This window comes from Anastrepha ludens, chromosome 2 (assembly GCF_028408465.1).
Source record: "Anastrepha ludens isolate Willacy chromosome 2, idAnaLude1.1, whole genome shotgun sequence".
Taxonomy (NCBI): Eukaryota; Metazoa; Arthropoda; class Insecta; order Diptera; family Tephritidae; genus Anastrepha; species Anastrepha ludens.
Genome location: NC_071498.1, coordinates 163,939,603 through 164,083,781, shown reverse-complemented (window position 1 = coordinate 164,083,781; position 144,179 = coordinate 163,939,603). Strand labels below are relative to the sequence as shown.

General features: G+C 37.4%; 1 protein-coding gene across 2 annotated transcripts; it reads left to right on the top strand.

The window, feature by feature from the left end:
* Positions 1-63,250: 63,250 nt before the first annotated feature.
* LOC128855741 (uridine phosphorylase 1-like) lies at positions 63,251-130,562 on the top strand. Of its 2 annotated transcripts, none has more exons than XM_054090898.1 (6): positions 63,251-63,339; positions 109,824-109,947; positions 125,691-126,038; positions 126,114-126,252; positions 127,401-127,594; positions 130,037-130,562. In XM_054090898.1, the coding sequence occupies exons 1-6, from the start codon at positions 63,287-63,289 to the stop codon at positions 130,211-130,213; spliced, it is 1,035 nt and encodes a 344-aa protein (XP_053946873.1). In that variant the 5' UTR covers positions 63,251-63,286; the 3' UTR covers positions 130,214-130,562. The 2 variants fall into 2 exon arrangements, with proteins under 2 accessions (XP_053946873.1, XP_053946872.1); XM_054090897.1 differs by lacking the exon at positions 63,251-63,339 and adding an exon at positions 97,274-97,676.
* The last annotated feature ends 13,617 nt before the right edge of the window (positions 130,563-144,179 follow it).

Here is a 144,179-nt window from a genome sequence, read left to right as displayed (position 1 = left end):
GCAATACACGAGGTGTGTTCGTTTGTTAGTGAGAGGCATAAATAAGACAATGGTAATGCATATAAAAATGCATGGAAGCCATTCACAGAAGGTCGAGAAAATGTGAATGACGACGCTCGTTCTGGATACTCCAGCACATCAACAGCCGATGAAAATGTTGAGAAAGTGAAGAAAATTGTTATGGGGAATCATCTATTCACAATTAGAGAAGTTGCTGAGGATGTCGGCATATCGGCTGGCTCATGCCATGCAATCTGTTTGGAAATTTTTGAGCATGAAGCGTTCGGCAGCGAGTTCGTTCCAAAATGCTGAATTTTGACCAAAAACAACGTCGCTTGAGCATCGCTCAGGATTTGTTGAATGTCAACGTCAACGATGATCCAGGTTTGCTTAAAAGGGTCATAACTGGTGATGAATCATTGGTATATGGTTATGACATCGAAACCAAAGCCCAATCGTCTCAATGGAAGAGTCCAGGAGAGCCAAGACCAGAAATAGCACGCCAAGTTCGATAAAATGTGAAGGCTTTGCTCACTGTTTTCTTCAATTGCCACGGCGTAGTGCATCAGGATTTCTTACCACAAGGTCGTACGGGAAATAAGCAGTATCACCTAGAAATTATGCGCCGTTTACGTGAAGCAATGCGAAAAAAATCCCGGAATTGGGGGAAAAAATTCATGACTTTTGCGTTATGATAATTCACTTGCTCCCACATCTTTGCTTGTGACAGATTATTTGGCTAAAAACAGCACCGTTATTATGCCTCAGCCACCGCATTAACCAGATTTGACCCCCTGCGACTTTTTCCTGTTCCCAAGATTGAAGTTACCCATGAAAAGACGGCGTTTTGCGACGATTCAAGAGATATAAACTGAATCGCTGAGAGAGTTCATAGACATATCGAAAAGAAAAAAGGAAAGAACGCTGGCGCAAGTGTATTATATCTGAGGGGGAGTACTTTGGAGGAGTTAAAACAGAAATTGATGAATAAATAAATATTTTTTGAGAAAAAAGAAAATTCACATTATTTTTTGAACACACTTCCTAGATATCCTCTTAGTGACAGAGCCCCACTTCACCAAAAAGAGTTCCTTCAATATTCCCTTCTACTGCTTCTATCGAACAATGCACCCTGAACGATCTGCTCACAGTGGCTCTGCTATACTTATAAGGAAATCAATCAAGCGCTATGAATCCACACACTAAAGAATAGAAGAAATTCAACATACAGTGGTATCTTCCCAAGATGCGAACTCAAAGATAAACGTCAGGCAAGAAAAATATGGCAACAAACAAGATCTTCTGATTGTAAAAGCCGTTTTAACAAATTATCAAAACAAATACAAATTTTATTAAAAGAGCACCACAATAAAGAAATGAGGCGGTTTCTATGGGGTTTGGACGCAACACACCTCACCAACTACTGCTTGTGAAAGGTCAGCAAAAAAGTAAGTACAACAATAGAGTACTGGCCACCTCTTCGTAAAAAAAGATGGTTAATTGGCGAAAACCGCAATTGAGAAATCCGAGCTTTTTTCTGAACACCCAGAAGATATTTTTACACCAAACGATACTGAAGCTTATCCTTGTTCTCACATCACTGTCGCTGGCTTTTTAAACGAATCCTACCAAGTGGAGTTGTCGATGAAAAAGTTCAGTTTATTTAAAGGCTAAAATAACACAAGGCACCAGGCCGAAATTCTCTAAAAACTACCTCCTGAACTGTATAATTTCATTACTCATTTGCTCAATGCTTGCTCAACCAGAAACATCTCAATGGAAAGTGGCAGAAATTAAAATGGTGCTCAACACGGGAAAATCAGGTGATGAAGTGAAATCCTATTGCCCTATCAGCTTTCTACCTATACTGCCAAAAGTTTTTGTAAAGAATTTTCTTAAACCTTTAATGGTTTTTATTGAACGCAAATTAATAATTCCGAAACATCAGTTTAGTTTCTGGAAGGAGCATTCGACAATTGAGCAAGTCCATAGACTTGTCGAAAAAATACAGACAACACTCGCGCAAAAACAAATCTGCGCAGCAGTTTTCCTGGACATCTTACAAACTTTCGACCGAGTGCGCCACCAAGGTCTACTCGTTAAAATAAAAATCGAAATTACCAGTAAATGCCTATTTGCTGCTGTTAAACCGTAAATCCACCCTCTTAAAGGAGAACAATATTATCTTATCCTTTAAAAATCTGTGATGAAACCAGTATGCACTTATGGAATGTGGGGCACGACATAAACTTTAAATTATTTGATCGATACTGCATGAGATATCAATCACTACAGCCATCTACCGAGGAAAAAATCGGTACCCAACAAAATATCAATGTATACCCGTCCCTTTCGCCTGCACTTTTTAAAATTTTACTCTTATTTTACTCTTTGTTTCGTTCTTAAGTATTTTTCCGATAGCCAAGCGGCAATTAGGGCCTTGGGCTCGTTGATTGTGCGTTCGAGATTGGTCAGGGAATGTCTGGTTTCTCTCTCGATTGCATCCGAATACTTCAATATCAGGCTCATTTGGGTTCCCGGTCACAGCGGCATAGGGGTAAACTGCTGGGCTGATGAGTGGGCTAGTCAAGGAACTTTGGAGGCAGTTTCGTCGCGAAATGAGAGAATTCGGGTTCCCTTAAGAACCTGTGGTCTACTCCTGGAAAAATCGTCTTCGAATCAACTCAGCGGGCGCTGGGTTAGTGCGCAAGCGTGCAAGGTCGCGAGATCCTTCTGGCCACGGATAGATCGGGGACCCCCGAGGGAACTCCTAAGGCTAAGAAAGCACCAGCTCTCGAATTTGATTGATATTATTACCGGAAACTGTCCGTTAGGTGTCTATGAGGTGAAACTTGGGATTGCCTCAAGTCCGTTCTGCAGAAGCTGTCTGGAGGACGAGGTGGAATCATCATGCTTTGCTCTCGTCTGCCAAAGATTTAGACATCTGGGCTCTCATTTTTTCGCTACGCCTACGGATATAGCGGGTTTAAATATCATACATCTGGTGAAGTTCATCAGTACCTGGATGCGGCTAATTACGAATGTAAATCAGCCATCGTCGGCGTCGTCGTAAGTGCATGCACATCATTCCCTAATCCCAAGGCGAGTTTTGAATATTTGCCCAAGTGGGCCTCAAGCTAGAGCAGCCATTTAACCTAACCTAACCTAAGTATTTTTCTCAAAGAATTTTCGAATTGTATTAACTTTTCTTGTAAAAAAAAAATTATGAAACTAGGTATCGTTCTTAAGTATTTAGCAACGGCTGTACTTTACGTGCACACTTACTGTCGGAATTCTTTGCTTATCTTCAACGGAATTTCCGGTCTTTGACGTGCTCGAATGGACCCATACGAACGTAATGCCTTCACAATTCCAAGGAAATGCACACTTATACAACATTTTATACAAATGTATATAAAATACTTACACATACGGGTATATATGTGCATATGTGTACATCATTCACAATGAATGCTTCATATTTAAGCATAATTCGCATCTTTCTTCTCTACGCGAAAACTGCGGCTGCACTTATTAAAAAATGTGGTGTTTTGTGCGTTCTTTGGAATTTCGCTTTTCTTCTCTTAAATGATTTATTATTACCCATTTCGGCGTGCCATGCCATTTATTTTCGTTTTCATTTCTTACGGCTACCCTTTTTCACACTTTCTTATTTTAAACGCTTTTTCTCAACGCCGTCAACATCATCAGCTGTCGCTGTCTCTGGCAATTTAAATAATTTCCAATTTCCCCTGCTTTTATGTAATGCATACCAGCTGTGTGTAAAGGCCAACTGCAACAACAACCAACAGCCAGTAACTCAAACTCACTGCTAGTTTCTTAGCTTCCCTACATTCAATAGAAATACGAAACACTTCTGCGACCCACTTTTCCTTAATTTCTTATTCTCCAACGAAACGTGTCAACGAACGACTCGCTTGGTTGTGTCAGCTGCTGTGCGTTGCTTTAGGCAATGCAGACTTACTTGTAGCTGTCGCTTGCTCAATAACTTACAAGGACTCGTGCATGCGGGATAGTTATGAATAAGTGGGTGTGTAGTTGCGTGAAGAGTTTAGAGAATTTTAAATTTAATTATTGTATAAATAAATATTTTATGTAGTTTCCTAAGCTCAGCACTCAAATTTGTGTGGCTCGAGTTTAAATTGAAAATTCAGTGTTGGTATCAAAGTAATAGAAAGTTACTGTTGGATAAGACTCTTTTGCATTAAAAAATAAAGATCAATTTTTAAAATTTGCACCAACCCCACCATGAAAATTTCAAAGGTTATAAAGGTCAGACGCCTTTATATGAACTATGTAGTAGTTATTCGCTTACAGGGGACGGCACTCGAAATGTGATCAATTAAAGAGGCCATAAATTGAGTTTGGAAAATAACTTTTATTCAATTCAAAGTAAAAAATGTGTGAAAATAATACAAAATTAAGAATCACTTTACTTTTGCTCGATATGCCCACCTTTTGCCTTGACTATGGCCTTGAGATGGTCGAGAAACGAATTGCAAGCTGCCCCAAATGTGAGCTGCAGATATTTTGGCTCATTCGCGGACAATAGCTTTTTTCAGCGTCTCGAGACTGGTAAACCTTTTAGCTCGGACTTTGCTCTTCAACATACCCCAAAGAGAATAATCCATCGGATCCAAATGTGTTGAACTTGAGAGCCATTGTGTGGTCTTTATGAAGTTTGGAACGTTGTTTTTTAGGCATTCTTGGTTCACTCGAACTTTGTGAGACGGTGCCGAGTACTGTTGAAACGTCCATAGTCCGCCACCGAAATGTTTGTCAGCCCACGGCTTTAAAGTAACCTTCAGAATACTTCCTCGATAATATTGCGCATTTATCTTGACGCCAAATTCGATGAAAACGATGGGAGAGCGCCCAACTGCGGTTACAGCGGCCCAAGCCATTATATGTGGCGGATGCTGCCTTCTGGTGTCCAATCGATGACTCAAATGCTCGTATGAACGATCGGTAAAATAAATCCTATCGTTTTGGGAATTTACGAATTACTCAATTTGAAAATTTTCTCGTCAGAAAACACAACTTTCGGAAATGTACCGCTTTCGGCCAAGCGAAGCAACTCCATCGCTCTCTGAAGTCCGACTTGTTGCTTTGGTGTGAGATCATGCGCCTTTTGGATCTTATAAGGGGGAGGCTTGACTTTGAGATCATTTTTCAGTATGCGGCAAAAGCTACGGTCAGATATTTTCAGTCCTTTCGCCATTTGATTGGTACTTCGTCGGGGATTTCGCCCAAGTCGCTTCTTCACTTTTTGAACTATTTCACGCGACGTGGCAGTTGCTGGTTGTGATTTTCCGGCCAAATATAATGCAATCACACTACTAAGTTATTAGATGTTGTTCAACGAACCAAAGCTTCATGCCAGCAAATGGATTTTATGAGAATATTTTTCATGTCAGATATATATAATACTACTGAGGGCAAAAAGTAAGGTGAATTTATTTGTCAAACTTCGCGGGATTAAAATTTCGCTCTAGTTATTCTTTTCATGAGTTGGCAGCACTGTTAATAACATCTGAGCCAACTTTCATGTGAATGTCATTATCAGTAATATATTTACGCATGTGTTTACCAAACGACCAATAGTGCATTTTTCGATTTTTACAATGTCTGATTTGATTGAGCAGAGAAGTGCCATCAAATTTTGTTTGCGGAATGAAATTCCGGCTGCGGAAACGTTTAGCATGTTGCAGAAGGCATTTGGTGATTCGACCATGTCGCAGAAAAATGTTTATAAGTGGTACAAAGACTTCAAAGAGGGTCGAGAACGTGTTGATGACTTGGAGCGCTTCGAACGACCATCGACGTCAACAGATGACCAACACGTCAATAAAGTGAAGGAGTTAGTGCTCAAAAATCGTCGGTTGACTGTCAAAGACCTTACTGATATGATCGGAATATCAGAAGAATCTGTGAAAGACCATTTGGACCTACGAAAAGTCAAATCTTGTTTGGTACCGAAAACTCTCAATTTCTTGGAAAAAAGTCGTCGCGTTGATGTGTGTGAAACAATGCTTTCAGACTATCAGGACAAGCTCAAATGCATCATTACGGGAGATGAGACTTGTATTTATGCTTACGACCCTAAAACAACCGACCAATCAAGCGAATATCGTGCTAAAGGCGAGGCACGTCAAAGTCGTTCAAAAATAAAGGTCATGATGACAGTTTTTTTCGATTTTCGTGGTGTGGTGCACTATGAATTCCTTCCACCTGGCCAAACTGTTAATAAGGAGTATTATTTGAGCGTTATGCGTCGCTTACGTCAAGCAATTCGTCTAAAAAGACCAGAAATATGGGCCAACAACTCTTGGTTTTTGCGTCACGATAATGCACCGTCTCACACTGCACTCGTTCTTCGTGACCATTTCGCCAAAAATTCCACGCATATCGTTCCGCAACCACCGTATTCGCCTGATTTGGCTCCGTGTGACTTCTGGCTATTCCCAAAACTTAAGAGACCACTCCGGGGAGCGCGTTTGGAGGGATTGAGGAGATAAAAGCTGAATCGAAGAAGCTGCTGTTGGTTATACCGGAAATGGACTATTTGGCATGTTTCGGGGATTGGAAAAATCATTGGCATAAGTGTATTTGAAGGGGATGAAATTGATTTACACGAATAAATAAAGATTTTTCATTTTACAACTAAATTCACCTTACTTTTTGCCCACAGTAGTACTCGGGGAAAAAACAACTCCTTATATGATTTAGATCTTTGCATTTGCCACCCATATATGTCACGCATGGGTACACTTAACCACGGTGGCTTTACTAAAATGTTATGTGCTTATGTTATGCCGTGCACGATAAATAGGAAAATAAAGCTAATAATAATAATATTTGCCATTTGTCTACACAAAGCATTGACAGTAAACCATTTCTATGCTACAAAAGGTTTTTTAAAAGCTCTAAGAACTGAACTCTTAAGCATGTTTATTCGAAATACAAATATTCTTTTATTTTTATTCCTTAACTTTTCTTTTTTACTTTTCGCATTATTCCATACCCAAGGCTTCCAGTTAATCAGTTTAAATTACAATCAAATTATAATTCACATACTTCTTCTCCCCAGTCGTTAAGCAAATCAATGACTCTCTGTATAATTTCTTATATTACCTATTATTATTTGCTGTCCATATGATGCGGGATGGTGTCACACTACATTAGAGTTGATTTATTGCATGAGCCACCCACACAACGGCCTTGGCGTATAAGTGACCCACGCTTGCTGCACCATAATTATAAGTTGCGCATACGCACTGGTGTACAAAACTAAAGTGATTTATTGATTTTTTGTATTTGTGTTGCTAACATATCGATATGTAAATACTCACAACGGCTTCGGCATTTATAAATGCTTGTTGTTGTTTTCAATCTGTGGACACCGCGACTTTTAGGCGCTTAAAATATGACACTAAGCTAAATCCAATGAAGGGATATTAATAATGATTTGGTTGGGAGTGTCAAATTATAGTGAATTATAAATTATAGAGTGTGAAAATATATTGAAGTATTAGTCAATTTCTGGGGCTTAACACTTAGATTAGATTACCAAAAATGGCACGCGGATGCGTTAAGACTATAAATTATTTTGAGGCGCATGGGGGCAGTTGCGTAGTTCGTTGAAATGTGAAAGTTGTTTTATATATTTATGCTCTTTTTATTATTTTAATTAATAAATAATAGTAATTTAAATAATAATAGTTTAAATAATAATAATTTAAGCAGTAATAATTAAAGATTAAATGTAATTAATTAATTTTTAATTAATTTAATATAGTAAAGCCTTTTTTTTTGCCATAGTCGAATGGATGGGCGCGTTACTACCATTCGGAAGTGCACAGGTTCGAAACCTCAGGCACGAAACACTAACTGAAAGAAAAGGCGAGAACGTACAAAAGAGGTGTAAAGCAATTTTAATATGTGTGGCTTCGAGAACTCCGAGTTTTTCCGTCGAATGAAACCAAGCATCGCATCGACTGTAGAAATGATAAATCTAATTTGGTTACGGAATGTAAAGTTAGTATCAGAAATAACATTAAGGTTTTTTATTTCATCAACAATCTGACAGGACATGGTTAGCCATTCCAAAGTATTTTTCAAAAATAAAACACGATTTTGGGTAAATGGCATGAAATCATTTTTTAATATTTAAACAAAGATGAGAACTGGTGTTCCACTAATAAAGATTTTCAATCCCACTTTGAAGATTCAACAGATCATCTGCAGAATTGACTAGAGAGAAAATTTTCAAGCGACCTCGGTAGTCCAGCGTAAGTGCACTAGTCTGTCACCCCAGAGGTTGTGGGTTCGAATCCCACGCAAAGCATGGTCCTCGCACTTTTCCAAATTTACCTACTTTCCCTGTTTCTAAAAAAAACAAAAAAAATCATTCCTTTACCCCAAAAACCTTATTCTTTCAATCCTTACTCAAAAAACAAAGAAAAAGACACAGTTACACATTGCATCAGTGGCGCCAGCAAGAGGAAGCGGGCGATCGCGGTAATAGCACAGACACACCAAATTTAGAGAAGTCCTCAACTATCTGTGTGATCCTCCTGCCAGAAAAATTTCACACACAGATGACGCTCCAAGCAGTAAGAAGGCGTTGTTCCTAAGCAAAGACAGGTGGGCATTCCCACTATTCAGGACTGGTAGCGGCAGGCTAATAACTTACCCTATCAGATATCAAATAGATTAACGAAACCAACGCAAGACTGAGTCTTGTCGAGGCCCTATGCTCCCGAGAGGAGTGAACAAGGAAAAAACAAAGTACAAGTACTCAGTGTACAACGGAAACTTAGCATATGAAAGGCAAAAGCTAACAAGCTGAGGGACACCAGACATTGAACGGAAGGGTTCAGTTGACCCGCCATCGATAATAACAAAACATCAGCTATTTCTTTAGTGGGACTAAAGCCACGTCTGCCTTAGAGGAATTCTTTAGTTTGAATATAGCAAAAAAACATATCGTAGCTTAGAATTAATATGAGATGAAAAGCCAAAACGAGGAACATCAGCATAACACACAAAATTGGATTTGAAAAAGTCTGCGAACAGATTAGCAGTAGCACTGGAAGTGTTTTCAAATTTATTATTGAATAAGACAGTTGAGGAAATCGATGAGTACAATTTTTTTTTACTTTATTAAATTCCAAAACGTCTTGGGGTTGGGCTTAATACTTTTTGTTTTTGGAAGGAGGCTTAAATTAAAATTCCGAAACACAATCAACGGTGCCATCATCTGAGTGATATGGGATGATCCCACTAATACTATAACAATCCTCCACCTGGGCTAAATTCCACTCGGGGACCTAAAGATATTACATCAGAGTGTGCGTTAATATGTGCTGATACAACAGATGCCTGCGTCTTTCAATAATATCCATTTCTTCCTTTGTGTTTTTGGAGTAAATGAAATATCGGAAATTGAATTGAGTAACAGGAACTACTACTCAAAAGGGATATCGAAGCGTATTTTGGCTCCAAGGACAACACATTTTTTGAGCAGGGAATTAAAAATTTGCCTAAACGTTGGGAAGACATTGTAAATAATGAAGGAAAATATATTTTTGATTAATAAATACTTTAAACATCATTTTTATTAATTTTAAAACCGATAGTAGAATGTGGCGTATGGTTAAGTGATCGCGTTGCAAAAGGTACACATTGGCTGCGGACTCTTTGTTAAATGGTATTGGTGTGTTAAAAGGGTATGGCCTAGCCTTAAACGTACAAAACATCGGTTCATTAAAGAAGTAGTCGAAGTTGGCAGTATGGTAGCGAAACCGTGTGGACTTACTTCTTTGTATTCATGCTGGTTGATATACCAATTTGGGCCCCGCTGAGACTTTAAAGCTCTGGAGTATATGGTTTTAATTGATGTTGTACTAAGTGGACTATAAAAGTGCAAACACGATTTTAAGGCAAGATTTGCGGCATAGTCAGCATGATGATTGCCGAGTATGCCCGAAAGTCCAGGTATTCACATTCATTTTGTGTTTGGCGTTTTCTTAATTAACAATTGTTGCATGTGATATACTGGGCCTACATCCATTTGAATGTTTCTTGCAGCATTGAACACTGATTGGCTATCTGTGAATATTAAAACCTTTTGTTTAATCTTTACAAGATTTAATGTTGAAATTATGCCCTATAATTCAGCTTCAAAGGTATTGGCGTCCTGCGGTAATAGTCTGTAAGGAAAGGTTTGCCCAGCTTCATTTGTAACAGCAAATGCGATGCCATTGACTTGCTTGGTGCCATCAGTGAAAAGGAGATTCCAATCACTTCGTTTCAGAAGGTGCATTATGGTCTAGAAAATTTGCTGATATGTTGTGTTGTTAGTGCACTGTTTTCGTAAAAAGCATAAGTCTTCAATAAAGCTTTCAGACTTTAGAGCCCAGGGTGGTAGCTTGGCTTGAGGCATTCACATTGGAGATATCTTCAAGTTTAAGTGATCGGCGAGCTTTTTTACCTCGCATAATGTTGATTTATATGAAAGTGGTCTTCTTCTTTTATTCAGCAATCGAATTTCATGGTGAAGAATATGAGTGCAATCGCAGAATAATTTGTACATGATGCGACTTCTGAGATATTTCGTGCGATCTTCAAGTGTTTGAGAACCACTTTCCATTAGCATATTTATAGTGGGTGTTGTCCTAAAAGCACTTAAACTCCACCGAACCGCGGCATGAAATGGTGCTTTGATTTTATTAATGGTAGACTTACTAAATTTTCCATATACCTTCTGAACGAGACTGATTTAATAAAACACAAACGGTTAATTATTGTTCAATTTTTATTTTATCTCCTTCAAAGTAATCACCATTGGAGGCGATACACATATGTCAACGTTTTTTCCAATCATCATAGCATTTCTGGAAGGCCGATTTCGGTATGGATTTCAGTTCCTTCTTCGAATTCTCTTTTATGACTTCAATTGTCTCAAAATGTTTTCCACGGAGCGGCAACTTGAGCTTGGGAAACAGGAAAAAATCACATGGAGCCATATCAGGCGAATACGGTGCTTGCGGAACGATATTAACATTATTTTTGGTTAAATAATCGCGAACAAGACGTGATGTGTGAGCTGGTGCATTATCGTGATGCAAGAACCATGACTTGTTGTCCCACAATTCCTTCCTTTTAAGATGAATGTTCTCGCGCAAACGCTTTAAAACGTCTAAATAATATTCAGCGTTAACCGATTTTGCGATTTGTGCGATTTTCAAGCACAATTTCCTTTACTTTTCCGATGTTGCTGGACGACGTTCATGAGGCAAGTTTTCAACCGATGTACGGCCCTCTTTGAACGATTTGTACCACTGGAAAACACGTGCACGCGATAGAGCAGAGTCCCCATAGGTTGTCTGCAACATTTTTAAGGCGTCTGAAGCCGAAATTTTGTTGGAATAACAAAATTTCAAACAAATACTTTGTTCAACTTGAATTTCCATCGTTAAATTCGAAAAACACACTCGAGCTTGACTTGTTTACAGTAGCACAGAAAACAAACTATGTGACATATCACGCTGAAATTTTCCATGTAAGCTTATAACAGTCCTACCAAAAAACAAAAAATTTATTTTTGCCATATGTCATCCGCGGACCGTTTTATTGATAAAGTCTCGTGTATGTAATAGGACTATGAATAAGTTCGTTTCGGTTTTACAACAGATGGCGTAACTTGATTATTATTCCATCGATCCACATTTCCAAACATTCATTGGAGAGCTACTGTCGTAAGGCACAAACGTCAGTATAAGTTTTTTATTTGAAGCGTAAACAACAATATTTTTACCACACTTGAAAATGTCGAATTTCGTGCCAAATAATGTGTTTTTGCGGGGAATTCTTCTTCATTATTTTAATATGAAGAAAAAAGCAGCCGAAAGTCATCGTATCTTGGTGGAAGTTTATGGTGAGCATGCTCTATCTGAGCGAACGTGCCAGAAGTGGTTTGCACGCTTTAAAAGTGGTGATTTTGGCTTGGAAGACGAAGAACGCGAGGGTGCGCCGCCAAAGTTCATGGATACCGAATTGGAGGAATTGCTCGATCAAGATCCGGCTCAAACGCAAGAAGAGGTTGCAAAAACTTTGGGAGTTGATCAATCAACCATTTCCAAACGTTTAAAAGCCATGGGAATGATCCGAAAGGTAGGCCATTGGGTGCCGTATGAATTGAAGCCAAGAGACGTTGAACGCCGTTTTATGGCATGCGAACAACTGCTTCAACGGCACAAAAGAAAGGGTTTTTTGCATCGAATTGTGACTGGCGATGAAAAGTGGGTCCATTACGACAATCCAAAACGTCGGGCAACGTATGGATACCCTGGCCATGCTTCAACATCGACGTCGGCGCAGAATATTCATGGCCTGAAGGTTATGCTGTGTATCTGGTGGGACCAGCTGGGTGTTGTGTATTATGAGCTACTGAAACCGAATGAAACGATTACGGGGGATGTCTACCGACGACAATTGATGCGTTTGAGCCGAGCACTGCGAGAAAAACGGCCGCAATACGCCGATAGACACGACAAAGTTATTTTGCAACATGACAATGCTCGGCCACATGTTGCACAAGCGGTCAAAACATACTTAGAAACGCTCAAATGGGATGTCCTACCCCACCCGCTGTATAGTCCAGACCTTGCGCCATCCGATTACTATCTCTTCCGATCGATGCAACATGGCCTGGCTGACCAGCACTTCCGTAATTACGATGAAGTCAAAAAATGGATCGATTCGTGGATTGCGGCAAAACCGACCGAATTTTTCACAAAGGGAATCCGTGAATTGCCAGAAAGATGGGAAAAAGTAGTAGTAAGCGATGGACAATATTTTGAATATTAAATTTGTAACCATTTTACGTCAATAAAGTTTCAAATTTCGAAAAAAAACCGCACGAACTTATTCATAGTATATATATATATATATATATGCAGACCGTAGTCAATTTTTGATTGTATAATTAGTTTAGTTGCGGTAAGTAGCGCGTTTGTTCATTTCTCATACGAGTATAGCTGACTATTTCACAATTTACAATAAAATTTTCGTATTTTTTACATTTTGTTACTATTTTACTCACTTTACTTTGCATTTCTATTTTTATTTATTTTGCATGTATACCACAAATATGTATGCTTTAATAAACTTAAGACTCTTCCATTTTCTCGCACCTTAAATTTTGTTTTTTCCCCACTTAGTTAAGGTCGTTGATATGCACTTGAAATAGTTCGGTAGTGCTTTTTTTTTTCGGTAGTGCTTGCTCTCAGTGCGGGTTATATGAAGTACATACATATATGTGTGTGTATGTACATTTTTTCACCCATAAGCACGCGTATGTACGTGTATCAAAACCTAGATAGTCACACCCGCATTTAGCCGACACTATGTGATTTACATACTTACCTTTTATAGCTTCGAATTTTTGTCCTTTTATTACTGCTTTTACTTTTGTGAGCCAAATATGTCCCGCAAGTTGTATATTACGAGCCTCCCAAGAAGGTATTTGAGTCAAATTGCCTATAAAGGAAAAAAAAAAAATTTACTTCAGGGAATTAAAAGCAGTACACGGGTAATAAAAAAAATATGTGTGCCCTCGTGTAAGAATTGTAGAGGTGAGTGGAGTATGAAAAATCAATGTACAAAGTCCAGCGACGCTCTTCAGCTATCTCCGGCCACTGGCAGTAACTATTAAGGGAGATAGAATAAAATACTATTTGTTTTTTTTTATTCTTTTGTTAACTTCTGCTTGATATACAAACAGGCTCATATTGACTGAAATGACACCAATACTACTGCACATTCCATGCAGTCCAACAAAACGTACTTAATAGGCAATTCTGCTCGATGAAAGCATACAAATTCATGCTGAGTATTGAAATTGAATGAAATTTGAAGAAGAATGAATTGAAGACTTGTAATATATTTTGCATTTTGCTCAAACAAAACTATCCAGAATTGGTAATAAAAGTAGCGGCAGAACTAAATATGCCGTTTACGCGCAGCGCTGAGTATTGACAGGAGTTGATTTGCAGAAGTTTGATTGTTTTTTAATATATAGTTCATTGCTAGGAAATAATAGTTCAAAATTTGATATTAAGGGTCTAGAAATGGGTCAAAAAATCGATTTTTTGTTTTTCTTATTCAAAACACCATAACTTTTATGTGTGAAATTATTTTTTATTGATTTCAAAGACAAATTTTTTCAAAAATGATTAGCTCGATATGACCACCTTTTGCCTTGACTGTAGCCTTCAAAGGGTAAAAAAAAGTGGCATGCTGCACGAATGTGATCTTGAGATATTTTGGCCCATTCTCGTATAATCGCTTTTTTCAGCGCATCCATATCGGCATATTTTTTAGTCCTCATCTTGCTCTCCAAAATGGACCAGATGAAATAGTCCATCGGATTTGCGTCTGGCGAATTCGAAAGCCATTGTGTGGACGAAATGAAGTGTGGAACCTGATTTTTTAACCATTCTTGGTTCACACGAGCTTTATGAGACGGTGCCGAGTCCTGTTGGAACGTCCATGGTCTACGACCGGAATGTTTGCGTGTCCACTCTAAAGCAGCTTCTAAAACACGACTCTAAAGCAGCTTCTAAAACATTTTCCCGATAATAAGTCGCATTCACTTTAACACCAGGCTCGATAAAAACGATTAGAGAACGTCTATCAGCGGTCACTGCGGCCCAAACCATTACTTGCGATGGGAAATTGCTTCGATTGGCCATACGTAGGCCAAAATTCTCCTATGAGTGTTCGGTCAAGTAAACACGATCGTATTGAGTGTTTATGAACTGCTCAATTGGGAAATTTTTTTCATCAGAAAACATAATGTTAAGAAATTCGCCACGTTTGTGCAAGCGCAACAACTCCTTTGCTCTCTCGCACCGAACTTCCGTTCAAGTCGAGCCTTCACTTTCCGAACCATTTCTGGCGTTGTTGCGGTTTTTTTGGTCCTCCTCCATAGCGTTTTGCAATGCTACCAGTATCATTGTAACGTTTCATAGTGCGATGCACAAACATTTTGTTCACTTTGAGACATTTTATTCACGAACAATGGCGGGTTGTGATTTTCCAGCAAAATATATCGCAGTCACACTATTACGTTTGAATTCCATCACAGGAAAACAAAATTCAACAAACCTAAGACGCAAATGCTTTTGATGGCTTATAAACAGTATATTGAACTGTCATTAGAACAATTTTGACGTTGATGTCATGAGCTTTTTTACAGATACAAGCAGTGTGAAGTTGGTAACACTTCATATCATTCACCCTGTAATATCTTCAGAATATACACTGACATTTTCATGCGGAAACTCCCAATATTACATCCCAATACTACATCCCATTAACTCAGCAGAGAGCGGTCCACGCGCTCCTGTACCTCAAACTTTAAACTGATTTATCTCGAAACGACTTTTTCGGCCTAGTGTTGTCAAACAAAAAACCAAAACAATTCAACCGAATCGTCTGAAATTTTAATAAGTTGCTCACAACGGCAATGGCTATCGCCCGTATTAGAATCGTATTATTATTTCAATTATTTCGTATTTCTTTTATTAAAAAACTGAAAAGACTCGATATTTAGAGTGTCAAAATCGAAGCCGCGCCATTTTGTAAAATGTTTGTTTTTTTTATGCTGGTACGAAGCATAGCTACAGTCCTACAGTTGGATACTGATTAATAATTTTTTTGGTTTTTGTGTTTCAGATAAATAGAAGAGCCAAAATGGGCAACACCGTCCAGTTCCAATGTGTCCGAAGGGTCAACTTCAGCGCCATTGTTAAATTTATTAAAATTAAGAAAAAAAATTTAAGAAAATTTAAAAAAACTTAAAAAAAATTAGAAAGATATAAAATTAAAAAAAAATTGTTTGTGAACTAATTTTTTTTTATATTTTTTTTTAATATTTTTCTTTTATATTTTTTTTTCTTTAATTTTGTATGTAAAAAAAAGTTAATTAAAAAGTATAAAAAAATTTAAATATCGTTTTTCATTTTTTATTGTAAAAAAACAATCCTGAAAATACCCTAAATTTTCGTGCTCTAGACCACCGGGACCCCTTATCTTTATAAAAATTAATACGAGGGTTGCCTGTTATATTTCGCGCCTTTGCAATACTACGTCTGATGAGCTGTAATTTGATATTTTTATTGAAAAATTTGGCATGTTTTTAGCTTAAACTTACATATAACTTTTTCACGTACGAGTTTTATTTGTTCTTTTTTTAGTGAGTTAAAAAATCGCTTTCGCCCTGAAGGAATTAACTCGTGGAAATTTTACTACCATGATTTGTTACGATTTTCGACGTTGATTTTAGAAACGGGAATTCATTGATCAACTAACTTCGACTTTTGGCGTTGAAGCACCACACTTAAGCACTGTGAAATGGTGGTACAACGAGTTCCAACATTGCCGTCGATCCTTGCTTGGAAGTATTTCTTTCAAAAACGGTTGTTGTACAGGGAATAATCGATGCCAGAAAAAATCGAAAATTTTATAATGCAAACTGTTAAGGAAGCTATTTCGAAATACAAAAAAAAAACAAAAAACATATCGCGAGGCAGAGACATCCTTAGATACCAGTGGGACCAGCATCATTATCATCAACATCGGACAGCTGTACAGCTCGGGGAGAGCTTTAGTTTCGTTCACGATGCTTTTCCATGCATCTCGATCATCGGTAACAGTTCTCCCGTTTCTAACACCCAATGTCTTCAGGTGCATTAGAACTTGTTCAAACCATGTTAGTCTTGGACGTCCTCGTGCTTTAGGAGCTACGTGGTTGCATGACACCCCGTAATTGATTTCTGGATACGGTCATCTTTCAAGCGCGGACTTGACGTATTTCACGATGTCCTGGCCATTACAATAATTCGCAACAATTCATCATTGTAACGTATCAGGTAGATTCCATCTTGCAGTCATAGTGTGTTAGAACACCCATCGTAGCACTCTCCGCTCGATTACTCTTAGACACGAATCATCTTTGGCAGTCATCGTCCAGCATTCACAGCCTTATGCAAGAACTGGCCGTATCATTGAATGGTATAGCCGCAGTTTGCAATCCCTCGTAGAAGTTTAGATTTGAATAGTTTGGTATGAGCGAAATATGTGCTGTTCCTTCCCGAGATACTCAAACGATGGTATGCCCTCGAATCGGTAAGTGCCAATTACCATGTCTTCTTGATGTCTTCTCTCCATCTTGCGTGAAATTTTCAGATATTTGGTTAACCGTGAGTATTTAGAGACTGCCAAATTGTACCTCATCTCTAATTGATGTGTGATGTAAAAAATTGCTGGGATTTAGGTTGACGCACTGCCCAAGCTGTCGAATAAAGGAGCACCCAGAGACCTTAATTGTCTAGCTACTAAATCCGGACATTTACAAAGAACGGACGATCCAGGGCAAAACGAACCGACAACTGTGCCGTGTTGTTTAGATAGACAAAAAACGACATTTATCGGGAGACCCTTTCCACCTTTCTAAACTCCCGACCCCTGAATGCCGTAATCGGAGTCCAACCACCACCCACAGTAGATGAAGAGCTTCAGCTACCACAAAATACCCGTGTAACTTTGGCACAATTACGTTTTGGATACTGTAGCAGACTAAACTCGTATCTATCTAGAATTGACCGCTACATGCCCAACATATGTCCATCATGTGAAGGCACTCCGCTCGATACTAACCACTTTTTCACATGCCCCATCAAACCCACTCACCTAATACCCCCTTACTTCTGAACCTGTCAAAACATCAAGTTTCCTGGGCCTACCGTTAGATGAGCTAGACAAAGACGACCGGTAATGAATTATCGGTTTAGTAAGCTGCTACAACAACAACAGCCAATTCAGATAAAGGAAATGTTACCTGCACACCCAAGAGATTTGATCTCCTTCTTACAGGAGTTGCACCATGGCGTCATCAGAGCCCTCATCGCGTCATCAGAGCCCAAGTCGCAAAGACTTCTCTTTTCTCTTCTGAAAAATACCAGCAGTGCTCGGCAGCTTTAAGGAAATAGATAAATTGGCTGATTCAGAGAAAACCCCTGCTCCGACTCCCGATTCCCTCTTGAAGTCGTCAGTGGTACAGAGGTACCAACATCAGGTGCAGATTTTCTACTAGTTCCAATTCTACTTGGAAATATTGCCTTGGCACGACCCTCAAACCTCAGTTTGCGGGTAGAGAGATCTATCTGAAGTTCAGAGAAACGTGGTTTTAACTGCTTCAAAATGCTACCATGCCCCTTGAGAGATTGCCTCGAGAGACTAACCTCCTTTAACCTGATTGCAGGGCAAACAGCGATGGAAATAACGTAAATGTGGATGGAAAGTACGTAGAGGTAAAATTAAGTGCATTGTATAACGCGCGAGCGCAGTAGTTCTCAGCCATGAGCCTCCATGATGACATTAGCATGCTGTACTCGGCGTGATGGTGCATTCATCATCACAAATTGCTAGAGTTTCAGTGTGAGAGATAAGACCATATCGAATTTCTTCTATTCGGGTCTGTTTTGCGCCAATTTTTTAACTACATCCCAGCGAAGCTGCATGGCGCGGGTTTCTGACTCCAGTAGTCGTATTCAGGTTCCACGTCTGGGATGGTCTTCCACATATGTGGCTTCCTTGGAGATTCCAGTCAATGGCGGCCCTTCTTAAGACATTATCTACGTAGAATATGGCCAATCCAGCCCTATTTTCTCTTTCGGATCTCTAATAGTTTTGGATTCCACTGAGTTCTGGCCCATAAGTCAGCATTCGAGATAGTATTTGGCCAAAATTTTTTGAGAATTTTTCGAAGGCTTCTGTTTACAAAAACTTGTAATGATGAGCTTGGGTCAGCTGTCGACTTTACATTGGAGTTAAAAATTCGCAAATTTGTGCGCCGTGAAATTTGTGATGCGTTCCAAATTGCGTGCAGAGAGCCAAATGCCGCCACTGCTTTCTTTGTTCCGCTTTTGAAATCATCCCTCGAACCTCCAGAGACCGAAACAACGCTGCCTAAATAGCAGAAAGGTTGTACATTTCGGAGTTCGTACATTGAGAGATTTTGCGTATTTGCTGTGTTTATACGCATGACTTTAGTTTTCTGGGTATTGATCTTCAGACCGGATTTCTCAGCTGCTTCTCGCACTGCTTGAATCTTCGCTGCCATGTCAAGATAGTTGTTGGATAGAAGACAGATGCCATCTTCATAGTCAAGATGCGCTAAGCGCCTCTGTAGTCCCCAGGTAATACCGGCTCCAGATGACAAGGCGTTTTTCATGACAGCGTCCAAAACGATGCTAAAGAGGAGTGGCGAGAGAATACATTCTTGTCGTACACCTGCTAATATTTTGATTTTGTCACCCAAAAGGAGAAGAATGGTGGTGTATTAAATTTACCCTATGATCTGAAAGTACCAGGAATGTTTAAATAAAACAAAACAGAGTTAAATTTTAGGCAAATTTATTTTATCCCCTTCAAAATATGACCCGTCTGAAGCAACACGCCATGTGCCAACGTTTAACCCAGTCCTCCATGCACCCCAGGTAGGCCCTTCGTCGCATTCCTTTTGATCTCCTCTATCGGCTGAAATCTCCTTCCACGAAGTGGTAACTTCAACTTGGGAAACAAAAAGAAGTCACACGGGTCAATAGCAGGTGAATACGTTGTTTGCACGATGGTTTTTACTTGGTTTTTGGTCAAATAATCCAGCACGATTTGGGCTCAGTGCGATGGCGCGTTATCATCATGCAAAATCCAATAATTATTTGCCCACATTTCCGGCCGACCAGGTAGACACTAGTGGTCCGAGGGCGCTAAAAAGTGACAGATGTGTGTCTTACAGGCCTACCAACATAAGAAAAAAACATGGGCCGGTTCCCACGTGCGTAGCTCGTTTAAATTAAACATTCCCGGTAATTTCTGATCATTGGATATAGTTGCCGTTTACACCCTTTTTGGGTGTTTGGCCGAGCTCCTCCTCCTATTTGTGATGTGCATCTTGATGTTGTTTCACAAATCGACAGACCTAAGCCAACTCCGAACGGCAAATATTTTTTATGAGGAGCTTTTTCATGGCAGAAATACACTCGGAGGCTTTCCATTGCCTGCCGAGGGTCGAAAGCTTATGGTACATTGCTGCAAAGAAAATAACTTTGGCTTGACTCTGTCGGGATTTTAGCTATTTTGTGCATTTTTGGGGGAAAACCCCTGTTCGATTCGATTAAGACTTTCTACTGGGCTCAGCAGATCGCACCATACCCGCACACCAACCCCTAAGAAAAAAATTCTGTTCGCTTGTCGTAGCTTAAAGCCAGAGAACTCGAAATAATTAACACCGCAAAAAATTCGCTAATTAAGAGAAACTTTTTATATTTACAATACTGGAAGTTGTTCAGTTCGGTTGTCGGCGCAAAAGTTTATATTACACATTTGAATCTGGCGTCATGTGTCTGTGCAGCCCGTGAAATTTTATAGGTACACATCCGGCGTGGCTTGCCAGCAATTAACATTTTGATCCAACCCCAAACCTTTTCCCTCCTCCATTTCATTTAATTTCTAGCCAACAGAGTTAATCAAATATTTATCAAAAAAAGAAAAAAATATTTATCAAAATTAAAAATATTGCTTTATTAGTAATTCCCACAATAGACACACATTTACATGTTATAATTTTATAATATTTTATAATTACTTTTTCTAAGAATTTCTGTGTACGCGACGCATAAGCAACATAATTCAGCTCAACATACTCGTACATAGCAGTACATACATACGGACATATAATTGTTGCGTGCACACCGAAGTGAGCTGCTGGTTATGGACTTTTCTATTACAGATAAATACGCTTGCGTACATATGTATGTGTGTCTGTATTTGTATGCATGCGCATTTATTGTTTAACTTTAAATGTTTGTGCATACAAGAAGAGCAAACACACAATGAGAGGTACACATAATTTCATTTGTACATATACGGGTATCTGTATGTGTGTGTGTATGTGCTCTTTTACAAGAAATATAGCGCCATTTAGTACATACCTCGTACATATTCAAACATACGCATGTACATATGTTTCTAAAGATGTACAAAAAGAGAGCAACAAGACGCTGGTTCGGTGGCAATTACAAAGCACAAGAAGACCACAACTCTGCAAAAATGACTGGGGCATTCCAAGCATAAAACAATGATTAATGTTTTTAACTAAGTATAAAAAACCCCTTTCGAATTAATGTCTAGTGCTTTAGAGCTGGAAAACTTGCTTAATATTAAAAAAAAAAATGTTGCGGCAATTACCGAAATATGAAATTTAATGACGGTTAGACAAAGATTCAATAGATTCAAACGAATAGATTCAAGCTTTGTTAGTAACTTCGTCTTACTCCAAAATGGAGTCTTGCCGGTGTTTGTTAAACTTTAAATGCATTCTCCACAAAACCACTTTTTATCGAACTAGATGGACAGGCCACTTGAGCTCTATTGCATAGATTGACTTGAAATTTGACTAGCTTCGGCCGCCACTAGCCGAATGGGTGGGTGTGTGACTATCATGCGGTAGCGCTTGGATTCGAAATCCCGGGCGTGAAACAACAAATGATAGAAAAAGTTTTGTCTAATAGCAGTCGCCTTCGACCGGCAGGGGCAATCATCTGAGCGCATTTCTGCATGAAAAACCTCCTCATAAAATCATCTGCCGTTCGGAAGCGGCATAAAACTGTAGCTCCCTCCGTTTGTGAAGCAACATGAAGACGCACACCACAAATCGGAAGAGGAGCTCGGCGAATTACTTAAAAAAATAGAAGCAAAGGGTATAAGCGTCAATTATATAGAGGGTTTTTCAATAACAGGTGGTATTTAAATATATAAAAGGTTATCGAGAGATGATTAGCGATTTTTTATAGCCGGAATTGGATGGTATTGATCTGAACAACGTTTATTATCAACCAGACGGCGCTATGTGCCACACAAGCAACAAAACCATTGATCTTTTACGGGAAAACTTTCCGGACCGTATTATCTCTCGAAGAGGTGATCACAACTGGCCTCCGAGGTCTTGTGATTTAACATCTTGTGACTGTTTTCTTTGGGACCACGTAAAAGAAAAGGTCTACACCAACAGTCCAGGGTGGATTCAAGACCTCAAAGATGGAATTCGTGAGGCTATCGAGGACAAAGGGCAGCCACTTTGCAATTTGGTTATGGAAGATTTCATGAAAAGGATATTGTCCTGTAAGCGTGGTCGTGGTGGTCATTTGCCTGATGTTATTTTCCACTATTAACGGCATATCTTCCTCTTTATAACGAAATAAACATCCGATCATTTATATTAAAAAATAACATGTTTCTTTAAATATCAAAATAACACCTCTTATTGGAAAACCCTTTATTGGGTTGGGGAATACGTTCATAGCGTTTTTATATTTTCTTTTATTTTACAACGATTTGTTTGCTGTTAGGCAAAGGTTAATTATTCATTTGATAGAACGCTTGCTGCTCTACAAAACTGTGTTAATTGTATTTTTGAGTTATTTAATTTTTTATTAATTTTGAGTCTTAGAAATGGAATACTCAGGAGGCAAAAATCAACATTTTCGACACCTGCTCTTCTTTGCTTTTCATCGAAGTCAAGAAGCTGCCGAAGCCGAAGCAGCCCGGGATATTTGTTATAGGCGAGTATACAGTACGGAAATGGTTTCCAAAGTTCAAAAATGACGACTTTAACGTCGATGGCAAGTACCGCAACGGAAGGTATTCGGAATTCGATGAAGAATGTCTCAAATCACTTTTGAAGGAGTAGTGTTGCCAAACCAGTCATGAATCGGCGGGAAAAATGAACTGCGATAATAAAACGATTTTCAATCACGCTCAATGGGATTTACCGAAAAATTGGGAGCCTTGGAGCCTAGGAGCCTCTCGAGCTCAATGAAAAAAACTAAGAAAGTCGCCTTCAAGCAACGTCGTCGAGCAACACGCGCTCTTAAGCAACGCTTTTTGTACCGAATCGTCACGGGAGATGAGAAATGGTGCCTATATTCGTTCATCAACTTAAGCAAAGAAACGAGTGTGTGGCTCCAGGAGATACGCCAAAGCTGAGAGTCAAGCCGGATCTTCATCCAAAGAAGATCATGATATGTGTTTGATGCGACTGGGAGGGTATGGTGCATTGGGAAATGCTCGAAAAGAATGCCTCCGTCAACAACGAATTCTACATCGCCCAGCTACAGCTCATGAATAAGGCTATTCGACTGAAAAGACCTGAGCGAGATGGTCAAACTATTATAATCTTCACGAATATATGAATATAATTATATATGAAATTATAATAAATATAATATAATATGAGTATAATTGATTAAATTATTGATATAACTAGTGTTTTTTGTTTAAATAAAAGTCTTCGGCAAAAACGCTGTAGAAGAACTTTTTCATGCCTTTCCGCATACTGCGGCCGCTTCTCGCGCAATGCTTCGCTCAATTGCATCAATTGAAGTCGATACCGACCCCCAGTGATCCCGAGGTTTCGCTTGGTTTTAACAGTTAATAACAAATAACACCAACTTGGTCCCACCAACTACATAGCATAACCTTCGCAGCGTGAATATTCGGCCGAGGCGACGACGTAGAACCATGACCGGGCAGTCCCCATGACTTTCTTTTCTTTGGATTGCTGTAATGAATCCATTTTTCATCACCCGTCACGATGCGAAAGCCCTTCCTTTTTCTAAGCTTGGTTTATGACGTTTAGGTTATGTTAGAATCGACTAGCACACACTGCTGGCGGCATCCATTGACCTTAGTTGCGCACCTAATATAACGTCAAAAGAGCAATAGAGAAAGACAAAACAAAAAATATTGCAAGCATAGAGGGAGAAATTTTCAAATGTTGCGGTACTGAGTTCGTAATGAACAAAAATTGTTCGCAAGAATTGAGTTATATACTTATACGTAAACATAAATTGGTCAAGTTCTTACATAGCCTTATAAAAAGAGTGAGTTATAGAAAAGCGATTTCGAAGTCTTGTTCTATTATTCCGTTTTTGCATTAGAAGTTTTTCGTATTCAAAATCTCTGAAGTAAAAATCCCTGGAAGAGATGCTAGTCTTTTCTCCTTACTCTTAAAGTAAACCGTCAAAGTTAGTCCCATTTAAGGCCTCTAGAGTAATACTACCCTTTAAAAAGTTTCTCATTATGTTCAGTTGAAATCAAACTTTATATATCCGGCCATCAAGTTTTGCCTTTTCAGCTACTACTGGTAAAATATAAGATTTCTTGTCATTTTGAAAGTGACTGTACCATATAGGCGCACACTAGACTAACAAATTTCAATTATTCAACGATGTGGGGGCTGAAAAGGCACAACTGGTTTGTTTTTTAAAAACGTACAAGCCATTTGTGAAGGCCAAGTAAATTGCACTTGTGACGAACTGAATTTGAACAGTAACGCACTGAGCAGAGCCTGCTGCCCATACCGCCGAACAATGAAATACTCAAAGCTACAACTCCAAACGTATGCCGCGCGATCTACGCGGCATCGTTTTCACCATTTACTCACCTATACGATTTGTTAGTTGAATGAACAATACTGCCAAAGTTTGGCGTTTAGTTATAGGTTAATGACAATAAAAGGACGGTATCGGTGCTTGTGCAGCATTAGGTTTAATTCGCCTTATAAATTGGACACTGCCGAGGGGACTGCGTGCATGGGTGCACACAAACAAACCTCTGTTTACGCACACGGGGGTGTGGGAGTTGTAGGCCAATTCATGGAGCAAAGTTTGACTCACCACCCTGTGTGTGCATTTGCTGATATGACCTCAATCAACGTCATACGGCCAGCACTCATGAATTAACGTCACTACTAACTAAGCAGATATACATACGTGCTTACATACATACCTACATATGTATGTGTGTTAACAGTTGTGGTTAAAATATTAGTAGTATACCCTGAGGAAACATCAATGCAGTTAATAAATATATAAAGGGCTGCCAACTTTGGACTTTTAAAAAGCAAAAAGTCTTGGAAAAAAGTGTACATAAATTTTGTAAATAATAAATAATACATTTTTTTAAATCAAAAAAAATTTTTTTCATAAGAGTTTGTATTTAAGAAAGGTTCAAAATAGAGCTAATAGAGCATATAATTCGATAATACAAATTCGATTAATTATAATTTTTTAATTATAATTTATTATAATACAAAAATTTAAAAAAATATTCGTTCATAAGGAATTTGCACTACAAACTGAAATAGTGCTACCCACATAGTTTTCGACACTTCTACACATGCAAAAGTAGTCGTCAGCATTGCACTGCCCCAGGCAATTGAAATATCTTAAATAATCAATTAAAATATCTACAAATAAAGAGAAATAACTTATCTGACTACAAGCACTTTTAATGCGACCATAAACACCTTAGTTTTTTGTCATTCATGGTTGCATTTTCGTGCATTTAAATTTGTAGATTCTTATGTCCAGCCACAGCCTTAAATAATTCAAATTATTCCATGTTTTTTACCGTCCATAACACCTACGTTGCTTAAGTAATTCTCTTCGGAAAGTTGGTGTCGATTGCATGGATCAAATGGTCCCACATTTAGCATCACAACGGCCAACAAATGGACCTTTGCTTTTTTTTTCAACATGTTAGATGTCAATGCATTGACAACGAGACGAAATTTGCTGACGACTTTATCGCACACATTGGTTCTTGACAAGATCGAAAATCCTATGAATAATCCAGCTTTTATTTCTCAATTCACTACTCGTTGCTATGGAATCATTTTTCAACAAACCAATTACTATCCCTGGGAATATTGTAGTCAATCAACCGAACCAACCGGAGTCGGTACACTCAGCGAAGAGGGATTGTCGTCTTTGGCTACAAGGAGGCAAAAATCTTGGTCCAAGAACTCATTTCTATTGTATTGTCTGCAAGAATCCTCTATATAAATAGCACTCCAAAATCGCTTATATACTGTGGGCATAAAGTAAGGTGAATTTGGTTGTAAAATGAAAAATCTTTATTTATTCTTGTAAATCAATTTCATCCCCTTCGAAATAACCCCCTCTCGATGAAATACACTTATGCCAACGATTTTTCTAATCCCCGAAACATGCCAAATAGTCCATTTCCCGTATAGCCATCAGCACCTTCTTCGATTCAGCTTTTATCTCCTCAATCGACTCGAAACGCGTTCCCCGGAGTGGTCTCTTGAGTTTTGGGAATAGCCAGAAGTCACACGGAGCCAAATCAGGTGAATACGGGTTGCGGAATGATATGCGTGGAATTTTTGGCGAAATGGTCACGAAGAACGAGTGCAATGTGAGACGGTGCATTATCGTGATGCAAAAACCAAGAGTCGTTGGCCCATAATTCTGGTCTTTTTAGATGAATTGCTTCACGTAAACGACGCATAACGCTCAAATAATATTCCTTATTAACAGTTTGGCCAGGTGGAAGGAATTCATAGTGCACCACACCACGAACATCGAAAAAAACTGATCATCATGATCTTTATTTTTGAACGACTTTGACGTGCTCTTTTCGGTCTGGCCTCGCCTTTAGCACGATATTCGTTTGATTGGTCGGTTGTTTCAGGGTCGTAAGCATAAATCCAAGTCTCATCTCCCGTAATGATGCATTTGAGCTTGTCCTGATAGTCTGAAAGCATTGTTTCACAAACCTCAACGCGACGACTTTTTTCCAAGAAATTGAGAGTTTTCGGTACCAAACGAGATTTGACTTTTCGTAGGCCCAAATGGTCTTTCAAAATGGTTTTCACAGATCCTTCTGATATTCCGATCATATCAGTAAGGTCTTTAACAGTCAACTGGTCATCTGTTGACGTCAATGATCGTCCGGAGCGCTCCAAGTCATCAACACGTTCTCGACCCTCTTTGAAGTCTTTGTACCACTTGTAAACATTTTTCTGCGACATGGTCGAATCACCAAATGCCTTCTGCTACATGCTAAACGTTTCCGCAGCCGAAATTTCATTCCGCAAACAAAATTTGATGGCACTTCTCTGCTCAATCGAATCAGACATTGAAAAAATCGAAAAATGCACTCTTGGTCGTTTGGTAAACACAAGCGTAAATATATTACTGATAATGACATTCACATGAAAGTTGGCCCAGATGTTATTAACAGTGCTGCCAACTCATGAAAAAAATAACTAAAGCGAAATTTTAATCCCGCGAAGTTTGACAAATAAATTCACCTTACTTTTTGCCCACAGTAGTACATCTTTTGCTTGCCTTCCACCGATTCCATAAATAAGTAACATTCCATATTTTACTATAAATTTCATTGTCATCATATTTACTATACATTTAAATGCAACTTTTGTTTCTTCAACCTTCTTCGAAATGAGTCAAATAAAGAACAAAACAAAAAACATCCGTTTTTCACAAACCAAAATATTTTCAGCGATTATTTTTGCTTTTGTAGGTAGCCCAATGTTAGCATGCAATCAATCAAAAAGATAAGAAATTAAAAATATATTCCTGCGATACTTAAAACTACAAATGTTTGTAAATACATAGATGTCCATCCAGACCCGAGATGCCTAACTGAAGCTGTAACTTTTTAAATCCTTTTCTTTTGTCATGTTCGAGGCTCCTTTTTAAAAGGTTATAATAGAAATAAGTTAAATTCCCGTTCAAAGTCGAAAAAGGTCTGGCAAGACCTGGGTGCCCAACGGAGAGTTAAAAGAGCACTAAGCACTAAACAATTTTTTTTGGCGTTTTAATTTTCAAAAATCACGAAATCTTGTGCCAAGCTGACAACTATACATATATGAGGGGTCCTACTCAAGATACGCCTAGATGCTATTTTAAAATAAAATATGTAAAAATTTAGATTATATCTGCTTTCACTATTTTTATTCAAAATACGGCTCTTAACAATTACTATATGTGAAAAATTACATCATTTACGTCTACAAGTAAAATTCGCCAAACAGTCGATTCATGTATGCCTAACTGTTGAGAACGTCGAGATATCGATCTTGAAGATTGTTCAGCAACACTTGCTACAGCAGCAATATTCTCAAAGGAACGTCCATTCCAGTTTGTTTGCTAGTCCATTTTTTACACTCGACAGAACCAGTTTTTTGAAGTTTTTTCACAAACCATTGAATAGTCGACGCGAGACGATTATTTCTACGAAAAAAATCACGAATTCGGTGATATGTTCTTCTTGAAGATCGGCCATTTTCATAATAAGTTTCAACAATTTTAACGCATCGTTCTATCGTGTAAAATTGCACATCTGCCCACTTAACAAATGTCAAAGATGCCATAAAAAAGGTGCCGTCTACAGGAATTAGTCTCTATTGACATCTCAATTGAGTAACGTGAATTTTTTTATGTAGATAGGAATAGTTTATTACTCCCGCTGTGCGGAACAACAGGCACTAAACCCAACTCGCCAGCCATATGACGTATCAAGGACAGCACTGCCTTCATCCGACTTCGCATTGGGCTTACCTATGAAATGAGACTTTCAGTTATTAGTCCATAGATGTCGCTAGGAGTATTTTTAAACCATCCCAAATGTCTTGTTTTTTTTCGTCTGTCATCTGTCAACAATATTCAGTTCATTGTTTGTTACGTTTCATACAACAATGCATTTTTGTTGCTCTTAAAAATGTCGAATTTCGTGCCTTCAAACTACGATTTGCGGACATCGTGAAACCACTTGTGAAATGCTGCTCTCCCGGCTCAAAAGGAAGTCTTTTTTGCATCGAATCATTACGGGTGATGAAAAATGGGTGTATTTCTCCAATCCCAAGCGTAAACTATCGTGTGGTTCGCCCGGCCACAAGCCAAAAACAGCGGCCAAACCAAATCGCTACGGCCGCAAGGTAATGCTGTGTGTTTTCTGGAATCGGCGTGGTATGATTTCGTACGAGCTATTAAAACCAGGTGAAACAGTTGACTACCAACGACAATTGGCCGATTTGAACAGCGCTATACACCGAAAATGCCCAGAATATGCCGATCGGCGTCACAAAGTAATTTTTCTTGATGACAATGCACCGCCACATCGAACAAGAGTGACCCGGGAATTGGTGGAGACGTACGATTGGGAACCGCTGGTGCATGCGGCTTACTCACCAGACTTGGCGGATTCCGATTATCATTTGTTTACATCGATGGGCGACGCACTTTCCAAGCAGCGCTTCAACCGAATCGGCTGGTGGGGGAAAATGATCGTTGGACCTCCCCTTCCACTAGAAACCGGTCCCAGTTCGCTGACAACAGCGGTGCAGTCAACATCACTCCGCGCGTGAAAGCTGTTTTAAAAGTGTGTTAGGATTTTGCAGTGGCGAAAATGCAGCGATCGTTGGAGCCACGTTACTCGATCAAATTTTGCGTAAAGCTAAACAAAACGAGTACCGAAACCATTGGGCTACTCAAGGAGGCTTACGGGGACCAATCTCTGTCCAATGCCCAGGTAAAACGGTGGCACAAGTCGTTCAAGGAAGGCCGAGAGGACGTCGAAGACGAACAGCAATCTGGATGGGCTTCGACGACGCAAACAGACGAAGATGTGAACCGGGCTCGTGAATTTTTGAACGTGAGATCAGTGAAGAGTTAAATTTAACTTATTACAATGTGCGGGAAATCGTGACCGGAAAACTTGAAATGCGCAAAGTGTGCGCCAAATTGGTTCCAAAGGTTTTGACTGATGAACAAAAGCAATGGGGGTTCCCACCCTCCCTATAGCCCAAACCTGTCCCCTCCGGACTTCTTCTTGTTCCCGCGCCTGAAAAGAAACCTGAAGGAGAGGCGTTTCGACTTCATCGAGGCGATCCAAAAAATTGTGACAGCCGAATTGAACGCGATTTCGGTGGATGAGTTTAAAAAATGTTTCCTGCAGTGGAAGAACCGCTACCAGCGGTGTATTGACGTTCAAGGGTCCTAGTTTGAAGAATATTAGTTGTATAAGCCAAAAGGTTTAATAAAACTGCTTAAAAAAATAAGGCTCATTACTTTTCAATCAAACCTTGTATATCGCCTGCTAATACTCATTGACACATTCGATAGGACAACAACATAACAAGTAAAATGACACTCATTGGTTGATAAACACAGGCACAGTTTATTTTTATGATCACAACTGTAAGTGAAACACGGCCAAACTGTTGCGAGTGTCACTTCGTAAGCGTTTGTGTGAGTGTGAGTGCACTCGACAGTTGTTGCTACAGGATACGATGCGCTGCGCATAGCTGGATGCTCACTGTTTTGCTTTTGGTGCTCTCTCTTGCGTTAGCAAGCAGTGTGAATTGAGTGTTGGTGAGTAGTAGAGAAAACATAACAAGTAAAATGACACTCATTGGTTGATAAACACAGGCACAGTTCATTTTTATGATCACAACTGTAGGTAAAACACGGCCAAACTGTTGCGAGTGTCACTTCGTAATTGTTTGTGTGAGTGTGAGTGCACTCGACAGTTGTTGCTACAGGATACGATGCGCTGCGCATAGCTGGATGCTCACTGTTTTGCTTTTTGGTGCTCTCTCTTGCGTTAGCAAGCATTGGGAATTGAGTGTTGGTGAGTAGTAGAGAAAAGCTTTCTCAAATTCCATATGATTTGCTTCGATTGACTGTAAACGCGTGCTCTTCATTCAATGCTTAACTAACGAGTCATACACTAACAATTCCTACATACTTGTATTAATTTTAATTTTACTGTTGCTTATTTATTGTCTTTTCACTGCTTTCAACTTTCCGACTGCTGACAATGGCAATGAATCAGCAGCTAACATTTACTTTTTGTGTCATTACGAGTATTATCTCATATGCTGCTAATTTTTCGGCAAACCTTTGCACAAATTTCGTTGCTTTTGCATTGTGACAGTGAGACGTAAATGCTGTAATTATAGTTTGTGATGTTGTTTTGTAATTATCAGAACTGAAGGAGGGGAGTAAAAAACGAAATTGTGCAAAACGCATGAGCAGCTTTCGCCAGTGAAGTGAGTGAAATGTTGGCTGAGTGCTACTCTACACACCCAAGCAAGAAACACTTGGTTGTTTATTTACATTATTTTGAGCCACTCAGATGTGTGTCGAACATGGAGTTATTCGGTTAGCCTACCTATAAGATAGTGAATTCAGTTAGTGTTGTACATTTCGGCGTGTTGGTTGTAATTGTGTGTTCGCTTGAAACGTTGAAGCATTTTGCATGCACGTTATTAGCCAATTGTAGTGACAGATTGGTAACACAAATTAGCAGCGCATGCCATGAGAATTATACAACAGTAACCCATTTCGAGTAGAGAAGAAAAAATAAAAAACAAGCCAATTTGTTTGCGAAAAAAGTTAATTATCAAATAAAAGAAAAAGTAAGCGAGTCGTAAAAAAAGTGATTACACTTAATTAAGTTGAGCGGCTTTTATCGTAGTAGCGTTACGGATAGAATTTGCAAGTAATTTTTTGTTTTTCCTGAAATCAAGCTAACCTTCGTAAAAATATATAAAGTAGAGCAACTTAGTGAGTTGCTTTTGCTGGATAACAAGAAAACAGGCAACGGAAAATCTTTTGTAGAAAACAAAAAACAGTCATCAATAACTGCCATCAAATCAAATTTGGGTAAGTGAACATTGTAAATAATAATAATAATAATAATAATGCATAAATACTTAAGTATACAAACATACATACATACATATGCACAATACATATTTACATATGCAACGTTAGGTCATTTCGATTAAAAATCTCTGCGATTTTTGCTCTTTCCAAAATATTCGTTTGGGGAAAAAGAAAACCTTTATTTTTGAGTAAAATTTAATATAATTTAGTGTTGCTACTTATTACGGGAAGATGTTCAAATATTTATATATGTATGTATATATGTATGTAGGTATGTATGTGTATATGCACACTCAGGCCCTATGTTCTAGCTGAAGACTATGGCAAACACTATATTTATATGTACCTATATGCAAATTTTGTTAATTTTTGCAAATATTTGCATATCCTCTTCTTCTTCTTCTAATAATTACCGAAAGTATTGTACATACACATACACATATTATGTTAAGTTGGCTTCAGTCACTTCAGTAGCAACGGAAATTATTGTATTTTATATATTTTGCGCATAACTGTAAACAGACAAAAGTACATAGAAAAGTACATACCTACATATACATACATACATACTTTTACATATTTGTATATATTTGGAGTACACACATAAATTTGTAGTAGACATTAGTCATTTGCCGCTACTACTTCCCCTCCCACATAGCTACAAAAACAACAGTTGTTTGAAAAGAAAGACATCTCCAAGAAAAACCAAAAAAAAAAACTTCAACATTGCGGCAAGTGAATTGCTAAGAAAGCGCCCAAAAAATGAGCAGTCACAGTTGAATAGTCGAATAGACACAACAGAAAAATCAATAGCAAACGAATTTTTTATAAGCAATGTCTGTATACTGTATGTATACATATATGTATTTATATGTATATGTATGTAACTATGTATATGTAAAGCGCATATGCACATATATCAGGCAGTTGAGGCTGACAAGACGGTCATTGTATCTCTACTTGGACTCAAGTTTCAAGCAGATGAACCTTTAAGTCACTTTCTTTAAGCGCCGCTGGTGAACTACTATACATTTAATTACCCTCACAGTTTATTTATGCCGCCACACTTACTTGCAAATCTTATTTATATAAAAGTGGGTACTTGTTTGTATGTATGTAATTTAATAGCTGCCAAACCAGCTATCGGATTGCAACGAAACTTCGTCAACTTATTGCTTGCAATTGCCGGCAGGATATAGGCATAGTAAAATTTATTTAAATTAAGTGGGTGTGGCACCTCCCATACAAACCAATTTCTTATTATTACATTTTTTCGCAAGCATTCGTGCCTGCACACTGAAATTTAGTACAAGAACATAAAATATTAAAAACCTTAAAAGATTAGCAAAGCGGGCGGCACTGGTTAAAGAGGTTGGCATAAATATGTAAATATATATGTAAATTGATTGCTTATTGTATAGTTTCGATACCATTCATGGTCGAGTATTGTGATTTCGAAAATACGTCAGTAACGTCAAAAAGTAGACGTTGTTGGTAAATGGGGTGTGGCACCTCCCATACAGACCAGTTTTTAATATTGCATAGTTGCGAATACATTTATGGTAGAGTAAAGGAATTAATAATAGGCCTTAATAATCATGAAAAGTGGGCGCTATCGCTAAAGAAGGCGTGACACCTCCCATTCGAACCAAATATTGCATGATTTCGAAACCATTCTATTGGAAATCTGGCAACTCAGTAAAAATGCATACCTGAATGTAGAACAACTATATTTTTTGAAATTTGAACGTTAAGTTCAGTTCTAAATAAACTTTGTAATAGCAACGACATGTTTTATCATTCCGATATTGCCGAAAACTGATCGGGAATTAATAAAGGGAGCACAACAAAAAAAAAGTAAGTACTTAAAGAATGCAATCGAGCAATATTTACATTCGACCTGCACACTAATACCGGATTTTTCAAATTTCATGGCATGTAATATTGCGTTAGCGGATAATAAGAGGAAAAGAGACACAGATATATCTATCGCCACAATACGGAAGTTCAAAAAAAAAGAATCATAATAATTGGCGCCTTCACTTCTATTAGGCGTTTCGCCGAGCTCCTCTTTCTAATTGGGGTGTGCGTCTTGTTGTTGCTCCACAAATTGAGGGACTTACAGTTTTAAGCCGACTCCGAACGGCAAATGTTTTTATGATGAGGTTTTTGAATTTAATATAATTCTTTGTTAGGTTGAAAACGTTGACCAAATATTTAGCAAAGAAATTGGCCATTTTCTATCGACTTCAAGCCTTATCATTCTCTTAGCAATTACAGTTCGGGGTGCTTCCTTCACAGTCGCGCTCCATATGTTGCTTCTTTTAACATTTGTAAATCTGCATCAACATCGTCTCCCCTCTTCTTGGCGGTCTTCCACGCTTTTTACAGCCCATAACAAGATAGTTCAAGGTATTTTTCGTAATTCTGCTGTCGTCCATCTTGATTAGGTGTCTAAACCATCTCAGCCGCTGAGCTCAGCGAAACGCATACTGTTTTGGCCTGATATCAGCTGTTGGATCGGATCAAGCCCATAGAGAACACCTGTGGGCTGCATAAAGAGATCATTTCAGGAGATCTGAAGGCTTGCCATTCGACAACTTCTTTTTTCGTTTTAAGCTGCCACATGTTTTAGTGTAGCTATTACGAGGGCTGATATAACCAGATTCTTTAGAATATTAATATTATGTCGCATTTGTTTCCATCGCCATAGAGGTGGTTGTAGCTGAATCCAGTGGATTGCAGCTTGGCTAACCGAAAGAATAGCGATATTTCACTTAAAAGAGAGTTCTGCGATTAGTAGCCTAAAAGCTTCCCCAATTGCCAGTACTTTCGCCTGGAAGACACTGAAGGCATTAGGGAGTCGCACAGATTTTTCAATTCCAAGTCTATGAGAGTATATACCAACTCCACCACCAAAATGCATTTTAGAGCCATCGGTTTAAACTGTAGTGTCGAAGTTGTTTAGTGAGAATCCCTTATTCCATTCTTCCTTAGATGGAAAGAGAGTGGCAAAATTCTCATTGAATGGTACCATAATGACGATGTGTCAGTCCTCACCAAGGTTAACTGAGTTTGTCGCAATAATAGACTGACATGAAATAAGTTTTTTTCTTTCCAGCGACCCGCTTCATTTAGCCTAAAAGCACTCACGGCTGCCGTCTTCTTAATATGTAGGTCTATTGGAATAACGTGTGTCAGTGCGTTGAGGGCCTCCCTAGGACATGATCTGATTGCACCGACCGTTATTGCACAGGCTGATCTTTGTATTCTGCCGAGTAATTTGGTATAGTAATTCCACCAAACTACCGAACCATACGATAAGATTGGTCGTATAATCGCCTTATACAACCATTATTTATACTTGGGATGAATACCCCATCTTCTTCCAAGCATACATTTACAGGCATATAAAGCAATTTCAGCTGTCCTTACTCGTTCTTCGACGTTTGATTTCCAGTTAAGTTTGTAGTCCAAAATTACCCCCTAAGTACTTTCCACTGGGTGAAAGTGAGATGGTTTGTCCATTAATATTTGGTAGCGCAATTCGGTACTTCTTCTTTTCCTTTGGTCATTATACTCGTACGATACTTCGTTCGGTATGATTTTTGTTCGTTAAGCGCATTCGAATGCTTATTAACCGAGGGTCCACTAGAATCAGCTTGCAATTCTCTCATCAGTCATATCGTAGTGTGGATTTACTGAATCATGTTTTCACAGAATATTTTCCGCAAGTTGAGCTGCCCTGTGTATTTTTATCCTTGTGTCTATAGTAACTGCTACCTCCTTAGCATAATTTTTTTAGAAAAAAAGTATGTGTTTATTAATGCCATTTTCCCACAAAAGGGGGAAGAAGTAAAACCGAGAGTAAAGCCACAATTTAATTTAAATTAAAGAAGTATTGCAGTATCGCAGAGTGAACCGCCAAAATGTTGTTTCATAAAGTTAATTTGCAAATCACTTTTGGGTTGCTTTCAGAAAGTGTTTTTCATGCGTAATGTAGTGTGTATTCAGCTTGCCACACTTACACTGGAAGCACTTTCTTTACAATATCCGACGGCTCCTTAAAACGCGTTGAACCTTTTGATATGCAACAGCTAAAGCTAATTATGGCAAGCGTAGAGGCTCATACTGCGTATCATTTCCGAATGGAAGTTATTAAACGATATTAGTGTGCGTGATATACATGCATGCCAGTAAATGAGTGTGCGTGAACTACGGGTGCCGCTACTTATGCACGTACATATGTATAAGTATTTATATAAAGGGTGGTTAAGTTTCAAGGGCCGATGTTGATTTTGAATAAATACATTTTGTTTAAGAAATTATTCTCATTTCTCTTCATTATGATAATATTGGTATGTTTCAATTACGCACGGACCAAAATATCGGCCTAATAACCGCCGCAGCCTTGGCGGCACACCTCCAACCGATGGTCCAAATTTTCGAATACGCTGAGGCATAACTGAGGTTATATGCCGTTAATGTGCTGAATTATCTCATTCTTTAGCTCTTGAATTGTTACCGGCTTATCGACGTACACCTTTTCTTTTAAATAACCCCAAAGAAAGAAGTCCAACGGTGTCAAATCACATGATCTTGGCGGCAAATTGACATCGCCGCTTTGTGAGATTATTCGGCCATCAAATTTTTTGCGCAAAAGAGCCATTGTTTCGTTAGCTGTGTGACAAGTGGCACCGTCCTGTTGAAACCACATATCGTCCACATCCATATCTTCCAACTCGGGCCATAAGAAGTTCGTTATCTCCTCACGATAGCGAATACTATTCACAGTAACTGCCTGACCGTCGCACTGTGCGGCCGATTCCCAAAATGCTGGCCAAAAGTCGAAAAAAAAAGTTTCTAGATAGAGTTTTTTTGTCTTTGGGTTGACTACAGTAATGCCTTGAGTAGTGAAAACCGTTCATAGCAACGTCCTGTACCCTAAGTATCCTCTGTATTTTCAGTCGCAACGTGGCCTTCGTTTGAGCATCGTATTACTGTCGATGAATAGTGAAAGTTGTACACATTTGAAAGATTTTGTAATGGAGTAAATTGAACAAAACCAAATGGAATCATCTTCGGAAGGTTAGTAAAATACGAGAAATCTTTAGTACATATCAATACCTCTACACAAAATTTTTAGCTGCAGCAATACGTAGATATATTTTTTGCAATTTTTTTCAAAATTTTAAGATCAAATTCGTAATCAGCGACCCCGAAAACATATAAATTAACATGCATCTTGATTATGTTCTAGAATATACGCTATTTCACGTGAGGGGGTGGCCAATAGGGGTGGAAGGGGGTGGATTTTCAAAATTTTAAGATCAAATTCGTAATCAGCGACCCCGACAACCCCCGAGTAAGAAATTTTGAATCAATTACTTAATTTTTTGAGTTTTGGCCAGCTTTTCGGGAATCGGCCGCACTGTGCGTCGGCCCATAAACCGCACCAAACAGTAACTCTTTGTGGGTGCATTCGTTTTTCGGCAATCTCTCTTAGATTATTATTTGCCCATATGCGGCAATTCTGCTTATTGACGAATCCACTGAGGTGAGAATGTGCCTCATCACTGAAGATGATTTTCTTCACGAAGTGCGCAATTTGATTTGAACGCCCGTTTTCATAATAAGCCTGAATAACTTTAACGCGTTGCTGGATTGTGTATCTTTCCATAGTTCAAGTTGAATTAGCCTGAAATTGAAAAATGTTAAATGAAATGCAGAAAAAAGCTTGACGTTTATGTGTGGTTTACATTCAACATCGGGCCTTAAAATTTAACCACCCTTTACAATACATATTAACTTGCGCTTACACCGTTTTTTGGGCATTTCGCCGAGCAACTCCGCCTATTTGTGATCTTCATCCGTGACCTGTTATTCCACAAATGGGGGGACCTAAAGTTTTAAACCGACTCGGCAGAACGGCAGATAGTTTTTATGAGGAGGTTTTTCATAGCATTTATGGTTTTAGAACATATTTTAAGCAAAACATGATTTCTGCAAATTCCTAGAGTAGCCCGCCCAACTCCTTAACTCATAAACTTTGCTGCTCAACGAAGAACTTCGAACTTTTCATTGGCTTAGCTTGCATTTTTATGAATTTTTAGTATACCAAAGTAAATAAACCTAAACGAAATGATTACAGCTCAAGTGTAAATACATACAAAAGTACGTGTCTAAGTACGTATGTATGTACCCGCATGTATGTCTGTATGTATGCATCGGATTGGCAGCTGAATACTGCACGCGCTGTTGACTGAGACAAAGTTTCGGGGAAAGCAAAGTTCAGTTTGCATACTTAGGCAGTTAAATTACTTTTTCAAGGGCACTTTCAGACAGTTGCATATGTACAGTAGTTTAACAACGCATTTACATATTTACACACATATGTATGTACAACCATAGAGATTCACAAAATAGTAAAAATCGTTAATATTGATTTATGTTGGAAGCGGCAAAGAAAAATACTACTTACTAAAGTAATAAATAAAATCGAGTAGTTTGCTAATATTTTCCATCGTTTACATTTTTATTTATTTACGTATTTTTGTTATTTTATTGCTTCAGAAAGAATAAAGAGTAGAGGTTTGATTAGGTTAGGATATGGTGGTTCCATAACCACCAACTCACTTAGACCTTACAGGTTCGTTGTGATACCCCTGTGTTGCACGGGAACCCCATTTACCTTCCTTCGTGGAACCATTTTGTAGAGAATTAAAAGGAAGTGCTCAACTGTTTCTTCCTCTTCCTCATTTCTGCAACTTCTTCAATATGCATGGGAGAAAACTCCTAGTCGCAAGGAATGCCTCCCAAATAACCAATGACCGGTTAAACATGCCACGACCTTCGAGATATCTTCCCTTGAGAAACTAAGCAATTCCTTTGTTCTTTTCTTGTTTATTTGCGGCCATAGCAGCCCAGCTGTTACGTATGGTTCTTCATCTTTCCATGACCTATTGGCCTGTTGGATAATGTGGTTTTTTATTATTAGTTTACTCGTGGCCAAAGGTATTCCAATGGTACTTTTATCACTGAACAGTTGAAGTACCTTTTCCGAAACACAAATAAGGCTGACCTTGAATAATAGTAATAATATTTATGGCTAACCGGCATTCCTGTTCAACCTTCGATCTTAGTAAAGCCGCATTCATTGATTTGATGGCCGCCTGACTATCCGATAATATATTTATAGTCGTTTTTGTTACGGCATGCGAATTTACATATGTAGCCACTTCTTTTATAACTAGAACCTCTGCCGGATAGACGCTGCAGTAGTCTGGTAGCTAGTTGGAAAGTGACTAAAAACATACTAGTTACAAAATGACCAACTAAAGGTTTATACCAGAGAGATATTCTTCTGATATGTTACTTATTTATACAGTTCATGAATTGGTATTTGATGGAAAAAACCATATTAGTTCAAAAGTAACTAGAACTAGACTAGTTTAAAAGTGGTCAACTAGAGGTGTATGCCCGACACATATTCTTCAGTTATGTTATTTATTTTTATAGTTCATGAATTGGTATTTGATGGAAGAAATCATACTAGTTCGAAAGCGACTAGAATGGGACTAGTTGCAAACTAGCCAATTATAGATGAACTGGTATTTGATGGAAAAAATCATACTAGTTCAAAAGTAACTAGAACTATACTAGTTTAAAAGTGGTCAACTAGAGATGTATGCCCGACACATATTCTTCAGTTATGTTATTTATTTTTATAGTTCATGAATTGGTATTTGATGGAAGAAATCATACTAGTTCGAAAGCGACTAGTATGGGACTAGTTGCAAACTAGCCAATTATAGATGAACTGGTATTTGATGGAAAAAATCATACTAGTTCGAAAGTCACTAGAATTAGACTAGTTGCAAAATGACAAACTAATGGTGTATGCCAGACAGCTGTTTTGTAATTTTTATTTATTTTCATAGTTCATGAACTGGTATTTGATGGAAGAAATCATATTAGTTCGAAAATGACTGGAATTGGACTAGTTGCAAACTGACCAACTGAAGGTTTGTGTTACGGCATGCATATTTAGATATGTAGCCACTTCTTTTATAGCTAGAACCTGTGCCTGATAGACGCTGCAGTAGTCTGGTAGTCGAACGGTTAGTTCCAGTCTTAATTCTTTCGAAAATACTCTATAGCCAACCTTATCGTCTAGCTTGGAACTATCTGTATAAACATTTAATTCCCCACTTCTCTATGGCCTTGGTGTCTGCCACTCTCTTCTTGACGGTATACTTGTCTTGAAGAGCTTGTCGAAGATGAGTCTAAGAATAGAATAGTCTATTTCTTGTTTGTGACAATTCAGAGAGTGCAAAATAGAAGCGTGGCCAAACCACCGGTCTTCCATAGCGCCATACTTTTGAGTCTAAGCGCCGAGGCGGCGGCCTCGTGTTTCCCTACCAGATTTAGGGCAGGTAAATTGATTAGCACTTCCAGCGCTTTGTTTGGGCTAGTCCTTAAAGCGCTAGAGATGCATAAGAAAGCTGTTCTTTGGACCTCACTCATGATTTCAGCGTAACTCGCCTCTTGAGCAGATGGCCACCATACAAATATTCCATATATTAAGATTGGCCTAACTACAGAAGTAGGTATAGAGCCAGTTTGTAACAGGAGGTGTTAGTCCCCATTTAATACCAACCGCTTTTTTACAAGTATATAATACAACGTTGGCTTTCTTTACTCTTTCCTCAATATTAGGTTTCCACGTGAGCTTCCTGTCAAAGAAATCTCCTAGGGTGTTTACTGCCAAAATCCAAAGAAGAGGGGAGAGGACTTCGCCTTGCGGTGTGCCTCTGCAGACCTGTCTGATTAGAGTAGTGCTGCCTAATTTAGCCGTTACCTTTCTTTTGACGAGTACAGCTTCTATCAGAACAACGACGTTTGGTTCAACTTCAAAAATAAATAGTAGAAAAATGAAGATAAATATGAACGCATCTATGAACTTTTACTCCTTAAATTCCATTTCTACAAGTAGCAAAAAATTCCGAGTGGCTTGCGATTACAGTTTAAAATTGCTTTCGAGTTTTCTTTATTATATTAACAAAATTCATTGAAGTCAATTATTAAATTTCATACAAGTTCGTGTTTTCTGCCTGTTTCAGAGCGAAATCACATGTTTTTCACTAATTGCTGTTAATCATATGACAGCGAATACTATTGTGAGTCACTTCTTATTGTTTTTGCCCTTTGAAATATTTAATTAGTTAGCACTCAATTAAACATTCGTAGCTTTGCAGATACCAATTGGCAACTAAATAAAAAAAAATATATAAAAAAATAAAAGTAATAATTTAACACGAAACAAATTGCATCGGAATTGTTGGTATCATTTTGTGGAATTGTTACCCGTAGGTTAACCTGACTGCCACATCGTATATAGAGACTGCGATGCCCCTTAGACCACGAAATGGGTCCGTTGTGAGCCGCAGGGGTTGGGCTACATTTCCTCTTCCAGGTTGAACCATCCTGAGTTTTGGACAAAGGTTGTTGATACCCAAATTGTATAGATCACCCATATCAATTAAGATGTGGGATCTTAAATATCGGTTTCTGCTTCTGGCTAGAGTCGGGCATGCGCAAAAAAGGTGTTGAATTCTTTCCAACTCCTCGTCATTCCTGCTGCTACAACAGAAATCATGCGTGTAAACGCCTAATCTCTTTGCATGATTTCCTATGAGATAATGTCCTGTGCGGGCCTACTAAGGTCCTAACAAGAAGCTTACAAATTGCATAGAATTATTTATGTTTGGCATACAGGTACCTTCTCTTGCAAGTTGGTCAGCCCTACAGTTCCCTGGTATATCTCTGTGGCCTGGAACCCAGCATAAGATAATACGATATTGTTTGGCCATCTCATTAGGAGATTGTCGACAATGTAAGACACTGCTTGATGTTATTTGGAATGCATCTAGGGCCCGTAGAGTAGCTTGGCTGTCTGATAGAATGCCGATATCTTTTGATGGTATTCTGTTTGTCTCTAACCATTTTAAGGCTTCATGAATAATGTTTATTTCTGCTTGAAAAACACTACAGTGATCCGGAAGCTTAAAGGATTCACTGATAGAAAGCTATTCACAATATAACCCTGATCCTACACCTGTGCCCATTTTAGATCCGTCCGTGTAGATCTTAACGGGTGTGTTGGGTGATTATTCAAGCCATTCCAGTCTAGAAGGGATTTTCACTAAGAAATTCCTTGCAAGGCAGATAATGGGAGAGTGCTTATCACAATCATTGGCTATATCTGTATAGGAGTCTAAGATGATTGAATACTCATGTGCGGCAGTCTTCCATTGTCAGCTCGGTCTGAGCCTTAAAACGGAACAGGCCGTTGAGTATTTGCAGAAGATATCTAGGGGTGGCAGATATAATATGATATCCAAAGCCTTGGACGCCACATATTGCTAATTCCGCTGATCTCTCCACCTTATTCAATAAATTATATTAGAATAAGTTTTTTTCTGCATAGCACACCACCAGACAACATTTTAAGTGTGTTGATACAACGGACGCAACTAACTCATTTTAGCAGGCCTATTAATTCTTGTAAGCCAACATAATACCCGAACTGTTTAGTTCATATTCATGATAGAGTAACTCTATTTTTAAACCAATTCACGTAGACCATTCTGAAACCACCGTAGCAGTTTACCTGCTACTCTTCATTAAACCATTTTGTTTTAAGTGCAAACCCATCGATCTGACTGACACGATGACCCATTCAAAAACGATGACCCAAACTATCTAGACCTAGTGGCATGCCAGGCAGTGCAGTTAGAGAGAATATGTCTGACAAGCTCTTTCTTCTCTTCATTTCTGCAGCTTCTGCAATAGTCGAGGTACGTTCAATCTTTGCGCATGTCAGACTATCAATCCATCTCGTGCTGTCTGAAGTGGAAATACTACTCGTATCTCGAAGTTTGTAGGTTGAGAGAGGATCACAGCTAATATATACAGTAGATTCTGTTTTTATGCGGTTTTTTATGCGGTTTTGAAATAGTGCGGTTTTTTAAAAAATTAAAAAATACATGTCGACCTATCGGGAATTGTATATATAAACAAGATTATAAATCAGCTAAACAAAAACTCATCACAGATTATATCAAAAACGCTAACCCTACAAGTATGGAACCGCCTGCATCACCATCCAGATCAGACGTGTACATTTCCTCAAGTGACGGAACGCCAAATCCTAAACGAATACGCAACATGCGGGTATTGTCTGATTCTATTTCTGACGATGTAAATTTAGATTTTCAGATTCATGCGGTCTATGGAACGTATCTATAGTTATAATATGGAATTAGTGCCCTTTTTTATGCGATTTTATTACATTATTTTAGGTTTATGCGGTTCTTAGCACTTTTAAAACGTATCTATAGTTTTACTATAGAACTGGTAGCTTTTTTTATGCTGTTTCTTGCGGAACGTATATTCCGCATAAAAACAGAATTTACTGTATCCAGTTCTCTTTTAACTAAATACAGTCTAAAAGAACTTGTGGAACTTCTTCTTCTTAGAATCGCAGTCCTTGGTGAACCATTGCTTTATTCACAACCTTTCACCACCCGTCTCTATCTAAGGCTACTTCCTTCCACCGCCGCACGTCCAGCTTTGCAAGGTCAACTTCCACGATTTCGAGTCATCTCTTTCTGGGGCGTCCTCTACTTCGGCCTCCAACAGGGCGTAATTCAACTGTCTTTCGAGTTGTTCTCCCCTTGGGAATTCTAAGCACGTGTCCGAACCATCTTATCCTCTGAGATTTTATAAATCTAATCACATATCTATACTGTAAAAATCTGCGTGACTTGCTTCCGAAAGCAGAGTGGGAAGATTAAGACCTATCTGAGAGATCAACCGCAAAGCTGGTGGATATATTCTCTCATTCTAATAGCGCTCTTGAGAGCTTTTCTCCACTAAGACTGCTCTCTCTGAGAAAAAAGAAAATACCAGTGTGGAGAATAGAACTCAATAAGCTAAGGGCGTCGATTAAAAATAAATAAATATTATTAATTGGCGCGTACACTTCTGTTTGGTGTTTGATCGAGCTCCTCCTCCTAATTGTGGCGCGCGACTTGATATTGTTCTACAAATGGAGGTATCTACGGTTTTAAGCCGATTCTGAACTGCAAATAGTTTTTTTACGAGGAGCTTTTTCATAGCAGAAATATACTGGGAGGGGCGACCAATGTTAGAAAAAAACTTTTTCTATCATTTCGCTGTTTCATGTATGGAGATTCGAACCTACGCACTTCAGCTACTGCGACCGATTAGACGCGTTTTTAATAGAGCAAGAAGGATTAAGTCTCTCTCAGGATGAGAACTGTACAAGCTAGGATAACAAATCTATAAGTGTTAATTTAGTAAAGCTTAATTGGGCCATGGAGAAGTTTCTGGGAGTACGTGACAATCTCCATACCAAGAGGAAGGCGAGTGGTAGTGCCCTCTCTCGCTAATTTATCTGCCTTACAATTCCCTGGTATGTCACTATGCCCAGGCACCAATAACTAATGTATGCGGAAATATTCCGCCAGCTTGTTAAGACATGCCCGGTATTTGCAAGCAATGATGGAAATAGTGAAAACTCTACCAAGAGATTTAATCGACGCTTGGCTCTCAAAGTAAATATAGACTTCTTTAAAAGTAGTCACATTTTTGCCTATCTCTCATTAATGGCTAGAATTTCGACCTGAAATACGCTACAGTAATAAGGAAGACGAGCCGAAACACCTACCTTTGGCTTCTTACAGTAGACAGCAAAGCCAACTTTATGGCCAACTTTGGGACATCAGTAAAAAGCAGTAAGCATTATTATCAACCCATTGCGTCTAGCTGGAATTCTAGTACTAAATTACCTATTAAAATATGGCTCATCCAAACATAAGTCAACAGGATTAGTTGGGTCCAGACACCTAAATCGTGCCATTGAATAGTTGTGGCAAGCCGAGCAGCAGCATTCTGTTTACCAACTAAGTCTGGCCGAGGTAAGAAGAAAAAAGTATTCAGAGCATCAGAGGGTGTACTTCTAAGAGCGCCACTGACACATATAAGCGCCATACGTTGAACTTTCGATGGTGAAATTTTGAATATCTGATTGATGGTATATTTCCCAGATCTAGAACAAAAGTCCATATGCGCATACCTTACATGAAATGGCTCAGATTGCAATTCTGTGTTCGTCTCATTCCTTTCGGCATAAGGGCCGGCTCATGCGTCCGTGTTTACGCAACTTTTATTATTTTTAGTCAAAGATAAGTCCCGGGCCTAACATACAGATGGTACTAATTTTATGGCGTTCACTTCTATTTTCATTTAGTACTAACCTTAAAAAGGCGGTGCACACGGTTCTCGATACCAGCGGGCAGTCGAGTGCCTGTCGTTAGCTTCGGTAGGAAGTATGATGTTTTGTTCCTAGATAGAGATCAATGGTTAAGGCCAGAGATCCTATTAACGGTATATCAGCGCACTTTCTACACCGACGGATCCAAAACCAGTGATGGTAGCGGATCTGGATGGTACTTAGGCTAGTGTCTTCGCACTCCTATACCACAGGACAAATGGCTACGCTATTCTTAATGGAAGCCTATGCCATCTTGAATGTGGCGTACTGGCTAATTGAGAAGAAGTGGCGGGGTAGTAGTATTGGCATTTGTGGTGACAGTTAAGCTGCACTAAAAGCCCTTGCTAACCCTCACTGCTCTTCAAGGTTAGTCAGCGAATGTAAGACAAAACTGCACAGTGATGCAAAACACAACAAAGTTTGTCTTATTTGGGTGCCTGGATATTGCCAAATTACAGGGAATGGTGAGTTTGCTGATAAACTTATAAAGACTCCGCATACCACTAGGCTTCCAACCCTTTCTAGGTGTCAATTCTGCCTCGATTTAACTATGGATTGCTGGCTTCATAAGGTCTACGCATAGAAGACGTTGATATGAGTTGGCCTCTTGCAGGGAAGCCAAGCACTTTGTGAAAGAACCAAACTAGCGACCTTTCTCCTAAAACTTAGTAGGAAGAACCCGAGAGTACTGGTGGGCGTAAACACAGAGCACAACGCCTGTGGTCAGCATATGGCTACCATGGGAATCATTGACGACCCAATTTGCCTCTTCTGTTGTGAGAATGAAAGCACTGCAGAACATTTTCTCTGTACCTGTCTGGCGTTTTCTGTGCTGAGTATAGATAAAATTCATACTCTTCCCCTTCCGGATCTCTTAAGATCCATCTATGACAGTAAATTTTCAGTCCATGTATTATTTACTAGTTTTCATGAGTTCCATGAAAAGGCATCTTGTAATAAATATCAGTCCTGCGCACAACATAAAGCCGCACACCTAGCGAAAGGTACACATGGGAAGGTATATTAAGCCGCATCCTTTTTCTTATTTTAATCGCAAAAGCAATAAAGAATGATTTGACGCATTGAACATTCAGCTTCTTCCTCTTCTTGCGCTTCATACAAAAATACATAAATAATCTCAATACGAAATAATCTCAAACGTATATTATTTGCCAACTTTTACCTATAAATTTATACCGACTTAGTGTTCGGGCAAAATAAACCTTGAACTTTAATTACAGAGGGAGGAAAGATGGCCAAGGCTTTAATGTTTAAATGGAAAATTGTCAGTTAGAGCACACACCTGGTTAAGGAAGGTATCACTGCATTTACGCGTAGCAGTACATATACATATATACATACATATACATATATGAGGATACATAGATATACAATAATATGTATATATGTATACAGCCCCGGTCAACTAAATAACCAAATTCCAATTTCAATTCATAAATTCAAATATTATTTGCTATCACCTCGACCACGAACTCACCATCCAACACGAATTTGTGCGAAAGCGACCAAAAAGGATTTGAGCGAAGATATTTGGCATTTCGTTCGTAGCGTAAACAATGAGGATTCCATTGAGTTTTCGGACAATATTTTCCATCAAGCACAAATCGAAATCGAGCGCAAATGCATATCCATCAACACCGAACAACTCAATCAACTTGGCGTGATTTCGCCACATTGCACTGCATTTGCCAGTTATGGTCGTGGTTTAGTACGATAACAACAGTAAAATGCTAATGCTTTTGGCTCTCGAACAAAAATTAGCCCGCAACACAATTTCAAATGCAGTGCCAAATCGCAGAGGTGGTCTGTGCTTCCTTGATAAGCCTAGCGGCATAAAAAAAACATTACTTATCAATTTGGCATAGGCCATCAATATTCGGCCTGAAAATGAAGTTGCTTTGGCTGTATCTATATTTAGTTTTTTGAAGACTTAAAGCTATCGAGCTTGAAGACTTAAAGCTATCGAGCCTTTTTAATTTTCATATATTGGATGGTCACGAGTTGGTCCCCAAAAAAATTATTTGTTTTTGCTGAAGACGAAAAAACAAAAAAATATTGCCTACCACTTGAGCAATTGAATAATATCCCAGTTGGATGGGGCAGCGTGAAATCATACCTATTTTCCTCTTTTGTGCTAAGGAATGACGGCAAAACTCCATATTGATTTGCTCCCTTCTCTAGTAGCAGGTTTTTCAGGAGTTTTTGTTCTAGGGTAACCTTCGGGATTCGTTCGAGTTCAATTTCGATTTCCTTACAAACATCTTTATCATACCTATATCTTTTATCATTATATCTTTATCCCAGACAAGAGATAAATCCCTCACCGAAACGACGACGCAATAAATCCATTGTTTCTAGGGTTGTATGGCAAGTAGCGTCGTCTTGTTGGAACCAATTGTTGGGGAGGCCACGGCAAGGCTTCAATTTCCGGTATCTGACATCAAAAAGTCGTTTATCATGGTGCGGTAGCGTTCGCCATTCACTGTTACATTGGCGCCATCCTTGTCTTTGAAGAAATATGAGCCGATGGTTTCTCCAGCCCATAGGCCGCACCAAAAGGTTGTTTTTAATGGATGTAATGACTGAGTTTGAATGGCTTCGGGTTGCTTTTCAGCCCAAATGTGACAATTTTGCTGGCCAAAAATGGGCCTCATCGCTGAAATATTTCGAATCAATCAACAAAAGATTGTTCACATGACCAGAGCTCGTTTGTGAAACCACGAAGAGATGGTGAGATTAGCCCATTTCAAGAAAAATTACAAAACTAAACAAAATAACATAGGGTATCATCGCTTACTCATAGGTAATGGATCTCTCAATAAGGACATAAAATTTTGTATTATACATAAACTGATACACCAGCGGAGAATTTAAAATACTTTTCTTTGTTGATAAGATGATTTTAAAGGAACTCAACGAGCTAGTGAGCCCCTAACAGGGAGAAGAGTTGGACGGTCTCTACGTGTTTCCAATTAGCCTACCTCATGTGAGAACTCCTACAGGCAGATATCTACAGCCATCGAGAGCTGTTGATGTAATGGAGAAGATTGATGGGATTTAGGTTAGCACACTACCCCAGGCTGTCTATTTAACAACAGTCAGAGGAATGCCGATGACCGGGTAGGAGGTTTCTGAGACCAATTCAGTCCCCTTCCTGGCAAACTCCATCAGCAATTTCATTTCCCTCTATGTTCCTATGTCCTGGAACCCAGATCAGAGAAATGTTACCTGCCACCAAAGAGATTTGATCTCTTCCCTACAGGAGTTGACCTGTTTGGGTCTGCACCATGGCGGCGTTAGAGCCTTGTACGGGGCTTGACTATCGGTTTATATCTCCCTCGTTCTCACTATCTCTAAGTATTCTGCATGCCTGCAGGATCGCAGATTTCTGCTTGAAAAACACTAGTCGTATTCGTAAATTTTAAGGAAATATGTAGATAAATTGGTTGATTTAGAGAAAACCCCTGTTCCTACTCCCGATTCCATCTTGAAGCCGTCAGTGAAGACAGAGATACCAGTTTCGGTGCAGATTTTCTACTCGTTCCAATCCTGCCTACTTAGCAAAATTGCCCTGGCAAGAACCTTAAACTCCAGTTAGCGGATAGAGAGATCTGTTCGAAGTTCGGAGAATTACGGTGTTGACTGCCCAAAAATGATACCATGTCCCTTGAGAGATTGCCTCCATAGGCCAAACTCCTTTAACCTGATTACACTTTGAGCTGCGATGGAAATAACGTAAAAGTCGACCAGGCATTCATGCGCTAAAATTGGCAGAACCACTGCGTTGTACATCTACAGCACGACCTATGGCTTGAGCCCCCATTTTTTTCAAAGCAGGAAAACATGGTTATTTAATTTGGGAAGTCTAAAGAGTGGGGGTTTATATTTTCTGATAAATAGCACCAGCTCTTTTTTGCCACAGTTGGCTCTGAGACCGCAACTGCCAGCACTGCAACTGATTACAAGCAGTGATTTCTCCAAAATCTCAGACATGACTGAGGGAAACGGTTCCGATACAAATAGGAAGCCCCAAACTTTCGTTCGCTCCAAATGAAATTGAAGCTTTGTATAATTTTCGCTTTGTATATTCGGCAGCCGCCGTAGCCGAATGGGTTGGTGCGTGACAACCATTCGGAATTCAGAGAAAACTTAGGTTCGAATCTCAGTGAAAGACCAAAATGAAGAAAAAGTGTTTTCTAATAGCGGTCGCCCCTCGGTAGGCAATGGTAAACCTCCGAGTGTATTTCTGCCATGAAAAAGCTCCTCATAAAAATACGGGTATCTGCCGTTCGGAGTCGGCTTGAAACTGTAGGTCCCTCCATTTGTGAAATAACATCAAGACGCGCACCACAAATAGGAGGAGGAGCTCGGCCAAACACCCAAAAAGGGTGTACGCGCCATTTATATATATATACTCGTATATATGTATTTATATATAATTTTAGTGCCTATTTGTTGAGATTTGAACTTAATTTACTTTCATTAAAAAAAATTTTGTTTGTTTTATATTGATTTTTTTAGAGCATTGAACGGATTTTATACAAAAGCATCAAATGTAAACGACTTCAAATTATCTGTCAAATAAAGCCACAAAACATTTCTCCCTATTTCAGTTCTATTTTTAACTCCCTCATCTCCTCAAAAAAACACCCTTTATACAGAAATTTACAAAATTGTACTTCCTAACCTTTAAAACTGTCCACGCAATATGAAAAATGTTCGCTGTTTCGTGCGCTGCGAAAGTAAACAAAATATAAACTCAATTTCTATTAACTTTCCGCTATAAATCGCCGAGCGGAATGGCAGAGGTTTGCTTTGCGTGTGCCGTTTTTAGGACTTAGCTGATGTTGGCGCTCATCAAATCGTTGTCAAATGCAGTAGTCCAGATGCCACCACTTGCATCTTTCCAAACGGTGTGAAGGGTTAACGTACAGCGCTGCCATAAAGTTTAATCAAAATTTATGCGCCACACAACACAAAAAATGCGTAAATTGCTGCTGTTTTGTTGTTGGAAGTTCGTGAGGTGTTTTTGATTGTAGAAAATACCTGCAACGCAAGCTTTGAAAACCTTGCAACCTCGACCTCAACCCGCGTAAAAAATGGTGAAAAGGCCACGCGCACTTCACAATCTAATTACAGAGAAAACAAAAAGCATTTCCCACTTTCCTTCACCATTTGAAGGCGCCGTAAGGATCATAAAGCTTTCATCAAACCGTAAATGTGTACCTACAAAGGTGCGCAAATGTGTGCATTTATGTATTTATGTATGTGTATGTGTGTATGTAAGTGTGTTTATTGTAGTATGGAAGAGTTTAATGTGCACATTTCCTGCATAACAGTGCGCCACTACCGAAATGAGTCGCTTCTGGTGAATTTAGAACTAAGACTAGTTCGCCTTTCTGATCTGTTTTTTACAAGCGACTGGTGAGTTTCAAGAGGCGGTGACTTAAGAAGTGCCCAATGTCCCCATTCTTTCGCTTTTTCTAGTGTAAAATTCTACAAATTAAATCTAGTACAGTTTGCACTCAGTCTCCAGGCAATGCTTAAGTCAAAAACGTAAAAAAACTGTCACGACAGATGGTTCCACTCGCTATATGAGTAACAAAGTGATTCGCAAAAACGTGCGAGTTCTGTACCAGAAATTTCTTCCACTAGTTGATGCTTGCCTATGGGGTTTGTTTGCGCTTGTATGAGTGAGTGCGCATAATGCGTCACATTGTAGCCATTGCGAGCGGAAAAGGAAATGTGTGAAAGTGTTGTGGTTGGAGTAGCAGCAGTGCTCACTGCTGTAATAGTCTGCCATCAGACAGTCGAGAAAGTTTTTGCGGCAATATTCGTCAAAATTTGCTGCAGTGTTGCGTAACTTGTTTTTATTGCATGCCACAAACAGATACATAATTTATATAAATATGCAGTAGCTATAAATCTTATTATGCCTATATATATATTACTTATAAAGGGTTTTCCAATAACAGGTGTTATATTTAATAGCCCGCTATTTCGGTAAATGTCACTTTTGAAGCTGTCATTTTTTGATATTTGACAAGTAGAAACTACGGCATTAATAAAAATGGCACGATGCACACTTAAACAACGCATTGAAGTTCTTAAAATTCACTATAAAAATGGTGAAAATTCGGCAGAGACGCTTCGTAAAACTCGAGCATTTTTGGGTCATCGTGTAGCACCTTGTCGGACCGCAATACAGAAATTGGTGAAAAAATTCAAGCTGTTGGGACAAGTTAGTGATGTGAAGAATAAACCCGTGCACGTCGCTCATGAACAGCCGAAAATACGAGTATTGCCGTTGTAGCCGAAAGTGTTAAAGAATACCCAGGTTTGTCCATTCCTCGTCGTTCTTTGAAATTAGGTATTCCACTAACGTCATTACATCGTATTTTGCATAAAGATTTGGGTCTTAAAGCTTATAAAGTCCAGTTAACACAAGAACTCAAGCTGGCCGATCATCAACAACGTCGTGTCTTTGCTGATTGGGTCCGGAATTCTATTCAAAAATCATCTTGAGTGATGAGGATCATTTCCACCTCGGTGGCTTCGTTAACAAGCAAAATTGTCGAATCTGGGGCTCAGAAAATCCAAGAGTTATTATTGAAAAGCATAGAGAGGTTTATGGTCGAAAATGAAGCGGAAGCAACAGTTACGGTGAATGGATTGCGCTATCGAGAGATGATTAAGGATTTTTTATGGCCGGTATTGGGTGGTATTGATCTGGGCAACGTTTATTTTCAACAAGACGGCGCTACGTGCCACACAAGCAACGAAAGCATTGATCTTTTATCAAAATAACACTTCTTATTGGAAAACCCTTTATATTATATGGATGTAAATATATTTTGGTATTTGAAATTTTTATACTGCTGGTATGCCGTCCCTACAGAAACACAAATGAATTGGTTGGTAAGGTTCTGTGCTGATATTCTAAAAAAAGAGAGGCAGCCATGTAAACTGCAATATTTACAGTTTGTCAAGAAAATGTTTTGACGTACTAAAATATGCAAGTCACTTGCAATTCGGTAAATTGTTCCACTTATTCTTCTTCTTCTTAGCATCACAGTCCTTGGTGAACCATTGCTTCATTAACAACCTTGCGCCATCTGTCTCTATCTAAGGTTACCTTCTTCCACCGCGGCACGTTTAGCTTTTCAAGGTCAACTTCCACGTCTTCCAGCCACCTCTTTCTGTGGCGTCCGCTTCTTTGGCCTACTACAAAACGTAATTCAATTCCCTTTCGAGCTGTTCTATCCTTGGCCATTCTATTGGATATGGGAATAAGTTTCCGTTCTTTCCTAGCCAAAGTTACGAATTATTTAAACAATTAACATGAAGCATGTGCCATTGGAAGCTACAACTTTACTCCATCTTTCAGACAGCATACGGATTCCTCTCAAGAAAAATTCGAGTTCTTTTGACTTGATCCATTCATTGAACCAGTTTGCAATGCTCTGAGAAGTGAACCGCTCTCCAATAAGGGCCGACTGCATTGATCGGAACAGATTGTAATCCGGAGTTCCAATGTCTGGGGAATACGGCGGGTGGGGCAAGATTTCCCAACTCAGTCCCTCTAAATATTTTTGGATCGATTTAGCAACGTGTGAACTGGCGTTGTCATGCAGCAAAATAAGTTTGTCATGTCTACCGTCCCATTCCGGCCGCTTTGCTTTGAGAGATCGACTGAACGCACTAGCTGCAGTCCGTAACGATCGCCAGTGATGGTTTCAGATGGTTTAAGGAGTTCATAATAGATGACACCCTTCTGATCCCACCAGATGCACAACATAACGGTTGAAGCAGGAATATTTTTTTTCGCTGGCGATGGACCTGGTTCAGGCAGGCTCCAACTTTTTCAACGCTTAGAGTTATAATAATAGATCCATTTTTCATCGCCAGTGACGATGCAATGCAGAAAATCTTTTCTTTTCTGCCGTTCAAAAAGCATCTCACACTTCACCAAATGTCTCTCGATATCCCTCTCCTTCAATTGATATGGCTTTCAGTTACCTGCTTTCTGGACTATTCTCATCGCGTGCGTACATTTACCGACAGTTGATCTGTCGACATCCAACTCTTTAGACATATCATCAAGGGTTCGACATGCCTCTTCATCCAAGAATTGTTGTATTTAGTATGTATATGTGTGCATGTATACTGAAGTGTATTGCTTAATGCTGCACCAAAGTTTCACGTTCATATATTTTATTCAAATCGTCAAGTTTCCGTAATTGCTTTGTTTAATTTTGGCTTTATAATTGCGGTCAACCACGCAAATCCAATTTTGACGCAACTTTCATTTCTGTTTGATAATTTGCGGCACAGTCGACAACGACAAGTTGATAGCGGTAATATGAAAGCAACATCAGGTGGTGATGAAGATTTCTTGGAATTGAGTAAATTTGAATAGACGTGTAAATTGGTGATTATTTGCTTTTCCAACTAATTGGAGAAGTTACGCAGTTTGAAATATTAATTTAGCATTAAAATAATTTAGCATTAGCAATTTCGACAAGTCTCGGTCGCTCTTTTCTAATTTTGTTTTACTACATACTTTTCTTTATTTAAATTTAATCATATTTTCAATTTTAGTATCTAAGAGATCGAAATAAACAAGAATAAAGTACTATGCTATTTTGCAAGTGATTTATTAATTTAGATTAGCCACCTGAGGTAATTCCAGTGAGCTTTTGATCTAAAGTAAATACCATAAGCAGCAGCAGCCGTTACGAAGCCTTCTTATTGGGGGATTATAGGGAGAACATCACCCTTTCTAACCATTTCCATACACATACATACACACACATATGGCCATTGAAATACGTATGTTAGCTTTATCTATAGATTTCCTTGTGTCGCTCGGAATAATTTAAAGCCATTATTGAAATTTTGTTTTCTCTACAAATGGCATTACTGAAGTAGCGAAGTAGATAGTTAATTAAATAACTAATAGTTAATATGAATTTCTTTCAAAGTTGTCATTGCACAGTTAACGAGCGAAGCCTTATTGTCAATCTTCGAAGCAAAAAAAGCAAGAAATCGTAGAAATGTATTTCTGAGCTAGTTGGGCGATCCAAAATTTTTTTGTAAATGCCCAAAAAATGCTAAGAGCAACAAAACTGCTTACATCATCATCATCATTATTAGCTTCACGGGTTAGGGGTAGTCACAATTTAAAAAAAAAATGGATTTTTTTGCATTTTCTGACAGTATAATATTTTAAAAATATTGTGTGGAAATTTGAAGTGAATCTGACAAATACTTTTCGAGTTATTCAACAGTTAACAAAGGGCGCTCGGGCGTTCCGGATATTTTGGAAGCTGCTAACTATAGGCTGAAAAACTATTATACGGCCCAGGAATAGATGACGTAGTGTAAGTAATTAAATAATTCGTATAACTCTACATAAATCGATAGCAAAACTTTAACTGCGTTTTTCTTAAAACTTTGTTTTTTGAACTGATAATCACTGTAACTTAAAAACCGCTTAGTAGATTTCAATAAAATTTATACTGCTTTGGAAAAACATAAAAAACTCGAAGGATTTTTCTTTTTCAAAAATTTTGATTTTTTTTTTTAAGTTTTTTCAACATTTAATTGTCGGTTTTCTTCTCGAAAATCTGAAAAATATTTCCTGAGACCGCCATATTGCTAGTTTTGATAAAAAAAAGCTTCGATCAGGCACAAGATTATCTATTAACAAAGCTAATTTCTCATGTCCGATTGTTTCTGGTGAATCTCCAAGGACTTGTGATGATGACCGCAAAGGACTTCTTGAGAGATGGGCTCCGCAAAACCAGCGATAACTCTTACAATTATACAATTTTGTTTTTCTTTTTTTTAAATTTTTCTAAAGTCAAGTCAAAACATGATGTATTAATGCTATATTTTTATGTTTGTACAGTAAAGCAATTGACCAGCAAAAAAAATACTGAAAATCATAACCTTTGGTCAGCTTCTTCCAATTTGCAACGCTCATTGTCCTTAGATCATTTACAACGGAATCCAACCACTTTTTCCGTGGCCTTTTGCCGCTTCTTTTGCTCACTGGTTTTCTGCTATTTTTTTGGCATTCTGCAAATAGAGCCCAGATATCTCTTTCGTTGACTCTTTGTATATCTTATTGCATTTTCTCTTTTTATAAGTACATCGAGCTCTTTGTTATATCTTACTCGATACGCGCCATCTGCTATGCAGAGTAGGCCATATATTTTTTTTAAGTATTTACCTTTCGAAAACGACTTGCACAACTGATAATTTAATTGTGACTCTTGCCAAAAGGCTTCATTTTAAGCCATAATAGCTGAAATAGCTGAAACAACGTAGTATCAGCGAGAACTGTATGGCATCGATTGTACAACATGAACCTACCAGGCAGAATAGCTTGTAAAGGTCCTCTGTTGAAACAAGCAAAGAGAAGAGAGGAAGAGGAAAATTTTGCTCAAGAGCACAAGTCATTGTGTGGACTAGAGGCTATGAAAAAATGATAGAACATACTTTGGAGCAATGAAAAAAAATGATGATGAAAATAATGTTGTGTAAAACGTCAGACATCCTCAAGGACAAGAGCTCTCACCGCGAATCACAAAAAAAATAAAACCTGTCAAGCACGGTAGCGGCAACAGAATTTGAGGATGCTTCTCTTGATATGGAGTAGGACCTTTTCACAGCATAAGCAATAAAATAGACAAATTTATTTACAAGGACTTACTTCAAGGAGTGTTGCTACCATTTGCTGAGGTGGCTTTTTATACAAGGTAATGATTTGTAGATCACATCTGCTCAGCAATTTGGAGGTTAACAGAACCATGAGCGGTAGTTTAAACGACTGGAATTAATCCACGTTATTTTGTATAACTTATATTGTAAAGGTGACATTATGCTTAAGAAAAATTACAGTGATCCAAATGGAGGTGAAAAAAAGGGAAATTGGCACCTTCGACGATATCATTTTGACTAAGGTAAAAAAGTGGGAGCAGGCGGCCAAAAATCTGTGGTATTTACGGACCTAAAACAGCATCGAATACAACAGCACAGTGGTGGTTCCAACGATAATCTTTTGGTAACATTCAATTGTTTAATTCACGCAAAAGAAGCTTTTGCACTGCTATTCCCATTTTGCCATTTTCAAATCAATCAAATGATAAGTGGCGATAAAAAACTGGTCACTTACGAAAACAGCAGCCGAAAATGAAAGTGGGCGAGTCGCGGTAAGCCCACAGAAACGATCGTCAAACTTAGAGTAACAGCCAATAACGTTTTACTGTGTGCTTTTTTATGATAGGAAGGGAATCATCATCCACTTTGAGCTACTCCCATTGGGCCAAACAGTCAATTTGGAGCTAATAACTGATCAGTTTGAGACAGGCAATTAAAGCGCCAGAAACAGCCAAAATTTACGAATGGGAAGAGTGTTGTGTCAAGCAAGGTAACGCCAGGCCGCACATATTTTGAAACATACGCCAGAAGCGCAAAATACGAGGCTCTATGGTATCTGTCGTATTTTCTTCTTTTCAACCATTTGCTCAATATACTTGATAGAAACTGAACTGGACAAGTGTTTACCAATAGGATGAGGACTTTTTCAGTTGTGGAGTTATGAAATTGTCTTCAAATGGAATCAAATTATAGCATATTTGATCTAAATGGGATATGCCAGCTGGGATAACTTTTATTTTAGATTTTTTTTATATTTTTTTTATTATTATTTTTCTTAAACAAAATTTTTTTTTGAATTCTTGTATGAAGTTTTCAGTTTGTATGGGAGGTTCTAAGCACCCTTTTCGAATGCCCTTTTCTAATACGTTTTCATTATAAGTACGGTTTATACATTCATGCCAAGTTTCAGTTGCCTGGTTTAAATGGTTTTAGAGATACATTTCTTTTCACATTTTGATCTATATGCCAGATGCCATGCCCCCTATATATCGTGGTAAACACTTCTGCACTAAAGTTATTTCCTCCAAATCGGTGTATGTTTCAATGAAATCGGGCGAACGGTACACTCACAAAAGGGATTTAATTATTTCAGTGTGGAGGATATAGTGGGTGTCTTTTTAGCTGCATGAGACTTATCGATATTGATAACTATGGCTTGACAGCTCAGAATGGCAAACTATGTTAACATTTCTACTACAGTAAGGCTTGGCAAGTCATCTTGAATTGTTAAACGCCAGAACCGCGCTTTCAAATTGCGGAAATTTGCTTTAAAAAAAATAAGTCTGTTCACGGAGTTCACAGAGTACTGGCGGCCTCAGCGGTGCTTATTTCTTTCAAAATGAGGAAGGACCTGCCGTTACAATGGATGGCGAATGCTATTGAGCCATGACTGCTGACTGAATTTTTGTTTCAAAAAATTAATCAGCTAAACATCGACGGGTTCCAACAAGGCGTAGCAACTTGGCATACAACAATCACGCTTAACAATCAATTTAATGCAATATTAAAGCCATCTGCGATGCTGGAGGCATGCAAAATACTTAGAGAATGCTGGAGCGAGGGAGATATTAACATTTTATCCGATAGTCCAGCCGCGATCAAGGCTCTGACGACGCCATGGTGTAGAGCGAAACCCGTAAATTCGGAGTAACACTTCTCTGATCTGGGTTCTAGGACATAGGAACATAGAGAGAAATGAAATTGCTGATGAGCTTGCCCGGAAGGGGACAAAATTGGCCTCAGAGGACTCCTACCCGGGCATCGGCATCCTTCTGACAGCTGGTAAAGGACAGCTGGTAAAGGGGAACTGCACAAATTATTTCTGAGGAAAGCGCAGAAAAGATGTGCTATTTCGAAAACCCCTTAGCCCCAGTACAATATACCGAGGACTCAGAAAGCCCTGGAGACTCCACGCCATTCAATTTCCAAACTCGTAGCTGTGTTTACTGGTCACTGGCAAATTGGCAAACACGCGGAAAAGTTAGGGTTACCTTTTAACCCCCATTGCAGAAGCTGTGGGGACGTTTTAGAGAAGGAGACTGTTGAGCATTTTCTCTGTAAATGTTCGGGTTTGGCAGCTATACGATTAAGGACACTGGGTGCTCCTTTCTTCGACAACTTGGGGCAGTGCACCAACCTCAATCCCATAAATCTTCTCCATTATAACAACAGCTCTGGCTGGCCGTAGATATCTGCCTGTTGGAGGTCTCCTAATGGTATCAAAACGGCGCTTCAGTGCTACTTGAGACTGGCACTTCAACCATTTCACCTACGTACCTAGAAAGCCACCATTGGCGCCATACGACCAGTTTTATTGGAAAAAGTTTTTACCACTTTAGACTAGTTAATCGTAGCTGTGGCGAACATATGCGGGATATTATGCTCAAAAAAAGAAACCACATGAAATTATCTATCAGATTATAATAAAAAAAGAATATTCCCTAACTATTTCTGCTTTGTATTGTAATTTTAAGTTCTCAAGCTCTTAGAAAAACACCCGATATATAATGAAAATATAATATCTTAGTTTTAGTACCACATGGCAACAATACTAATTATATTTGTAATTTTCCATTCGTAATGCATACGAATTTCCCTAATGACACTTCAATGCTTGCCTTTGCTTAGTTGTGCAGTGCGAACAGATGTGAATACTCGAATTTACGAGAACTAAAACCGCATTTAGGGGCACGTGGGCCAATTAAAGGTTAATTACGTAGAATAATTATTTGCTTCCGTTTGTAATTTTAGATATGTACAGACATTCGGTTATAAAGGGTGATCCATTTATTTATTTATTTAAGTCTATGAATTACAATCCTTATAGGAGTTGCTGAGACTAAACTACAGATATATTACATGTATTTAAAAACAACTGTAATATAAAATTCAAAAGATTTAAAAATGCTACTCTTGAAAGCGAAATATCGAGAAAAAATCACTATTAACGGAATTCAATTCTCGTAAAGCACGAGTAATGGGAGCAATACTGGCATACTCAGTTTTAAAGTTTCCCCCATAAAAAGGGTAGAAGTTCTTAAGAGATCGCTGGGGAGCATTAAATCCATTCCAACAAATAGGGACAATCAATTACTCCAGTAATAAAATAATGAGTAAAAGTACTGTGTCTGTCTGATAGACCTACGAATTTCTAAGGACTTGAGACTTATAAGCATGGGACGAGCTGAATATGACGGCATGGGATCAATAAAATTCAGAGACCGAAGGGTATATTTGAGAAATATTTTTTGCATCCGTTTGATGCTATTTATAGCTTGCTGGCTACAAGGTCTCCAAATATGATAAAATCAGAATATTCTAAATGAGATCTTACAAAAGATGTATAGAGTAACTTAATGGTGTAGGGATCAGAGAACTTAGTGGCGTTCCGTCTGACGAAGCCCAACAACGAAAAAGATTTTTTAGTAATAAAATTTATATGGCTATTAAAAGAAAATTTGTTATCGAAGATAACGCCAAGGTCCTTAAACTCGCTAACACACTGCAGGACACATGCCGAGATCCTGTACTTAGTGCACAAAATGTTAGATGTTTTAGAGTAAGATATTTGGAAGCACTTAGATAAGTTCAGCGAAAGTCGTGAATTCTGTCACCTCAAGTAAAACCTATTCATATCGGCTTGAAGTTTAATGGCATCCTCTTGAACCTTGATTGTTGAGAAGATCTTAAGGTCATCAGCATAAAGCAAAAATTTAGCAAAGGAGAAAGAACTTTTAATGTCATTAATAAATAACACAAATAAAAGCGGAGCCAAGATACTCCCTTGCGGAACACGAGAGGCGGCAGTAAAGGGGGCTAATGAAATACTATTAATTGTTACAAAACAACGACTATTGCTCACAAATAAGAGTTTATCCATTGCAGAAGTTCGGAATGAAAGCCAAAACAAGCTAACTTTTTAACTAAAATTCTATGAGAAACTTTGTCGAAGGCTTTCGAAAAATCGGTGTAAATACAATCGAGCTGAAAGCCAGCCGAGAGAGAATCAATGCAGTATTCACCAAAAACAGTCAGATTAGATACTGTAGATCTGTTAGCAATAAACCCATGCTGATTAGGGCAAATTAAAGATTTTACCGCAAAGCTCAGCTTTGCATAGACCGCGTACTAAAAAATTTTGAAAATAGTTGACGGCTTTGAAATAAGCCTATAATTTCTAACGACATTTTTATAGTCAGTCTTCAAGATGGGCGTAATGAAAAATAGCTTCCATGTGTCAATGAAGCACGCCGACGATAAAGGCGAGAGGCAAAGACCTCCAAAGTTTAGAGGTATCGGATTTTAAAAAAAGAGCTTCCATGCACCAATGAAGCAATAATATAAAAAAAGGAAAATTCAAATAAATTGTGGAATCTTTATTATTTTTGTGTAGAAAAAACAATTTTGAATGACTCGATGAAGGACTTCGGTCGGTATCTCGTGAATAACTTTAGTAATGTTGGCTTCCAATGCCTCGAAACTGGTTTATCCACAAAGCGTTTAGACTTTAAATACCCCCACAAATAAAAGTCCAAAGGTGTGACAAAAAGAGTGGTCAAGTACCTAGGAGTGCAATTAGACACAAGGCTAACTTACGGGGCGCATATAAATCATGCTGCCACAAGAGCTGCCAAAGTAAGTGGCATGTTAAGTAAGCTCATGGCAAACCTTGGAGGTCCAACGCAGAACAAGCGAAAACTTTTAATGGACACGACGAGCTCGATTCTCTTATACGGATGCGAAATATGGGCAGATTCGCTAAGGGTGCAATGCCGGCGGAAAACTCTGCAATCTGTTCAACGCACCTGCGCTCTCCGAGTGGCTTCGTCATGCAGAAGAGTATCTGAAGCAGCGGTGTTAGTTATCAGCGGAACCATCCCTATAAATATTCTAGCACAAGAGCGCAAACGCAGATGGGAGGCAAAAAACACAGGAATCCCAGTACCACGCTTTTCCGATATTAGAGTTCAAATGTTCACACTTTGGCAGGCAAGATGGAACTCTGAACGGTATGGTAGATGGACAGCGAGACTGATGCCCGTTCTAAAAAAGTGGGTGGAAAGAAAGCACGGTGAGGTTAACTACTACCTCACACAGTTTTTGTTCGGACATGGATCCTTTCGCAAGTATTTGTGGCGAATGGGAAAGTGAGCCCACCAAACTGCATAAATGGAGATACTGAGTATGATGATGCGGAACACACCTTCTGTAAATGCGAGAGGTGGAACGTAGAGAGAACAGGTCGGCAACGAGCTATTGGTGTATTTACACCTTAAGACATTATCGAGAAAATGATGATAGACGAAGAAAAATGGAATGCCGTCGCAAATTTTGTGGAGGATATTATCCGAAAAAAGAAGCGCGAAATTGAAGGCTATGCGGAAGAGCACTGAGCATAGGTTTCTCAAAACAGGCGACTCTGGACGCTGGGTGAGTAAGTAAGTGTCCTTCTTAGGACGCCGTCTTGGCCCTCTACCTCGAAGCAATGCGAAGGCAGTCCCGGGGTGGAGGGAAAAATCCAAGAGAAGAGGAGGAAGATTTTTAGTGGAATCAACACACACGTAGTAGCGACGGTTACTATATGGTGCGAAGGCATTTTTAACCCAACCTCACCGCCCAAAAAAAAACAAAAGGTGTGATAGCACACGATTTTGGTGGCCAATCCACTGGTCCGAGACGAGAGATAAATCCTTCACCGAAACGACTACGCAATAAGTCAATTGTTTTACGGGTTGCATGACAAGTAGCGTCCGTCTTATTTATGCCAAAGAGATCGTTTTTGTGGATATCACAGGCTTCAAGGCCCATTGCCTATCGCTGAACAAAATTCGAGTCCCAAAATGCTGATCTTCGGCGAGTTTTTTCAAGAGTCCAACGACTGATAGCATGACGCTTTCGAAGATCGACTTCAAATCTTGGACTAGCTGTATTTTATACGCTTTCAAACCAATACCTTTGCGTATAATCTCATAAGTAGTGCCACACCCAAGATAGGCCAAGTTGTTGAGATCGGCGCCGAATCGTTTCTTCCGTGTTTTCGGCAAAGCTTTCATTTACAGACGCTTTATTTTCTTCACTTCAAGCTGTACGTGGTCTAATCGGTCGAGTATCATTCAATAATGTAAGAATAGTCTCAATTTTGCTGACGGGTTAGCGAATAGTGCGTTCGGTAGGTTGATTATGTACAGCATAAGTTTGGTGTGAGTGCGCAATGAACATTTTTCACAGAGCGTCGATTTTTGTAATAGAATTCTACGATTTGTAAACGTTGTTGAGGCGTAAATCTTTTCATAATGAAATGTCACTGAATATGTACTTAAAAAAATTATGTATTCAGTTTGACAGTAGTCACACGTGATCTGTCAAAGAACCCCTATTGGAAAAAGTACCTCCAATCTGCTCACCTTTTACTAAAAAAGGAAAAAAAAATACTTCGCCTTTCATTTATTTTAAGAGGTTATATACCTTGTGAGCCCGAAAAAATGGACGATTGTCATAATTTTTTTAAATATGTTTTAGAACTTTATTATTTATTGTTGATATCGCCCCTCTCCCGAAACGCCGTTTTTTAGAAGAGGAATGCGGAGATCACGGTAGCGCATGAGCAGCTCAACTGAAATCAAACCAATTAAATGATTATTGTAGAAAAATGCTTTTTTAGTGAATCTGAATGGTTTATTTACACAAAAAAAAATGTGTCTCGATATGAAAACCGCTTTGCTCCAAAAAAAAACGATTTTTGAGGTGTTGAAAAATTAAAAAAATTCCAGCGAACTTTGCAAATATTTATAAAAAGTGAACCGTTCAGATTCACGACGTTGTAACTTCGAATAATTAAAAAAAAGTTTATGCAAATCAGTCAAATAGTTTTTGATAAATAATGATCACCGCTACGGTAATTTTCAAAAAACACGACTTCGAGATAATCGTGCCTAGAATTTTGCGTGCACTTCATTTATGGATAAGGTCGCGCGCTTCCACGGTCTGTAACTTTCGTTCTAGTGCTCCGATCTTTATGAGTTTTTTAATTTATATTTTTAAGATGATGCACTTTTAGAATATGCCATAAAAAAAAATTAGATTTTTTAGTCCAACACAAGGTATATATAACCCCTTAAATAAATGGGCTTCAAAAATTATGCTAATCAAAAATAAATATACATTAATATATTTATGACCTCATTTCAGACTCTTACAGCAAATATTATATTTAGCAAAAATTTACATATAAAGGCATTATTTTATGTATTTCCAGATAAATCATTTGCGTTTCAGAATAAGCAATTTGCAGTTCAGCCACAGCCGCAGGATGTCTCTTTTGGGTGGTAACAGTCATTCCATATCCGAGGAGGAGATTGATGAGTAAGTGCAAACACACACACACATAATACATAACACACATACAATCAAATCTTAGCTATGCAAAGTGTTTGTAGTCGAATTGGCATGTGCAAAAGCAAAATTTTTAGCTCATAGGCTTTATGTATCACGAACACTAATTCTAAACGAAATTCATGCAAATATAGAACGCGTCATTTTTATATCATTACTGCAAATCTCTTTCATATCATACATATTTACAAACATACATACATGAATATATCCAAAAACATACGAATGCTGTGGAAACAGGTAATGCAAGCATGTTTAATTAAGTCAAATAATAATAATAATTTTTTTTTTCTTGTATAAATAACTAACACCGACCAAAATTAGTTTTTTAGTATTTTTGTTATGCATTTTTTCTTAGTGGTTTCGTGTTTTGAGAAATATTACTTAATTATTGTGGCTTATTTAGTGGCTATTGCTTAGAAAACATGCTTTTAAATGTGTGTGTGTGGAAGCATACATTTGTGAAATTAATTAGTAGTTAGCCTTATTTCTCCTATTTTATATAGGACTATGAATAAGTTCGTGCGGTTTTACAACAGATGGCGTAACTTGATTATTATTCCATCGATCCACATTTCCAAACATTCATTGGAGAGCTACTGTCGTAAGGCACAAACGTCAGTATAAGTTTTTTATTTGAAGCGTAAACAACAATATTTTTACCACACTTGAAAATGTCGAATTTCGTGCCAAATAATGTGTTTTTGCGGGGAATTCTTCTTCATTATTTTAATATGAAGAAAAAAGCAGCCGAAAGTCATCGTATCTTGGTGGAAGTTTATGGTGAGCATGCTCTATCTGAGCGAACGTGCCAGAAGTGGTTTGCACGCTTTAAAAGTGGTGATTTTGGCTTGGAAGACGAAGAACGCGAGGGTGCGCCGCCAAAGTTCATGGATACCGAATTGGAGGAATTGCTCGATCAAGATCCGGCTCAAACGCAAGAAGAGGTTGCAAAAACTTTGGGAGTTGATCAATCAACCATTTCCAAACGTTTAAAAGCCATGGGAATGATCCGAAAGGTAGGCCATTGGGTGCCGTATGAATTGAAGCCAAGAGACGTTGAACGCCGTTTTATGGCATGCGAACAACTGCTTCAACGGCACAAAAGAAAGGGTTTTTTGCATCGAATTGTGACTGGCGATGAAAAGTGGGTCCATTACGACAATCCAAAACGTCGGGCAACGTATGGATACCCTGGCCATGCTTCAACATCGACGTCGGCGCAGAATATTCATGACCTGAAGGTTATGCTGTGTATCTGGTGGGACCAGCTGGGTGTTGTGTATTATGAGCTACTGAAACCGAATGAAACGATTACGGGGGATGTCTACCGACGACAATTGATGCGTTTGAGCCGAGCACTGCGAGAAAAACGGCCGCAATACGCCGATAGACACGACAAAGTTATTTTGCAACATGACAATGCTCGGCCACATGTTGCACAAGTGGTCAAAACATACTTAGAAACGCTCAAATGGGATGTCCTACCCCACCCGCCGTATAGTCCAGACCTTGCGCCATCCGATTACTATCTCTTCCGATCGATGCAACATGGCCTGGCTGACCAGCACTTCCGTAATTACGATGAAGTCAAAAAATGGATCGATTCGTGGATTGCGGCAAAACCGACCGAATTTTTCACAAAGGGAATCCGTGAATTGCCAGAAAGATGGGAAAAAGTAGTAGTAAGCGATGGACAATATTTTGAATATTAAATTTGTAACCATTTTACGTCAATAAAGTTTCAAATTTCGAAAAAAAACCGCACGAACTTATTCATAGTCCATTATATTTCTACTAAACTTACATATTTCATATTATTACTCATATTTAGTGTTTAAATATTTTAATATTTACTGATTTTATGTTCGTGCATAGTAACGCTAAGTGCTTTACTAATCTAATTCAATAATCGCTTACAATTACTGGGTTGTTCATATTCGACGGCCCCTTGTGTTTTTTTTTTTAAATCAAAGAAAAACACAATTTTTTTGATGTTGACGATAATAATCATTTTATCTCACGATGGAGAGAATAATGAGATGGCGCCTATCGTGCTTCCGTTACTTTGCTCTCAGCGAATTTGACAACGAGTTACGTGATTTTAGCTCCAGTATGGGCAGATTACCATTTTCGTAACTTGATTTAGCATTTTTTTTTTTTGTTATTTAGTCTCGGAGTTTTAGTTCTTTCTTCATGACATTTCTCTAGCTGTTCTAATTAAAATGTAATGTTTATAATTTTGTAAAATATACATTTTTTAAGAATTAGTTAAATAATTAACTCAGTTTTATTTAGCTTTACTTTTTTTAACATCTGGTGGCATTACCCGCGATTGCCGGTGTTGTTGGTGTTCTTCTGCTTTCGGCAGTCAAATCTCTAACGCATTAAAATGCCCATTTGAAGAAAATAAAATATTAATTTTTTGCTAAATTACTTCAAGAAATTTGAATGCGTGACAAATTGTGTTTAAGTTGTGCGTTTTTTTTTAATAAATGGTTTATAGTTATGTACAATTTAATTTATGAGTTTTTTGTTAAGAGAAACTCTTTTGTTAAGAGGACGACTTTTTTGACATATTTGAGGTTATGTAACAATATAAGGTACTCTTTTTGTAAAAATGTCATTATGGTTTCCCCAGTATTTTTTTGTTTATTTTTACTATGAATACCCCTCTTGATGCTCTATGCCCCATTAAGAATTAAGGACCGGAAGAAATGATTACACCTCTATGGTTTTAATTCGCATTTAGTAAATTCAAACGCCTTTTAAAATGTGTAAAAAAGTTTTCAATCTTAAGAAGAGTTGAGAGAGGGACATTTAATATTCTTGCATAACCTTAAAAGGAGCAAACAATTAAATTCACACTTTCAAAATATCAAATTTATAAGAACCAACTAATTTTCATTAGCACTAAAGTCTTCTCAGAGTGACTTTTTTAACCTTCTTTTGTATAATTATACAGTTTTTTTTAAGTTTCGGTAGCTTTAAATTAAAAAAAAAAAAAAAACAAACACGAAACTTCAAAATTTTCGCATTTTCGGTATGAAAAAGCACTAAATTTATTGCGAAGAGCAATGGTTGGCAATACTGCACAACTTGGAAAAACGTGACGTCACGCACTCTTGATGGGCGCAATCTTTCTATTGTGCCCGTTTTGCAGCATTTTCCATAGTTTTAGCTAACTTTTCGACTGGAATAGCGGCTATTTCCTCACGGATGTTGTTCTTGAGCTCTTCTATGGTCTTTGGCTTATTAATATAAACTTTTGATTTTAAATATCCCCACAAGAAGAAGTCAGGTGACGTTAAATCGGGCGAACGCGGTGGCCAGTCATAATCGCCATTTTTCGACATCAAACGACGAGTACACAAATTCTTCAAAAAATCGATTGTGGTGCGAGCTGTGTGTGGTGGAGCGCCGTCTTGTTGAAACCAGAACTGCCTCATACGCTTTCGACGAATAATTGGCATCACAAAAGTGGTTATCCTATCGCGTTAACGCTCCTAATTGACGGTAACAGCTTGACCATTTTCATTTTCGAAGAAAAACAGCCCAATAATCGTTTTCGCACTAACGCCGCACCAAACCGTGACTTTTTCGTCGTAAAGAGGTACCTCTTGAATTTCGTGCAGATTTTCAGTGGCGTAAATACGGCAATTTTGCTTGTTTACCGTCCCATTCAATAAGAAATGAGCCTCATCGGACATAATGATTTTGTTTCAAAATTGCTCGACGAGGCTTGGCCTCTTTCGATTAGAAAGAGCATCACCAGTCGAAAGCCCTTTCGTACAAACGTTTAATGGTGTTCTTAGAAGAAGCACTTTTCACATTATTTAATTTTTTATACGCACGTTGAGTTTTCACAATTGCCTTCTTTTGTTGAAAGTAAATTTCAACAATTTGCGAGCGTTCTCGTGGCGTGTACTGTTTCATGGTAAAAATCTGCTTGGACTGACGCTTCCAACGCGGTATGTCATTAAGCGATCTGACGTCGCTGTCAAAAGATACAGGGTTGCCAGATGGGTCCGTCGAATATGGACAACCCTGTATTATTTCACCCTTAATTGCCCAACTTATGAATTCCTTTCTATCGAAGCACTGGCGGGGTTGATGTGCCTTAATTCTCCGAAAACTTCGGGCAAGCAAATGGTTGTGTACCACTCAGAATTGACTCTTTTAAGTTTCTCTAGTGAAACAGTTGCGACATGATCCGACATTTCGAAAAACACAGGGACCTTTCGCTTCTACCGCGAACAACTTTTGTCCTATTAAGCTCGTATTGGAACACTCCTACTGTCGATACTCTTTTGTTTCTGGCTCGTATACATAGATTCAATATTCGTCACTTTACAATGTCATACACTTAATTTAAATCCCCACGGCTGAATTTCTTCCACATTTCTTTACACCAATCGACTCGAGTCCGAGTCCTTTTTGGGCAATTGTCAAATTATGCGGTATCCAATGAGAACAAATCTTCATGATAACAAAATGTTCAAGCAATATTTAAGATAACTATCTTCAACTAAATGAGCGGAAGCATTTTGTCAGTTATGGATTTCAAACGTAATAGTGTGATGGCATTATATTTGGCTGGAAAACACAACCAGCGATTCTTTGTGAGCTCGAGCATCTTAAAGTAATTAAAGTTTTAACGGTAGCAATGCGAACATTCCCCACAGCGGCTTTAGGAATGCTCACAGGACTCATTCCACTATGTCTATTCCATCTCAAAGAAGGCAATCTTACAGGACATGCTAGGATTTTGGGTTCAATCCGGAACTCTCCGTGCCTGACAGTTCACGACAACATGGAAAGGAAACTGGAATTCTCCAAGAAATTCAGTTGCTCAATCAAAAAGACTCAGATAAAGGCAGAAGCAATCCTTAACCTCAGCAGAAAGGACATAAAACTTTACACTGAACTACTAACAGGACACTGTAAACTTAATTATCACATGAGAAAGATAGGTGTGATAGAAAACGATTCCTGTAGACTCTGCAAAGAGGCACAAGGAACAGTAGAACACGTTCTATGCGACTACCCAGCAGTGGCACGACGCAGACTAAATTACCTGGAAAATGAGGCTATAGATCCAAACCTCCTGGTAGAAATTAAGCCTACAGAAGTTTTAAAATTTATTAACAGCCTACAACTGTTTGAGTAGGCTACATGGCTGCACAATACATCTTTTCAGGTCGCAGTGCACAAACAGCCAATCAATAATAATAAAATAACGTTTTTGTTTATCGCACCATTACTCGTTACAATGAGACTGGTAGCATTTCGAAACATAATGGAAGTGGTCATCAAAAGGCTGCAACGTCACGTGAAATGGTTCAAAAAGTGAAGAAGTGACTTAAGCAAAATCCCCGACGAAGTGCCAGTCAAATCGCGAAAGAACAGAAAATATCTGACCGTAGTATCCGCCGCATACAGAAAAATTATCTCAAAGTCAAGCCTTAAAAGATCCAAAAGGTGCATGATCTCACACCAAAGCAGCAACAAGTTAGACTTGAGAGAGCGAAGGAATTGCTTGAATACACACGCACACACATACTCATACACATATACAAGATGAAGTCCAAAATAAACAAGACTGAGCTTAAATAGAAACGACAGGAGCTTTGTTCTGATAACTTCGACTTTATTTATTCAAAATAGTCCCCGCTGGCCTCGATACATTGTTTTGCGCGATCTAAAAGCTTTTCGAAAGAGTGCTTCAGGTCAGTGACCGGAATCCGGAATGCCCTTCAGGATGTCGGTACAAGCCTTTTGTATGGCCTCTGCGGACGCAAAACGTTTCCCTTTCATGGCCAAATGCAATTTTCCGAAAAGCTGGAAGTCACAGGGAGCCATATCAGGCGAACGCGGTGACTGATTGATGGTGATGGCGATTTCTAGTAAAAAAATCAATCACAAGAGTGTATCGATGAGATGGTGCATTATCATGCAATAAGCGCCAGCTTCCTCCTTCGCGGTATTCAGGGCGAATTCGACGAATGCGATGCAACAAACGCTTCAAAACGCCGAGATAGAAAATCGCATTAACGGCTGGGCTCATTGGCACGAACTCTTTGTGGACAATTCCCTTCGAATCGTAAAAACAAATGAGCATCGACTTCGTTTTTGACTTCTCCAAACACGATTTTTTGGGTAGTGACTCAGGGCTTTCGTAAGCCTAAATGAGCAGTTACAATGCGATAAATCGATGGTTTGGATATATTCAACTCCGATTTCATGAATGATTTCGGTTCATTTTTGATAAATTTACGAACAATATGATGGAATTTTCGGGGATTACTGATTTATGTCCTCACAACCATCTCTGAAACGTGTAAACCATTCCTGAACTCTGGCACGAGATAGACAATCATCGCCATAAACTTTTTCCATCAATTCAAATGTTTCGGTAAACATGTTGCTGCTTTTAAAACAAAGTTTGATATTAGCTCTTTGTTCGATACTCGGTTTTGTACCGATAACACAAACATACTGACACTTTAGACCCAATAATCTCACTTCCTTTGAACCGAATGTCACCAAGCTTTCACTGGAAGTCAGCTAGGGATGTAACTTCTAACGCACTAACTCATTGAAAAGGTGCCGCCATCAAAAACATTTTAATGAAGTCAGTCTTGTTTATTTTGGACTTCCCCTTGTATTCACTAAATACTGCTTTCAATATAGTAGCAGTAACACAAATAGGAAACAATTCGAAAATTATTTCGAAAGACTAAATATTTAACAAACGATTTGCCAATAAAATAAATTTTCTGTAAACGATAAGCATTCTACAATTACAAAACACACAGTGAAACAAGTTAGAAGCAGGTAAAAACAAGGTGAACAGTTTGAGAATCAATAGGAAATTAATAAAAAAATAAAATCAAATAGAAAGAGAAATAAACAACTACACCACAGGTGGAAGATATGAGGTCATACTGCTTAGTGAAGCAATATAAAGGCATATCTTTAGGCGCACTCAGCAGTGGGCGACATTACGCCGCCATAATTGTCCTTTATATCCAGTAGCCTTCATACATCGTTGATTGCGCTTGTGAGTAAGCTTGTCCATGTACCTACATATTTATGGTGCTGCATACGTTTCGACGAACTCAGAGGAAACGAGAAGAAGGCGGAGCGGTGGTGGTAAGCTATGTAGTGGGAGTCAGTGGGAGTCAACGCATTTCACTTGCGTGCGCTTGCCGCCGCAGACAATAGGAAGACTGAATGGTGTGTAAACCTGTCAAGTACTCAGTCAATTGTTAAATTGAGTATCAATCGAATACAAATAAACGTGGGCACCGATATCAACATCCAAAGCAATATAAATATATGCAGTTATGTAAGGGCGCATTGTTACACATTTGTCGACATTTATATATATGTATGTGGGTGTATAAGCAGCCAATGTGTGCGTGGTTACACTTCTTGCCGCTTTTCGTCTTGCTCTTACGATACAGGCCTACATCTAGTCTTTGAGTGCATGAACTTACTTCCAGCGAGTGCTCCCGAGCATGCATACATACACACATACTTGTAGATCTATTATGCTTTTGTGCGCTATTCTCTTCTAGGTAGTGGGTGTGCAGTGCACACAGGTACATAAGTACGGGCTCACTTGCTGCTGGTTTTGTGCAGCTGCTTAACATCTTCATATGTATATGTATGTATGCATGCGTTTATATATATAATATTTACAAAGCTCTATCTTTTTATGCGCGCACAAATATTGACACTCTAAGGCGAAATGCACACACGAATGGTGGGTGTGAACATTTAACATTTTACTCATCTATGCACTTGCGATTAAAAGTCTTTTCCGTGCGCATATTTAAGTAAATTTGATTAAAAAGTGTTCTAAACTTGAATTATTCACATGAATTCTTTATTACTAGGGTTCCTATTTATCTAACAATGCATAGGGGTGGACGATGCACGTAAGCAACGAAAGATACGCGAATTAAAAAAATTGTTATTTGATTTTAAGGTAAAATTTAGCTGTCATAATTTCAATTTTTAGATTAAGAACTATATTTGCACGGAAGCGCATTTCAATTTCTTGTTTTATTTGAATCTTCAACCGTTTCAAATTATTGGACCTAATCGTAATTTTACCCCTTTGGTCTCAAACAAAGCTTCATAGTGGATATATCAGAATTTCTTTTTTATTTACTGAAACTAATGTATTGAAAGTTAATCGCAAAAAAAACCCTCCTTGAATTAAATTACTGGATCAAGTACACCCAACTCTTTTTTTACACTACGTAAAGCTCATACAGTTCATCGTTCCATCGCCTGCGATATTCGCCTTTGCCAACGTGCAAAGGTCCAAAAATCTTACGCAGAATCTTTCTCTCAAACACTCCAAGCGTTGCTTCATCGGATGTTGTCATCGTCCAAGCTTCAAATTAAGTTGGATAAATTAAAAAAAAAACGTTTTTCTTTCGTTTGAGCCTATTTCATTTCAAACCAGCGTATTTATTGAAAAAACCCATATATGTAATCTAAATATCATCATCATTCCCTTGTCTCCGTTGCGCAGCATAGGGCCAAAATAAAATTTTTCCATTTTGTGCGATTCCCGGATATATTTTTCACTCTTTGCCAGGTCATTGTTTTGTCCACGGCTTTGTATTCCTCTTCGACGCAGCGTCGCCAAGAGCACCTGGGTCTGCCTCTTCTGCGCTGTCCTTGGGGGTTACAGTCCATCGCTTGTCTGCTGATTTCAGTACCATCATTCCGTAGGGAATGTTGAAGCCATCTCCATTTTCGTTCTCTTATTTCAGTCGCAATTGGTTTTTGATGGCATCGTCGATGCAATTTGGCATAAGATATCCAGTTGTATGGCCACCAGATACGTAGAATGCGTCTCAAGCAACTGTTCACGAAAACTTAAAGCTCTGTAAAATCTAAATATGCAAATAGTTTATTGCTCTTACTCGTTCACGCTTCTCTCTCTGGCTTTCATATTTCTCTCAAAGTATTGAAATGCATTTTATCCTGACTTTAAATGTCAATTCATTTGATTTTAATTAGGTCAGGAAATGCAACAAAGCATAGCCGAAGGGGAGACATATTATAATTTTGTATTGCTAAGTTGAAAGCTGCGGTAACTTGGCAGTATGAAAAAGGCAAAATGGAAAAGAAAGTAGGTTGACACCTAATTTGGCACGTTAAAGCAGAATAATCTTAGTTAAGAGGAAAATACGAGGTTTAATCATTTTGTGGTTGTACAAATTTTATATGGCATCCAGCTTTTAATTACCTAGCTACACAATTCCAGCCATCGCCGGTGATATAAGATATTGCGCATCTCAATAAAAGTTGCTTATAAATTGAGTTCCATAAAAATATGCGCGTTTCATATACGCGCACTTATAATGTTTTTCGTGTATTTGAGTATTCATAAATAAATACAAAGAAACTTTGTTTACGTCGCTACCTTTGCTTACGGCTACCCTTTAGAGTGGCGCATTTTACGCTCTCACTTCTTTCTTCTCACAATCTGAGGCACACCTTTCGCGGAAATGCCTCACAAACAAGGGTAAAAATTTACACACATACATACGAGTATATACATACATACCACGAATGCTGTCGAGCATCACTAAAATAATTTAGCAAAAATGAGGTTTCCGTTTTTTCCATTTGCATAATTTAATTGGTTCCTCTTTATTATCTCTTCTCCTTTAGGCATCCTGAATATCATGAATATATTATGAAAACAACTCGTAGATTGAGGAAATGGAAAATGTGTTCAACCTATTATTGAATTGGTACTCATTTTGAGTAATGGAGCAAAGTACAATAGAAAGGCGCATTTTATGAATCACAAAATCTTAATTATTGTTTTTATTATTACTGAAGGTACTGAAGGGCGTGCACGATATTCAAGTCTGATATTTCTATAATAGTGAAGTTCACGGTCAGGCAACCTTTGATGCTTGCTGTAGGGTGCTATAGTGAATAAATTCATTCTAAAATTAGCCAAATGAGCTCCATGATTCAATAATAAAAGGTTGTGTAAAGTTTGACAACAGATTTCGGATGCTACCCAATCCATTGATGCAATTTGGAAGTAAGGGAAAAGGTAGCAACAAATTGAAAAGAGGTCTATGTGAATCACAGAATATTTTTTTGTTATTTCATGAAATTTGGTTAAACTCATTCAAAGTTCAAATCAAAAGCACATTCGAGGCATAAATAGTTCTAACTCGCTCTATAGGAAGAATAAATTATTACTGTGAAGATTTTTTTGACGATTTTTTGAGTTATCTGAAAATGACGCAAAACGGTTAGGAAGAAATAGATCAGCGAAGAAACTTGGAGCAAAATCGATGAAAGAAGAGTTGCTAAATTTTCGATCAACTGAACCAGAACAAGAGGCAAAGTAAGACTAGAAGTATCAGGTCAGTCCATAAGTTCGTGCATTTTTTAAAGGTGGTTTTAAAATTAATAAGAAAGATGTTTAAAGTATTTATTAATCAATAATATATTTTCCTTCATTATTTACAATGTCTTTCAAACGTTTGGGCAAATTTTTAATTCCCTGCTCAAAAAATTGTCCGTCCTTGGGACCAAAATACGCTTCGATATCCCTTTTTATAGCTTCTTTTGAGGAGTAGTTCTTGTTACTCATATGGGATTGAAGTCCACGAAAAAGGTGATAATCACAAAGTGCAGTATCCGGAGAGTATGGTGGATGTGGCATTAGCTCCCATCCGTGCTCGTTCAGCTTGCCTAATATTTTGCCTTGCGGTATGAGGTCTTGCGTTGTCGTGGTGAATCAAAACTTTGCGTCTATTCACTAAAGACGGTCGATTTTTGTTAAGTGCCTCATTCAGGTTTGCTAGCTGATGGGAATAATAATCAGAAGTTATGGTCTGGTTTGGTTCCAGAAGTTCATAATAAACAATAACGGCCATATACCACCAAATAGACAGGAGAATCTTCTTGGGGTGAAGGCTATCTCTAGGGCTCGGTTCTGGTGTTTCATCTTTATCTAACCATTGGCGTTTGCGAACAGGATTATCGTAAAGGATCCATTTTTCATCACCTGTAACGAAACGGTTCAAAAAACTTTCATTTTCAAGCCGTTGCAGCAGCTGAGAACACACATTCACTCTCTGCTGAAGGTTGGCGACGGAAAGTCTATGCGGAACCCATTTTCCCAGCTTTGAAACTTTTCCCAACTGAACCAGGTGCCTGTAAACTGTTCCATGCGATGAATTTAACCTCTGAGCAAATTCGAGTAAGGCGTCGGAGTTAAAGACTTCAGGACGACCAGCGCGCCGGGCATCTTCCACGTCGCAGTTACCACTTCGGAATTTTCAAAACCTTTTGCGCAGTCCTTACACTCACGGTATTCTCTCCGTGAACAGTGTTTATTTCTGCAGCAGCAGTTGTTGCATTTTTACCACTTTTATAAGAAAAATACAAAATATGCCTCTTATACGCGTTCGAAGATTCCATTTTATTTTTTAACAACAAGTGCTTCTATCCGCGATTAAAATCACTTGTTGAATGCACAATATATCAAAGAAAATATAATTAGTTCCGTTATATTCCGCGATTAATTTTTTGTATGCAAAAATCGTACAAAAGTGAAATTATGGGTAAAATACGCACGAACTTATGGACTGACCTGATAGTACACCACTCTTCGCGTTTCGGTTCCAAATCAGAAATTTTATTTATTAACAGATATGCAATTGTTCCATGATATTTGGCAAATTTCCAAAACTATACTCAATACTTATATTATATAACAAAAACAGTTGACATAATATTGTTTAAGAGACAACTGCCCATTCATGCCTCACCTACCCCAGCCGGAATGCGAGTTTAATAAACCGGCAATTGGCGGCTCAATTCATTAAAAGCAAAATAAGTACGCGCGGACTTAATCTTAATTGCGTGTAAAGCAAAAATTCTAGACCTTCCAATTAATTGAAGTATTTCAAATACATTCGCGCGCACACACACACACACTCATACAAGAGGCAGAGGAATTGCATTTATAAATACACGTAGAAAATAAATAGACGACAATCTTTTGTAAATAAACACACACACACATACATGCATAAATTTCTTTAACGATCGGCAGCATTGGTGCGAATGTTCAATAAAAATTGCGTCATTATTACGTTTGCAGAAATTCAAGAAAATTGGCTCGTGCTGAATCAATAATTTATGGCAGCGTTGGAGAAGTTCGGAGGGCCAATTGTGTACGATGCCAATTAGTAATGTTGTCGACACTTAAATACGCGCGTAGTTACATACAGTATTGGCTAAAACTCAAACACCTTCTGAGTGTTATGAGTTATAATGTTTATTAGTGGCGCAAAATTAATCACCCTATCGGAAGATTTATAATTTTTGCAAATGGCATCAAACGTCAATCATATTTGAGACTTGTGAAACGGACAGCTGTTGTATACAAACAGGCAAGCAATGGAGACCGTAATAGTCTAGACAGACGGCGGTATTAATCGGGATTCCCGGCGCATTTAATTGTTATTAAAAATGAAGAGTGACAGACGCGGATTAGTGAACAGCTGATTTGTTTATTGTATAGTTTTGTAAGTTGAAGATGGATCGCAGACGACAAATACGGGGATTAGCTGTCCTGATACTAAAAGAAATTATTTATTAAAAAAAATTTGAAGTTGCAATATCTCCAACAGCTCCAATTAATGGAATTTCGAAGCTGTTAGTACAAACTAGCATTGCATCTAGCCTTTCTTGTTCTTTTCTTTACAAGTTTCAATATTTTTTATTCACAATAGATTTTAACTGTAATTTTTCGGCATGGTGCCAACGAAAATTCCTCTAATCCACTTAAATTATGAGAATTAAGTACTGGGTTGCCCACATTCGACGGACCCATGTATTTTTTTTTAAATCAAAGAAAAACACAATTTTTTTGATGTTGACGATAAAAATCATTTTATTTGGTTCAAGTAGATTTGTTGACATTACTTTCTGAATATGATATTTCTTAAATGGCCGCCTTGAGCCTGTACGGCGTATTGTGCCCGTTTTTCAGCATTTTCCATTTCGGCTGGAATAGCGGCTGTTTCCTGATGGATGTTGTTCTTGAGCTCTTCTATGGTCTTTGGCTTATTAATATAAACCTTTGATTTTAAATATCCCCACAAGAAGAAGTCAGGTGGCGTTAAATCGGGCGAACGCGGTGGACAGTCAAAATCACCATTTTTCGACATCAAACGACGAGGAAACAATTTCTTCAAAAAATCGAATAAAAAACGGCCCAATAATCGTTTCGCAGTAACGCCGCACCAAACAGTGACTTTTTCGTCGTAAAGAGGTACCTCTTTAATTTCGTGAGGATTTTCAGTGGCGTAAATACGTCAATTTTGGTTGTTTACCGTCCTATTCAATCAGAAATGAGCCTCATCGGACATGATAATTTTGTTCTTCTTCTTCTTCTTTTGACTTCTTTTGTTGAATGTAAATTTCAACAATTTGAGAGCGCTCGCGTGACGTGTACTGTTACATACGGGGCATGCTGCTGGAGTGACAGTCCTTGGCCGGATATACAGCTGGGTCGTAGAACCGACTGTCGTGGAAACGGTTCCGAATAAAGTCATTAATCCCGATTAACGTCACCGTCCGTCTCGGCTATAAAGATTTCCTTCAGTCAGCATCATTTATTTTATTTATTTACAATAGTAAAAAAGTTATTCAAAAACAAAATTGCATGACTTATTTTACGTCATCTAATATAATATTTGCTGTTGACCAACCAATAGTTTAAAAATTAACTTTTTCATAAATAAAAAGTGACATTCATCATTCCCACCTATCATATTTTTGCCATTTACGTACTTCTCAGTACTCACATGCCGGCTTAACATTTAATTCTCACAGGTCACTGTAGATTACGCAATCATCTGCATAGGCTCGGGATATGGTCAACCGACTTCTCTCGTTTTTGCAATCAATCTCCGGAAGATTGGGTTAGGTTAAATGGCTGCCCTAGCTTGGAGTCCACTTGGACAAATATCCAAAATTCGTCCTTTGTGATGCCGTACAGGCGAAAGCAGAAAGAAGAAGGAGCCTTGGGATTAGGGGATGATGACCATGACCTTACTACGACGCCGACGGTGGCTGATTTACGTTCGAAATTAACCGCATCAAGCTACTGATGAACTTCAGCAGATGTATGATGTATATATAAACCCGCTAGATCCGCAGGCGTAGCGAAAAAGTGAGAGCCCAGGTGTCTAAATTTTTGCCAGCCTAGAGCAGGGCTGCTGAGAAGAAGGTGTTGAGATGATTCCACCTCGTCCTCAAGACAGCTTTTGCAGAACGCACTTGAGGCAATCCCAAGTCTCACCGCATGAACACCTAACGGACAGTGTCCGGTAAGGATGCCCACCAAATTCGAGAGCTGGGGCTTTGTCAGCCTTAGGAGCTCCCTCGATCGTCTCCGATCTACACGGGGCCAGAAGGATCTCGCGACCTTGCACGTTTGTGCACTAGCCCAGCGCTCGCTGAGTTGACTCGAAGCCCATCTTTCCAGGAGTAGACCACATGTTCTTAAGGGAACACCAATCCTCTCATTTTGCGACGAAACTGTCTCCAAAGTTCCGTCTCAGAGCAGTTTCCCTCTATGCCGCTGTGACCGGGAACCCAAATGACCCTGATATCGAAGTATTCGGATGCAATCGAGAGAGAAGCTAGACCAAGCCCCGACCAGGCTCGAACGCGCAAACAACCAGACCAAAGCCCTAATTTCCGCTTGCCTGTCGGACTAAATATTTACTTCCTTAACGGCAATTACCGGAAACTCTAACACCCTTTCTTCACGAATGCGACACCATGAGGGGAAGAAAGAATAGACATCTCGGTCTGGTATGGCTGGAAGAAAGGCATATACACTTATCTCAACCCAACTCCATCTTAGGATTACTTAGGGAACTATGATTGGCTGAGGTATTGTGATGAAAATAAGGAAAATCTTTGAAAGCCTCCATTTATTCTATTCCATTCTAATGTATAATTTTCGAAATGCCCCAAAAGCAAAGTAGTTCGTCACAAAAAGTTCGTCGTAAAAGCCGTCAAGATGAGTTGTTGAACTGAGAAATAGCAGTTCAAGTTAGAACAACTGTTTTAAGAAAACAACGTATGTGAAAAATCGAGGTCTCCACTCAAAATATCTGCTAAGATGGATTTTTCAACATAATTTATAGAAAGTGGATGTGAGTTAGAGCATTCCTTGAGTGGTGATCCTGGAGTAGCGGCTCTCACGCTACTGTGTTTTTAGACACTAATTAATAAATCCACAAATCCAATTAATCTACCCGTTCACATGTGCCAGATTAGCTGCAAAATTTACTATCAGCTTGTCGATTGATAAAGATACAAGACCTCTTGTGACCATTCACACTGCCTTCCATTCGCAGCCTCGTAATTGCAGCAGTTTGTCCTACCACAAGTCCAGAAGAAGTTCGACTGCTTCTTTGTGCCATTGCGATCGATTTTTTCTGTAAAATGAATCCATAATTATTAATATTTAATAAACATTTTACTAGAATTATATTTACAAACCTCTTTCCTTTGTCGGCGTCCATTTTATTTGGTTTTCCTTACATTCGTAATAATAATTGTAGTTAACTCAAAAACCTCAGAGTGCTCGGAAAAAATTATATTTATAATCTGAGATTATTTTATAATCTCGGATTGTGGGAGAGAAATTGTGGATGGGTCATTTCGCTTTTTAATTACGGATTGGGAGTTAAGCCCGCAGAAGTAGATAATCTATAAGTAGTTACATGTGAACCTATTATTAGAGTACTCTTAGAGCCTTTCTCAGAATTTAGAAGGAGAATAATTAAAGGATTTCTTGCAAGAATGTCATTGCTTTGCAGTGAATTAGGATTTAAGGCACTGATAAGAAATAAATACCCAATATAATTTTAAAATAAAAATGTCAACAGATCAGCTATTTCGCTAGCATATCCCTTATACATATTCGGAAAACGTCGTGGGAGGCTTAGCGGCATGAAGACATTTTGGTCAAGAGACAATTCAGAATTGTCTTACCACTTGCTGATTTATGTACCTACTAGAACCCTTTTTTCAGAGGAAAAAACTTCAAAAGCCCCAGCAGTGAGGAGCTTTAATATCACTAAATCACCTACAATCCGGAATCGTTTCCCCCAAGATACATCACTAAAGTATTTCATCGGCGAACCCTATCTGAAACTTTTTAAATGCACGCTTGTTTCGGCGCCTGTATACACAAACATACGTACAGAATTACATTCGTGTGCACAAAATTATGTAAGATATACGGCGATAACTGATTCAGAAATATGTACACAAGGGTGAAGGCAGGTCGCTTTCTTCAATTACTTAGAAATAACTTAAGTGTTCGGCTCATAAGACGCATCTTGGAATTTGTGCTTCTCTGAGTATACTGCTGTTGTACAGTTAGCTTTTCCAGTACACTTAAAATTGATAATTTTGATGTCATTTATAAGTGCCACTTATAAGTATAAAAGTAATTTCATTAAGAGAAATAGTAATAGGTGCATAATTTAAATAACCGAAAAAAAAACGAATTTTCCAGAAATTCTTCTGAGAAAATTTTTAAATTTATTGATCTAAACATTTGTACAGGAATTATGTTATCTTTTAACTGCATTTAAGACTTAGTATTAGTAAAAATATTTATTTGGAAAGGATCTACAGCTGATCTCCGGGAGCTTCTCTCAAAAAAGACGTTTTGCGGTGACCACTATATCTCTGAACTGGATTCTCTGAAATTAAGAAACCAAACACATTTCGTTAAAGTATTGTTAAATCTAGTAATTAATCGAAGGAATAAGCAAAATTAAATTTTTTTTGGCAAAATGGCTGTTTCTAAAAAAAAATTATCGAGTTTTGACCAAAATTTCGGCCTTAAATTGTTTATAAAAAAATATATATTTATCGACGAGAAAAAGTCTTCAATTAATTACTAAAAAATATATTTAAGAAGCTCGTGTTAAGATTTGAGAATAATCGGTTTAACCGTTTTCGAGTAATGTTGGCTACCGACTTTGAAAACACCATTTTGAGAAATACGCGCTGCCGCTCCGGCCTTGTACTTTCAAGCACTCTCAAACGCTTTTTCAAATTTTTCGTGTAACTTCAAAAATGTTCAATGGAATGATATTAAATTTTCTGTGCGTATTCTTAAATATATGTACATTAAGAAAAAATAAATAAAATCCCCCTTAAAAATTTTAGCTAGGGATTCAAATTTCTCCGCTATTTCCCAATTTTCATTTTTGCTCTCTCTACTACTCTGAACTTGGAATAGATGGTCAGTGGAGTAGATAGCGAAAACGCGGGATGCTGATGGATTGCTGCGACAAAGAAGTTAATGCAAACTCTGGTCTTAGCAAAGTCACTCAAAGTGCAACTCTTCACCTTCTCAAAAAAAATCTTTTGTTTGCCTCTGCGATATCTGTTTACGGCGTTAAATTTGTATAAAGTGTTCCATAAAAACACAAATAATTAAAACTTGTAAATTCCGCAGAGGATATTTCGGAGACAATCAAATTTTGATAAATGAATTGCTTATAACCACGAGCAAGAAAATGATCAAGATATATAGTTGGTTATGCGGCCGACGTAGTCATCCTTATGATAGGGAAGTTTCTCTCGACTCTCAGCGAGCTCATGCAATAAACGTTAAGGGAACTCTCAAACGGGAATGACCTCAAACGGTCTAATGGTTAACCCAGCCAAGACCGAACTACGATAGTTCTGTTCGCAAGAAGTTAACGAGTTTTCAGTTACCGCCTATGGAGTAACACTAACCCTATCGAACGAAGCCAAGTAACTTGGCATAATTGTGGACTGAAAGCTGGCTGGAAAAGGTACACTGAGGAAAGAATGAAGAAAACTTGTGATGACCTCTTTGTCTGTAGAAGACTTTGACCAAAAAATGGGGTATTAAACCCTATATAAGCCACTGGGCGTACAATATGATCACCAGACCCATTTTGACTTATGGAGCTTTCGTGTGGTGGGAGGCAATCCTAAATACCTAAAATTCCAACGATTAACTTGTCTAGGAATAACAAATGTGCTCCGATCAACTCCTCAGGCGGCGGTAGACGCGATCCTACATATTCCACCCATTGATTGTTATATGTTAAAGGGATAACGGCCAAATCTGCTTACAGGATTAAAGCAGTAGGCATACAAACAGAAAATAGATATACAGTTCTACTAACTGTAGAACACTTGCAAGTCGCATAGAAAACAGATTCCCAAGATAGATCTGAACAAAGAATATAAAATACGAATACCCGACAGAAAAAATTGGCTTATACTGACGGCTCAAAGATGGACAATATCACTGGATAGAGAGTGTACTCAAAATTGCTCCACGCTATAGACAAAGCAGCAAAAACGATAAGTCTAATGGGCTTACATACCTCCGTCAAATCTTTCCATTTTCGTTGATAGTCAAGCAGCGATCAAGGCACTGGCTTCAACGCACATCAATTCAAGATGTGTTAAAGAATGCAGGCGGCCGCTTACGCTTATCCAGCCACTCTGGTATGGAGGGGAATGAAAGCGCGGAAAGCTCTGAGCTTGACCTTAGCGAGGGGTAGATGATATTAGCGATAGGCTCTAAAAAACTATACACTGCGATTGACTTCAGCGTAATCGCGGACCCCAATGCAAGGAGGTCTCTGACTACTAAATGCAGTGTCTCCAAAGCGCTGTGGTCAAAACTTAATCTTAAAACGTCAAAATGCCTACTTGGATTTAACAGATCAACTACCAGCGACCTCACATGTGTTAAAACGGGTGACTGCGCTGTTGGCATCCTAGCTCATAGAATGGGTGTATCGTACAATGACTTCTGCAGGAGTTGTGAATATGAAGCAGAAATTGAGTCGGTACAAAATCTCCCGTGAATGCCCTACATTTCAAATATCTTGGCGGTTATTTCTTTGCAGAGCTTCGGAACTTGCGAAGTACCTTACTGGAGGGACTAGTTACCTTCTTAGAAAGATCGAAAGGGTTTAAACAATTTAGTCAGGGGATGGAAATCAAATTGTATTACAATAAGCCTTAGGGCTACAGAGGATCTTGTCTTAGACAGGCAACCTGGCTAACCCAACTTAGGCTATCTCTCTGTATAAACTGTTGTCATATCACCAACACATCTAAGTAGGTAGGTAGGTAGGTGAAATGGTTGAAGTGCTAGTCTGGCACTCCTCAAGTAGTACTAAAGCGTTGTTTTGATACTATTATGAGACCTCCAACGGGCAGATATCTACAGCCAGCCAGGCCTGTTGATGTAATAGAGAAGATTGATGGGATATAGGTTGGCGCACTACCCCAGGATGTCGAAGAAAGGAACACCCACTGACCTTAATCGTTTAGCTGCAAAACCAGGATATTTACAGAGAAAGTGCTCAACAGTCTCCTTCTCTAAAAGGTCCCCACAACTTCTGCAATGGGGGTTAAATGCTAACCCTAGCTTTTTCGCATGTGTACCGATCGTCCAGTGACCGGTAAATACACCTAGGAGTTAAAAATTTAATGGCGAGGAGTCCAAAGGACTTTCTGAGTCCTTCGTATATTGTGCTGCGGCCAAAGGGTTTTCGAAATAGCACATGAAGAAATAGAGCTGCATTTATTCTGCGCTTTTCTGAGAAATAATTTGTGCAGTTCCCGTTTAACAACTGTCAGGGGATGCCGGTGATCGGGTAGGAGGCCACTGACCCCAATTCAGTCCCCTTCTTCACAAGCTCATCAGCAATTTCTTTTTCCTCCATGTTCCTATGTCCTAGAACCGAGATACCTGCACACCCAACAGACTTGATCTCTTTCTTACAGGAGTTTACTAGTTTCGTTCTGCACCATGGCGTTGTCAGAGCCTTGATCGCGGCTTGATTATCGGAGAAAATGTTAATGTGTTCCCTCGCTCCCGCCATCCTTAAGCATTTTGCATGCCTGCAGGGTCGCAAAGAATTCTGCTTGAGAAACACTAGCAGGATTCGGTAGTTTTAAGGAAATAGATAAATTGCTTGATTCAGAGAAAACCCCTGCTCCGACTCCCGATTCCATCTTGAACTCATCAGTGAAGACAGAAATACCAGTTTCGATGTAGATTTTCTGCTCCTTCCAATCCTGCCTACTCAGAAAGATTGTCCTGGCAAGGACCTTAAACTCCAATTAGCAGATAGAGAAATCTGTTCGAAGTTCGGAGAAATACGGTGTTAACTGCCCGAAAATGCTACCATGTCCCTTGAGAAATTGTCTTCAGCGGCCAACCTCCTTTAACCTGATTGCATTTTGAGCTGTGATGAAAATAACGTAAAAATCGATGGGAAGTAAGTGCAAGAGGGCATTCAGGGCAGCATTGGGGCAAGTTTTAGTGATATTATAGCCATTCCGAAGAACTTCCCACCGAACTAGGTATTCATGCGTTAAAATTGGCAAAACCACTACGTTGTATATCCAAAGCACCACCTGTGGCTTGAGTCCCCATTTTTTACCGAACATAGATTTGCAGGAGTAGAAGGCTATACTGGCCTTCTTTACCCGATTTTCAATATGCAGCTTCCTATGGAGTTTGCAGTCAAGTATCAGTCCAATATACTTAACTTCCGATGAAAGCGGGAGAACATGTTGGAGGTTTATACAATATTTTCTGGTAAGTAGCACCAGCTATGTTTTGTCAGAATTGACTGGGAGGCCGCAAGTGGCAGCCCAGCGACTGAGTACACTTCTATTATTATTGGAAACTAGCAAACCCGGCCCTCTTCGCTGGGCACACTAAAATAGAATAGATATGGTTTAGAACAGAAAATATATGATTTTCATATTATTTATTTCTTTATTCTTTATTCAAGCGCTTTGGCATAAACAATATTTTTTGTTTTTCTATTTGTTTTTGAGTAAATATAAAATATAAATTGAAAATCAGGAAAAAAGAAGATTGTTTTTAAATTTCAAATCAACGCATATGAATAACTAAGAAACACTCGTCTTTTTTCCTGATCATCCATGAATTTTTCGTTTCAATTTATATGTTTTATTAAGCATTGGAGCTTTTTTAACCATTATCCATTTATATTTTTCAAAAAAAAAAAAACGAAAAAAATTGTTTTTTCCACGAACACATAATTTCATTCGGATTTCACATTAAATTCTCAAATTTCGTAAGAAATTATTCACTGTTTCAAAAATCCAGTCCAAAAAAATTCACAAACAATTTTTACATGTTGCACTTACGTTTTTTCCTTATGGCATCCAAATCAGAAAGAAATATTGACACATTGTAACTCACACTGTCAATTTGACAGTTCAGTTCCGCCCCAAGCGTTAAAAGGTAAGCGACATTATGGCTGGTTCAAGTGGTTACCAGTGCTCCGAATTACAACCAAACTTTACGAAACCCATTTTCAATACTTACTTAACAATGTGCGTAAGTTTGGTTTAATTCGGTTCAAAGACACGGCGGGTCCACGTTTTGGCATATATTTCGAGACCCTAGTCATCAATAGGTATGAAAATTACCCCGTATTAAAGCACTTATCAACAGCTTTCATTTGATACCCATATTGTACATACACAACCAAAGGTTACCCGGGTCCACGTTTTGACCTATATCTCGAGACCCCAGTCACGGAGCGGCATGAAAAATACTCTGTACTAAAGCATTCACCAACAGCTTCAATTTGATATCCATATTGTACAAACACATTCTAGGGTCCACGTTTTGGTCTCTATCTCGAGACCCTAGTCACGGAGCGGCATGAAAAATACTCTGGACTAAAGCATTCACCAACAGCTTCCATTTTGAACCTATATCTCGAGCCCTATTTCCAAAATAAAATATAATCCATGTTACTCGTGGATGATGTAGCTTTCGAATGGTGAAAGAATTTTTAAAATCGGTCCAGTAGTTTTTGAGCCATTCATTACAACCAAACAAAAAAACAAAGTTTTCCTCTTTATAATATTAGTATAGATTAAAATCGGACTGCTCTTAAGGATCACGCTTTATCTTATTGAAAGATGTAATACCAAAAAGTGGAGAATATATTCCGAAATGGATTCTAATTATCTGAACCACACCGTACATATTCATATACTATTTGAAGCGGTGAACTTAAGTCAAAGACGACACAAGCGGCACAACCAACCTACTGACATACGAACCAAACTTCATTTCTCTAATTTATGATTCTCTCTTTGGACTTGGTTCGATGAAAAAATGCTGATTCAAGTATGCCAGCGGCTTGTGAAATATGGTTTTGTATGTGAACATACATCCATATACGTACATATATGCAATTGACAGAGGTCTGAAGCAAATACTTCAAGAAGAATGGTTGATTTCAGCTTCGCATATACCCACCACTTTTATGGGGAAACGAATCGCAAACTCATTATCTTTTGTTTATGTCTACTTATTGCCAGCCATAAAATTGAGTCGAAAAATACAAAACATAAAAAATAACGCAGAAGTCTCTTTCTGCACTCTGCTCGCACTCACTATCGGAGTAATATGAAATTACTTTAAATATCGTATATCCACATGGGCAGCTGTGTGTATATAGTATGCGATGGCCCATACTTATATATACATATGTACGAGCAAAGTTGCCTGTGCAAACGTGAATAAGCAGAGTCGAGCCCCTCTATTTGCCTTTTACGGATTTTCTTACCTGTCAGCCCAAGCAAAGCAATTATAAAGCGGAGAGTGCGGGTATACCACTCCACATTCATTCAACATTAAACTCATATGCACACACCCAGCAGGAAAATCTGAGCATGTGAACCAAATTTACAACCGACAATGTATATTTGTAATTATGGCTATACACAGCTGACGTAGCGATATATTAATACGAATAAATTGGGAACATACTTTATATTATTTTTTGTCTTCAATTCCCATTTTTCTGTATTTATTCTTTACCATATCACCCCTTCTGTGGAGCCTACATAGTAACAGACGAACTGCTTCACTTGCTGACAAGCAATAGAATCAGCTGTGTATCAGCTCGGGGAATCAGGGATGTGCGGATAACGTTGTAATTATAGCGAGATACAGGCTCGAGAACACTCTTTGCGGCATGCAGCAAAGAGCTTTAAATCTACCAAAAATATGGTGTGTTCGGATGGGTCTGGATATAAACCCGTCCAAAACAGCCACCATGCCTTTTATCAGGAAAAGAGTTTTACCAGGAATGAGAGAGATCAGCATAGACGGGATTGCTATTGGTTTGGTCAGCGAAGTTAAGTATCTTGGCCTTGCCTGTATGCCGAAGGCTCTCATGATCTGTAAACGTCTAGCAGGAAAAGTCTGGTTCTGTAGCCCAAGAATCCTGAAATGGGTGTACATCATGATAATATAGGGTCCGCCATATAACTTTACGGAATTAAAAATGCTATAAAAAAGAAACTACTGAATATTTTTCCAAACTGTTTTTTTTATTTTGAAGTACAATCCTTCCGGCCTCGGCTAGCCATGCACCATCCCATACGATCGATCCAATTTTTCAACACATTTTCGATTGTATGCGGCTGTATTTCAACTATGACATCGCGTATGTTGGTTTCAGTGCATCAATTGTTGCTAGTTTGTTAGCATAACACTGGTCTTTGACGGCACCCCAAAGATAATAATCAAACGATCTTCGAAGACAGTGCGCAAAAGATTGATCGTAGCATTCGTTGTGTGGCAAGTAGCGCCATCTTGTTGGAACCAAATGCCACCAATATCCTCCTCTTCAATTTCTCGGAACAAAAATTCGTTCAACATGGCCCGGTAACGCTCTCCATTGACGGTTACGGCCACTCCTCGCTCATTTTGAAAGAAAAATGGACCAATGATGCCTCTCTACCAAAATCCGCACCAAACAGTGACTCGTTGTGAATGCATCGGCTTTTCTTCAAGTGTGTGCGGGTTTTCTGAGCCCCAAATGCGGCAATTTTGCTTGTTAACATACCCACCGAGATGGAAATGAGTAACGCACATACATACGCTTCATTCGGTGCTTTTCTTTTTCCCATTACCGTACGTAATTTTCGTACACATTCTGCAACGTTACCATGATTTTCAAAGTAATGTCGCAATATTTCCCAACGTTCTTTGAGCGTATACACAACCATTTTCGTTCAGCGGAAGAATAAAACTAATTTTCTGTCAAATCAGATGACAGCTAAGTGTTACCATTCTTCAAATAGTAACTAGTTCAAATCCGTAACGATAGATGGCGGGCCCTGTAGATAGGTAGATATATGAATAAGGTTTGCACTTCGATCTCATGGTAATAGGACCAATACATATAGAGCAGTCGATTGGGCATCGAGAATCACTGTCTCGACGGTACGAGCAGCGCTAACTACGCTTCACCTCATCACGGGGACGATGCGGACCTGCTATTCAGCAGCCTCGAGGTGATGCTCGAGTGTCAGCTCGCCTCAAATAGTTATTCAGCAATCAGCCAAGCGTACCATTTTGAATATTACCCGAGAAGGCTTCGGGAGAGGAAAAGTGATGACCTCTATAAAAACAAGGAATTGCTGAGTCTGCAGCTCCCACTTACCCAGCCACCCAGAAGTGATAGCACTTAAGTCATCAAATTCGAAAAGAAGTTCAGAATTGAACTGGAGGACAAAGTAAACTTTAGTACACCTGCATTTGAAAAGAAACTCCTACACTGGTACCCAAATGGTTCGAATACCTCAGGAGGCATAGGTGCTTGAATCTACGGCTCCAGAACTAAGCGTTCTGTACCAATGGGTAGTTTTCCAAGTGGTAGTCTTCGAGGCGGAGATTTATGCCATCTGTCTGTGCAGAGATCAATTTAGACAGAAATCTTCGGAATGAACGAATTGACATTCTGAGCGATAGTTAGGTGACACTCAAGGCCCTATTATAGTGTGGCATTAAGTTGTTCCTGCCAGTGAGGAGTTGTCTGATCTCCCGGGTGGTGGATAGAAAAGACTTGGCATCACACGAGTGGCCTTTCCTGATGGGATGGCATCGTGCGATAACTCTAAGTTGGCATAAAATCAGGGTGCCATCCGCGAACCAAACTGGCTAAGGAGGAGTACCGAATAAAAACCTGCCTTGGTGATGAACAACAGAAAAGGTATTACTCCAGGTGGACAAAACTGAAATCCGCACTGGTCATTGAGTGTATTGAGAAACTTAACCGACTAGGACCGCACAAGCGCATTCGGCTAATTTGAGTCCGAGGAGACAGCGGTATAACTGAGAACGAAATAGCGGACGTATTGACGAGAGATCTTGTGATCTCGCCATTAATAGAACTCGATCCCTTTCCTTGCTATGCGGCGACGCACCATCAAGGAGAGTCTTAAGAGTGAAGAGCTAGGGCTAAGGGAGGTTTAGTGGCACCTAACTATGGTGGTACCTGGCGAAATCCTTACTGGGAGGGTTCACTCACAAGAGGTTTAAAAAATTCATAACCCTCCACAAGGATAAACTGAGAATGCTCACGGGCATTCTCAAGGGTCACTGCAGACTGCGAAGTAACCTGCACATAATTGAGGTAGGGTCCACTGATTCTTGTCGTTACTGCGACCAATCCCAGGTGACTCCAATGCATCTTCTCCTGGAATGCAGCGCTATAGCGCGGATAAGGTTGAGACATATTGGCCAACTGCAACCAGAAGAAAGGCATATACGCTCCATCCAACCCAGCTCTATCCTGAGTTTGAGATGTGTAGAGGGCACAAAAGAGCTTGAGGTCCAAATGCAAGTTTCATAAAATCTGTCGATCTCAAAATTATAATTTTTTACTTTTTTATTTTATCTGCTTACTTCTTATTTTACTTAAACATACAAATAAACTTATATCCCAACGTCCGAAATACTTGAATTACTTGACATGGAATCGCTCATTCTAGGTAATTCTTCAGTTTATTGATCAATAAAAGTAAAATAATAAACAAAGTATTCCCTTCTTTGTATTCGTACATCTTTAATATTTTTTCTGAAGAGCAGAACAGCGTCGAAAATCTAACCCGTTCTATTCGAATCAGTAGAGATACAAAATTACTACAATAAATACTTGCATACATATAAACATAAATGAATAAATGCATCAATTGCGCGAATTCAATATGCATATATACATACATACATATGAGTCTAAATTTACATGTGTATGCATGTACATACATACATACATATAAAGATATTTAGAAACAATAAAATGTTTGCCCCCAAACTGAACTGGTTTTCTAACGGAATACCGAATTGAAACCAGTTGGCGGCAAATATTTAATTAATGAATATACATTTTTTTTTTGCTTTGGTCTTGTTTTTAATTAAAAGAAATAATAAGTAACAAATTACGTGTGTACGTACATAACTACATACGTACATATTTTGTTGGCACGGCGTATTCCGTACAAGGTAAAGTCACAAAATTGAGAAACGAGTAGTTAAAGTGTAGAAAATTTCCACTCAAAATAAATTTACTGAAATACAGAAAAATATATGTAAAATCGAGTAGTTATAATCCAAGAAATCGACTACTCCTTCCCTAAACCCACCTGCGACAGGCTCTTCAAGACTAACATCCCGTGAAGAAGAGAGAGGCAAACTCAAGCTATTCTACACAGTGGTACCACAACGAACCTATATTACATATGCACAGAAAGTGGTCCGCCGTCTCATCCTCCTCTCCACATGCTGGGCAGAGTACACTGTCTGAGAGGCCCACCTTTTCCATGTGCTTCTCCCACAGAATGTGGCCCGTCATCAGTTCAACCAGCTGTGTGCAGTCCCTTCTGCTTAATGACGGGACGATTTGCAACAGTCGATCGGATATGACAGGTAACATCAGTTTTATCCATCTGCAGCCTCTCTCAGCCTGCCAAGCTCGCTTGGTGGTTGTAGTAACCCATTTGCTAACCGTGGCTTTGATGGCTGCAGATGGAAGTGGCTGAACGGGCTCCAGGCCAAAGAGGTTGGCCTCAGAGCTCATCCTAGCTAAGGAGTCAGAGGTGTCGTTACCCGAGATCCATGTTAACATCTGGCTATCAAGTCTACCGACATAGCCTGGATTTACAGGACTCGACTACCCCTGATGTGGTTGTAGGGCTGTCTAAGGTCATGACCGCAACTTGGCTGTCGCTGCAGACACATACAGATCTGCCTCTCCAGCTGTTTTCCACAACAAAGTTCATCGCTTCTTGAACAGCATACACGTCCGCTTCAAATACAGATGCATGCATTCGAAGAGCAAAGTGCAGTTTTTTCCCACTTGTTTCTATGTAGACCCCAGAGCTGGAGCCGTGCTCGTTCCTGGAGCCATCCGTGAAAATGCGAAAACAGTGTTTGCCGGGCTCATTTTCAGAGTTTGACGACAATTGAGCCTCTGGTAACATCACACTGTATCTCTTTTCAAGTACGACTCTTGATGGGAAGGAGTCAAGGGGCATGGAGAGAATCGTTTGGTCGAAGTCCATGTCTTCTCTGTTTTCCAATGCAAGACAGGGGCCGTACCAATTCCCATTGTCTTTCAGCCTGTATAAGGCATCTCCTTGGATGAAAACATCAAGTGGTGGTAGACCAACGAGCATCTAATACCGGACCTGAATTAGTCGGAAAAGCTACGGTGCAACAGATGGTCACAGTGCATTGCAATCTTGATAAGGTCCTCCTGACTCCCACGAGCGAAAGTCTGCTCATCCAGACCACTGATGCATAGGTGATAATAGGTCTTATCATAGCCGTGTAGATCCATAGGAGAAAGACGCCGCGTTTTCCCAAAAACCCTCTTGCACTGCCAGAAGGCTGTCAGTAATTTGGATGCCTTTGTTTCAACGTGTGATTTTCATAGGAGCTTACTATCGAGAATTACTCCAAGATATTTGATTTCTTTGGATAGCTGGATTGTGACTCCTTTTAGCTTAGGCAGTACGAGGCCATCAAGCTTCCTCCTTCTGGAAAAGAGGACAATACCAGTTTTGGTGGGGTTCGCCGATAGCCCGTTAGCACAGCATCAAGTGTCAATCATATCCAAAGTTTTCTGCACTTTTCTACAGATGTTCATAAGCGAAGGACCCGTTAACAAACAGGCAACGTCGTCCACATATGCTTGTGTGTAGACTCCAGCATCATTAACGGTGGTGAGTAGAGGATCGATCACCATGCACCCGAGCAATGGAGACAGTACACCGCCTTGGGGCAGCCTCTATTTACCCCGGATGACACCACAGATCCTCCTCCGCCCGCACCGTGGCGATTCTTTGCGCTAGCATTAAACGAATTCTATTCACTAACACCCGGTGTACGCCATGTCTACTGCCAGAGACAAGAGAAAGACTAGGTTAGTCGATCTGATCTTATAAAGAGTTTACTCGGTGGCCACTGTCGTCACTTGTGCTACTAAGGAAGATTTACTCCTATTTGCTCTTAAGCCATTTCGATCTTTTGGCGAACAAGATGAGTCCTTCCTTTGAGACTCTGCCTAAACTAGCCGGAGGCTCAGAAAAATCGCTATCCTTTGAAAGTGGGTTTGAACGCTGAATGGACTCATAACTCTTCAACTCTACAACTTGAACATAAATTGTTATATGGTCAATAGGCCAGCGCCATATTAGTTTTCCTGCGAAAAGCGGTCTATTTATTTTTAAGACATCCAGTAACCTCGGTGTTCTTCGAGCACCAAGTTTTGGCCAAAGTAAATGCAAAACTCTGCGAGTATATAAGTACTCGTAGATTAGTTCATTTGTGGCTATTTGCTGCCCTGACCTTGCGTATGGCATGTGAAAACAGGAGGCCTAGCCAAGCTTTCATGCCTGGACTCGATTCCTTATCCAAAACACCTACAATATAAAGAAAAAATCACTTATTCTTAAATTTATACTAGAAAGGTCGTTGCCGTTTTAGCAGAAGAAACATTCCTACTTCTTCTTCATAATTATCGAGATGACCGAGCTGAACAAAGCGCGTCAGTCGTTTCTTCTCGTGCCAGCCTGCGCTAGTTTGACACACCAAGTGAAGCCAAGTCCTTCTCCACCTGATCCTTCCAACGCAGAGGAGACCTTCCTCTTCCTCTGCTACCACCAGCTGGTACCGCATCGAATACGTTCAAAGCCGATGAGTTTGTATCCATTCGGACGACATGACCCAGGCAACGTAGCCGCTGGATCTTTAATTGCTGTGCTATGTCTATGTCGTCATAAAACTCATACAGCTCATCGTTCCATCGCCTGCAATATTCGCCGTTGCCAACGTGCAAAGGTCCAAAAATCTTACGCAGAATCTTTCTCTCGAACACTCCAAGCGACGCTTCATCGGATGTTGTCATCGTCCAAGCTTCTGCGCCATACGTTAGGACGGGCATGAGAGAGGACTTTTCTACTCAATTGCCTACTTAGTCCAAAGTAGCACTTGTTGGCAAGATAGATTTACGTTGGATTTTCAGGCTGACATTGTTATCAATGTTGATGCTAGTTCCTAAATAAACGAAGTCCTTTACAACCTCGAAATTATAACTGTCAACAGTGACGTGGGTGCCGATACGCGAGTGCGCCGACTGTTTGTTTGGTGACAGGAGGTACTTCGTATTGTCCTCGTTCACCACCAGACAATCTCGCTTTGCTTCTTTATCCAGCATAGAAAAGGCAGAAGTAACAACGTGGTTGTTAAGGCCGATGATGTCGATAACATCGGCATGCGTCAACAACTGTACGCTCTTATAAAAAATTGTGCCTGAACGATTAAGTTCTGCGGCTCGTACGATCCTCTCCAACATCAGGTTAAAGAAGTCACATTTGGTATTAAACGGCTCGATCACTCCAAGAATGAAAATTTTGCTAAGCTAAAGTAGGTCTCATGCAACATAACTCTTTGGCAAAAATCCGGAAACTTCCCACATTTCTAGCGCCCATTCAGGAAATTCACTGCTCACGTATTCTGTGGTCGTGCAGCTTCATTTCTAGTGTCAGCAAAATTTTATATGAATGCAGGCACAGTTCCAACTGCGCAGTAAATATTGTACTACATTGGAAATTCAAGAGCTCAAAGCAGAGCATCGAAAAGATTACAGTCAATTTACAGCAAAGAAAAATTGACAGTCTCATTGCTCATAACTATCAATCAAAGGACAGTAAGTCGGCAGTCAATGATTACCAGCGCAAATGTGGAATAAGGGTAGGTATATTTTATATAGCTCCACAACCCTTAAAATAGTTAAAGAAAAGAATAATAAATGAGAAGGGGTTTTTTTTTTGTCAAATCAGAAAATATAATAGCACCCTCCGCCTAACTGTTTCTCTGCTCAAATTAATGTTGCGAATCGCCCTATCGAATTTCCCATATCTTATCGATCAAAGTCTGAAGCGTGTTGTTGGTGTGTATAAAAACGCCACATCCAAAACTAGCTGAAAATATGTGAAATAGTGAAATGAGATTCATTATTATAGTATACATTAGTACTATTGCGTGAAATGGGAACTAGTCACTTGAGGACTACATTTTCTCCACTTAAGAAATGAGCTAATGCTCTACTGGCTTAGAGGATCACTAATAAGCAGTTTTTTATATTTTTTAAGATATGTATTTTTCATATCATAATTGTAAATAAATCCTTTTATAAGTCAGTTGAGACTACTGATCCAGACACGCTAAAGTTACTATTTACCTCTCTTTTGCGATCTAAGTTGGAATTTACTCTATTTATATGGAGTATATAGTACATCATCTTTGACATATTAATAGACTTGAACGAAAGAAACTTTCTTCGTTTCGCATTTAGATCGCTTAGTTTTTTTAATCCGATTCCTTTGTATGATACAGATTAGATTATAATCTCTACGATAATTGCACTTCCACTTCATGATCTTTTGTGGCCTCTACTCATCACAGTTCCTCATCCAGACCCCGTTCCCTTATTAAACTCTGGATAGAGCTGGGTTCAGTTGAGCATATGTGCCTTTCTTGTGGCTACAGCTGGCCTAGATATCTCAACCTTCTCCACGCTTTAGCGCTACATTCAAGGAGAAGGTATATTGGACTCACCTGGGATTGGTCGCAGAAACGACAATAATCAGTGGACCCTATCTCAATTATGTGCAGATGACTTCGCAGTCTGCAGTGGTCTGTGAGAATGCCCGTCGTGAACATTCTCAGTTTATCCTTGTGGAGATTTATAAGTTTTTTAAACCACTTGTGGTTGAACCCTCCCAATAAGGATTTCGCCTGACATAGCCCCTTAGTTTGACGCCAGAAAACCTCCCTTAGCCCTAGCTCTTCACTACTAAGCTTCTCCTTGATGGTATGCTGTCCCATAGCAAGGAAAGGCGTAGGTCTTATTAATGGCGAGGCCGCAGCCTCCCCTGTGCTCTGAGACCCAAATAAGCCGAATGCGATTGTGCGTTCCTAGTAGATTCAGTTTACCAATACACTCAAGGACCAGTGAGGACTTTATCTCACAGGACCATAGAGCCTTGAAAGCCGTCTGACTGTCTGACTCAGAATGGCAATTCGCTCATTCCGATTTTTAGACTGTTTGTCTAAGTTCGTATGATGCAAAATGGGCCTTAATAAATTTGAAGTTTTTACAAAATAAAAGGTGTATTATTGTTGTATTCTTCCACTCTACCCTACCTTTGGTATCATCAGTGGTGTCATTGATAGCTCCACGACAATCGGCTCTACGTTAGCAGAATTGTCCGGATTTCCATCCTGCAAAAACTTTCACTCCAGCAGGAATTCTTATGCTGCTACAAAAACAACAACAACAGTCAGTTGAGAACGCACAAGAACCTGCGAAGTTGTGATTTATTCTTTCAGGAGCGGCTTAGAACGGTTTCTGCCTCTTATGCTCCGTAACATAGAACATTGAAATGATTTAATAAAATTTCATATTCCTTGGCTTTTGATTCTTCATCTTCTAAACAAATTTTCAAATTGTCACTTCATGAATTTAACAGAATGCTACGTATGAGCAGTTCGGCTATATGACATAGAAATATGGACCATAAAATTGGCAGTCATGAGAAGCCTGGAAGCATTTGAAATGTGGCTTCTCCGTAGATTACTTAAAATACCCTGAATCGGTCAAGTTTCTAATGAACAAGTGCCGCGAAGAGTTCACGGTGACAAAAAACTATGTTCTCAGGTGTATCAAACGTGGAAAAACATCGTATCTGGGTAATATTCTGCGAAATCCGATATATCAACTGCTATAATTCATACTACAGGGCAAGATCGAAGGAGGATGAGGTATCGAGCGGAATCAGTTTCCTTGTTTACGAGACACAAGGCAATGGATCGATATAAATACTTCGGTTGGGTCACCTCCTGGAAGCAGTTAGAGGCGGCGAATTATTTTGAAATATAGTTCAAAATTTTTATCCAAAAAAATGTGAATTAGGTTATCGCTTACTTTCATATACGAATAGCAAATTAAGAAGAAGATGAATTATATAGAAAAGTATGGACTAGTATCGTTAAGTATTTTTGTTGTAGTCTGTAAGAAATCATGTATTTCTAGATTTACTAAGTATAAATATTTTCCCTTCTGTATATTTTTCAATTTTATTTGTTTAAAAATTGAACCAACTCGAAACTCTTCAAGGTTTTTGTTGTTGTTGTTGCTGTAGTAGCATAAACATTTCCCATACATATACGGGGAATGCTGCTGAAGGGACAGCCCTCGGCCCGATATAAATCCGTGTTGTTCCGGTTACGGTTACCGACTGTCGTGGAAACCTCTTCGATGTTCTTACAGCTCAGTATTTATTATATTAAAATAATATTTAATTAAACATATTAAACAATAATATTTAATATTTCAATATTAATATTCAATATTTAAAAAAAATACAATATTAAAAAAAAACTTAAAGCAAACTATTGAAAAGAAACTTAAAAAACTTTTTTTTAACATTAAAAAAAATTTTTAAAAGTTAAAAAAATATTTTTTTAAATATTTTTTCTAATATTTTAATTGTTTTTAGATATTTAAAAAAAATTTAGACTTTTTTTGTTAAATTTTTTTAAATATTTAAATCAGTATTAAATTTAATTTAATTTAAATTAAATTTTTTTTTATTTTTTTAAATATTAAAAATTAAAATTAAAAAATATGCTTTTTAAATATTTATTTTTTCCTAAAGGTTCTTCCAGCTCTATTTAAAAAAATATAATTTTTTTTAAATAATTAAAAAATATGAAAAATGTAAAAAATAAATAAATTTTAAATATTCCAATTTTTAAATATTAAAAAATTTTATTTTTAAAATTTTTTTTATTTTTGAATTTTGTTTTAAATATCTATTATATTTTTTCTAAAGGTTGTATCAGCTCCATTTAAGAAAATATTAAAAGCAAATATATTGTTTTAGATAATTACAAAATATTAAAAAAAGGATTTTTTAAATATATATAATTTTCTTAAGTCTGTACCAGCTCTTGTACTCTTCCAAGATTCGCCCAAGCCAGCTCCAATAAATCCAATTCAGTGCCGGTTTAATATTTTTCAGAAAAATAATAATGAGCCGGAGACAAATTTCATATACTTTTTGGTCATTACCAGGAAAAATTCACCCTCTGCATATAAGTAGAAGCGAAGTGGTCTTCCTTGTTAACTTTCTTGTCTTGAAAACGCCTCTGGTCATGAATTTGAATTCAAAAGGAGCGCATCAATTTCAAACTATCGAAATTCCCTACAGGGTAATGCAGGCATATCTCCAATACAAAAAATAAGCCTGAAGATGTATATGCCCATTCCTCAATATACTCTCTTATATACATGAGTACATATGTATGTGTGTATGCGCATAGATGTGTTCTTCTATAGACGCACTGTATTGTTAATTTATATTAAAACAGTTTTGACGCGGCAAAAGCTAAATCAGTCGAGTTTGAGCGTTTGAAGTGTTCAAGTCGTGTGTTGTTGCTTTCAATATCGCTACTGCTGTTTGAGTACGAAACCCGAGTTGCTTAAATTTGTCAATTATTGTGTGAAGGGAAAGTAACTGTTATAAGTCCTTGTTAAAAAGAATTCAGCAAGAAAAGTAGCCTAAAAAGTGCAGTTTAGTTGGTGAAAACAGAGTTCGGTAAACCTATATAGGCAACTTTAGTTAATAAATAAATTATAAATTTGCTAAAAGAAAGAAAGAAAAATAAAAAACAAAATGCCACCAACTGGTCTAATAGCAGTAAATAGCAAAGATTGCCAACATTGCAATGATGACTATGAAGATTCTGAGTACGAATTTCATGCGTCGGTGTGTGTATGGACCAGGTATTAAACGTACTTCTTTTGTAAAGAAATAATATTCTTAGCAGTAAGAAATCAAAAAGACAAAATGTAAATTAAAAAAATAAACAAAAGAAAAGAAAAAAAAAATCAAGAAAATATTAATTAGTAGAATAAAATATCAAAAAAAGATTAAAATAAAAGAAATTAAAAAGCAAACAAAATTAAATTAGAAGAAATAAAAATTAATTTAAACAAAAATTTAAAACAAAAAATAAATAAATAAATAAAACAAAATAAATAAAAAATCAAAACAATATTAAATTAGAAACACTAAAAACCAAAAATAAAAAAATATTTGTATATAAATAAAAAGGAATTAAAAAGCAAAAAAAAAAATAAATTAAAAGAAATAAAAAATCAAAGATAAAAGAAAAATTAAATAAAAGAAATTAAAAAGCAAACAAAATTTAGTTAGAACAAATAAAAAATCAAAAAAAAAAAACAAATAAACAAAACAAAAGAAAAAGCAATAAAAAAAAACTAAACTAGAAGAAATATACAAATAAAAAAACCAATTAAGATAAAAAAAATTAAAAAGCAAACAAAAATAAATTAAAAGAAATAAAAAATCAAAGACAAAAAAAAAATTTACTAATAAAATAAATAAATAGGATAAAAGAAAAAACAATAAATTAGAAGAAATATACAAATAAAAAAAAAAACAATTAAAATAAAATAAATGAAAAAGCAAACAAAATTCAATTAGAAAAAATAAAAAATGAAAAAAATATAAAAAAAATAAAAATCGATTAAAAAAACAATAAATTAGAATAAATAACAAATCACAAAACAACAAAATTTAAATAAAATATATTAAATTAAAAAGCAAACAAAATAAAATAAGAAGAAATAAAAAAGAAAAAAAAATTAAAACAATAGAAATTAAAAAACAAAAAAAAAAATAAGTAAAACAAAAAGAAAAAACAATTAAAAAATAAATAAATAAATTAGAAGAAATAACTAATCACAAAACAAAAAACAATTAAAAGAAATTAAAAACAAAAAAAAAAAAAGAAACGAACCAATCATTCAATCAAAAGAAAACTATTTTTAGAGAACTGTAAAAAAATATATAATTTTTACTTCTTCATAAATTAAACTTTAGACATACATATGTATGTGTGTAGTGTATAAAATTGTTTGTTGAAAGAATTATACACATCACGCGATTTTCTTCTGAAGCCAAATAAACACACAACACACTGAAGCGTTTACACATGTACATACTTGCATCTGTACATAGGCAAATAAATATCTGTACTTAGAAATCTGAATTTCTCAATGGAGGCCAAGCTGTCTTTGAATAGCCGCACTGCCAGCAAGTAACTGCCAAATAAGCTCAGCTCACTTATAATGACTTTCAAATGAATTAAATAAAAAATACTTTCAATTCATTTGCAGATAATATTAAAGTAAATATACATATAACAGTTACATAGGTTGTAGCAAAAAAATACTGATCGCGAAATTTTTAGTTGTGACAATTAAAAAAGTAAATAAAATAATACCCATAAATATTTAGAATCTTTGAGGAGTCTTACAACAATTCCCATTGCTATTAATTATTTCTATTTCATTCTGCATACCGCACATTATTTATTATCTTACTAAAAAAATAAATGACAAATGAAGCTAAATATAATACCCCATAAATGGCAGCTTACTTTCCATATTCACTGTGTCTCTGGTTTTCGTGCTTGAAGAGTTGATATTAATTACTGCTGCGACTACTAAAGGGAGTGATGGAATATACTGAAATATAGGAAATATATATTGTGCTAGTTAGTTGGGCAAATTTTAACTTTTTAATTTTATCGCACAAATTTGATTTCTTCGAAAACTCACACAAAAACTTAGGAAGTATTTGCATGCTTCAAAAGAATGCTACCATATTTTATTTTACCTTTTCAATGATGTACTTGTTTTTATAAATGGTTAAGTACTTTTTTTCAACGCATGAAACTGAATTTTGGCCTTCGATATCTCCTCCACTTTTAATTAGCGCAAACAAATTTCAGTACTACTATCAGCGAAAATCATAAATCGCACAGAATTTGATTGTTTGTTTGGTGTGTTGTTTTCTGTTTTTGTTTATGTTTTTTTTTTTTGGTTTTTTTTTTGTTTTCTAGCGAAACGACGTGAACACTTACTTTATTTGTTCCCTTCTGAAAAATATTTATTTAATCCCTCTAAAATTTGCTTCATTTCTCTTAACGAAAATCTCGTACCGAGTGATTTTTTATACACGCGCGAATTATACATTTAAAATGAAACAGTTAGTAGTTTGCAGAAAACATGACTTTAATCTCAAGATCAACTTAAGACTCATCTGTACATTCTAAAATAAATTGCTTATTACCTAAAACAAAGCCGCATTTTTTGAACAGTTAAACAAAAAGCAGCACGCCACCTAAAAGCTCAGTTGCAATGGTATTTTTCTATCCAATATTCCTTTCTACTATTTGTTTATTTGTTGTTACTAGAACAGTTTAATTTAGGTTCTCCAACATTGTTTTTTCATTAACAGTTTTTAACATTTAATTTCTTAACATTTAACATCGTTTATATTGTTTAACTTTACTGTTGTGTTATTGTCATGTTAAAAACATTAGTTCTGTTATTAACAGTGAGTTATACATAACTCGCGCTTAAGCAAAAGAGGGTTGTTCACATGGCTGTTATATGAACAGAAAAAGAGAATCGTGAAAGATATATACATATATATATGATACATGGCTCAGAACTATTAAAGAAGTCGATTTAGATATGTTGTTGTTGTTGTAGCATGATAAACATTCCCCATACATGTACGCAGAATGATGCTGGAGAGACAGGTCTTTGGCGGGATATAAATTCGGGACTTTTCGGCAACATAGAACCAACAGTCGTGAGAATGATTTTTTTGCATCAGAGAGTGCATCATTGAACCTATTTAGATCTGCAGATTTTGCCACTGAGAAACGTTTGTTCTGTGCAAAAACTAACAATGCATGGCCGTCATATGAGATTGAGGCAACCCTAAGTATTATTTTGACTAGCATTCGTAAAATATTGCATGAAAAAAACTTTTTCTCGTCGTATCCCACTTACAATGATTCATAAAATATTCATATTCGTGTCGATAAAAAAAAATATATTTCAAGGAAATATAATGTAGTTTCTTCAAAATCCCTTTGTAAGATTGTTGCAGGCGACGAATACTGGGCATATGTTTGTGTATTCTAGTATATTTGCCTTTTTCATATTACGCTTACCATATTCAATGGCTCAAATGGTTAATCGGAAATTCTCAAGGTTGACTTTTAAACTATTTTTTCGCAATGATAAATTTACTTACTTCATTTTGAAACGGCAATAATGAGAATGATAGCAATAATCAAGAGTGATAGAAACAAGATTACGCTCACCAGAGAATGCGTGAAATTACATTGGTGCAGTGGCAAGAGATAGGTGTCAAAATACGAACAAGAATGCAAGAAGAAGAAATTACACAAACAAAACACGAATAAATTGCACAAGTACGATCGTCACACACACACAGCGATTCTGTCAAATTCGCAGAGAGCAAAGTAACGGTAGCACGATAGGCGCCATATCATTATTCTCTCCAGCTGTAGCTGTAGAGCTGTAGAGCAAAAACAACAGTGGCATTTATTTTGTTGTGGCTTGAATTCTCTAGCCAACATCCATGTAAAAGGAAAACAAAGTTTGATAATTTAGAGAACACATCAAATTAAAAAAAGTCAAATCAACTGCTCTGTTGTTCCTATCTTGTTAATGTAAGTTACATATGAGTAAAAACTATTTGCTAAGTGTTAGTGTAAGTGTTAGTATCTTAAATATATTTTAATAAATCATTGTTTTTCAAGAAGTTGTATATTGTCATAATGTTTTCATCCAAAGGTGTTTTAAGCAGTTTTATGATATCAATGTTGTCATAGCTGACTGATGAATTGTGCAGGATCGAGCAAATGTTTGATAGTGACGGTGTGATCACAAAGACGACATTTGGAAGGACTATCACCTGACAGTAATAAATAGGAGTTAGAATTTTGCATACTACACAGATTAATAATGAGCAAGTTCAATGTACCATAAGTATGGATGTACAAATTTTCCAATTTTGGGTTAATGGGTTGACTCGATTAACCTTTCGATGTTCCAAACTATGCGCACAAGGTAACCACAAATATTTTTAATGTCAGAACCTTACAATTTTCATAGAGCAATCAAATTTAATACTTGACTCTCCAACATTTGCATTTTTAGGCATTCATGTTTCTGCCATGTGGGGGCGGATACATTTCTCAATTTTGAGTTGCGCCACTTTTGAAGAAGGACGTGCGATTTTATTCTCAGCACTTTCATAATAACAAACAAGCAAAAATAAAATCACACATAAGTTGGAGACGACAACAGTAATCATTACTATTTTTAGTTGGTCGTAAGTCTCAATGTGATAAGCGTAGCTCACGAACAATGGCTCTGTCAAGAAAAAGAAAAAGAAAAAGAAAAAGAAAAAAGAAAGTCAGTTCTTTGTGAATTCCATAAAGAAGGCAAAACTTACAGAGAAATTGGAGATTTAGTGACATAATTTATTATAAGAGTGCACTGCAATACATTATTAATCGATATAAAGATGGCAATTAGATTGCATATAAAAACTGGCTAGGCCAAAAAAAAAGTTCTTTTGTTATTGTTGTAGCAGCATAAACTTTCCCAATACGTGTACAGGAAATGATGCTGATGTGGCAATCTGGGCCGTTCCGGTTACGTAGAACCGGATGTCGTGGAATCGAAAATCAAAGTTTAATTCAGTCTGCTTTGAATTTGCCTAAAATTAATTCTAGAAGTTTTTGAAAAATTTGCGGACTTTTTAGCAGCAGAAAGATTGGAGATTCTTTCAAGGCTGCAAAAAGCTTATGCCACGCGCACCCTCCTGCACGTTAAGATCAAGATGTCCGCAGCAGAAGTTAGAGCTACCTTTGCACAAACTTTAGATGAGTATTTAGCTGATGGATTTGATGTTTTCGCTGCTGATACTTCGGTTTTCGGTAAGTCGGTTGGCTGCGGAGTCTGGCATCAGAACAAAAAGGAAAATTTTTCAATCACCTTTGGAGAGTTATGGGCATTGTTAAAGACATCAGGCCCGCGTGGACAAAGTTGTTATATTCTCGGACAGCCAAAAGCCTGCAAGCTGTTGAAAAACAATTGGTCCAGCAATCATTGTATCGCTCTGTTTCACGCGAAGCTCTCATAGTTTGAATTCCCAAATGTTAATGGATGTAGTCTCCGGGCCATTCTGGTATACCGATTAATGAAAAGTCAGAACAAATTGCAAAACAAGCACCAGATAATGGCACTGTCATCGAAGTTGAAGAAGCTTTGAGAGCGATTCGCAGTAACATTTGTTCTGAATGGTACGATGAATTTCTGTCATCAGTCGACTGCACCTTTTTTCACAAAGTTACCAACAAAGACCTGGTTCAAAACTGTTTAAGCTCGATGTTAGAGATATAAAACTTATCAACAGAATATTGGCTGGCCTCATTTACGACGGCAGTTATTTGCACATGATTCATGCCATCGACTCAGAGCGCGTTTGAGTGCGTAGATGTAAACTCCTATACACACCAACTTTTTCATTGGGCCAGATTTATTCCAATAAGGAATAAATATAAGCTATTCGATAACTATATATATATCATAGATAATTGGCGCGTACACCCTTTTTGGGTGTTTGGCCGAGCTCCTCCTCCTATTTGTGGTATGCGTCTTGATGTTGTACCACAAATGGAGGAGCCTACATTTTCAAGCCGACTTCTAGCGGCAGATATTTTTTATGAGGAGCTTTTTCACGGCGGAAATACACTCGGAGGTTTGCCATTGCCTGCCGAGGGGCGATCGCTATTAGGTAAAACTTTTTCTTCATTTTGGTCTTTTACCGCGATTCGAACCTACGTTCTCTCTTATTTACGGATACGGCGGCCGCCTTCGATAATTATAAAGGCTTTAAATCAGTGTTGAAAAGTACACAATAAATTTGCTTGAGTTTATTAAGGAAGCAAAAATTGAATTTTGCCATTGCCTTACATACCTGGCGTTTTGTGATTTTCATCCCGGCATTTGATAAAAAAAATAATAATAATCATTTTGTTATTGTTGTAGCAGCATAAACATTCCCATATACATATGTACAGAGAATGGTGCTGGAAAAATAATAATTGAGTCTGCTTTGACTTTGTGAAAATTAATCCTAGAAACGTATAAATTAAACCCTATATGAAACAATAAGAGCCGGCTTTTCCGTACATATTTTCGTATGTTATTTCACGAGCCTTATCAAAAACTGTAGCCAAAAATTGTTATATACCGATTTTTTCAGTAGTCTATGTCCATACAGAACACTATCAGTCAGCAAAAATTTGTTGTTATTTTCATGGTAAATAAAAAATATATGCGAACTGTAAAATTATAAATTTTATTACAATTCTTATCAAAATACGCGCAACCAAAAATTTTATTTAGCTATTTTATTTCGTTTAACATGCAACCGCAGCAATCAGCTGTTATTGAAACTTGTTTATGCAAATTTTGCGCTCGCTTCTCTGAGAGAGAATGCCGCGAAGCTCTCAAGAATTTTGTTGCTCGCTAATTCTTACTGGATTTTTGAGCGAGCAGAACAGAGAGAATCTGAGCAGAACTTATATTGAGTGAAATAAAAATGTTCAGGGTTTTAAGAGGATATTAGCTTAGTTAAACTATGTTGAAAAAAATAGGTCCATACCAAGGCGAATTTATTACAGGTAACAGCAAACACATATAAGTAAAACCCTACATGTATTTGTTGTTGCGTTTGGTGCAACCATCACGTCAAAATCAGCAAGCAAATGTAAACATACGAATGTAAACATACCAATACATACAAACAAAGCATATCAATTTGACATAAGCCATACCTACGGTGAAAAATTCAGCTGGATGAATGCTGTCACCTTAATAAATTCGCCTTGGTCCATACAAAGTGATCCTCTCAATTATACTTCGCATATGCATGCAATATGTAAAAGAGAAATGACACCGAAAGTAGCGCATACAGCGGCTCTGCTAATCGGCATTGCCCCTTACAGTGCGCATTTACATGTACACACATAGTTACAAACACTTATGAAAATTATCAATGAAAACGCTTCGCAGTGATTTTCAAGTTTATTATTACATTTACTTACATTTTCCTTGCATTGTTTTTTGCTTTTTTGCTTTTACACCTTTTATTCGCTCAATTAGCACAGTATGCGCGACATAAAAACATTTTATATTTATTAATTTATTGCTTTAGTGCCTTTTGATAGAACATTTCCGTTTGACGCTTTCGCTCTTATCAAATGAACTTCAAAATGTTTCTGATGTGTGGAATTATTTGCCAATTGCAGAAATTTGGGTTTGTCATAATTTCTCGTTTTTTTGTACTTTTTTTTATACTTGTTTTTTTTTTTTTTGTTTTTGTATTTGTTGTTTGTTTTGCTGATAATACTCGCATTGATATTTGCCGTTTGGCCTTTGAGTTTGAATGCGAATTGTCGACGTCATTAGAAATGAGTGGATTACACAGTCCTGCGAGGGTGAGTTTCTAGAATGGCTGTACTTGTTTCTTGTAGTTTTTTATGCGCTGAAAACGAATCTGACCTTCAAAATGCTCCATCACGTCAGGATTTTTGGTAAATGAAGCCTAAAAGGTCAAAAAATGGCCATTTTAGCCATTTTTGATAATTTTTTTTGGGATAGAAAATTTTGTTTTCAGTTTTCGACGAAAAGGTCGCATAGTACAACTCTTTAGCTTTAAAACCCATTTTTTTAAATTATTGTACGATTTTTTAAAAAAAAGTTATGACATTTTGAAATTAACAGTTTCAGTTACGTATCCGTTGGGTATAACGTCTATTGGCGTAACTGAAACTGTTAATTTGAAAATGTCATTACTTTTTTTTAAAAAATTGTACAATAATTTTAAAACATGGGTTTTAAAGCTAAAGAGTTGTACTATGCGACCTTTTCGTCGAAAATTGAAAAAAAAAAATTTTCTATCCCAAAAAAAATTATCAAAAATGGCTAAAATGGCCATTTTTTGACCTTTTAGGCTTCATTTACCAAAAATCCTGACGTGATGGAGCATTTTGAAGGTCAGATTCGTTTTCAGCGCATAAAAAACTACAAGAAACAAGTACAGCCATTCTAGAAACTGAAAAAAGTTAAATTTCGCAGGCCTGTGTTATTAACCAATCAAAAATAAGACGGAATTATTGCTTAATCAATAAATTATTGCTTGGTACAGACGTACTTACATATTTAATCAATTATAACAGCTGTTCTTTGTCCAATATTCTATTTCTATTTTTTGTTTTTTTTTTGCACATGAAAACATATTTTCTTGTTTTAATCGAGCAAATATTATGTTTATTATTCACGCATACATACATTCTCGTACATGTAAATATTATTGTAAAAATAATTGAAAAATGAAAAAGAAATCGTAAACACTATAAAGTCAGAGTTAAATAACAAGCAGTTGTTTTCGATTTTTGAGCGCAGGTTGTTTTAGCAAGTACAGGGTGGGCCATATAGCGTTTGCTGTTTGAACCACCTATTTTTTGAGAATGGTAACGCAAATGGCATGTCAAATGTGTTCATAATTTACTTAAAGTCGGATTTGGGGCTCAGAAAATCCACACGTTACTGTAGAGAAGCAAATGCATCCACAACGAGTCACTGTTTGGTGCGGTTTTTGGTCTGGCGGCATCATCGGGCCATTTTTTTCGAAAATGAGCGAGGAGCCGCGGTTACAGTAAATGGCGAGCGTTACCGTGACATGCTCAACGAGTTGTTTCCAAAAATTTAAGAAGCTGACATAGACGACATATGGTTTCAACAGGACGGTGCAACTTGTCACACTGTCAAAGTTACACTCGAACTTTTGGCTACCGTTTTTGAAAACCGAATAATCAGCCGAAATTCCGATATCAATTGGCCGCCTCGGAGCTGTGATTTGAGCCCGTTGAACTATTTTTTGTGAGGAGCCGATAAGGACAAATGCTATGCGAACCATCCAGAGGCGATTGATGCTTTAAAACACGAAATCGGAGTTGCCATTCAAGAAATTGGAGCCCAAACAATCGAAAATGTGCTTAAAAATTGGATTGATCGAATGGCCTACTGTAAAGCCAGTCGTGGCAGTCATTTGAACGATATTAGTTTTCATTCATAAATGACAATGTTCAATCTTCAAAATAAAAAAAAAAGTTTGAAAAAATTTTGATTAGTTTTTTTTTTCTAGCCGATTCAAAAAACAAATTTTACATGGCCCACCCTCTAAAAACTAGTGCTCGAATGAAACCAATGTTGAGTTGGAATCGGTACGGATTTGCGTGTGTTTAGTTGAAGCCAAAAATTAAGCTGAAGGTCTTAAATATAGTTGGAGACTATTGATGATTATTAAGCTACATTTATATGTACATATGTATGTTAAGGAAACTAAGACTATTTAAAAAAACTTAATAATTCAAAAAAATAAGAAATAAAAAATTAAAAAAATTAAATAAAATAAAAAAAATGTAAATAAAAAACAAGCATTAATAAAATAAATAAGAAATAAAAAAGTAAAAATAAAAAATTTTAGAAATGAAATTAAAAAAAATTAAAAAAAAAATTTTTAATAAAATTAAATTAAATAAAAAAAATTAAAAAACTTAAAAAAATAAAATAAATAAGAAAAAAAAGTAAAAATAAAAAAACGTATATTAAATTAAATTAAACAAATTAAATAAAAAAAAAACATTAAAAAAGTAGAAAAAAAAGGAAATAAAAAAGTTAAAAATAAAACATTTAAAAAAATTAAATTAAATAAAAAAAAAATGTTTAATTTAAAACATAAAATAAATAAGAAATAAAAAAATGTAAAAATAAAAAAAAGTATATTAGATTAAATTAAAAAAATTAAATAAAAAAGAAGCATTAAAAAAATAAAATAAATAAGAAATAAAAAAGTAAAAATAAAAAGTTTAAAAAATTAAATAAAAAAAGTAAAAATTAAAAACAAGAAAAAGATTAAATAAAAAAATTAAAAAAAAAACAATAAATGAGAAGTAAAAAAGTAAAAATTAAAAAAAATTATTTAATAATATAAAATTACACCGGCTGAGTAATTTAAGCGAAAATATTTTAACCGAAACCAGAATAATACATTTTTTAAGAATTTTTTAAGAAATCGCGATGTCTGTCTCGGAATCCTCTCGTTATTCCATTAAAAAAAAACGCAAAAAATAATATCGAGAAATATAAATTTCAAATCATCCTAATATTTGTTTATTTTTCGACACAAATTATTCATCCAATTTTGTTTTTGAATAAATTTTTGCTAAATAAAAATATTTTGAACGATAGAAATCTTTATTTCAATTATTTGACGTACGACGCCTTTTGCAAAAACTATGAGTTGTAGCAGCATAAACATTGCCCATACTTACATACGGGAAATGCTGCTGGAGTGACAGTTCTTAGCCGGATATAAATCCGGGTCGTTCCGGTAAGGTAGAACCGACTGTCGTGGAATCGAAAAAATTATGAGTCTTCCAATAGGGTGAATAATTTTGCGCCACCTATTATATTATAAAAATTACCAACACTAAGGCTATCAAAAAATTAAAAAAAAATCTGATTTAAGAAAAATTGCACGGGCTATAATTGTTTAGTGGCTGAGGAAAAATACATTGGAGCAAATTTAACGGCATTCGAAAGAAGAGGACTTGTACTTGAAGATACCTTGAATAATTTTTTTTGGGGGATTTTGAGAAAGAAATGTTTTTTTTTATTTATAAAAAATCGCAACAAACTTCAAATGTAGGTAAAATCGCATATTTTGTTCTTCTAGGTTGAAATTATTTCGGAAGACTAGTATTATTCCATTACTATTATTATTATTATTATTATTGTAAATGGCTTGTATCCACAACCCCGCCTCCCATTTTCTGCTACACCAATTTTTTTCATGTGGTAATTAAGTTTCAAATGTTCTGCTAATAGTTCAGTGTAGAGTTGTATGTCATTTTTGCTTTCTTCTTGGAGAATTTTAGTGTTCTTTCCATCTTGACATAGACCGTCAGGCACGGAGAGTTCAGGAGTGAACCCAGAATTCTGTAAGATTACCTTCTTTAAGATGAAATGGTTTGGAAACCATAGGGCTGCACTAGCTGCCGACCGTTTGGCTACAAGATGGAGTGGAATGAGTCCAGTGACCATTTAACGATTCCAGTGGCCTAAAGCCGTTGTGGGGCAAGTTCGCCCTGCTCCCGTTATACTCAAACAGGCTATTCTGTATCTCGTACCTTGTTAAGTGTCTGAGTCTTCATTTCGTCTACCTTTGGCCACCATACCGAAGGGTGGTAGGTGATCAATGGCACTATTATTGTCTTATAAGACCATTCCATCATCTTTGGCCGCAGACCCTATTTTTTACCGTAAAGCCTTTGGCATGTGAATGCTGTTGTCAAAACTTTATTTGTGATGCACGATAAATGATCTTTCCAGGTCAAGGCTTTATCGAGGATTACTCCCAGATACTTCATATCCCCAGATATAGTTAATTCTGCGTCCTCTAGTTTTAAGGTCCCTAAATCTAGCTTCCTTCTTCTATTGTTCCATTAAAAAGATGCCAAAAAATAACATGCACCAGTAGCATAAAATTCAAAGCCAATTTAGTTTTTTTTTAATTATTAAAAAAAACATTATTTAAAAAAATCAAAATTTATAGTATTATTTTTTATCTATTTTCTTCAAGACATCTTGATTTTATTTTTATCTTTAATTTTAATTTTATGAGAAACAATTTTATTTTCCAATATTTTTATTTGCTTTTGTTGTTGCTCCTTGATCAAAAGCTCTAAGTAGTCAGTAAACTAACAGTAAATAGAACGTATTTGTGTATACATACATATATCTGTGGTATATTAATTTGTTCTATGTAATATTTTATGAATTTTTTGCTGTAAAGCTCATAGCTTCCATACTAACTTTTATGATCGCCTTGAAAAATGCGTAATTGTTATAATTTTGCTTTCTCCTCTTTTTGCCACTTAGATATTCCGATGGCACAGTGAAGCTGCGTAATTCCAACATAGAACTAATGGACCAAGACATACTTTATCACCTCGCTTTGGGCAGCGAAAGTCACGATTTGAATGAAATGTTCGGTGATGTTAAAGTAAGTAAATTTCATTGAACTATTACGGCGATCACGCATTTATAAAATTATTGATGTGTAGTAATTATCGGGCGGGCAGGTGCTGCAATTCATTTCCTAGTGAATTTCACTAAATTATTTCAAGGGGTTGTATACAGTTAGAAGGCCGAAAAAAGCGAATTTTCCAGAATTTTTTCAAATATTATGTTATTTTTTAACTGTGTTTCAAGACTTAGTATTGGTAAACAAATTTATTTGGAAAGTAGCTACAGCTGATCTCCGAGAGCTCCTCTCACGGAAGACGTTTTGCGATGACGACTATATCTCTGAACTGGATTCTCTGAAATTAAAAAAAAAAAAAAACAGATTTCGTAAAGGTAATGTTAACTCTAGTAATTGATCGAAGAAATTAGCAAAATTAAAGTTTCTGAAAAAAAATAATTTTTTTTTGACCAAAATTTCGGCCTTAAATTGGTTATTAAAAAAATATATTTATCGGTAAGAAAAAATCTTCGACTAATTACTAAAAAAATATTTAAGAAGCTCGTGTTAAAATGTGAGACTAATTGGTTAAGACTTTTTCGAGTAATGCTGGCCACCGACTTTGAAAGCAACATTTTGAGAAAAACGCGCTTAAAGTTTGCCTGGTACTTTCAAACACTCTGAAACGCCTTTTCAAATTTGCGTGTAACTTCAAAAATACTCACCGGAACGATATTAAATTGTCTCTATGTATTCTTAAATATATGTACATTAAGAGAAAAAAAATAAAAAAATCGATTTTTTGAAACTTCTTGCTGTATATAAGCCCTTGAGTATCTCCCTTTCTACATACATATATCTAAAAAAGTACTTGGATATGTAATATATGGAATATTTGGAATTTTATTAACATTCCAATAAAGGGTCTTCCAATAACAGGTGTTATTTAGAATAGCTCGCTATTTCGGTGGATGCCACTTTTGAAGGTGTCAGTTTTTGATATTTGACAAGTTGAAACTACGCCATTAATAAAAATGGATCAAAAATGGTGAAAATTTGGCAAAGATGGTTCGTAAAACTCGAACATTTTTGGGTCATCGTGAAGCAGCTTGTCGGACCGCAATACAGAAATTTTGTGAAAAAATTAGAGCTGAAAATTAGAGGTGAAGTTCCTGATGTGAAGAATAAAACCCGAGCACGCCGCTCAAAAACAGCCGAAAATGTTGCTGTTGTAGCCGAAAGTGTTGAAAAAACCCAGGTGTGTCCATTCCTCTTCGTTCTTTGGAATTAGGCATTCCACTAACGTCATTACACCGTATTCTACATAAAGTTTTGGGTCTTAAGGCTTATAAAGTCCAGTTAACACAAGAACTAAAGCTGGTTGATTGGGTCGTAGAAATGCATGAAAATGATCCAGAATTCCATCGAAAAGTGGTGATGAGGCCCATTTCCCATTTCCACCTCGGTGGCTTCGTCAACAGGCAAAATTGTCGGATCTGGGGCTCAGAAAATCCAAGAGTTATTGTTGAAAAGCCTCTCTTTCTCAACGTGTGAGAATTTATTGTTATTTATTGTTTGGTGTGGTTTATGGTCCGGCGTAGTCATTGGACCTTACTTTTTCGAAAATGAAGCTGGAGGAACAGTTACGGTGAATGGATTTCGCTGTCGAGAGATGATTTACGTTTTTTATGGCCGATATTGAATGGCGGTCACCGTAGCCGAATGCGTTGGTGCGTGACTACCATTCAGAATTCACTGAGAGAACGTAGGTTCCCATCTCGGTGAAACACAAAAATTAAGAAAAACATTTTTCTAATAGCGGTCGCCCCTCAGCAGGCAATGGCAAACCTCCGAGTGTATTTCTGCCATGAAAAAGCTCCTCATAAAAATATCTGCCGTTCGGAGTCGGCTTGAAACTGTAGGTCCCTCCATTTGCGGAACAACATCAAATCGTACGCCACAAATAGGAGAAGGAGCTCGGCCAAACACCCGAAAAGGGTGTCCGCGCCAATTATATATATATAACTTTTCTAATTTTTGCCGTTCTTTATTAAACTCCAATCTCAACTTTCGACCGTTCTTTATTAAACTCCAATCTCAACTTTCGACCGTTCTTTATTAAACTCCAATCTCAACTAAAAACTATATTCTTACAATCTACCCTAAATCCCTACTTGCGGTGTAGCTATTGAGTTTGTGTTGGTGTAGTTACGCCGGCAGCTTTGTTTGTATGTTGGTACGAATGCATTCTCAGCTGCATTCCTCAAGCTGCCAAAAGTCACGTACGTAAATTGATGATCAGCTTGACCGCTGTAAGATTTGTTTATTTGCAAAATCCAAAAGACGGGCAGGCGTAGGAGTAAGCTGTGCGATCTAATTACGAACAGCCAGTAGCGTGGGAGTGATTCAAGGGAATCATCAAATCTCTGTTTTAGCTTTGCAAGTGTGCAATGCGCTAACTTCTCCCCCTCTTAAGACGAGCCGTCCTCGACTCGTGCCAAAATTTCCTCTACTGCCCTCTGAGTTTTTACTTTATTACTTGCTAATTTGTTTCTGCGGTGGATGAAAAAAATTGCTATTGCGATCAATAATAATAGAGGAAAAGAAAAAATCGTCCAGAACAAATTACGATGAACAGATATACCCTCCTTCAATTCGTGAATGCGAGAGATGTTGTCGATATAAATTTGGTGCAAATATGGTAGGGACAAACTCGTATGGTGTTCCAAGTAATTAATGGATACGGTTTTTGGAGGATGTGGTTGGATATAAGTCGGTTCTCTTTTTACCACGTAAGTTGTATCATTTATGGTGATAGAGTCACGAAAAAGAAGCAGATACGTTCCCCTTATTTCCAATTTTCGTTGATCAAATATTGTCGTTGGTTGCACGTTGTTAAGAATAATGATGCCCTCTTCTATTTTTTGAACTGATGGTATGTGATATGCCGATTCTGATGAACAATTAGCTGTGTTATTATTTAGCATCTGACCCAAGCAATCTGAGTGAGCCGGTTTGCACACTTTAGCTACCAGAGTGTCATTGCAGTTCTCGAGTGGTTGAAACGTATCGCTACATTTTGCCGCAAGCGTGGTCTCTAGCTTTACGATACTATTATTATGGACTACAGGATAGATTTTTAGGAATTGACAGAAATTTGTAACCTTAGGAACCTTAAGAATATAGTAAATAACATCAGAACTTTGCAAAATTTTTACCTTAGATACTAAAAGTAAATTACTTAAACTAAAGGGTAATTGTTCGGAATTGAACGCTTGATCCATCTCTTCGTCATCCAAAATAAGTGGATTTATGATATTACTTTTTGCCAACACAATGGAGAGTGCTAGTCTGTTTAGTTGGCTGATTATATGGTTATTTCTTCTTACCAAATTTTCACAGAGCAATGTTTCCTCGTCTTTTAATATCCAATCCGTTTGATTTCCGCGAAGTGTATTGATTAGGTTGGTAATTTCGTTAATTCTATTTTGTAAATCGGAGTTAATTCTAATCTGCCTATTGTTGTTTTCTATTAGTATGCTTTCCCTTGTCAAGAGCAGTTCAAAATCTTCGTGGTCCGGGGTACCGGCTATAAATTTCAGGGCGGACCCCAGAAAATCTATTGACCTTGCAATTCTCTTAGGTATTTCCAAAGTGCGAATTATGTGTAGTATTTCCTCACCTTGCTGTTTCAAAATATTTTCGTTCACTACCTGATTTTTTGATTTTGATGTGAACCATCGGCTTTCGTAAGCTATCTGGCGATAATCTGTTAGGTTGGTGGCGTGCACGAGGTAAATGAATTCATTATAAATAGCCACATTTCCCCGAGGGATGGTGATAACTTGTGAGGAGGTGTAGTCAATTAAATTGGCTCTAGTGACGAAGACTAGGGCAAGCGGCAATCTGAAATTGATTTTATCGTAAATTACTTTTATGAATTTTCCTGCCTTCTATCTGTACTGTTGTACCTAAATCTCTTTCTACTATTTTTTCCACGAACACCTTCTCAAATTTATTTCCCAATCGCTTATTTCGTCGAAGAAACACCCTTTCACCAGGCTGATATGTTTTGGTTATTCTTTTCTCATTCAATCTATTCAATACTAAATTCTGGGCTCTTATTAATTTATCTCTAATTTCCCCAAATTTCTCCGCTGGGCAGTTCTGCAAAATTTCGATTGGTTTCGAATCTACAACCGAGTGAATTGTTCTGTTGTACTTGTAAGCAGCAAGCAAAATCAGATCTTTAACCTCGCTTATCTGCTGCTGTGCCTTCACGCATCTGGCTATTTCCAAAAGGGTTGAATGAAACTTTTCGACCTGTCCGTTGCTTTCGCTATGTAAGGTGGGTACGAAAAACTGTTCTATGGAGAAATGATCGCGTAGCATGTTTCTAATTAAATTTGAAGTAAACGCTCTTTCGTTATCTGTGACAATTGTTTTAGTGTTTTGGAACATACCTAATACCTCTAATAAAGCTTCTTTTATATCAATGGTACATCTTGAAATAACAGGTTTAACAATTGCAAACTTTGAAAACCTATCAACAGCAGTTAAGAATAGCTGCTTTCCAGTAATTAAAATGTCTAAGTGGAGAATTTCTCCTGGGTGCTCTGGGATTGGAGTTTTCCCAATTTCCGGATTTGGTGGTTTTCTTTGGTATTTATTTTCCAGACAGATCTTGCAATTTGATACAGCTGACCTGAGCATTTTCCTCATGTCGGGAAAGTAGTATTCTGATAGAATTTGCTTAAAATTCTCGGACAGAGATCGATGGGCACGGGCATGCTCCGTTGCTATTGCTTCCTGTTGATCGTTCGGATTCGTTAGATCGATTACAAATTTTTCTGTATGAATAAATTTAACCCCCGGGAATGCTTCGACAAGAGGTCCCTGGATCTCTGATAGTGTCGGAAGATCGCAACAAAGAGCGTTTGTAACGCTAGGGTTTACGAGTTTCTTAAGATTATGCAACAAATTTACTATTGTGTCGTTATTTATAGTATAACGAATTTTTTTCTGAAAAATTATTTTTGTACTTTGGTGATAATGATCCCCCTTCGTCAAAATGAATTGTCTTTTGAATTGGTTTACTGGATACTGGATAGTTTTAATTGTGTTTGAGAGCGATGACTCGCTATGTGCTGTAGCATCTGTATCAGTCATATTATTCAAAAACTGACGGGACAGAGCGTCTGCTACGACGTTGTCTCTGCCGGGTTTATAAACAAATTTAGGCGAAAATTCTTCTATGAACGCACGCCATCGCTTCATTTTTGTATTAGGATTTTTGTTCGAAATAGCGAAAGTTAAAGGCTGGTGGTCTGTGAATATTACGATGTCTTTAATACCGTATAAGTAATGTCGAAGGTTTTTAAGGGCCCACACTATAGCCAAGAGCTCACGCTCGTTGGTTGCATAATTCTCCTCTGTTTTTGATAATGTTCTTGAAATCATTGTAATGGGCCGACCATTCTGGGAGAGGACCGCGCCTAAAGCGCTAGAGGAAGCGTCTGTTGTTAGTTCGAATGTTTTGTCATAATCCGGATAAAACAGCAAAACATCTTCCGATGCCAAAATGCTTTTTACCCTTTTAAATGCTTGAATGGCCTCGTCATCAAGGACTATTTTAGTGTGTTTGGACTTGTGGGATGACACATGGCCATTCTCCCCCCGAAGATACTTTGTTAATGGTTTGACGATAGACGCATAATCCCTTATAAACCTTCTATAATAACCTGACAGACCCAAGAAAGAGCGTAATGCTCGAAGTGTTTCCGGCTTCCTATAGTCGATTATGTCCTTGACCTTATTTGGACATGTTTTTATCCCCCTTCGAGAGACAATAAAGCCAAGAAACTCAACCTTATCTTTAAAGAATTTAGTCTTTTCTGCTGAAACTCGCATACCGGCCCTTTCCAACTTCCCCAGTACCTTATCGACATGTTGAATATGAGACTTTTCGTCCCTTGAAAAGATGATTATATCATCCATATAAACTTGACAACTTTGGCCAATGTCGTCTCTCAAGACGTCATCAATAGCCCGTTGAAAGATACTGGGCGCATTTTTTAACCCGAATGGCAATCTATTAAATTCGTATTTGCCATTGTTAATGCTGAAGGCTGTTTTTTCGCGGTCCTTCTCCTCAAGGATTATCTGGTGGAATCCAGACTTTAGATCTAAAGTAGTAAAAAATCTGGAACTGCCCAGGTTTGCCAATATGGTAGAAATATCTGGTATAGGATATTTATCCGCAATCGTTTTTTCGTTTAATTTTCGAAAGTCGATTACCATGCGGAGCTTTTGTTTACCATATTCATCCAGGCCTTTTTTATTCACTACATGGACCGGAGAGTTATACGCCGAATTAGATTTTCGGATAATTCCTTCTTTCAACAGTATTTCTATTTCCTTATTAATGAATCCTGCCGCCGAAACCGGGTATGGATAAGATCGGGTGTAAATTGGTTCCGAGGAAGTGGTACGAATTTTAGCTTTGACCTTAGTATTAAATGGCAAAGCGCGGTTAGGTTCGGCAAAGGCCTTAAAATTCTTTTTAATCATAGAGTCAAACTCGTTTTTCACAAGAGCTGGGACCGAGTCCTTGTCCAAATATATGGAGTTAACTTGCTCACATTTGACGTTATTTAATTTTTCCTTACCACCCTCGTAGTATAAGTATCCGGATGTCGTATCAATTTTAGATTCTATCTCCTTAAGGAAATCGTATCCCACTATACCATCGAAGCCCTTTATATTAGGAAGAATGAAGAAAGTTGAGACTTTCCCCAAAACGAAAACCTTACATTTTTTTTCTATGAGATTACATCCGTTTATAGTTTTGACCGTAAACTGTCTCTCCACAGGGATAATTCCCTTTAGGAAGCTCAAATTTTTGATATAGTTTTTTGAAGTTCCTGTATCAATCAGTAACCTAAGCTCCTGCCCCTCCGACGCCTTCTTGGTAATGTAAGGTAGGAGCGACCTTATACTAAAAAATTAACCTCGTCTTCCATCGCGAAATTGGAAGCGATCTCGACATCCGAATCACTGTCACGGTCCACAGTAATTTTCTTTTGTGGATCCACCTCTGGGGTTGTCTCCAAATGGTTGGTCCGTTGCACTTTCGGCTTCCGTGAATTTACTGAATCTCCCCTTCTGTGCTCCCGTTTATTCACGTATTGATTAGCATCCCTTTTGGGGTGCCCTCCCACGGCATTTCCCTTTCTATAACTCTGGTTGGACTGTTTTGTACGTCGGAATGCGGAAGATCCGCGGTCTACATCCATTGGAGTAGGGGTGTCCTTGAGCATTTGGGGATTGCCAGGATAGTTATTGTGGTATTTTGGGCTAGTGGTAGTTGCTACGTTGTTAACCGCAAATGTTCTGGCGAAATCATAACGCATGCGGTTGTTCGCTAACTCCTGGGCAGTAGCCAGTGCAGAAGGCAAATCTTTAGGATTGGCAGAAAATAGAATGTCGCATAACGGCCGCTTTAGGCCAGAAATAAAAACTCTTAATGCGTTTTCTCTAGCTCTATCATTGAGCGCGGCGGCAAGCTGCGTATTGTTTGAATGAGTCATTATATTTTTATTTGTTATGAGTGTTAATTGCTTGTCTACCGTATCATAATATTGGCAGATTGACAAACTGCCCTGCCTCAGAACGCTGAGCTCTGTTTCCAAAACATGTAGCGGTCTTTTGTCCGCGTATGCTTTGTCCAATCTAGCTATTATAGCTTTAAAATTTAAAACAGTTGAGAAGGAAGCGAGCGTTGCATTTGCGGGGCCTACTATCTTGTTTCTAAATATCCCCATGGCAACATAATATTGCTCTGAACCCTCTTTGTAGTAGCCAATGGCGAATTCTGCTGCGGAACGCCAGGCCGGATAAGAAGCAGTATCCCCCTTAAATTCTTGTATAGATTTTATTAAATCCATATTTGTGTTGCCCCCGACCACAGTTGGATTTATTTCCACGGGAATGTAACTCTCCGCGGATGGCGGCTCTAAGCGCCGAAGAGTTTGCATCACTTCATCCAACTGGGCTTTTAATTCTTTTTTATTTTGCTCATTTTGTTGTCTTAAAATTTCTATTACCTGTTCCCTAGTTACACTCATGTTAATTTTGTTTTGCTTTTTTTTTTTTTTTAAAAAAAAAGGTAAGAAAGAGCCGAAGGTATTTCGCTTTACAAAAACTTTATATAACTTTTCTTTAATTGCACTGGATCAAAACCGAACAATTACTTACAGTATTATTATTTCACGTATTGCAATCATTTCTGCCGTGCAGGTTTCCTTCGTTTCCACAAATAGTTGATTGTATCCTTCGTTGTTAGATTCAGTTGTTCTGCCAGTTGGGTTCAGTTGTCCTGCTAGTTGGGCTCGGTTATTCTGCCAGTTGGGTTCAGTTGTCCTGCTAGTTGGGCTCGGTTGTTCTGCTAGTTGGGTTCAGTTATTCTGCTAGTTGGGCTCGGTTATTCTGCCAGTTGGGTTCAGTTGTCCTGCTAGTTGGGCTCGGTTGTTCTGCTAGTTGGGTTCAGTTGTCCTGCTAGTTGGGCGCCACTTTTCTAATTTTTGCCGTTCTTTATTAAACTCCAATCTCAACTTTCGACCGTTCTGTATTAAACTCCAATCTCAACTTTCGACCGTTCTTTATTAAACTCCAATCTCAACTTTCGACCGTTCTTTATTAAACTCTAATCTCAACTTTCGACCGTTCTTTATTAAACTCCAATCTCAACTAAAAACTATATTCTTACAATCTACCCTAAATCCCTACTTGCGGTGTAGCTATTGAGTTTGTGTTGGTGTAGTTGCGCCGGCAGCTTTGTTTGTATGTTGGTACGAATGCATTCTCAGCTGCATTCCTCAAGCTGCCAAAAGTCACGTACGTAAATTGATGATCAGCTTGACCGCTGTAAGATTTGTTTATTTGCAAAATCCAAAAGACGGGCAGGCGTAGGAGTAAGCTGTGCGATCTAATTACGAACAGCCAGTAGCGTGGGAGTGATTCAAGGGAATCATCAAATCTCTGTTTTAGCTTTGCAAGTGTGCAATGCGCTAACTTATATATATATATTCGATGGTATTGATCTGGATAACTTTTATTTTCACCAAGACGGCGCTACATGCCACACAAGCAACGTAAGCATTGATCTTTTACGGAATCAAAATAACACCTCTTATTGGAAACCCCTTTACATACCCACACATAATTAACGGTTGAGCTAAGGGGACACTGAAAAATACTGTTCCTCGCCTTTTTAACGAATGCCGCTCTAGCGAAGAGCTTTTTCGTTTGTAATTTTCTAGGGATAAAATATGGGTTGTTGTTGTTGTTGTAGCAGTTAACTATGGATTAGTCGTTCATGGTGTTGTTGTACCAGTTTATTCGTTCATCGGAGATGTCTATGGTTTTATTATTGTAGTAGTTTCTCGATATAAGGGAGTTACAGCTCTTCCTACTTCTGTCAACGAAAAAAAAAAAAATAAATAAAATTAAAAAAATTAAATAAAAAAAAGAATAAAATTAAAAAAATTAATTTAAAAAAAATTTAAGGAAAAACGTAAAATTAAAAAAAAAATTTAATAAATCAAAAATAAAACAAATAGAAATTCAAAAAAAAAAATAAATAAAAAATAAAACAAATAAAAATTAAAAAAAATATTTAATAGAATTACACCGGTTGACGAATTTAAGCGAAAATATTTTACCCGAAACCAGATGAATATGGGCAAAATCGCATTTTTTGCTCTTGTAGGTTAAAATTGTCTTGGAATCCTCTTGTTATTCCATTCCAATGAAAAAATTATGAGAAATTACTCGGGTAAATGGTGCACCGAATGCGGACTAAATGCGAATCCAGCAAAGACAGATCTTGTTCTCTTCAATACGAAACAACAATCTCCTCCACTGCAAACAATAACTTTAAAAGGAATCATTACTTCTATCAGATTCAGCTAAATATCTAGGAGTTATTCCAGATAGGAAGTTGATTTGGAAATTGAACATTGAAAACAGATGTTAAAAAGCTTTCATAGCTCTTTATACTTGTAAGAAAGCTATAAGCAAAACCTGGGGTTTTTCACCTCGGATCATTTATTGGATATATACGTCGATCATCAAACCGATACACTTCTACGGTGTGGTTGTATGGTGAACAGCACTCGAAAAACGGTGTAGAGTAGCCACAATTGATCGAGTCCAAAGAACAGCCTGCCTCCTGATAACAGGATGCTTAAGTACAACACCTACTAAGGCTCTAAATACGTTGCTTCACTTGTTCCCTATCGATATGGCTGGCAAAACGATTGCAGCGAAAGCAGCGACACGCATGAATGTCATATCGAAATGGAATAAGTATCTTGTTCATTCGGCCATACTGAACAGGAACACTGTTATCTCTTCCGACATATACTATCATGTAAGTCTTCCATCGCCACCCTTGCTTTTCTCCTGTTCACTCCCAACTAGGGAAGAATGGAAGACAAATCTTACCGAAATCGATGGCCCTCTGATTATATATACAGATGGTTCGAAACAAGACGGTAAAGTGGGATTTGGAATCTTTTCCAATTCCCCTCACATCAATCTATCCTTTAGATTACCCGACTACTGTAGTGTATTCCAAGCGGAAGTATGCGGTATCTGGTATGCTGCGAAAACTCTCTTAGAAAAGAGAATATCACTAGAGGATATGCGCTTTTTCACTGACAGTCAAGCGGCCGTTCGAGAACTCAGCTCCTCTTATACCCACTCAGATGTGGTTCGATCCTGTCCCTTATCTCTTAACGAAATAAGTGTTCAGAATTCTGTCCAAGTTATCTGGATACCAGGCCACAGTGGATTCGAAGGTAACTGCAAAGCTGATGAGCTCGCGAGAGCTGGAGCTGCGCAATCAAATGTTAGTAACTTACCCACAATCCACATTCCGCTCGCAACATGTAAAATGATCATTGATCGAAAATTTCGGAGGTGGCGAGTGGAAACTACTTGCGTTACGACCATACAAATCTGGCCATCCTACAATCTGAAACAGACAAAAACCCTTATAAGTCTTTCGAAAGACGAACTAAGGCATATGATATCTCTTATCACCGGCCTTCTGGGCACTCACGCACGTCGGCTCGGGGTTCCTCAAAACGACCTGTGCAGATACTGCGAGGACGAAGTTGAGGAAGTATCGAGCAGGCATTTACTGTGCAGTGTCCCGGCCTAGCCAGAAGTCGACTCGTTCTTCTAGGCTCTCCAACAATTGACAATCTTTCAGTACTCTCGGACCTGAAAATCGAATCTCTCATCAAATTCTCGAAACGAATTAATATCTTTGACCAAAATCTATAATAAAAATCTCGGTTAGGTGGGGAAATCATACAATATAATGAGCTCTGGGCAACACAACGGATCCAACTTGCGGTTTATGTGGCACTCCGATGCGGGGTCACCCTTAAACCAACCAACCAACCAATTACTCGGCTTTTTCTGTTTGAGAAGCTGTAGGTGGACTGAACTCACTAACCTTTGTGCACTAACCTTTTTAATATCAGCGAATGTCAGTTTGTAGCTGGCCTTATTGAACAGATGGCGCTGCAAGCATTTTGTGCGTTTATCGAATGATCTGCCAGTGATAAACCTCATGCTCTTCTTTTAATAAGTTGATGCGGCTTCGTTTGAAAAGAAACTGGAAAATTCAAATTTTTATAAATAAAGAAATTAATCACCGATTTTTAAGCAATCATTTGCGTTAAGTATATTTCATTTTGAACTCGTTAATATGCATTTAATATTAAAAGTAATTCCGTTTATTTTGGTAATAACGGCAATAACACAATTTTTCAAAGTCAAATAAAAAGTAGAAACCCCTCATTTACTTACTTTTCTTCATAACTGAACTGAACTTCAATTTTTCCATTGACGTTGCCAGTCTCTAAGAGTGAAGATGAATAAGCAAACATCGATTGATTTAAAACAACTGATGGTGAAATACAGCCCCAGGGAGAAATGTGCATCAAATCGCTGAAATTTTGAAAACATCCCAAGTCGACAGTATTTAATATATTGAAAAAATATAATGAAAGCAATTCTTTTCTTAGAAAAATTGGTGCTGGAAGAGTTTCAAAAATGAACTCAAATGTGACCCAAAGAAGGATTATATGTTTAACAAACGAGAACCCGAAAATGTCTGCAGTGAATACTACAAGTACCAAATCAATTGAATTGAATACTTTATATTGGATTTTGTGTTCTGATAATCGGGTGAACCGTTCTCAAGTTATAAATGATTGAAGTCGGAACAAGCAAATGCCCCAGTTTATTTTTGGATCACTGTACATATAAAGTATGTATGTATCATAAACCAATTGTGGCATATAGTTGATAACATTCCGTCCTTTCAAATTGATACCACCACTTTACTATTAAAAAATCTAATTGACCAAACTTATTCCATTCCCAAGACAGTCGGTTCTACGTTATAGGAATTACCCGAATTTGTATTTTTTCTTGCCTCTCCAGCACCATTCCCTGTGCATGTAAGGGAAATGCTTATGCTGATACAACAATAACAAAAACAACAACCAACCCTATTCCAAAAGATTCCTTTTAAGGGGTTAGGGGTAGTCAGAGGCCCGAAAAAATGATGAAAAAATCAATTGCTTTATTTTACAAAAATAAAAACATAGCATTAATACATCATATTTCGATTTGACTTTAGCAAAATTTAAAAAAAAAAGAAAATAATTTTATAATTGTAAAAGCTATCGCTGTTTGTGTGGAGCCAATTTCTCAAGAAGTCCCTTGCGGTGATTCATCTGAAATCAATCAGATAAGAGAAATTAGTTTTGTTAATAGATAATCTTGTGCCTGATCGAAGCTTTGTTTTCGAAATTAACAATACGGCGGCCTCAGGAAATATTTTTCAGATTTTCGAGAAAAAACCGACAATTAATTGTTAAAAAAAAAAAAAAAAAATTTTTGAACAAAAGAAAACCCTTCGATCAGGCTCGAGTTTTAATGTTTTTCAAAAGCAGTATAAATTTTATTGAAATGTACCAAGCGGTTTTTAAGTTACAGTGATCACCAGTTCAAAAAACATAGTTTTCAGAAAAACGCATTTAAAGTTTTGCCATCGATTTATGTAGAATTATACAAACTATTTAATTACTTACACTGTGTCATCTATTCCTCAGCCGTCATAGCAGCTTCTAAAATATCCGGAGCACACGAGCGCCCTTTGTTAATTGTTGAATAACTCGAAAAGTATTTGTCGGATGCACTTCAAATTTTCACATAATATTTTTGAGATATTATACTTTAAGAAAATAAATCAAATTTCTTTGAAAATTCTGACTACCTCTAACCCCTTAAAAAATATATTTATACTGCTCATATATTATTTTTATTGATGGCATATCAGCCATTTCCATATAAAAAATCACAGATAACTGCTTCGCCAAACATTACTCGTACACTAATGCGCATTAATGTAACACCTTGAAAAGAAATCATTCAATGAAATTCGTTGATTTACAAAATAAAAGTATTTTCAACAGCACATAACTAAATATTTACGTATAAATGAATGAAAAATATTTTAAACATAGCCGTAGCAAAATTTGTTAACTAATTAAAATTATCGGCACTCGCGCCAATAATAATAATAATTTTATTATAAAGGTCAAAGGCAGTCAAATCTACCTACTCACTAAACATAATTTGATTGCTTTATGAAAGCTTTTCAATTGCAAACATAGGAACGTACATATACATGTATGTAAGTATGTATGCCAAGGTCCGTTATTTGATAATCTATTCCTAATCAGCATAGATTTAAAATTTCATTCAGCAATACATTTTTTTCTAGAAGTGCGCAATTTTCTTTCCTCAAACTTTGTAGATACAACATTATACATACATGCATACATACATACATACATAGACACAAACTTGCATGATAAGAAATATTTATACACAAATTTTAATTAAAATTTGCTTAGTTTATTTTGAGGTTCTTTATACCTCACCTTCAACTTGACCACTTTCACAATTCCAACAAATATAGTTAGCTGCTGTTTGTTGTTGTTGTTGTAGCAGCAAAAACAGTCGCCATACAAGTAAAGCGAGCGCTGCTGCAGTGACAATCTTTGACCGGATATAAATCCGGTTCGTTCCGGTAACATAGAACCGACCGTCGAGAGAGAACAAATCAACAAACAAATGCTTAGCTTGTGTTGGTTGGCGGTTATGTTTGTATATTTGTGGCAAGAGCAAGACCGCAAATACTTTTTGGAGATATGTAATTAAATAATTTATAAGATTATGACAACAAGTCATTATAAAGAGCAAATTTGTTAGAAACGAAAATAACAAAAACATTCGCTGAATTGGAGTAACCGGTTTTGATGGCTGGTACTTATGCAAGCAGCCCCATACAACAAATTTTAAATGCCGCCTAAATGTATGCTTCATTTTATTAAAAATCTCTGCATAAACTCAAGCACGCATCTTTAGCAGCTACAGGTTGCACTCAAGTAAAAGCAATACGCTTACACATAGTGAAGAAATATTTCCAATTTTCTTTATGCAATTTATGCAAAAAATAATGCACTCATTTTGTGCTGATTAAAAAAATATTGAACTTGCAGACAAAATACTATTGAACACTTTTATAAAGGGTGGTTAAGTTTCAAAGGCCCGTGTTGATTTTGAATAAAATACAATTTTTTTAGGAAATTATTGTCATTTCTCTTTAATATGATAATACTGGTATGGCTCAATTACGTGTAGAACAAAATATTGATCAAATGGTCCAAATTTTCGATGACGCTGAGGCATAATTGAGGTTCTATGCCGTTAATATGCCGAATTATCTCATCCTTTAGCTCTTGAATTGTTGCTTGTTGCTGGCTTATCGACGTACACCATTACTTTCAAATAACCCCAAAGAAAAAAGTCCAACGGTGTCGTTGACGGTTAGGTGTGGTTCACATTCAATATCGGCCCCTGAAATTTAACCACCCTTTATATGTAGGTAAGGTCTTATGATGGTCTTTCATATGCAACTATCCTCTAATCTTACAGCGCTCAAAGCGAATTTGCTGAAATACTTCTTCTGTCAGGTCCTTTGAGACGTGTGTTGCATTCTGGTTCCATTATTTCCAATGTTTCCATTATTGAAAATCGCATGGAAAATTGTGGTATCTGTACTCAGTGCTGAAGATTTGTGTGCTGTAGGCCCTACTATTCCTATTCCCACCCCCTAGAGCGTTTTGGATCTGTTTACCATCAGTATACCATTTTTGCGAGTAACCATGTAGGCATTTTGGGGTAGTGGTCCACTCTTCCCTAGAGGGGAAAATAACCTTGTATCTCTTCAGTTTGGAACGAAAATTCGGTTCATGAATATAATTTTTCAACAACTCGGCGATAGCGGGGAATATAGTCTAATTTATGTCCTGAAGGGTTTTTTTTACCTGTCAAGGGAAGTTTCATGAATACAGCCGTTGCAAAAATTGTGCTGGACAAACAAACGAAATATGCAAAAATGCTTGTTTAGGTATTGGTTATCTGCCTATAACCAAGTGAATTTGAAACTGTCATTTAATTCAAAACTTCACACCTGCGCTTTAATTTTATATGTATAAAAATTATTTGAAAAATCTCTCTCGCAACTTGCAATATTTAATTTCTTTTCTTTAAGTTTTATAAATTTCCACTTAATATGAAAAAACATATAAAATGTATTTAATAACATAAAAAACTTATTTACTTTGTAGTTCGTTTGCATGGGCGGAACACCAAAGCGCATGGAAAACTTTGCACATTTCATAATGTCGGAAATAGGTTACAAATTGCCCGCCGGTACAAAACTGGAAGATATCAGCGCCTATTCATATCGATACTCAATGTACAAAGTAGGTCCGGTGCTTTGCGTTAGTCACGGCATGGGAACACCCTCTGTCAGCATATTGTTGCATGAACTAATCAAACTCATGTACCATGCCAAGTGTCAAGATCCCATATTTATACGCATTGGCACTTGTGGTGGTATCGGAGTTGAGGGGGGCACTGTTATCATCACCGAAGAAGCGCTCGATAGCCATATGCGGAATGCGCATGAATTTGTAAGTGAGATGAAATAATTGTACTTAAATTTAATTCACAAATATATCAAATTACAAATATATTTTTACCGTTAGACGATCTTGGGTAAAACCGTATTACGACCTGCCAAATTGGATAGAAAACTGGCACGTGAACTGAAGGCACTTGCCAGTGAAGATGATCCATACGACACGATTATCGGCAAGACGCTGTGCACAAATGACTTCTATGAAGGTGAGTTTTGACTTTAAATTGCCTTTACTAGCAATTAATTAAAATATTAGAATTAAAAAAAAAATAAAATTTCAGATAATGATAATGATTTAAAGATTAGAATTAAAAAAAAAAATTTAAAAAACATTTTAATTTCAGATTTCTATTATTAACAAAAAATAAAAAAAAAATTAAAAAAAGCATTTTAAAAAAATTAAAATTTCAGATTGCCATTATTAGCAATTAATTTAAAAAAAATTAAAATTTCAGATTGCCATTATTGACAATTAATTAAAAAAAAACAAAATTAACAAAAAAATTTTAATTTCAGATTGTCATTATTAGCAATTAATTAAAAAAAAAAAATTAAATTAAAAAAAAAATTAAAACTTCAGATTGCCATTATTAACAATTAATTAAAATATCAAAAATTTAAAACATTAAAAAACTAAAATTAAAAAAAAAAATGTTTAACAAAAAATGTTTATATCAGATTGCCATTATTAACAAATAATAAAAAAAATAATATTAAAAAACAAACATTTAAAAGAAATTAAAATTTCAGATTGCCTCTTTTAATAATTAATTAAAACATTAAAATTTAAAAAAGGAAAAAAAAAAACTAAAAAAAAATTAAAATTTCTGATTGCCATTATTAGCAATTAATTAAAAAAAAAAAAAAATGTTTAAATTTAAATTTCAGATTGCCATTATTAACAATTAATTAAAATATTAAAATTTAAAACATTAAAAAATTAAAATTTCAGATTGCCATTATCAATATTTAATTAAGCCATTAAAATTAAAAAAATTAAAAAAAAAGAACACAAACAAAATTTAAATTTCAGATTGCTATTATTAGCAATTAATTAAAAAAAAAAATATTAAAAAAAAAAATTTTACTTCAGATTGCCATTATTAACAATTAATTAAAAAATTAAAAACAAAAAAACATTAAAAAAAAATTAATATAATATTTCAGATTGCCATTATTAGCAATTAATTAAAAAATAAAAAAAACGAAAAACATGAAAAAAAAATTTAAATTTCAGATTGCCATTATTAGCAATTAATTAAAAAATTAAAAAAAAAATTAATTTAAAAAATTAAATACATTTTTTTAAAATTAAATTACATTTTTTTTAAATTAAATTAATATTTTTTTTAAGGTCAAGGTCGTCTGGATGGCGCATTCTGCGAGTTCACCGAAGCCGATAAAATGGAGTATTTGGAAATGCTAAGCAGCAAAGGTGTTGTCAACATCGAAATGGAGAGCACCATTTTTGCCGCACTTACATATCACGCCGGCATCAAGGCGGCGGTGGTGTGTGTTGCGCTTTTAAATCGTTTGAATGGCGATCAGGTGAGATATAATTAGCAGTTTGAGATGCTTAGTTGGATGCATTCAAAGTCTTATGATATTTCAAGCTCAATCATTGCTAGCCATACATTTTTTCGCACACGAAAGACGTCATAACTCGATTCCCATGGCAGCCGGTTCTACGTTACCGGAATGACTCGGGTTTTCCCCGACCAAGGGCTGCCACCCCAGTAAACTAGAGCCCTGTCTAGTTAACAGTTTATCACGTCATAACTCGAAAAATTCCAGAAGTTCAGAAGAGTCAAAAAACAGTTTCTGTAAAGTTGATTTCAATATAAAAGTCAAATTAAGTTCCATAAAGAAGAAACCCTTCTTGCAAGCCAGTTTAGCTGAAGTTTTTTTGATTTTTTAATGATTTTTGACTGAGGAAATAAAAGATAAATCTTCATTTCGCTCGAATTCTGCCCTTTATCTACTCTCTTTTTTCAGATAAAGAGACTAAACTTCAATTAATACACCACAAACTTTTATATTCATTACCAAAATAGTGACACAACTCAAAATAATGCGCTTTAGCGCCTTCGCACACGACTCGCCCCGTCATCGTATCGCATGCGACAAAATGTACGCGAGTGATACGCTTCGTTGTCGCACACTTTTGTTGAAAAAGCGAACCGCACACGAGTCGTTAGCTACTCGTATTCCGCACAGCAACAATGTAGGAGAACGCCTGTCGTACTGCAGATACATACAACGAGGTGTGTTCAAAAAGTATCGCGAATTTTGTATTTGCATTTGCCTTCTTCCTGTGTGCATGGTAATGAACCATTTCCCTGTTGAGAATAGGAGATGATAGGAAAAGTAGGAAATGAAAGGGAGCGTTTCGAGTGTAAAGTGTCTTGAAAAAGGCAAATCGATGATGTTGCCTCTTAGTGTTGTTGACTTATTAACGTCTGATGCACAATCGAAATTGAAGATATCTTTCATGAATTTGATAACTGTTTCGTCATTTTTCACGTTTGTGTAAATGTAACTTGACCTATTCCATTGCGATTCCATTTACCCTCTTCTCTATATCCATACAAAATATCTATCAAACAAACAAAATTAAAATTTTGTTTGTCACGTTAAACTATCGTCAGTAAACCGACTTTACAGACAACCTCTTTTTTTATCTTGTTCAGCTCCTCCTTCGGCATTTATCTCGTCAATCGTAGCGTAGCGTCGTCCTTTCATAGGCCTCTTCTGTTTCGGGAACAAGAAAAAGTCACAGGGGGCCAGATCTGGGGAATACGGTGGCTGTGGCATCATTAGTGCGCTGTTTTTGGCCAAAAAGTCGCGCACAAGCAGGGGCGTTATCGTGATGCAAGAGCCAATTTTTGTTCTTCCACAAATCCGAGCGTTTCTAGCGGATTGCTTCGCGCCCGTCTCATGCCCAAATCATTAAAAAAATCGAATGGCACGAGCCAATCGACACGTCCAGGCCCTCAGCAACTTCTCTAACGGTGATTCGACGACTGGCCAATACCATTTTCTTCACTTCATCAATTTTTTCGTTTGTTGTTGAAGTGCTCGGGCGTCTGGCGTCCGACTTTCGGCGACCCTTTTCGTCGTTCACATTTTCCCGGCCTTCTGAGAACATTTTGTACAACCGATAAACGTTAGGTTAGGTTAGGTTAGGTAGTGATGGTTGCCCAGAGAGTAGAAGTGAGAACCAAGATACTTGAATCTTAGTCCCGCGAAGGCTGGGCAGCTAAGGAGTAGGTGCTGAGATGATTCCACCTCATCCTCCATACAGCTGACGCAAAAAGGACTCGAAGTAATTCCGAGTCTCACGGCATGTGTACCCCGCGGACAGTGCCCCGTGATGATGCCTATGAAATTTGAGAGATGACATTTTGTCATCCCCAGGATATCCCTCGAACGCCTCCTATCCAAACGTGGCCAGAAGGACTTCGCGACCCTACACGTTCGTGTACTTGCCCAGCGTTCGCTGAGTTGGTGCAGAGCCCATCCTTCCAGGAGTAGAGCGCAGGTTATCAAGGGGATCCCGATCCTCTCCTTTTGCGGGCACATTGCCTCATAGGTCCCTTGTCTGGCCAGCTCGTCGGCTTCGCAGTTTCCAGCAATGTCACTGTGACCAGGTACCGATAACTTTGCTTTAGTCCAAATTAGCTGGTCCGTATGACGGTATGACACAGTCAACATTCGGAAAGCATCCACGTACTTAAATTCGTTTTCCACACAAAATTTGATACAGGTTCTTTGATTCGGCTACATCGAATTATAAGACATTATCACGTAAAAAATTGAAATGGTGTCTTCATTTCTAACACGCTCACTTATTGAACTCCCCTCGTAAAAGTGACATTTTTCAATTAAAATTTTTTAATATAATATTAGTTTTATAACTTCTTCTATCATTACTTTCCCTATCTAATAAGCAAAATTATTAATCATCATAATATCATTTTTTTTTTCTAGGTCAACGCACCCAAAGAGGTGATGCACGAATGGCAAAATCGACCGCAAACACTCATTTCGCGCTACATCTGTAAAGTTCTAGCACAAAAGGGCCAGCTAAAATCGCTCTGCCGAGGCTCAATTAAATCACCCAGGCGTTTCAAGTTGGTACAGCAGGAATCACAGGCGCACGAATAAGTTAATCGCACCCCTTTTAATACATGCATACATACGCATAGACGAAGATCACTCGTTGCCAGTTTACTTGCCAGTCACAGGACTACTCGTACAAGCGACAAACGCATAGATGCATACAAAAATGCGTACCTACATCTACGTTTAAACAAATACTAACAATAATAAATATTTGCATACATACATACATTCACACATACATCTATGAATACGTTAACGTGAATAGGAAACTGAACTAATCGTTAATGCCACTCCATACAAAACATTCCAAAAGCGTTAAAAGACCGAAAACTAATTGTTAGTTAATGCTCAGAAAAACAAAAACAAAACTCGTCTGTAAAATAACTTTTGACTTTTGAGAAAATGCAGCCAGTTATTGTGGAAAAATCACTTTGCTGAAAAATTTAATATGGAGAATTACGAGTATCTAAAAGCGCCATGAAAAGCGAAAAATGTATGTTAATTCAAATTAAGACTATTTTCTAAGTTACGAAATTTTAAATTATTTAATTAGGTTTTTGTTTTGGTGCCAAGCAACAACAAATAAACAAATGTGACACATCAACGAAAAAATGCATTATTTTAGTTGGCTGGCTGTTCGCGAGGCATATCCATACATATCGCTAAAATTTTTTTAGGCAAATATGCGCGCCTGACAGTTAAGGCAATACCCTGCAGGGAAATCTACTGGCACTGAAGTGTTGCGCTTCTGGTACATTTGTTGCCGAGACGGGTTCTGAGGATGTTAGTGATGTTTTTGGAAGCATCAAATGTTGTATTACTTTTTCGTAACTAATTTGTATTGAATTTAGAAGTCGAAATATATTGGGGTTTCCAATCAGAGGTGTTATTTTGCTATTGAAAGAAAAATGCTATTTTTTAATATAAATGATCGGATGTTTATTTCATTATAAAGAGGAAGGTATGCCGTTAATAGTGGAAAATAACATCAGGCAAATGTCCACCACGACCACGCTTACAACGACCACGACAATATCCCTTTCATGAAATTTACCATAACCGAATTGCAAAGTGGCTGCCCTAAGTCCTCGATAGCCTCACAAATTCCAACTTTGAGGTCTTGACCTGGGCTGTTGGCGTAGACCTTCTCTTTCACGTGGCCACAAAGAAAAAAGTCACAAGGTGTTAAATCACAAGATCTCGGTGGACAATTGTGATCACCTCTTCGAGAGATAACACGGTCCGGAAACTTTTCCCGTAAAAGATCAATGGGTTCGTTGCTTGTGTGGCACGTTAGTTAGTTTCCGTCTTGTGTAAAATAAACGTTATCCAGATCAATACCATCCAATTCCGGCTATGAAAAATCGTTAATCATCTCTCGATAGCGCAATCCATTCACCACTAAGACCTGTTATTGGAAAACCCTATAGTAGCCCCCGCATACGTGTTGCGATAGTTCTGAAGTGATTCTACTTTTCACAACTTATATCGACAAGAAATCAAAGAAACGTAAAAAGATAAGAAACTGAAACTTTGGGTCGTACGGCTAACAAAATTTTAAAGGAAATTTTAGCACAAAGTCGAATTGAAACAAATTAGAATCTAATGAGACGAAAAATTAATTTTTAGTGAAGGGCAATTTTCTTTTCGAACTTTGTTAGAAGAACAACTTCCTGGCTTTACAAGTTTTTAGAAAAATTAACACTGCCTGGTGGAAGCAAAACTGTAAATTAGCTGGCGCTCACATCTCTTTTCTTAGGGTAAAGTATTACCGTATTATTTAGAAGGTATATTCCTTTCAGGTTCGATTATTTGGGAAATAAATAAAAAGGCAAATCAATTTTCCACCGCCGCAGCCGAATGGGTTGGTACGTGACTCCCTTTCGGAAGTGCACATTCTGAAACCTCGGACACGAAACACCATTTTTTTTTGTTTTGTGGCAGTGAGGTAGGGATCAAAATGCTTTCGCACTTACAGTGACCGCCGTCTGCTGCGTCGAGTGGTTTGCTATTAAAAGAATCCCTCCTCTTTCTCTCCGGGATGTTTTCTCTGCCCTGGAATGACAATAGCATTTCATCGAAGATAGAGAAGATCCAAGTAGGCGTTCTGATAAAGACTGCCTCTTCTACTCTCCCTGCGCCCAGGGTCGCAAGTTTTGGAGCCAGCTTCATGTCATCGGCTCATCTTCTAATCAGATTGGTAGGTTAAAGTTAGCATATCCATGTCAAGTTTTTTGGCGCACAGAAGTCACCCAATAAGTTGCCAATTTTCTGTGCTTTCTACCATATTTCGATGATGTTGGTGGTTTCCGTTTTTCAAATTTTGTTTTGATATATGCGAAAATATTCATGGCCAGATAGCATCTGAGTAATATAGCACTTCACCTCTCCGAACTGTCTGTTATACCATTTATCTATGCAGCAGTTCTTTGCGCTTTGGGAAGAATCTTGCGGCGACTCTCAACTTTATATGTATTCACCCATAATTCATAAACGTATAGTAAAATAGATACCGATTGATACCAATAGAAAGATTGATAGACAGTGTTTTTCTAAAAGCGGTTGCCCCTCTTTGCTCCTTATAAAAATAATTACCGTTTGGACTAGGCTTACAACTGTAGGTCCTTTCATTTGTGAAAAACATCGAGACACACTACAAATGAGAGAAGCAGCTCGACCGAACACCCAAAAAGAATGTAAACAAGCTAAATTTACTAAATTTTATCTAAGAAAAAAAAGTGTATGTTTAAATTTAGTAATTTATATTTTATTAATTTCACTTATATTTGTTGAATTCGAAAAAAAAGTGTCTGCATCATCAAACTATGCATCAGAAGCCGTGGTTAGGTCAGAAGTTTTTTTCACTATTTACTTCTTTGAGAATTTCGTGAGCACCAGATTTTTTAAAAGAACCTTTGTCCATGCGTGCAACAAAGATAACAAAATTATAGTCAAATATATATTTTTTTCTATTCCTTAATACAAAATTGGCACCCACCACGTAACGTAATCTCACTCTCAGTAAATTTGAGAGAATAGCTACGGATGTAATATCACATTTTTGTAATTTATTAGTAAGTTATTTATACAACCTATTCTTCTTACATGCAGCTGTCCTCGAACTCGAGTTTATTGCTGATTATTGTGTCTCGGCGTGATGTCAGCAATTTACTTCCTCAGAGCATCTCTTTTCGCGAGCCATCTGTCACAACTAAACAATGAGTGTTCAGCATCAACGCTCGGTGCTTCGCGGTTTATGCACTTGTGATCGCTTACCTTGCCAATGCGGTATAGGTATTTCCGGAAGTATCCGTGGCCCGAGAAACAAAAAGTTGTTGGGCTTAGTTGTTAAAATGATTATTTCCCAGGCGAATTGGTTGAATGGAGAAAATCAATAATAAAGGAGTGGCCCGTTAAATTGTTCGAAGTAAAAAAAAATTATCCATTCTCCGAGCATTTTTTCCTTATATTAAGTTACCTCAAATAATGTTAATTTTTTTTAAATAGGATTTAATTAAAATGACCGAAGCACTATTACTTTCTCTTCAAATAAGAATTTCCACTTCATATTTACATTATAAACAACGAATTAGCAACAACAATGCACATATTTTTGGCAAAGTGCCCAAGGCGAATGAATCAGCTGTTCTATTGATATCAGCTGAGGCTGTTTTTTTTTTGTATACGAAACCTCAGTTTTTGCATAAGCAAACCGGTGTACCAACCTCGAATACGTCAGCAAATCAGTAAATTCCTTCAAAATCGCTAAGAGCCGGTTAATGGTCTTATGGGGTTAGGGGTAGTCAGAGGCACGAAAAAAATGTTGATTTTCAATAATTTTTTTTTTTGCTAGTCAATTGCTTTATTTTACAAAAATAAAAACATAGCATTAAGACATCAAGTTTCAACTTGACTTTGGCAAATTTTCAAAAATAAAAAATTAATAATTGTAAAAGTTATCGCTGTTTGTGTGGAGCGAGTTTCTCCAGAAGTCCTTTGCGGTGATCCTCACAAGTCCATGGAGACTCGTCTAAAATCAATCGGACAAGAGAAATTAGTTTTATTATTAGATAATCTTGTGACTGATTGCAGCTTTTTTTCAAAATTAACCGCCATATTGGTCTCAGGAAATATTTTTCAGATTTTCGAGAAAAAAACCAACAATTAATTGTTTAAACCGGGATTTGTCGCTAGACAAATACAAACGCAAAGAACGGTACTTGAAGCGGCAGGTCACGCTATTTTGTAGAAAAAAAGTTAAAAGTGGTTTTATTACCTCTGTGGTACTTTTTACCCAGTAGCAACGAACGCCGGGTTAAAAAAAAATTGAAATTTTTGGAAAAAAATCCTTCGATCAGGCACCAGATTTCTATGTTTTTCAAAAGCAGCATAAATTTTATTGAAATCTACCAAGCGGCTTTTAAGTTACAGTGATCACCAGCTCAGAAAACAGAGTTTTGAGAAAAACGCATTTAAAGTTTTGCTACCAATTTATGTAGAGTTATACAAACTATTTAATTACTTACACTGTGTCATCTATTCTTGGGCCATATAATAGTTCCTCAACCGTCATAGCAGCTTCCAAAATATCCGGAGCGCCCGAGCGCCATTTGTTAATTGTTGAATAACTCGAAAAGCATTTGTCGGATTCACTTCAAATTTTCATACAGTATTTTTGAGATATTATACTTTAAGATAATGTAAAAAAGGATCCAAATTTTTTTAAATCCTGACTACCCCTAACCCCTTATGTTGGCCGCACCTCTGCATTCTGCACATCTCGGTCGGTGGTAGTGCTGAGCTCAAAATCTGTTTCACAAATTCCGGCTTTTCCTGCATGGTAGTTGGCATTCAACATGCAATGCATACCCACATCTAGCTGGCTGTATGTATATGTTTAATAGATATGTGTGTGTGTGCCTCATAATATACATATTTAGCAAATACATCGTACTTACATATACAATAACATATATAATATATATACATATTTATAAACCCATATACATATAAATGAAGTAAAGTAAATAGTTTATATATTTGTAAGTTAAGGTTAAAGCATTTACGACGTTATTCTATTAAAATATGTATACACATAACAGTAAATAGGAAAAGGTTATTGTTTATTGTCAAATGGCATTCTCAAGATGCACTGCTATTAAGCCGAATTTTTGTATGCGTGTAAAAATTTGCAAAACAACAACAAAACCAATTGATGCACTTAGATCTAAAAAAGTTACATTTACAACAAAAACTTCAATAATCGAATTATATAGTAGTTACAACAACCAGCAAAGCAAAAAAAAAACGAAATAAAAAAAATTAATAAAAAAAAAAAACAAAAAAAAAACCAATGTATGGAATTGCATGTGGAGTTAAGTTTTTCAATTGAACTTATCGCTTTTTAATAAACACATAATCCTCACTATTTGTACGCATTGTATGTAAAATCAATTGTATTTGTTAGTTGTAATATTTGATTGTGAATTCAAGCGTTACTAATCTTATTAAGCCAAATCTCTCTCATTCAAGTTATTATATTCGTATTCTAATTGGTCTTGCTGGCCGCAAAAATACTTACTTAAATACATACATACAAATGTATATCAGTACACTACTAAATATTATATTGATATCAAGAAGGAAAAATAAAACTTTAACTCCATATCTGGCTACACCAAAAACAAATCAAACAAGTTTTTTATTAAACTTAAATTTTACTAATCTGTAAGTACAAGTAACAGGTGATTTCCATCATTTCACAGGTCAAGAATGCAAAATTTCCATATAGAAAATGTAGAACAGCTTAAGGTGACAGATACCTGTGGAATTTCGAAAAAAAATTTGTTTTTTTCTAAAATGTTAATATAATCCTTTAAGAATATGTCAAAGAATTTTTAGAACTTATATTTAAATATTTCTTATATTATAGATCGTTAACCGGGACGACTCTATTCTTTGCGTTCGAGCGCTGGGAGAGGTCGAATTTTCATGTATTCAAACTTTAGACGCGTTTTTCTCAGAACTATGTTTTTCGAATTGGCGTACACGATAACCCGAAAAGTTATTGACCGATCACCCTGAAATGAACACATCTTTTTTATGATATTATTTTCCATGTGAATTTAAAGTTTTCGAAAATTTTTCGAAAAAAAAAAATTTTTGAAGCAAAAATACCGTAGTAAGAAAATTCGCCCCAAAATTAATTTTTGTTTTTTAAGCATTTCATTCCGCGATTTTTTTCCATTTTTGTTTAATTCATATAGAAATTATAATATTAGTAAACAAATCCCTTCGAAATCTCCTGTGGCGTAAAACAAGGCGACGCGCTTTCCACATCTTTATTTAATCTCCTTCTTCACTATGCGATAAAAAACGAAGTGAAGTTTGAAAACATTTTTAGGCGCTCAGGAATAACAATCACGTACGCGGATGATATCGCAATAGTGGCAAGGAACAAAAGATATCTCATTGAAACCTTCTGTAATATTGAATTTTGTGCAAAATCAGTAGGCCTTAGAATAAATGAAGGCAAAACTAAATATCTGAAGGTCTCCCGCAGCGAAGAAAGACGAAGTCCTGAGAACATCCAAATCGGAACATTAACCTTTGAAGGTGTGCAACACTTCAAATACATATTTGGGAGTGTTAATAAAAAATGGCAACAGTAGTTACGACACAATACAAGACAGAATAATGGCAGCAAACAAAACATATTACGCCCACACAAAATTGCTGAACTCCAAACTGCTCACACGTGAATGTAAACTCCGCCTCTTCCAATCAATAATACTACCGGTGCTGTCCTACGGCTGCGAGTGCTGGACATTGACAAGCAAAGACGAAAGTAGCTTGAGGGTTTTCGAACGAAAAGTACTCCGAAGGGTGTTTGGCCCCATATGCTGCAACGATGGAACGTACCGAATACGCTACAACGATGAGTTGCTAAACTTATGCCAGGGAGAAGACGTCGTGAAATACATTAAATCCCAAAGGCTTCGATGGTTAGGGCACACTGTGCGCATGGAAGACAGCCGCCCCCAAAAATCTTTTTTATCAACGTATTTTCTAATGACCCTAGCCCGAGGACGTCCAAGGTTAACCTGGAAGTCAAGCTACGAGTAAGAATTTTAGATCTGTTGCTATGAACCGTGCAGATTGGAAGAGGATTGTGGATGGAGCTAAAGCTCACCCTGAGCTGTAATCGCTAAGTGATGATGATGAGTAAACAAAAAAAATTTTGGTTTTTTTGTATTCAGGTCACTGACGCAGATGCTACAATGCCCGCCGATTGAAAAGCCCCGCTGCGACCTTCCTGGAAGAATTGAGTGTACATCCGCCATTTTAAATGATTAAAATAAAAAAAAAAAATTTATATTAATTATTTTAATGTCATATGCCAATTTTGAAAAAAATATGTTGACTTCTTCATTTTAAATAATTTGAATGAAAATCAGGAAAAATATGGCCGTTTACAGGTATCTGCCCCCTTAATTTCTGCAATAACCATTCTATAACGTCAAACCATAACGCCGTAACCTTAACTGCAATCTTAATCATAACGATATTTACTGTCATTGATTATTTATGCCATAGGCATACACAGCTGATTTTTACATAGGTTAGGTTAGTTTGAAGCGGTTGTCCTGTGGGGCACACTCAGGTTTATAACCCATAGTGATGCCGTGTGAGGAACTTGTTCCCATCTCTCCTAAAACCAGTGTGTGATTTAAAAGAAAATTTAGAATATCTCTGAATTTTGCAGAACTGAGATCTTCCAATTCATCTAGAATCTAGAATAGTAAACCTACACCCGGATAGAGCAGGACAATGGCACAGGAGGTGCGAGATCGACTTTTCCTCTTCCTCATCTAGAGAGCTTCTGCAGAAGTCATGTTCCTTCACGCCCATCCTCTTCGCGTGTCTGCCTATTAGGTGGTGCCTTCTTATGTATAACTGAAATCAATGTGGCAAGACTGTGCTTACTTTGGCTTAGCAGATATTCTGCGCGTTTTTCTGCGGTGGTTTCATTATGCCATTCTTCATTCGCTACTCTTATAATTTCCTCAACGAAAACGAGCTTATATGTTTGTCATGCCATTGTCTGTGTACTCATCAGCCAACTTGGTGTCGGCTCTCGCTAATTCTTCGGTCCTACAGTAACAATGACCAGGTATCCATATTACCTTTAGGCAAGATTTTTGGACCTTTGCAAGTTGATGTCGGCGAGTAATTTAGGCGATGGAACAATGAGGACATAGACATAGCGCATCGCACATAGCACCATCGGCTACGTTGGCTGGGTCATGTCGCCCGAATGAATACAAACGCTTTAGCTCTGAGCCTCCCTTGCGTTGGAAAGATCAGATGGAGAAGGATTTGGCTTCACTTGATGTGTCCAACTGACATCATCGCTGGATTAAGGTAGGATTTAAGTTTATTTGTGGGCACGTGGCTCTCCATGTGGTAAATGTTACATGTGAAGATTTATTTTAGTTCACCTTCAAACGCCAGCTTCGGAGCCATTTTCAGATTTTATTTATGCCGATTTGGAGCTTAGCAGAGGCTTCTACGGGATCTGCAGATGCCGTCACAATAGCAGTGCCATCACCAAAAAAATCGGTTTAAATATAAAACTTTAAATTTAATTATTAAATATGTATATTAGAATAAAAATACAGGGTCCGCCATATAACTTTACGGAATTAAAAATGCTCTAAAAAAGAAACTACTCAATATTTTTCCAAACTGTGTTTTTTTTTTTTTGAAGTACAATCCTTCCGGTTAATGATGGAACACAACTTCATTCATATGGACTTTGTACGGCGTCATACCAAGGTCTTTACGCAAAATTCGTCTCAATGATGTCTCCGAAATGTCCAATTGTTGAGAACGACGGTGAACTGATGTTCCTGGTGATTCACGAACACTCTCGCCACAGCAGCAATATTTTCGGGTGTACGCACGGTTTTTGGTCGGTCACGCGTTGTTTCTCTTACTTTTTTCGCAAAGTAACGCAACTATGCTTCATTCGGTGCTTTTCTTCTTCCCATTGCCGTACGTAATTTTCGTACACATTCTGCAACATTACAATGATTTTCAATGTAATGTCGCAATATTGCTCAGCCGTCTTTGAGCGTATACACAACCATTTTCGTTCAGCGGAAGAATAAAACTAATTTTCTATCAAATCAGATGACTGATAAGTGTTACCATTCTTCAAATAATACCTTGTTGAAATCCGTAACGATAGATGGCGGGCCCTTACCTTAATAATAAAGCATCTCTTCGGCAGCTCATTATAACATAGGTATGACAAAATTCACTGCAGTTTTTTTAAATTTGATTTATGCCTAATCTACAGCACGAGAGCCACACAGAACTAAAAACATATTTATGTGTTATAATTAGCTTCTTGCAAACAAAATTTTATTTCTAAAATACCGATTGTATTGATAAACTTGACCCTAATAACCATAACCATGTTAATAAATCGCCTATTCTTTTGAATAAAAATTTGCCAGTATATTATGTATGTATGTACAGTAGCTCCAAGCGAAACTCATGCATCCACCTACATATCTAGTTTTACATTAAATAGGGGGGACTATTATTGCAATAAAAACTAATTGATTTTATTTGATTAGTATACTGGGTAATGCATTAACCGGCAAAAGTAAAATTTGAAATGCTCCCTTATTTATTAAAATAAATACAAATTATTTAACAAGTGGCAATTTTCAACTCAAGAACCAAACTCGTACAGTTCTCATTTATCAGTGAAAAAGGAACCATTTTTAAGTGCACAGAAACTCGCAACAAACGCCGAAAATCATTTTGGGAAAAAATGTTGTCCACAGACAATTAGAAATATACTCAATAAGGCTAATATCGACGGCAGAAGAGCAAGGCATAAACCCCATATCAACGACCGTAATCGTAAAGCAATGATGCGATTTGCCAAGAAACATCAATCAAAAGATTTACCATTTTGGCGGAAGGTGCTATTCATTGATGAAAACAAGTTCAAGCTTTTTGGTTCAGATGGGTCTGCTGGTTCAGATGGAGAAGATGAAATAAAGCGTTACTTGCCAAAAATATGAAGTCTATAGTAAAGTACGGTGCTGGGTCAGTAATAGTGTGCGGTTCATTTTCTGTATCTAGGCCGAGAGAATTGCATTTTATTGAGGGTGTTATGAATCAGGCTGTGTATCTTACCATTTTAAAAGAAAAATGAACACTTTGGTCTAGGAGAAGATTTGCATTTTCATCAGTACACTGACCCGAGGCATAAAGCGTATAATGAGCGATCGTGATTGCTATATAATAGTGCGCATGTCATAGATACACCAGCTCAGAGTCCAGACTCGACTCCATCGAGGCGATCCAAAAAAGTGTGACAGCCGAATTGAACGCGATTCCGGCGGATGAGTTTAAAAAATGCTTCCTGCAGTTGAAGGACCGCTAAGAGCAGTGTACTGACGCTCAAGGTTTAATAAAACTGCTTAAAAAAAATAAGGCTCATTACTTTTCAATCAAACTCTGTACCTCGATGGGAAAGTTCGCCAGCCTATCATAAGTACAAAGGATGACATGAAGAGGGTTCTTCAGGACGAATGGCAAAAAATTGAGTCCAGCTTGTTAAAAGTATGCCAAATATTATATGTAGATTACAAATGGTTATCAGAAAAAAAGGCATGCATACGAAATATTAATATTTGCATTAACTTTACTTTTATATAATGTGCGCGTTTCACTTTGGCATTGAATTACATGAATTTTATTTTTTCGCGTCACTTAAGGGGACAGATACCTGTAAACGGTCATATTTTCCATGATTTCCATTAAAATTATTTATAATTAAGAAGTCAATATATTTTTTTTTAAATTGGCATACAGTTTATTTACACATTAAAATAATAAAGGGTGGTTAAGTTTCAAGGGCCGGTGTTGATTTTAAATAAAATACAATTTTTTTAAGAAATTATTGTAATTTTTCTTTATTATGATAATACTAGTATAGCTCAATTACGTATAGAACAAAATATTGGCCAAATGGCCGCCGCGGCCTCGGCGGCACACCTCCATCCGATGGTCCTAATTTTCGATGACGCTGAGGCATAATTGATGTTCTATGCCGTTAATGTGCCGAATTATCTCATCACTTAGCTCATGAATTGTTGCTGGCTTATCGACGTACACATTTTCTTTCAAATAACCCCAAAGAAAGAAGTCCAACGGTGTCATTTCACATGATCTTGGCGGCCAATTGACGTCGCCGCTTTGTGAGATTATTCGGCCATCAAATTTTTCGCGCAAAAGAGCCATTGTTTCGTTAGCTGTGTGACAAGTGACACCCTCCTGTTGAGACCACATATCGTCCACATCCATATCTTCCAATTCGGGCCATAAAAAGTTCGTTATCATCTTACGATAGCGAACACTATTCACAGTAACTGCCTGACTGGCCTCATTTTGAAAAAAATACGGCCCAATGATGCCGTGGGGCCTCCTTGTGGGTGCATTGGTTTTCCGGCAATCACACTTGGGTTATCACTCGCCCAAATGCGGCAATTCTGCTTATTAACGAATCCACTGAGGTGAAAATGTGCCTCATCACTGAAGATGATTTTCTTCGAAAATTGGTCATTCACTGTTGCTATTTCCTGCCACCATTTTGACCATTGACGACGCTTGAAATGGTCAAGAGGCTTTAGTTCTTGAGTCAATTGCACTTTGTAAGCTTGTAAATGCAAGTCTTTATGCGTAATGTTCATCAACGACGTGAGAGGTGCAATTGTTGGGCACGACGACGAGTTGAGGTGGACGGCTCTTCAACCACACTATCGCGAACAGCAGCAATATTTTCTGCAGTACGAGCTGTACGAGCAAGCACTGGTGCTTTCACATCTCCTACAGACCCGGTTTGCTCAAACTTTTGCACAATTTTTCCGATTGTACGCACATCTGGACGATTAAATTGACCGAAAAAAAACGAAGTGCGCGATATGCATTTTGATTTGAACGCCCATTTTCATAAAAAGCCTGAATAACTTTAACGCGTTGCTCGATTATGTATCTTTCCATGATTCAAATTCAATTAGTCTGAAATTGAAAAATGTCAAATGAAATGCAGAAAAAACTTGACATTTAGGTGTGGTTCACATTCAACATCGGCCCTTGAAATTTATCGGCGTCAGTGACCTGAATGCAAAAAACCAAATATTTTTTTTCTTTATTAATGTCATCATTTCTATATGAATTAAAAAACAAATGGAAAAAAAATCGCTGAAGAAAATACTTAAAAATTAATTTTGGGGCGAATTTTCCTACTATTTTTGCTTCGAAAAAATTATGTAGTCGAAAAGGTTTCAAAAAGTTGTAAGTTCACATAGAAAGTAATATCATAAAAAAGATGTGTGCAAAATTTCAGGCAGATCGGTCAATAACTTTTCGAGTTATCGTGTACGCCAATTCGAAAAATATGTCGAAATGTAACTTTACCTCTCCCAGTGCTCGAACGCAAAGAATAGAGTCGTCACGATTGACGATCTATAATATAAGAAATACTTAAATTTACGTCCTAAAAATTTTTTGATTGATTGATTTTTAACATTTTATGAAAAAAAAAAATGTTTTTTCGAAATTCTACAGGTATCTGCCCCCTTAAAATGTAATTGAATTAAAAATTTTAGTTTAATTATTTTGCTCTTGACTAATACCACTGTAGTACAATAATAAAATCTGCAATAACTTTTTTGAACCTATGCACCTTATGATTGATGAAAATAAAAAATTTTTTTTTTATTGTACGAGTTTCGCTTGGGGCTACTGTATGTGTGTTTGTACATATGTACATATATGACTGAATTTATTGCGCAATTCGTAGCGCTTGAGTATGCCAGACTTTTTCTAGATTTGGAGGGGCACCTACACATTTATATGATTACCAAAATGGCAGATGATTTTTAGAAAAAGTTGTTTCTTAGCCGCAACGCCCTCGAAGGTGCGTCATTACCTTTTTTTCAATATTTATTATTTCAGGTCACAAGGAGCAACGAGCTACAGCTACTACGAGCGCAAGCAAAAAGAAAAACTTTTTAGTGATTTCAAATTTGATAAAAAACTTCTACTTTGAAGGCCGGAGACCTTTTCAATATATATAATTTTTGGCACTGTGTTGTTATCGCTGCTTCTTGCACAAACTGCTATAATCATTTTTTTTTTCTACGACAAATAACAAAAACAAAAATATACATAAATAAAATGTGCTCGTGCAGCATTAAGCGGTTAACAATTTTAATACCCTCGTTTCGCGGTGAAACTTTTAATCTAGAACTCATACAAATTTTACTTGCTGGTATCATTGGCCTTGACTTTTCAAAGTCTTGGACATTTAGGTAAACTTAAATTAAATATGAAAATTTCAAGGTGCCTTGGCTATGAATCCGCGCCAGCGACACATTATACGGAGTACTTGACAAACTGGAGTCAACGCCATTCTCTAATAAAAGCTTTTCGAATATCTCTAAATACCATGAAATAAATTCGTCTACGCCTAACTGACGCCAATTAGGAGCAAGTGATTCCAAGTGCTTTCCCACTCCGTTCTTCTTATTCAGAGAAGGCAATAGCGACGGTGCCGAGCTCGAGTGCGATGATTGTTTGTTTAATGACAGAAGACAATTTGTCTTATCTTCCTTCTCGGCCTTGTCATTTTCTTCGCATTTTTGGTCGAATTATGAAAGATTAAATTAACAGCACGGATTTTATCTAAAAATGGCGAATCCTAGAAGTGGAATGTGATAATTTCAAGTCTACTTTTCAAAACTTCTGCCCGACAAATGATTGCAGTCTGTCTAATAAAAACATGTCAGCCATAACTTAGTCACCATCATAATCTTCTTCTTCTTCGTCTTGATTGGCGCGATAGCCGCTTACGCAATTTTGGCCGAGTTCAACAAAGCTCGCCAGTTGTTCCTTTCTCGTGCTAACCCGCGGCAGTTGG

Bases quoted from the DNA above. Each gene is read 5' to 3' on its own strand.
- LOC128855741 (XM_054090897.1), top strand. From the start codon at position 97,567: ATGCCACCAACTGGTCTAATAGCAGTAAATAGCAAAGATTGCCAACAT. The intron at 126,039-126,113 runs GTAAGTGAGATG...TTTTACCGTTAG, and splicing joins TGCGGAATGCGCATGAATTT to ACGATCTTGGGTAAAACCGT. The intron at 127,595-130,036 runs GTGAGATATAAT...TTTTTTTTCTAG, and splicing joins ATCGTTTGAATGGCGATCAG to GTCAACGCACCCAAAGAGGT.